The sequence below is a fragment of the Strix aluco genome, chromosome 4 (genome assembly GCF_031877795.1).
Source record: "Strix aluco isolate bStrAlu1 chromosome 4, bStrAlu1.hap1, whole genome shotgun sequence".
Taxonomy (NCBI): Eukaryota; Metazoa; Chordata; class Aves; order Strigiformes; family Strigidae; genus Strix; species Strix aluco.
Genome location: NC_133934.1, coordinates 704,104 through 845,994, shown reverse-complemented (window position 1 = coordinate 845,994; position 141,891 = coordinate 704,104). Strand labels below are relative to the sequence as shown.

General features: G+C 51.5%; 2 protein-coding genes across 11 annotated transcripts in view; both read right to left on the bottom strand.

The window, feature by feature from the left end:
• Window positions 1-20,952: 20,952 nt before the first annotated feature.
• Window positions 20,953-125,165, bottom strand: DYSF (dysferlin). 9 transcript variants are annotated; one of them, XM_074821730.1, is made up of 57 exons: window positions 125,070-125,165; window positions 119,870-119,925; window positions 119,045-119,136; window positions 117,697-117,802; window positions 116,593-116,707; window positions 116,252-116,445; window positions 115,966-116,094; window positions 115,210-115,272; window positions 114,993-115,043; window positions 114,865-114,895; window positions 114,037-114,152; window positions 113,704-113,830; window positions 113,293-113,396; window positions 112,321-112,389; window positions 112,196-112,239; window positions 111,977-112,059; window positions 110,223-110,264; window positions 109,401-109,516; window positions 108,975-109,088; window positions 108,021-108,198; window positions 107,268-107,392; window positions 106,305-106,411; window positions 102,259-102,451; window positions 101,584-101,739; window positions 100,448-100,579; window positions 99,845-100,011; window positions 99,429-99,543; window positions 99,191-99,296; window positions 98,403-98,545; window positions 97,137-97,310; window positions 90,827-90,920; window positions 90,425-90,502; window positions 85,389-85,570; window positions 84,348-84,488; window positions 83,061-83,090; window positions 82,434-82,460; window positions 81,551-81,592; window positions 78,633-78,734; window positions 77,940-78,101; window positions 77,584-77,749; window positions 77,173-77,246; window positions 68,889-68,951; window positions 60,101-60,199; window positions 59,266-59,394; window positions 57,886-58,041; window positions 56,095-56,186; window positions 53,641-53,811; window positions 52,937-53,079; window positions 50,262-50,401; window positions 47,537-47,625; window positions 47,173-47,268; window positions 43,381-43,522; window positions 33,178-33,277; window positions 31,372-31,550; window positions 30,555-30,664; window positions 30,067-30,214; window positions 20,953-24,035 (listed from the first exon to the last, which is right to left on the bottom strand). In XM_074821730.1, the coding sequence occupies exons 1-57, from the start codon at window positions 125,155-125,157 to the stop codon at window positions 23,997-23,999; spliced, it is 6,330 nt and encodes a 2,109-aa protein (XP_074677831.1). In that variant the 5' UTR covers window positions 125,158-125,165; the 3' UTR covers window positions 20,953-23,996. The 9 variants fall into 9 exon arrangements, with proteins under 9 accessions (XP_074677831.1, XP_074677833.1, XP_074677832.1 ...); XM_074821732.1 differs by lacking the exon at window positions 110,223-110,264; XM_074821731.1 differs by lacking the exons at window positions 110,223-110,264; window positions 125,070-125,165 and adding an exon at window positions 121,999-122,092.
• A 7,729-nt stretch (window positions 125,166-132,894) lies between these two features.
• ZNF638 (zinc finger protein 638) overlaps window positions 132,895-141,891 on the bottom strand; it is a 58,612-nt gene continuing 49,615 nt past the window's right edge. Inside the window, exons 23-26 of one of the 2 annotated variants that reach the window (XM_074821726.1) lie at window positions 138,672-139,671; window positions 134,919-135,008; window positions 133,939-134,057; window positions 132,895-133,207 (exon numbers count right to left, since the gene is read on the bottom strand). In XM_074821726.1, the coding sequence (XP_074677827.1) occupies window positions 133,148-133,207; window positions 133,939-134,057; window positions 134,919-135,008; window positions 138,672-139,671 (1,269 nt within the window). In that variant the 3' untranslated portion in view covers window positions 132,895-133,147. Of the gene's footprint in view, window positions 133,208-133,938; window positions 134,058-134,918; window positions 135,012-138,671; window positions 139,672-141,891 lie in introns of both variants that reach the window. The other variant, XM_074821725.1, reaches the window with a different exon arrangement.

The window sequence follows — 141,891 nt, the reverse complement described above, 5'->3', positions numbered from 1 at the left end:
AAACTTAAGTCCTCTACACCAGCAACTGCCTACTGTACCCAGAGTTGCAGATGCCTTGTGGCCTTGCTTTAAATTAAATCCAGGCATTGCTTTTCATTCTGGTCTTAAACCCCTGCTGCAAATTGACAAACAATGCCCTTTGCCAACAGCTGCTAACAATGCTGCTAATGAACATTCATCAGGAAGGAATAAACAGAGGAAGATGAAAAAGGCTAGGGGGGAAGAGGGTGTTTTCCCTGGGGTTACAGTTATCTTTGCAGGCATTATTAGAGTTCATCATTTTAACCCCAAATCAACAGCTTTCCTTTGCAAGAGCAAGCTGGACTAGAGATGCAGCTATGCTGAGAAATCCTGTGGGCACCCAGTAGCCTCAAACTGTTACAGGCAACCACCAGGATAATACCATGTGGATGTTCTTGCAGAGACTTCAGGTGGCTGCCAAGGGGTTTTGCTGGGTCCCAGCCAAACTGAGCAGCAATTTAACTCTGAATTAGAAATGCCAGCGTGGCTTTAGTGTGGTGTGGCTGATCCCTTGCAAAGCCATGCCTTCAGCTGGTTTGGGGTGTCCTATGTGAAAGAAGAAGGATGAGAGAGGCTGAGGACCAAGATGAATGGTGGGGCAGCACAAGGTAGGAGTGAAACTTCCCATTGCAGGAGATCTAGGTGGTCTGTGGGTTAGTACAGCACCAGGCATGGTGGAAATGTAATTGATGCGCTGATGGGAATAGAACGTCTCCTGATGCTTTTAGAAGAGGAGAAAACTGAGGCATTCCATGAACAAGGGTCAAACTTTCAAAAAATCTCTAGAACCTGAGTCTCTTTTTTGGGCACCATAAATGTAAGTGTGGATGCGTTGGTCAAACTGAATGTCTCTTAACCCACTGTTTCCTCTTTCATTTTGACCAAAAGCAGATGTCCCAGGCAGATGGTAAAACCAGGATAGGCATAAACAATGTCCCTGAGCAGACTCGAGACCAGGCTGACATGAATTCCCTCCAGAAGCACTCTCAGGAGCCAACTCTGGGCCTGCCCTGTTCGTAGGCATGTCGCAGGGCTGATGCAGAGCAAAGAGATGGTCATGGGTGCTTTCCAGAAGAAATCTCTGTATTATCCATTGGGATTTGATCAAAACATTCCTGACACTGAATTTAAAGGCAACCTACAAAGCTTGAAAGTTCGCTGACACATCTGAAGACTGCTGTGGGATTTAGGCCATTAGGTCCATATTAGATCTGGTGAAAACAGCCTAGACAAACCCTGTGGATGTCCTAGAGGAACAGCAGTGGAAGGGCACTGGTCTCAAACGGACTGGTCCTTGGTATTTCAAGAACCACATCACAAAAACCCGTTCCAGATGTATCAGCCTCTGGCTTCCTAGCACCCAGTCTGTGCTGCTTCATATGTCCTTCAAAGGGTCTTAATTCATCTGGTGTGTGCAGGTGTTGCACGACTCAAAGATCACAGGGTGTGGGATGACATGACTGGCTAACTCTTATCAGTCTTGTGATGTCTAAAAATACTTTCAGATGGCTCATGGCAGATGATCTCTCTCAGAAGATACTATCAGTTGGGAGGTCATTTGTTCAGCAGCTCTGAGAGGGATTGTCCCAAAGCCTGAAGAGCTGAAACGAGCACCTAGATGAAACCCAACTATTTCCAGCTGGCATAGGGTCTTCTGCTGCAACACCAGATAGAGCTATTGTTTGTTGTTATGGTCTGTTCAACACCAGAGTGGGACTGTACTTTACTAGGACTCCCAGTAAGTTTACCAGTACATCCAGGAGCCTTGCCTGGGACGTCTCCTTCCACGGTTCCTGGCCTTTCCATTCTGGAGAAATCTATCTGCTACTCTTTTCTCAGGAGAGGAGGCTTTCTCTCTATGTGCCATTTTTCCCATTCCTCTGGCAATATCTACCAAGCCACAGACTTGAAATGCTGGCTGGATTTTTGTTCTCATTTCCAGGGCAAAAAGATTTACAAGGAGAACCGAAGAACTGGTAATATCTCATCCTGGATGATAATGATTTGAAGGGACATTTCTCTTGTGCTATCTCCAGCAGCTATGTAACTATCAGCCCTTGGGATAATGTAGGTCAGAGAGTTTTTGCACATTTTATTTTGCATTCCAATATTTATATAAAATCCACTTATTGAGGACTATTTTGCATTCCCATTCCATGGATGAATTTGTTGGCAGGAACATTTCAAGAACAGCAACTAGGAAGTCTTGTCTGCAATGAAATCTCTGAATTTTCAATGTATTCCACCTCATTACGTTACAACCCCCTCACTAGAAAACGGCCTTGTATCCCCCTTATGTCAGGGTGACTAACTTCCTTACTGTGTAACCCATAAACCAAAATACTGAATGACTAAGACCCATTAGGATTTATGACACAGAACTTAGAAAAATAGGGAATATCTGAGCCTGGAAAGCCTGTCATATGTCACACTCTTTGTCTGGAAACTGTCTGTACTTGACCTGCACACAAGCCTGTCCTGACCGGCCAGATCCATCTTCAAGACTATAAATTGGGGTATGGGCAGTGGCATCATCACACAAGCAACAACAGAGGCTCCAAAAGATGGTCAGGATCATGTGGAGCTATTGCACAGGTTCACCAGGTAGACAGTGCACCCAGGTCGGGGCAACCCCTAGTACCAGCACAGACTGGGGGGATGATGGGATTAAGATCAGCCCTGAGGAGAAGGACTTGGGGGTATTAGTGGATGGAAAACTGACTGTGAGCCAGAAATGTGCGCTGGCAGCCCAGAAAGCCAACCGTGTGCTGGACTGCACCCAGAGCAGTGTGGGCAGCAGGGCGAGGGGGGGGATTCTCCCCCTCTGCTCTGCTCTCGTCAGACCCCGCTGCAGTGCTGGGTCCAGCTCTGGGGGCACCGACACCAGAAGGACACGGACCTGCTCGAGCGGGGCCAGAGGAGGCCACGAAGATGCTCGGGGGGCTGAAGCACCCCCCCTGTGAGGACAGGCTGAGAGAGTTGGGGGGTTCAGCTGGAGAAGAGAAGGCTCCAGGGAGACCTTAGAGCGGCCTCCCAGGGCTTAAAGGGGCTACAGGAAAGGTGGAGAGGGATAGGGGTGTAGGGATAGGACACCTTTATCAGGGGTGTGGGTATAGGACAAGGGGTAATGGTTTTAAACTGACAGAGGGGAGATTTAGGTGAGATCTAAGGAAGAAATTCTTCCCTGTGAGGGAGGTGAGGCCCTGGCACAGGTTGCCCAGAGAAGCTGTGGCTGCCCCCTCCCTGGAAGGGTTCAAGGCCAGGTTGGATGGGGCTTTGGGCAACCTGGGCTAGTGGAAGGTGTCCCTGCCTATGGCAGGGGCGTGGGACTGGATGATCTTTAAGGTCCCTTCCAACCCAAACCAGTCTGGGATTCTATAAGATCTGCCCCACTGTTCCCTGTGCCAATGCTCAAACCGCCAGCAGACTAGACTGGGAGCTGGCTCGTCACGGTTACTCTCAGCCAGATAAGCAGAACCAGCCTGGATCTGGGGGTGAATATATTATCATTTGCTGCAAAAGAGACCGTGGGCAGAAATGGCCTGGAGAGCATGCCTCACGAGAAATGCTGTTGTAAGACGAAGATGTTGATGGCTAAACTACTCTGCTGCAAGCTACAGCCTTCACTTTGATATCTGCCACCCTTATAACTGCTGTTCCTCCACTCAGGTACTTTGTTCATCGATTCTGTGATTTGGGGCACAGTAGCTCCATCTCCACACTTTTACAGGGTCTTGCTCTAGTGAGGCTTGGTGTTGGCTGGCCCTGAGGCCAATACATTTAATTCATACAATTCTCAGTGAAATAAACCTCGATAAAGAGGAGTCAGCTTAGTATGGCATGGGAGCAGAAATAGGCAGCGTTTCTTAGATGGCAGAAATCTCTAGCAATGACTATTTGATGGGCTGTCTTTTATGGTGTGTTTATTTGATTTTTTTAACCACAAAAATATTTGTAATCTCCTAAACACAGGCTTATTTTCACTGCTGCATGGTAGTTGCCCACCAGATGAGTTCATTCATGTTATTCTGCAGTAGCTCCTAGATGCTCTAACCCAAGTCAAAGCTCTCCCAGGTGCTAGGTGCAAGAGTCCAGGCCTCAAAGAGCTTGTAAGTCTACCCAGAGGAGACAGATGGAGAGGCACCAAGGCAATAGGGAGCAAGGTGGCTTGAACAGTGGACATCCAGTTAGCCCTGAAGATGGGGAAAGTCTTCTGAAAGCCTGGCCCATCCCACTCTGCAACAATCAGATAGTTGACATTAACGCCATGACGCTGAGAACCGAGCTGTCAAGACATTCCCAACACCCAAAAATATCACCTCTCCAGAGGCTGGGATGAAGTAAGCCATCCATCTTGTCAGCACGTCTAGTCCCAAGCTTCTTCTGGCGCTGGGGAGCACAGTAAGGGTGGAAAGTTTCACAGCTCTGGCCACAGCGTGCGAGGGGGGTGGCACATCTGGATGCACTTGGGGCTGGTGCGGTGGCAGCTGTTCTAGGCGCAGCTGTCAAACCGAGTAGGTCACCCCTTATCTGGAACCAATTTCTGAGAGATTTTTATGCATAAATTTGAGACCAAAGTCTGCTTGGCACCTTCTCTTCTGGTTTCCCCTTACAGCTGGGCTTCTATTCCTTATACAGGCTTGTCCTCAGGAGGCTTAAAAATAGATGCAGAGGCTGCGGTGCTGTAAAAAGAGCCGTGCTGCTCTTCCAAGGGCCTTGCTGAAGGGAGGGAAGGGAATTCTGCTCTCCTTGGAGCAGGGAAGGGTGTGAATGGGAGAAGTCGCTGCGGGAAACCAGGGGGAACAGACACTGAGCTGTGTTTACCCATATAAATCCCCTGCCAGCTCGAGCAGCGCTGGCATTTCCTTGGTATAACTGCTGGCAGAGAGACACCCAACAGCAGATCTGTGGCCAGGCAGATTATGGCCCAGATAGATACAAAAGAGTGTCTTAGTTTGTACATTGGGACTTGGGTAGGGTGCGGGGGTTTATGTCAAAATGTTTGATTTATAAGTTCTCTCTTTGTAGCTACTCAGATTTCTTTCGCAGAGATCCCTTAACACCAACACATAGGTCATTTCACACAGTTTTAGACATTTACGGGGCAGATGGCCCCATATGAATTAGTTCCCTGAGCTCCTTCTCCAGTCAGTGAAGAGCAGATGCACCCCAGTGTGGTTTTGAAGAGCCCAGTCACCATCACACGAAGCTCATCAGATCCACAGCATCAGCAAGCCCTGAGCATCCTTTTAGTCGCAGGAGCAGTTCTCTAGGTCATACTTGTACCTGTGTATCATTTTAGGGGCAGGATGAGCTCTCTGGGTGATACTTGCACCTCTGGAGAGGTTCTTCTTCCACCCTAGGAGAAGAAAAGGTCATTGCACAACAGGACGGCTGGGTAGAGAGGGGAAGGTCCTCCAGAGGGGCTGGCCTGGGTTTAACGTGTTCCTGACAGCTTGCTGCTGCAAAGCAGAGCCTAGCAGTAAGAGAGAACAATACACTGGGGCTGCAGCAATAAAAGGTTACGAGCTCTGCCTTCCCACCTGGCTGGAAGAGCTCATTTGATGCTAATCCATATATTTCTCATAAACCATTATTTGAAAACCTGCTGCCTGCTTATGGCACATGGTTTTGTTTAGGATGCTGCGGTGTGGGGAACGCGGAGATGTGCCCCAGCTCCCCTCTTCTCCCTCATCACTTGGTGGGATGCATGGACCAGGGAAATGCTGGGTTTGGTCCACTGGAGGACAAAACATCACATGCCAACCCAAGGGATTGGTTTGGGAATGTGCTGGGGGAGATGCAGAAGAGGCTTGGAGCTGGACAGAGATGGTGGAGGGGGTGTGGATTTGTGCTGCATTTGTGTCCCGGATATTTTGGCAACTTCCTCAACGCCTGGAGGGACCTGCCTGTTTGTTCTCTCACATCTTTTGTACACCCACCCATATGCAGACGTGGTGCTCACAGTGCTCCCGCCTTCCACTTCAATTAAAACTCACTCAGATTCAGTGCTTACTGTCAAGCTATGGATGAAAGTATTTTATATATATATAAAAAATATATTTGGATTAAAATATTTTTAATATATGTATATGTATATATATAGGTAACACCTGTTTCACTACCTGGTGACTGGACTAAGAACATTTAACTCTGTAGGGAACAAGTTTGAGGACTTTCACACACTTTAAAACTTCATTGCCTGCAGACCGTGCCACTTTTCACGTTTCTTGCCCTCATGGTTGCAAAGGTACCTCAAAAACATGAGCCGATGATCGTAAGCAGAGGGTGCAACAGCCCAGAAACAGCATTTTAAGAGGTGTGAACGGACCTGCTCTGCTCCTCAGCACGGGAACCCAGTGAAGGCTGTTCACAGGTTGCTCGTACCCACTTTGTTACTGGTAGCTCGAGCAGAAAAGTCCAGCTCTGCGCTTCCCACCAGATCACAGGTTCTCTCCCACACCTTTGCAGGGGCCAAGATACACACCTTTTCACATCTCCACAATATTCACACGCCATTTCCAATTAAAACCAAGAGTCTGCAGCACATTCCAAAATTATGTGTGAAATATGCTGACTTTAATATCACACCAGCTAATATAGGGGCTGCTGGGCTGATTGCTACCATTCATAATTTACCTGCGGCGGGTGCAGAATTGAATTTCCCCTTGAGCATCCCCGAGGACCTCTGTGAGGACATTAGCTCCCATGTTTGAGAGAGAAAGCGGAGCCTCGCTAGCAATGAATATTGTACGTGTGTGAGCATGTGTGCATGTGTTACCCCATCTGGAGGGAGCAGAAAGGCAGTAGTGTCAAAGACTCCTGGCAAACTCGGCTGTGGATGCTGAAACGAGTCATGAAGCCGTTGTAATTCATTAACACAGCAATAAAGTGGTCCAGTGGAGGATGGTGGGGGCTTCCTTCTCCCAAGAGCATCATTATTTTCATTTTTTCTTGAGGTAAATATATCTGAGTAGTGCCAAGGTTAAGTCCAGGCTGCTCCTGTGCTTGTTTTCATCTCATAAGAGTAGCTTTATATGTCCTGAGGTTGCAGAGACCTGGGTGGCTCAGGGGGGAGGTTTTTCCCATCAACATCCCAGACGTCGCCTCCGCAGGCGAAGTGCAAATCGGCATCGCAACAAACGCCAACGGCAGCAGGACTCTGCTCCCAGCCCAACCCCACCGGACCCCAGGAGCCTGCAGTAGCTCTCCTGCTCTCCTCAGCTTGACAAGGTTAACAAGGCAGCGTTGACCTCGTCGTCTTCACCACGTAATTAATTTGCCGTTTCACTTTACCTGCAGCCAGGCTGCTCAATTTGGGGAAAATCTGGCTCTTCCTCAGCTTTGTTTGCAAAGCATGGTGAGGGGGTTGCTGGGGGGTCACTTCATTATGGGGCTCCCATCAAAGCTGCTGGAGGAGCTCAAGGAAACATTCCCCAACATTCTGTATAGCTCCGCTGAATTTTGGAACATCCTTGCCATCACACAGGCCAAGGCAAATGCCCCAGGGCCGTCGATATGATGATGATGATTATTATTCTGAGTTAGCGAATGGAATGGAAATGATTAACAGGTTTTAAAAATTCTCAGGATCCCTTTTTTACTATTATTATATAAAGGGGAGGGATGGGGAACAGAACTGAAACCCACCACATTTCATATGACACGGCTTGACCTCAGGGGTTTTTTGATTCGCTCCAAAACAGCTGGAGAACAAGATGTGGCAAGGCAGCCTGGCGCGGACGGCAGGGCAAGGCCTCACCTCCAAGCTTAATACGTGGATCAAAAATGTGTGTTCCCAGCTAGTATATTTAACTAGAATTTTGACAACATGAGTTCAGGTCCCAGCTCTGACAGTTGCTGGATAAATTGTTTCATGTCCCTGGACTGTGTTTTCCCACAGGGGCAACAAGGCAAGTCGAACAAATAATGAATTTTCCAGTTCACCAGCAATTCTAAAAAACCTACTCTTTAAAATTAATTCTACCAGAAATGAAATGTTTTCTTTCAATCTCAAGACAGGGGTTTTTTTAGTGTTCTTAAAATAACTTGGAGGAAATTTCAAAACAGGGACTTGTTTCACATCAGGACGTCAAAATGTTTTGTTCTCAAAAAGGTCTAAACAAAGTAATTCCACATTTTCAAATGGGCGGCTTCTTCTTTTCTTGTTTTATTTTTAAGCTTTTTTCCCCAAAAGAGCAGTCTGATGACACTGAACTCTATTCAGAGAAAGTCTGTATTTTACCAAATTTTAATTTGCTACCAAAAAAAAAAAAAAAATCCAAGTAAATCCCAGTGTTTTGCCTGGCTCTTGCTGAGACTTTCCCTCCAGGGGGATTGGGGGCATTCATCATTCGTGAGCCTGAGCTGCTCCAAGGCTGGCACCAAAGGAGCCATAAATGACTTCAGAGAGAAGGAAGCTCTTCTACAAGCTGCCATCTACTCTTCGACCTCTCCACTGAGGAGATCCATGTGCTCCCAGCGTGTTTCCAGTGGGAAAAGAGTGAGAGTCCGTCTCCCACTTCTAGCACTTGGGCTCAGCACTACAGCCCAGCCCAGCAGGGAGGTGGTACCTCTGTAGTGTACCACGCGCAGGAGCATGGGCATGGCTGGGAGATGCCAGTGACGTACTTTTCCAGCATGGCCAAGCCAGCAAGGATGTTTTATCAAGTGAGGTGATGGATTCTGTACGTGCCATGAGTGGTAGCACGTGTCAAGTCAAATTTGTGTGGGGAAGTATTTAAGAGCTGGGGTACAAACAGAGCGAGCTGTCTCCCTGTCAGACCCTGTCAGCTGCTGGTGATGAGCAGCTCAGAGGCTGCTGAGATGGATTTCGGCAGAACACAAGGTAACAGAGGTTCCCAGTATCGCACCACGACAGCCAAGAGGTCGTGATGACTCAGGGTATTAAATGTTTTAGTGCCAACTTAACAGGCACAACACCAACCCAGGTGGTAAAACACCGTGGACACAGGGGAGTCAGCAGTGGGGACAACTGGCTGCCCACTCCAGACCACCCCCCTGCCAAAGAGGAGACCCTGATAAACATGCAAAACAAAGCAAGTGGCCTGTGAAGGCTAGGTTGGATCTTGGAGTTACCCTGCCTGGCATAATGACATTTGCTCTGTCCCCTGGATGAAGCGATGCAGAGAAGCAACAAGGCAAAAGGAAGAAGCAACCAGTGGCAGAAACATCTCCAGCACATCACCAAAGCTGTGGTTCTTTGTGCAGTCACAGGGCTCCAGGAGCTGGGACTTGAAACGTCGCTGCCAAGAGGGTGGGTGGTTTGCACTTTGCTCTGCAGGGCCTGGCCCTCTGCCCATCACCGTCTCCTTGAGTCTGGTCACCCATCCTGTTTCCCTCAAACTGCCCCGGATCTGCTCTCCTTGGGCTACAGGTGTTGTGAGAGGGTCTGTCTGGAAATCAGTAGCTTTAAAAAGAGGGAAAGGGGAAAGGGAAGGGGAAAGGGAAAGGGAAAGAAAGGAAAGGGAAAGAAGGGAAAGGTAGAAAAGAAATAAAAAGAAAATTATTTTTGTTGGAAATGAAAACACACAGAAATGGATCTGTTCTTATTAGGCCATGGAGCAGCTAATGAGAACCAGACGTCCCACCTCTTGAATCATGTCAGCCTGGGGATGGGAGTGCTGTGCCAGGCTGTGTTCCTGCCCCAGATGAGCATCCCAGGTGGGCTCTCCTCTCCCTCTTTCTGCTGCTGTCTCCTGTTGTTTCTGCATCCCAGATCACAGGTCTCCCCCCGCTCCCAAGCAAAGCTCAGACACTGGGAGAGACACAGGCCACCTCCCACTCCCTCTTGACCCAGTGGGAAACACCACAGGTCTTGCCAGGGCTGCCGCCGCAGTCTGCCACAGCAGGGTCTGTCTTGGGTGGTATCTGCCTCTTTTTATCTTCCTCCAGCTAATATTTTACTCCTCTTAACAGTAGCTGTTTGCTACCAAGGAACAAAACCCTTTCCTCCACCAGCCCCACGGCAGTTTCCCTCCCCACTGGTCCTCTTCTAGGAGCCATTGACATGTGTGTGCAGGGCTTTCACATTGATCAAAGTAATAAGTATACATTTTCTTTTCTTCATTAGGGAGTTTTATTGTTACCGTAAATCATGCCAGGGTTCAGGGCCCCCCCAGCCCTCTTTTCAGAGGTCCGAGTGCTGGTGGTGTTGGCAGGCCATCAGCAGGATCACGGACCTCATAAAGGCGCACAGCGCAGATCTTCATTCATGCATTAACTTGGCATAACATTTATGTAAACCCAGACCCGACTTCCATTACCCCAAATCCCCAGCCAGAGCAACTGGACTCCTATCGTAGCAATTAGTCTTTTGTCCAAGTTGGCAACTCTTTTCCTGTCAAGGTTTGGATGATTTACCGTGCTGGAATGGTCTGGTGAGAGGTGGAGGGAAGCTCTCAACTGTTTAACTCTGTCGGCAATAAACCTCCCTTTTCCTTTCCTTGTCCATCCTCAACCCCTCCTTTGCCTTGTTCTCACTCCTGCTGCAGATATAGACCAGGTTTTTCCCTTGTCAAGAGTTCACTGGGTAGTTTTGGTCAGAAGGTGGGAAGCAGGCCAGATTTGCAAGTAGTCCACAGCGAGCCCAGGCCCTCCTGCTCCCCCAGTCCATGGGACAGGGACAGGACACCCTGTTCTGGAGCTGAAGAACAGATGGTGGGTTGAAAGCAGCCACTGAAACAACCTCTCGTGTCCCACCGCTGCCACTCCTCACCCTGGCTCTGACTTTCAGATACTTTCCTGTTCACTCAAGCATCCCTGTGGTGACCTACCCCTCACTATGATCTCAGTCCTACAGCCACAATATCCATTTTTTTCCAACTTTCTGAGCCTCTTCACCCTGTGTTTGCACAGGATGGGCACAGGTGGCCAGCATGGGGGCTGCCAGAGGGACACAACCTGGTCAAATGGCAGCAAAAATCTGGTTCATCCAGATTTTGGGAAGCTTCCAAACCCACCTAAACCTCACTGCTTTTAATGACCATTTTGCAGAGGGAGACCTCAGACGTCAGCCCCTACACCACCCTCTGCCTTACACCCAAAGGCACTTCCTAGGCCAACTCTCCCTTGCCGTAGAGTTGTCATGACTCAGAATTAAACCTCACCACAAGCCAAAACAGGCAATGGCAGGGTCTGGAAAAATTTCAAGACTGTTTCACCCTCACGCTCCAATGTCTGGGACTCTCTTCCAGCCCAAATTCCCTACAGATGAAGGGTGCTGAGATGGCCACCATCTACCTTCTGCCTCTTTACAACCCATCCTCAGGGTGTTCCCAGGCTTTTCGCACTCCCTCTCCAGGCATCTCCTTCCCCCAGGTCCCTCTGCCTGTGATTTCCAGAGGCTGAGCTCTTCCTCCACACTTACACATCCACACAGGATATTCACTGTATATCTTACCTGCGTGGGCTTCCCCTTGCCATCAAAGTGTTGTAGCATCTTTCTGTTGTTGCTGGGTTCTCAGACATTATCCTAGAAAACACAGTCAGTCACAGCTTTGGAAAATGGGAGGGGAACCGAGAAAGTCAAAATATTTTAACAAAAATTGAAACCTTTAAAGACTTCTTTTTGTTTTAGAATTTGCCTGAGAGCAATCTTTAAAGGTTTTTTAAAAGTTTTGCTTTTAACTTTAGCATTTTCAGTCTATCCCTTTTAAAGTTTATAATTGTTTAAATAAGTTAAGCTTAATCAAGTCTAAAGTTTAGCTATGTTTTTATTAAGTGGGGAGTTTTAATTCTTTTTCTTTTTTCAGTCAATCTGAAATGCAGGGCAGAGGTATTTGAAAGGATTTTTTCATTCCTTTTTTCACTTCACTGAGAAAATGCTGGGTTTTCAATTTGGCCAATCTGAAGTGAGGTTTAAAGTTCATATTCTTTGTTTCATCAAGAAAAAAAAAATCTCAGCTGTAGTTGGAAAGGCCTATCAACTGCCATACAACAAGCAGCAACTACTTGGGCAAGATAGACATTTGGTCTGACTGCTTTATCCTCATTTTTCAGATGGAAAAATATATGAAAGAAGATTATTAGTTGCAGTAATAATAATAATAATAATAAATGTCAGTAGAATGTTTGATGGGGAGAGTCCTCGATGCTTTGGCTAAAATAAAAATAGCTGCAGACAGTTCTTACTTGGTTGCATGTTTTCATTTTGAGTTTCGTTGTTTCTACCACAGAAGAAAAAGACAGAAAATAAGGGTGACGTAAAACCACCAAATGTGACCTTTTCTTATTCTGTTTGAGACCAGAACAGTTTGGTTTTGCTATCAGGAGCCTCCCAAATTCTTATGAGAACTTCTGAGTGAAATGAGCATTTTAAAATGCTTTTTTTTCACACATTTTCAGGGAAAGCATGTGCTTTTTCACCTGTTCCAGTGTTTGCTTTTATTCTCTGTCTGCCTGAGCGTGCTCCCCATTCTGTGACAGCATGTTCTTCCCAGCAGAGCTGACTTCTGGGATTAAAAACGCTGCTTAATTTAAAGATGATCCATCTGCCAGTCTTGGAAAAATGGAAGGAAGGGACCTGCTGCAACCTGGAGTCCCAGCACTCAGCCCATCCCTGGCACCACATCATATATTCCCCTTTACGAATTGATTGGCTTCAAACTATTTGGGTTTGTTTCATCCCTTTTGGCCCTGTTTTGAGGCCTCATAGGTGGCAGGCTTGGATGAAGGATCCATATGCCTACTGTCAGCCATGCTCCAGGCAATCTTTTCCAGATAAGCTAAAAAACACATTTCACCCTGCACAAATTTTTGACATTTCACCCACGAAGTCTGGATACTCCATTACCTCGAGGTGATGAAGAAGCTGATATATCTGTTAAGGGGCTTTCCACAATTGGGATGTAGGAGAAGGGAAGATGTGTTTGATAGTCTGATGTTTTTCCATCCTGCAACCCGCTAGCAGTTTTTTCTTTGCTTTTATTTCTTCTGCAGCGTTCGTTGCACAGCTCACCATATATAAAAATAAACAGTCGGTTTCAAAAGGCTGTTACTGAAAACTAGCATTTAATGGTCTTCAGTGCTTCAGCTGGTCTCCTGCACTTTAATAGCAAGCAGACCTCACTGAATTGGGCAGCCTGGCATGTCTCATGCACCCGCCAGCATCCCAGAAATGGATTTCCTGCTACAGACCCTCTCTAGCCTCTCTTTCTCCTTGTCAGGGTGAGACTGGAGAGGACTTGGACCAAAGGGCTTGGACCAAAGGACTGTAATGTCCACACAGCCCAATGTGATGCCAGCGGCTTTGTTTGGGTCCACAGAGCAGGAGCTCAGAAGAGCCCAGAGCTGAGCAAAGGGGCATTTTCCCAATGCCATGATGAAGGCGAGGAGAGAATGGACAATTGCCCTCACCCGTGGAGCTCTGAACTGTCTGAATTCAGGCTTTAGTTCTTCACAAACTTCACTCGTGACAGATGAAATGAACAGTTCGATACCAGCCCTCCATGGCCTTTCATTCTGGGTGAAATAAAGACAATAGGGCTAGTCCCAGTGCAATCAGTCACAGCCACTTGAACAACCTGTGTGGTGCCTTTCAGACTGGAAGTGTCTGATAGGTTCTGCTTTGCTAGACAGAGGTGAGCACATAGTTAAATTTGCTTTTATCCAATCTTGTTGCACACTTGGAACCAGATTTATGGTGAGAGCGTCCATGTTTAGCAGAATATCTTTCCTTTGGAGACAGTAATGAGCATCCCGGGGACATTGAAAAGAAAACTGACAGCTGGAGCTGTTGAGCGGCTAAAAAGCAGATCCTGTTACACCGGGTGAACCCAGCAGGAGCTGAGGGCTTTACAGCTCACAGCTGAGCCTCAAGCAGCACCCTTTGTGGTGGAAAGCCTGAGGCATAGGGAGATGAAGCATCGTGAAGGAGGGTCCAACTTTGAGGGAAGGTCAAGACCCAATACGACCACAACTCATGCTCTAGCTGCAGAAAAAGCCTGAATGTATCCACAACCATTTTCCCTCTATTTTATCTCTTATGCCAAGATTTTCTTTTAGCTCTTCTTGGTTGGGATTTGTGGTTGTCAGAGTCCTCTGAGCCTTCTTCTTGCTGGGCTAAACAAACCTACATCTTCTAATCTCTTCCTACAGGGAGTCTCCATTCTCCCAGATGCCTCATCTCTCTTCCCTGCCTTTGCTCCAGGTCCTTGGCTGACTCCCACCCCTCTAGTTTGGCAGGAAGGCTGAAGTTGCCCAGAATGGACCACATTTGGGACAGGCCCCCAGTTTGTGCTAATTTTGCCTGTCGCCTCGTTGAGACGGGTGGTGGGGGTAGGAAGGAGGGGATTTTCCTTTTAAGGATTGTTCTTTATGAACCATTTGAGGATTAGTAAAGGTCTCCAACATTACTGTGTGGTTTCCCATGTTCAAGCCACGAGGAAGATGATACCAGCTGTCTCCATTGCCCATAAGATTTGTGTTTTCTGGTATTTCTTAAAAGAGCCAGTGCTGAAGGAAATGTCAGAATGGCAGTTCTCATACAAAAATATGTGTATTTTTAGGCTTTTTACTTGCAAAGAATATCTTGGAATTTCAAATCCCTGATTACTCAGACAGCTAGGAAAAAAAAAAAAAAAACAAAAAAAAAAGGCTGCCTTTATATTATTCTTTCTATTTTCTTTTCTTCAGATTGCATAATTTCTAAAAAAGTAATGATTTTGAGGGGCCTGACTCCAGATTGCTCACAGTCCCCGGGGTAACAAAGAAAGGATGGGCGGCAGCACACTACGGTGAGGGGAGCTCCACCAGAGCCAGGCTGGGTGGCACCTGGCCGATCTTCGAGCCCTGAAGAGATAGACACTGACCTTCCTCTCCCTCTAGAGTGACTGGGCAGCTCCAAGTCCCCGGACAGATCCAGCCCACCGCTGCGGTGACTCATCCCGACAGGTGCCAATTGTTCTCTGTTGACTATAGAAGAAGACAATCAATTCAGGCTTTGTTTTCCAGCCTACAGCCATCTACATTGCAAGCAGATGACTCTTCCCACTGTGTTTTCATTGGCAAACAGCAATCATAAATCTCTTGTCCATTTTTTTTTCCTCTTTTCCATATCCACCAAATCCTATTTGTCTTTATTTTCTTCAGACAGAAGTACAACCTTGAGTCTGCTCCAAAGGGCAAAAAAATGGAATAAAGAGGCTGCTGCCTCCTCCACCAGCTGCTGAGCTGGCCCAGGCACTCGATCCAGTTTAAGTGCCCTGGCTTCATGCTTTTCATAAACATGGGATTATGCTGTTTCCAGAGAAAACCACCAAAAGCTCCCATCGTCAGGAGGTAGAACAGATGGATTTCTTTCACACATGTTGAGGAGAAGGATGAAGAGGGAGGCCAGCTTTGAGAGAGCTGGGGCTTTCCTAATTTGGGAGGCTGTAATTCTCCACTCCTCCTGGGATGGCAGTCTTTGATGAGGTCTGGACACAAATTGATGGCAAACCACAAGTGAAAAAGGAGGAGAGGTTAGAGGAGAGAGATGGAAAAGACTGAAGAGAGAGGGGGAAGCAAAGGGAAGGTAAAGCTTGGCCACATGCGGCTCAGAGGAACACTTCTGTTGTCATCAACCCACTGGACCTGTGATTTGAAGGTGTCTCTACTGCCGCAGCCTGGTACACATCCCAGATCATCCCTCAGACCAGACTCACCCTCCCTCCACACTCTCAGTCTTCAGGCCACTGCTAAAATATTGCCTGAGCCTGTAAACCACAGCACTCTGGCCATGGGGAGCTGAAACATGGAGAACTTCAGTCTCTTCCCAATGGACTGGGTGGAAATGGTTGAGATGAGGACAAGCCTCGTTTGTCCTACCCCAGGCACAGCATGGACTCTTTGTACTGCAGATGTAGGCCAAAGCATGGCAGAAAGTACATGGTCCTTGAAACTTGCTGGGCAGACACTGCTGAAGACAAGGAGAGGAGATGCCATGACCACCACAGTGAGACAGATGTGGCTGAGACCTCTCTGTGCCTTGCAACCTTGTGGGCATGATGGAACAAGAGCACAACGCACCTCTCCTTGCTGTGGTATTGATTCAGTTCAAAGAGTGGGGCCGTCACTCATTGATGCCCATGTTTTCTTTGCACAATTCTTCCACTACATGACACGTAGGCAGCACCCCCCAGGCCTGAGGAACCATTTGCTCTCATCTCCTGCCTCTGCTCCAGAAGGAGGATGGAGAAGTGACAAAGGTTGCATTAAACCCTGCAGCACTGATCCTCTTGTATAACTCCTTTTGCAATCATTTAACATTATATTTGCAACCTAAAGGGGAAAGACCTTGCTCTGCACAGAAATGCTCAGCCCCACTCAGGGTTCTGTTCTGAGATTCCGCTTTGTCTTGTGGCTACAACTTCACATGAAGGTGCAAACATGCCAACCTGGATCACAGGCATGTTTGTTTTCTTTCCTTGTTGTTGTGACTCAGTCATAGTGTCCTAGAGCCATAGTTGGGAGAAAAGACATTTTTAGTCCTTGTTCTCCAGACTTGTTGATGGGACTCACTTGGCTACAAATAAACATCTCAGCTGGATACCATCAGCTCCTAAAGACTGAACACAAAATGACTCCTCCAGAACTGTGAAGCAGGACAAGACCCTTTGATGTCTTGATCCTGAACCAGCTGAGCACTGCAAATGCTGCAAGGAGGGAATATGATCCCCACTCCTGATGCTGACCCCCTTTCCCCGGAGGCCAAGGGAACAGCCAGTCTGTCTGTGCCCAGTACCTCAGGTGAAAGATAAAGTATGGGCAGTGCAACAGTCATTCAATCCTGGCTCAGCAAAGCAGCAGCAACAGCCACCCTTTACTGGGATTATTTTATCACCTCACAGGCCGGATGATCTTGCATATGGTCTGAAACTAATGCCGGACACCTAGCACACAGGTGCCCACAGAAAGAGGGACAAGCCCCTGCGGAGTCACAGTAGAATGGACTGGTTGCTAAAAACATCCTGCATAGGGAGCAGCTCGCTGCCAGCCCCGCAGACCTGGGAATCAAGGGGACAGTGAAGGGACAGAGCACAGAGGAGAGCACAGAGCCTTGGTGGGTTTTCCTAGCGCTGGTCACAGTCACTGACCTCAGCAATACCTTGAATTCACCCTTAAACCTTGAGCAAGGGATTCAGCACTGAGAGGGATTACAACACACTCTGTTTGAGTTGCAAAACTGCTGCACTTTTCTCTGCAGTGTCTGTCAATTTGAGCTCCTCTGCAGCCGAGCTTTGGATCCAGGCAGCAGCAGAGCTGTGAGACACTGTCTGCCTGGGATGGCAGGTTGCTGCAGCCAGGATGGAGGAACAGAAACATTAAGTGCCAAATCTTGAGGGCACAGACACAGCTGGTTGCTGGAGACCCTCCAGAGACGGTGCCAGGATAGAGCTGGCAGCATGGTTGTAACTTTGTAAGGTGCCTCTGGGAGCAGAGAGAAGATATAGAACCCATAAAACCTAATACCTATGTGGAGGAAAATAGCCATGGTTGTGCCACTGACTTACTCCAGTCCCCATTCAGAGGATTGCCTGAGAAGAATTGATTATTTTAATTTTACGGAGACAGTGACCATTTTTCTGCCGTGTGTACAGCTCCTGGCACCACAGTCCTGAATGAGCCCCTGGTAACACCAGCATCGTCAGCATTACTGTTTGTATTGTTATCATAGCATAAATAACTGTAAAAATTAATTTTAAGCTCCCAGTAGTTATCACCTCAAGTAGCTCTGGCCTGGAGCTTTCCAGCAGAAAACCTGGTTAAGGTGTATTTCTGCCTCCTCGCCCTATCAGGGACTTGTACAGGACCCAAAGGCTTTGGTAGAAATGGTCTCTCACACCATAAGCTTTAGGGCAGAGTTAAGCCATCCACAGCATAAGAGACGCCTGCTCTTGCTCCCGTGCCAATCCCACAGCTTTGCAGTGCTGGGCAAAACATGGACTTCACCAGCAGTGCTGGGGAGCCGCAGGCTGTTGGCCCAGGAGCTGCAGGAGGAGAAGCTGGGACACCCACCACGCAGTGCCAGGGGACCCTGTTCGACACGCCTGGTAGTGGGTACAACTGTGCAATGTTCCTTCTGATGGATGAGGAGCCCTGACACTGCTCCGAGGCAGGGACAGAGCGGCCAAGTGCCAGGGAGCCGAGCAGTCTGGAGTCAGCCGAAAGGCCAAAGCAGAGACCAAGTTGCACTCAAAGGTAAAAGAAAGTTTCACAGCACTGAGCCTGCTCTGCTGCAAAGCGTGTTTAAAGCATTGGTTATTTGAGGAGGCTGGGATGGGAATGGGAAAAGCAGACAGGGCAAAAAAAGCTCATTTTCCTTCTGGAAGCTGATGCACGGTGGAGACGAAGACACAGTAGTTTCACGCCCCATTGCTTGGGTGTCTCCATCCTCACTCAGTGCAGAGCCCAGAAGGCGCAGTGCGCAGATCGCCACAAATTATCCCACAAGTGCATGGCGTTTGGCTTGTCTGGGATGAAGACAGACTGCAGCAACATGGACAAGGCTGGCGGCTGTCCCAGCAGTGATGGCATGGTGCTGTCCACGGAGAAGGTTCATAGCAAGCTCAGGCTATCAGCCCAGGGGCTCCAGAGCCAACGGAGCAGCCTTTATACTCATCATACCCCTCTCTATGCTTGCCTATTCCAGGACCAGCAAACACCATTCTGCGTCTGGGAGTGTTTTAAGGGGTTAGACCTCAGGTGAAGACTGAAATGAGTTGTGTCACTGAGGCCAGGGCTATTTCCGCCTTCCCATCTGAAGATTAATGGACTTTGGGGCCAGGAGGCCACAACGGTCTTCTCTACAGAACATCCCATTGGGTCAACTCTCCTGGCCTCCGTGCACCAGGCGTGTTCCCGTCCTGTCAGCAGGTAATGAGCAAAACCGACCGCAGGCCCCGTCCTCGGGGGTTAAACCAACAAACACAACTGCAAGCGGCTTCACAAAACGTTTTTTTATGGCAGCGCCTTGATCTGGTTCCCACCCCTCGTCCCCCTCGCCCTGCACCACCTCCTTCTTCTCAAACCACTTCATTGCAAGCCACCCTTCTGGGTAGAAACTTCTCTCTTCTGAGCAAATAAGACCAGGCAATGAATACAGAATTGTTATTATTGAAGAGAAAAATCAGTTCAGCTTTTTTGCTAGGTTTTTTTTTCAAATGTGCGAGCAAGGCTGCTGGAGGTTAAGGGAGTTCAGCCCCTGAGCGGGGTGGCAGCTTTCCAGCTCCTCGTCTCGCTGCCCTCCAGCTCACAGAGCTGAGCCCAGGCAGTGTGAAACACAACGGGGTGTTGTCAGGGCAGCCCCGAAGGAGCTCACACACTTCATAACTCCAGCCTTAGATTATATACAGCATCAAGTTGGCAGCTGAGGAAATAATAGAAAAAGAAGCATCACGGAAGTGTTCAAGCAGCGGAACATTTTGCAATTAACTTTTGCGTGCACCCATGCATGGGCAGGCACAGGCATATGGGCAAGACTTGTCCCCTCATCTCCTGCCACCTGCTCCTCCTCAGCAAGGACCGTGTCTCTTGTGCCTTCAGCATGGTGACACAGTTTGTCGCCCTCTGGGACTTCCCACTGATGTGTGGGGTGTGAGAGGCTGCAGTGGGGCTGGGCAGGCTGGGTTTGGACAATGCCAGCCCAGAGTGCCTGCTTGAACGTCTGCATCATCCTCAGATGAGGTCTAGGACATTCAGGTCTCCTCATCCCCTGCCTCCCTAGATGCCAGGCACCATCCTAAAACATGATGCAGTGGAGAGGATCTCCTGTGCCAAAGCAGGCAGCACCCATCTGCACCCTTCCAGACCAATGGAAAGGTGTTCGGGGGGGATTCAGGCACAAATAAACCCCATCTCAGCAGCAAATCTCTCTGCATACCTGGAGCATCAACTTGACACAGCCTGTTGGTGCTGAACAGCTCTGAAAAAGTGTCAGGAGAATTAATCCTTGGGTCACTCTGGATGATGGCTGTGTTTGCCGGACGAGTCTGTCTCTCTGGGGAAGAAACAGACCCAGACCCAAAGGGACTTGATGCTCTCTGAAGCCCAGAAATGGGAAGAGGAACAGAGACAAGCAGGGGAAGGGTCTTCACTTGGGCTGAGAGCTGCCAGGGCCGAGTCCTGAGAAGGATCTGGATATTCACCTTCCAGCAGCTCAGGCCCGTCCTCATGAGCACCTGCACAGAGACACGCATGCCCGGAGCAGCCGGACGGGGTGAACTCCTGCTGCCTTCCCCGCTGCAGCAGGAGGGTGAAATCTGTGGGATCCTTCTGCCCTCTCCCATTCCGCAGCCATCCACCCCCTCCCCAGCCACCTGCCTTTCAGTGGGCGTATTTTGGATGTTCAGGTTTATAAAATAAGTGGCCATCAACCTCTTTGTGAGTGACTCACCAGGAAAATGCTGAAGGTGGTCTCCTCAAAGCTACGGACAGCAGGAGCTTCCCACGGCTCCTTCACCCACCCCACTCACACTCGTGTGCCTCCTCCCGCCTCACGGGGTGCTCCAGATCACAGACCAGCCTTGGGAGTTGCCACACGTGGTCTCCCAGCTCACGGGACAAGGCGTGTGATCCCCACATAAAGCCTGCACGGTGTCAGGGATTGGGAGACCGCTCAGAGCACCGGGGAGCACACACGTCTCACAGTTGGGTCATGTCGCTATTCTGCAACACGGTGTCTTGGGTGCAAAGTGTGAGAGGCAAAGGTACGAGCAGCTGTGTTACCTAGGAAGACAGCAACCCCCATCCCACCTCTGTCTTCCTTTCTCCACACTCTGTTCTCTCCTCCTGCTTCTGCTCCCTTGCTACAGCAGCAGAGAGAAACCGCCGTTTCCCCATCCTGTTCCTTCCAGCTGAATTTTTGCGTTCCCACACCAAAGAGGGACGGTGCCATAATTCCATCAACACAATAAAATACACCAGGAAGCAGAAGGTTTCAGAGCATTTCATTTGTAACCACAGTGCATTTTGCATTATTGTATATAAGGCATAGACAGGTGATAAATACGTCTTACAGCCATTTCAAACCCCTGAATAACAGGGAGCCACAGGGAATACTTCATATAGGTCCTACCTCCTGGCTGGCTTTGGTGGAGAGACATAACCGAGCTACGAGGGCCCACAGTCAGGTGCAGAGATGGACGTGGCTGCTCAAGCAGCAATGCAAATGGGATTGAGTCGGTGTTTTCGGACACTCAGACCTGCTTTTACCCACCACAGAGTCTTCTTGGCATGAAAATTGGCCCTGCAGCCTGGACACGGAGTGCGGAGGATTGCATGCAGGGATGTAACCCTTTACTTCTCCTTACGCAGTTGGATGCCCTGGATCCTGCTTTCCCTTCACTGATGACCCACTCTGGTTTGTCACGGAAGAGCTGCTGGTAAGTGCTGGGGAATAAAATATGGTTTCTCACTGGGAGAGGCTCTGGAGAGGTGACACACAGATGTGTTTTGGTAGGGTTGCTTGTCTCTGCTGAGACAGTGGTCATTGTGATAGGATGGATGCTGAGCACCCAGATATAAGCAGTGTTTTGCATTCAAGCATGGGTCACTCATCTCTTTGGGGATCTTGGCACCAAGATTTTGTTTCTGAAATAGGTAGGGGTCCCAGGACAATAATGCCAAGGTGAGAAATTTTACAGTCTCTGCAAACCAAAGCAAGGAATTGAAATAATGGGCCTGATTTCCCACCATGGGTAGGAGAGCAAGGCATGCCAGCACTCAGCAAGACAAGCAGACCCACCCCGGCAGAGCTGGGTCATGGCGGAAGAGGTGCAAGGACCAACCACACCACCATTCTCATAAAATATAAACCCCAAAACTCATTAAGATGCAAACACAAGCAACTTTCATCCTCAGCTCATCAGATCCTGAGGGAGAAAGCATTGCGGAAAATTTGACCAAGACCTGGTAGTTTGATAGTGGCTAATAAAAGGGGGTGTGGATGCGAAATGAGGTTGGGAGGCTTCTAGGGAAAAACTGAACAAATGCAAAAATGAAGCATTTAACTGTGCCGGTAAAATGAAACACCCACCCTGGGGCATGCAAGCCCAGAGCCGACTTCACCACTCAAGCTTTCGGGAGAGGGATGGTGGATCGGCCAAACCTCGGGAGCAAGGACAGGTTTTTATAGCTGCACGTTCTCCACGTCAAAGGCACCGTCTTCACACATGGCAGCGAGCTGCCCTGTGCAATCCGGGTGCTGTTACAGTACTGAATAACAAGGGATTTAATGCTCAACGCATTACATTCTGATCCAGCAAAGCAATTAGGCGTGTGCTTTTATTCCCTGCCTTCTGCTAAGCACAGGCTTAAGTGCCTTGCTGGAGCAGGGCAGGAGCTTACACGAGCACAGTTTGTCCTGAGGAACTCCTCTCCCCCAGGATCACTTTTCACTGCTACTTGCTCTCACATGTCACGCTGAGTAGCAACAGCTCCGGGGGACAAATGAAACCAAGGACAACACGTCTCATCCTGCTGAAGGGCAGTGGGGGAAGATCCGTTTGTCATCAAAGGGACCGTAGCAGAAGCCACGCGGTGCGAAGCAGCAGGACAGCTCTCTCGCAAAGGGACATTTGTTTTCATGCCTGATGCTCCTGTTCTGGGAGGTGGTTCCTTGCAGGATGAGTGGAGGCAGGATGAAAATTTGAGGCTAGTTCTGTTTTGATTAGCATCCTTGCATGGCGTGAGCCAGCACTACAAAACACTAGAAATCCCCTTGGTCCACACCGCTCCATCTGACTGCAGCAGCAGAGAGACAGACGGACAGGAGGAGAGAATAGAAAACAGCAGAAATGTCCCAAGACTGTCATCCCAGCCCTGTCACAGCTGCCGTTTGCTCTGTGGGAGGCTGAGCAAGACCTGCAGGGTATGTCTCATAGTAATTTGTTTGCAAAGCAGAAAACAAACAAGCCTGCTTCCAAAGGTGCAGGTTATCTGCCTCATTAGCGCCCAGCAGCAGCGAGTTGTGCGGCTGACACTGCAGTCTGGTTTGTGCTGTTTTGCTTAAGGATGTTTTGGAGCACAGGAGAAAAAAAAAAGACTAAGACATTCACCGAACTGTGGCTGCAGGGGTTGCACAGAGCAGGCGAGGAGAAAAGCAAAGTCCACATGCACTGCTGTGCTCCTGGGATCGCTCTCTGGGTAGGGCTCAGCCCGACTCTGCTTTCTGCCGCTACAGCACTGGTTTTGAAGGGAGGCATGTGGGACTGTAGAGGTGAAAAAGCAGCTCAGAGAGAAAACAAAGTCCAAAAAGCATGAGCCAGACATGAGCGCAAAATTCAACGGGAGTTTTGATTGAGCAATTACCACCAACTCCTGCCCAGGTTTTGCACCTCAGCCTTTTCCCCGGGTCCTGTATCTTGTGGGTTTCACTCTCTTTGGAAACATGTCAGCCCAGGGTTTCAGGCTGTGCAGCACATCTCACCTTCAGTAGACTTTATACATGTAGAAACCAGGTAATACACAATGCACAGCAAAGGAAAACTGAGGCTTGTTCTGAGTGCAAAGAAAATTGTGCTCAGAACCTGAGAGATTTTGGCTTGCACGTGTTGCCTACGCCAGCAGCCTGCAACTCCTCTGCTAAGGTCTGCAATATCTTTGTACACTCACAGATATATATGAAAAGGTCCTTTTCTCCCCCACCCTCTTCAGCTGTGCACTGGGATTTGAGCTTTACAAATCAGAGCAGCTTAACCAAAAAAAAAAAAAAAAAAAGGACAGGCAAAGAAGTAAAATAAGAAATATTTCAGAGTAGGTATTGTTTACGTGCTGCTTCCAAGGCGAGTGCTGTAGGTGGGATTCTGCATACTGCATCAGGGTAAGTTGTATCTTCATCTTGGCAGCAGCCTAAGCCTGAGTGAAGCTGTTCCTTCTCCATCTCCATCGGCTGATGTGATCCAGTGCAGAGCCACAACTTCTTTCCAAAATCCCCAGGCAGGCATCAGACCTTTCAGGTGTTTTCCAGCACAGCTTCAGTTGAAAGGTTTCACTAGTTTCATAGCAGCATAGTTCTAGAAGGATGGAAAAACAAGGGGAGAAAAAAAAAAGCTGATTTGAAGCAGGTACAGCAGGGCGGCATGTGGAGGTTAAAAGGCTTTTGGGGGCATGGCACAGAACTGCAGACAGGGCTGGAATCAGGGCAGGGCAAGCTCCCAGCCCCAGCCTGCAGAGATGAGCAAGCAAAAAGTGCGTTCCCACTAGCAAGGACGGTAGAAAGCCCAAGACACGTGAGAAAACTGGTCTTACCTTCTTCTAGTAGAAGCTACGGGTCACAAGCACCAAGCAGCAAGCACCAGGAGTCACTCCTGGACTTTGATTGCTCCTTCCACCAGTTTTTAAAATAAATTTTCACCTCTTCGTACCCTTGTAAGAAATTTGGCACCATCTCAGTGCCCACATGCTTTTCTTGCAGGGGAGGAGACATGTCCAGCTCTTTGCCAAGTTGCTGCGGCCTCCTGGTGCCCCTTCCCCTCCGCTCTCGCTTTATGCTGCTCCCCCACAGACCCTGAGGCTGGATTCTCTACCCAAGCCCTGACCTCGTATCCTTATGGCTCCTTCTCCCCATGATCCCCCCCAGAACTCATCCTCTCTGTCTGTTGGGTTGGACCCTTTAGAAAGGGTCCCTGGCCCCGGTCTCTGAGCATCCACCAAGCCATGCCATGAAGTTTTCTGGTGATCGCTGCTTTCCATGGGCCAAAACCTGCCCCCAAGGTCCCACCAGCAATCAGCTGGTCTGAACAGCAAGAGGACGGTTCTCAAGCCTTGCCCCACCCTGATTTAGTCTCTTAGTACAAACCTAGCCTGCAGGTCCATGGACTATCTCCAAAGAATCTGCCAAAGGAAATCAAGAAAGGCAAACCTATTGCTGATTTTTGTTTCTCTGACTTGACTTAACACCTCAGCCATCTGTTTCAGCATCATCGTTTGGTGTGGGTTTTGTTCCTAAGAGCAGACACCCCAGGCAAGACCTCCCCGTGCCTGTTTTCTGGGTGTCTACTGTCCCTGTTATTGCACAGTGAAATGTGGGGCTGCTGTAGAAAATGAGGTGTCACAGTATTTTAGCCTATTTTACGTGCAGTTCGCTCCTTGAAAGAACATGACAGCACTGTGAAAAAGAATAAGCTGTGTAAACGCTGCTTATCAAGACCACAATGAAATTACAGACAAAGATGCATGCTTAGGTCGTTTGGAAAGAGCTATATTTAAAGTAGCTCTGATTCAAACCCCTGCAACCACATACTAGCCAGTTTGGAAGTCCCTCCCAAGCATATTGAATTTAATTGGTACAGGATGTTCTATCACTCTGTCACTTTAAAAAAACAACTTTGGAAACAAAGCATAGTGCTAGTTACCAGCGAGATCTTTGGAGGAACAGGGAAAAAAGAAAGAAAAAAAAAAAAAACAAAACAAAAACACAACAAAAGTAAAGTCTGACCAAAGGCATCTTGATAAATTACAACGTGTAGCAAATTATAAGGCAGTTTGCCAACTGAGGATTTCTAATAATGCCATAAATCAAGTAAGCAAAGTTAGGGCAGTTTACCAGAAGTCATTAGAAAAGCCTCCAGTGACATATAACCTTCGAATTCATTATCCATCCATTTGTCTTTCAGAGTCTATCCTCCAAAACAGTCCTATTTTTTATGATTTGACTGGTTGCATTCTGGAGGGTAGCAAGTTTTCTGTCCAGCTATGAATTTGTATTAACAAAGTGTTGAAAGCCAAGCAGGATTATCAATCAGCGCAGAAAGCGAGCTGTAATTAGAATTAATGGCAACGGCAGCAACACTGGGCTTGCAGAACACAAACAGAGCTTTAAAAGGTAGTAAACATTTTCATGGTGCTGCAAAGCAGAGCTGACTCCAGCTGGAAGTAGCGTTACATTTTGCTATGGTGGTAGCCACTAAAATCTTTACAATAATCACTGCTTCAGGGAGATAACTTCACCACCGTATTCCCTACGGGTTACGGGGGCAGAAACCCGGGCTGGACTTTTATAACCTTTTCTTCTGACCTTGTGTCTAACCCAAGACTTTCACTCAACTGTTCTCGTGGCAGAAGGCAGAGCTTTTCTCAGCTGTGGCAATGTCGGATGAAAAGTCCATCAAAATCACTGGACCTTTCCAAAAAGGCCCACAGCATGCCCTAAATGAGCGCAGCTGGACAGGAGCACAGGGTGGAACTAGAGCATATCTTGTAGAAAGACATTCAATCCCGATACGTGGACGCCTAGAGCAGCGATGAATTTACCACAACCTTTGGCAAATTGTTCCAATGGTTAATTGCCCTTCGTCTCAAAAATTAGCATCCTATTTCCACTGGAATAGTTCCTCTAACTTCAACATCCAGCTACTGGATCTCATTAGCCTTTCGTCTGTTGTTAAAGGAGTCTTCTGATGTCAAGTTAAATCTAAGGACCATCTAAGGAAATCATATAGGAAATATCCAGGGAATGCTGTTCCCAGAGTCCTAGCTTGTACAGACCATAATGACAACCACTCTGCAAAGAAAGCTAAGGCAAACCAGCGAGTAATCTAACACTAAGACTGGGTGGAAGAGCCCAAGTAAAAAAATGAGGAACCTCAGAATATCAGATTTTCAACATTTTTTCCCATTTTTGTAAAACTAAACAACTTTTTTTATGGAAATTTGCAATACTATGCAGTTTTCCACCCAAAACCAAAAGGCTTTTCAGTTGGAAATGGCCTCTCACCCACTAAAATGAGTTGCTCTGTAAATAGTTGCACTAATGACGACGGATTTCTTATGGACTTGTGCCTAAATTTTCCATACTACTGTACTCCCAGCTCCCCACGGATCCTGATGAACCTCCTCTTCATCCCAAACCACTTCCAGACCCTTCCTCCCTTCTGCAGGTCCCCCCTGCTCCTTCCAGGGACCCCTGAGCCCACCAGGGCAGCCCCGGCATGTTCCCTGGTTGGAAAACAACGGCTGGTTGCACAAAGCTCTCCTGGGAAAAAGACTTTGAAGAGTACCCGAGAGGAGGAATGGGAAGATTTTTATCCCAGCCCGTGATCCATCACACATACTCTGTGTCCTGAGGACGGAGGAAGCACAAAGGCGCCACATCTTCAAAGGTTTCTGATTCGGTGAAGCAGCTCTAAAGGCTGTTTTGCAGAGTATTCTGCAATATAGCCTTTAGAAAATACTTCCCTGGGGTGTAAAGCATCTCCTGATGGGTATTCTGAACAAGAGCAAGACACCAGCTTCTTCGTTCACTGAAAAGCCTGAGCTTTTGGGAACTGATGTTTTTGGGCACTGCTGTTGGGAACCACAGACAGCCCTTCGCCGTTTCGGGTGGAAGCACACAGCTTTCGCACGGGACATTTGCTCTTACCCTCCAGCTACTCTGACCACAAAGCTGGGACTGTGGTTGGAAGCTTTCAGCACTGTATGGGTAATAGGAATAAATTTTTTTAAAATCCCATTTTTACACCAAGAGCCAATGAAAATGCCCTGGTTTTGCTTTCAGGGGAGGTTCCTGCCTGTCTGGGGTGGAGGGTGACCTGCACAGGTTAGCTTAGCTCACGGGACCGTTACATTTCCCAGGGCGTTTTGTGGGCAGATGTTTCTTGGGTAAAAGATATATCGTCCTTCGGTGACCTCAGGCAGAGTCCAAACAGGACAAAATTTGAACCCAGAGTTCAGACTTCTCTGGCAGCATCTGGTGTGTGGTACACAACGCTCCCAGGTGGAGAGGCTGTGTGCAGGCAGGGCATTCACACTGCAGGCAGGAACATTAAATCTGGAGGCAGGAACATTAAATCTGCAGGCAGGGCATTCAATCTGCAGGCAGGGAATTCAGACTGCAGGCAGGGCATTCAGTCTGGAGGCAGGAACATTCAATCTGCAGGCAGGAACATTAAATCTGCAGGCAGGTGCATTCAATCTGCAGGCAGGGCATTCAGGCTGCAGGCAGGGAATTCAGGCTGCAGGCAGGTCCCAGGGCTCCTGTGGAACCAAGGTCTAGCCGCTGAAAAGCAGTGACTGGGAGGGACCCTGGAGGTCCCAGTGGAGGGTCCCAACAAGCAGAAAGCTGTGGAAAAGCTCTTCATGCCAGGCAAAAAGGGCAGCAGGAGCAGGAAAACAGTAACTTCCCCTCTGCAGCACCCCTCAGCATCCCTGTGTCCCTGCTCCTTACCCCCTCCCTGCTCAGACTGATGGTCCACATGCCCCAACAGGATTCCCTTGAGGTTTCCCTGCCATCACCCACCCCTTTGCCCAGGATGAGGGGGTCAGGACGCACACCAAACCCTCTGCCCGCAGCATGGGACCTCGAAACTGCACGTGTAGTGGCAAGATTACATATACAGTGCTAAACACAGCAAGGTCCTGATTTTAAATGGGACCTGATGGTGCTCCTGGCACACAAATCAGAACAGAAGTGAGGAGGGATTGTTTTTCCATGCATTTAATCAGGGAGGTAATGGTGAGCCCCGCCAAAGGTCAGGATGCCAGGGGCATCCTTCATAGCAAACCATCACCAGCGCAATTGCCAAATTTAGTGCCTGATGAAACGGGAAAGGAACTAAATCTCCAAGTAGATACAGAACTAGCGACCTCAAAAATCTAGGGGAAGCTGGCCAAAAACAGAAAAATTCCATGAAACATGGCCTTACTTTTTTGAAATATGACTAAAAATTGACCCGACCAAAATGAAATTAAATACAACAACATTTAGCTAGGAAACAGGGAAAAATCCCAAGTAATAATGAGTGTAAATCAATATTTATAGTTTGCGAATTTTTTCTCCTCTCAACATTGTTTTTATATGATACCACTGGAACGAATGCAAAGCCACTTGCATCTTCAGGGAAACACTGAGTTCTTCTTGGTCAAAAAGGCTGGGTTTCTGGCACTTGACATAAAGGGGGGTCTCCAGGAATGGCTCCGAGTACAGGGCAGGGAGGAGGCAATGCAGCACAAAGCTGCATTCGCACAATTATTTCCTCCTTCATACTGCTTAGCACCTCCAGAACTGTTTCTCCAGCAGGCAAAGTATCCCAGCCCTTCTCATGGATACGAAGAGAGAGAGATGGGGAGAGCCATGAACTAATCCCATCCCCATTTTTCTCGACGGGAACAACCGAGCATACATGACTTCATCTGAAAGTGATTACGACGGCGAGGAGAAATTCCACACCTCGCTTTTCGGTTGCACATTGCAAGCACACAAAGCCATCTGCAAAAGGCAGCCACGTTCTCTCACATGAAGTTATAAATTACCCCAATGAGTTCTTTTATAAAAAAAAAAATAATAATAATTCATATACAAGGAGCAGAATTTGTTAAGTGCTGGAAAGAGAGAGGCGGGTCATTTTTCTTATCAGTTTGAGAGGAGGGGAAATGGCATCCAAGAGCCGGCATGAATTATTCCACTGCTGTAGAAACAGAGGAGGATACAAAAACCCATCCTAAGCCAAACTGGAAGGCCAGGGCTCCATTATTTATTTATTTTGTTTGGCCAGTGGAACTGACAGTAAGGCAAGAAAAAGCCACTTTCTTGATTAATGAGGTGAAAATCCTCCTCCTCGTTTCAGACATTGCATTGGTATAACATGCTCCAAGCCTTGATAACAAGAGACGGGGCTGCCCAAACATCTATAAACTCACTGCACCTTTAAACAATTACAGACCAATGCATTTTTTGCCGCTGCTCAGCCCTGTAAAATGGCTGCATCTCTAATTAGGCTGCGTGTTTGTCGGGGATTTTCCCACCAAGCCCACAACAACTCCAGCATCAGCTGCTCGAACCTCTTTGGAAATGACCAATTAGCCTCAGCGTCATTAGACACGAGTTGAAACACAGGCACAAAGAGTTGAGCACCTTGCAGCGAGTCTGTAGCAGAGACCAGAAACACAGACTCTCTTTTTGCCCCACCATGGGCCACGGGTTGTTCCTCAGGGACCAGCACAGGAGTTTGCAGCCACATGCACTGGGACCATCTCTGTCACCACAGAGACCTGGGGAACACCTAAGACCTTGGTCAGCCCCCCTGTCCTCTCCCACACCCATCGTACCGGGAAGGCGTAGATGAAGATCCCCAGGAAGAGCAGCAAAACGAAGAGCACAATGGCCAGGACAACCACCCACTTGTACCGCCGCCACAGGATGTACTTCAGGGTCTTGTATGGGGAGGTGAACCATAGGAAGGAGGTTTCTGGGCGCCTGGAGCCAAACAAAGTTGAGGTCACTTCTGAGTTTCACCGTAGTTTCGCCCTCCTGGATCCCCAACACCATGAGCACGCCCTGCTGTAACGAGCTGGCTGCTCACCCTGCAAACCCACAGCCCTCTGGGTAGACTACGTCAAATGCCCTCCTTGGTGGTCCAAACCACCCTGGATTGTCTCAGCTCATACACTCTGAGCACCATCAGTTCAGAAACGGAGCCTGCACAGGACCAAGCCCATTGCAGAGAGCAGACCTCAAACTGGGACCCCAGACTTTCAGTTTGCTCCTTGAGAACTCTGTGCCCCCGTGGTTACTTTGCCATTCAAGATGCTCTTACTTGGGGTCCTCCAGCCTGGGGTTCATGTTTGGCTCATCCCGACCCATGCCAGCTGGCCGCTCTTCATGCTCTTGTTCTGGCACAATTTCCAAAGTCATTTCCAGTTTGCCCTGTGTGAGTTAAACAAAAACAAACTTATAAACAGGGGGGGAAAAAAAAAAGAGAGAGAGAGAGAGGTGAGAAATGACTGTATGATGCAAAATACTGATTGGGGAAAGAAAAGCTACTTTGAGTGTAACCCAACCACTACCAACAAGGACCATGAGGAACCCAGTAAGAGCAGATTTCATACAAATCCCTCACCTGCTCACTACAATGCTCTCAGCAGATACTCCAGGACATCTCAAATGTCACTGACACCCAAGTTTAGGCAACCAACTCAGGGATCTTTTGTTGAATGACTTAATTCCCTTCCTGGCCTCCCTTACCTATGTTGAACAGTCGCCAAGGACTTGAACAGGAGCCCAGACACTTACATTTAAATACATCAGTCTGACAGCTGGAACCTTTCCCTGGTACTTGTCGCAACACAACATCATTAAGAATAGATGTGATACAGAGTCAAATTAGGTGGCATGTTCCAAAAACCACAGCAAAAATCCCACAGAACAAATGATTTCTTCTGAGGCCTTTGCATGGTGCTGGACAAATCCTGGAAAACATCCAGCTGACAAAAGCTGGTCCAGTTTGTAAAATTTGCAGCCCAAGACTGCAACGCTTGCCCTGACCTTGACTTCCTGCATGAACTTGGCCCAGCCACATCCCTCCTCAACGCTTTGAGAGTCCCCCAAGAGAACACGTGAAGAGGCCACCTTACCGCCAGGATCTTCTTTTGATCCTGCTCAGCAACACAGGGCCACCATCCCTTGACAGTTTTCTGCTCAAAGAGTGACACAAAGCGCCCTGAAGACAAGGTCTCAGCTACCAGCTCTAAGGAGCACTTCTCAGCGGTCTTAGCAGGTTTGGGCATCCTGTTGAGATCCATCTGAATGGAGCCTGCAAGGAGGAACGTTACTGGGAAGACATCTCGGTGTAACAGGTCCTTAAAATGTGGACTCTTTCCCTGAAGAAATATTCCCTGTGGCACCCTCCTGACCTCAGGGAGCTTGGGCAAACGCCCACAGAGCAAGGGGGAGAGCGGGCTCAAGTGTGGCCCTATTTATTGTTTTAGCCAGTGGGTCTTCCTAGGAATTGAGCACTTGGCATCACCGTCATGCTTAGGAAGACGTGAGCCATGATGTCCTTCTAGAAGGTGCTTCAAAATATCTGCTGACTCACACAGCTATAACGTTGGATGATTTGCACTGAAGTCAACTAAGGAGGCTGAGATTTTTAATGAAGACTAACAGATTTAGGTGAAACACAAATTGCAGACACCCAGAGTGCAGTCAGTATAAGAGCATTGGGCAGAAGGCTTGAAGATCTCCAAACAGGCTATTTTATTGCCCCACCCAGATGAGGAATTGCAGCAGGCTAAATATGAAGGACGCACCACAAAATTGATAGCTTCCTTCTCAGACAGAGTGATCTGGTAATTAGCACATTTATCTAGCCTTTAGGAAATCTGAGCTCAGTTGTCCAGGTGTTAGTTGAAAGTGCCAGCTTTTAATTTACATTGCTACACCAAACTACCTTACGGTTCGGAATGGCCAAGAACACACACAGGGTCTAGTCCTGTGGCTCGGCTGAGTGACAGCAGCTTTTTACACTGCTGTGGGCATCTCACACTCAATATCTTCTTGTATTTGTAACTTTTCTGTGCCGCAGATTCTTGTAAACAGTGACAATAGCAGCACAGATCAGGTTTGTTGTAAAACACTTCTGAAGTCCATTGATGAAAAGTGCTTTACAAAAGCCAAAGGCCGCTTTCATTTGCTGGACTTTACAAAGAATTAATGCTGGCAGTCAAGAGCTCCTGATGTGCAGAGCCAGAACTTGAAAACACACCTTGGAGAGGTTCTTTCAGCACTCAGCCTATGTAATTAATCAAAGACAGGATTTCAAAGGATCTTGATCACATATTTCTTCAGTGAAGCTTTTGATGTTTGAATTTTTTTTTTAGTGGAAAAAAAAAAGGTAGAACAAGATCCAAACAAAAAACTCGTAATGCTGGAGCCTCCAGCTTCTGCACAGATAATCTGCTGCATGGCTCTGCTATCCTCCCTATTAGAGGTTTTTCTTTTATTTTTCCCTTGACCTAAACCTAGATTTCTGAGGATGATTAACACAGCTATCACTGAAAAAGGCAAGTGTTGGGCTGATGTCTAAACATCCCAGGTAAGGTAAGGCAGCTCAAATACGTCGTTAGCCTTGATGAGCACATTTCAGCACAGACTCCGATGAGTCATGGAGAACTGGGGCCTCCTGGAAGGTGGTGGCTCTGTTGGATTTGATGATGCTCTCAACATTATGTCAGCCCAGGAACAGGCTGCTGCAGGCTGAGACTGGAAATCTGCCTAATACAAACCACTTATCATCAGTCCTGAACTTATGCTGACACCGAATCCTGTTCAGTGGCTTAAACTGGTCTCGTTACACTTTCTTCATATCCTGAAAGGATTCAATAAATTTTCTTTCCTGTCTGCATCAGCAGGGATGGAGCCAAAAACCTCTCCCAACTTACCCAAATAGTCATCAAAAGAGAACTTGTCATTGTCCCAGATCTGGAAGATAAGCTGCGGTGGAATCTTGTTTTCTGTCTTGTCCAAGCTCCAGAAGTGCTCCTAAAATCACACCAGAAAAGAAACCAAGGAAAAATAAAAGGCTCATTAGTAGAAGCGGGCAGAGCCTGGCTCCTCTCATGTCTCAGTAGTGGAAGACTTGTAACACCATGCTCCTGTTGTGTCCTGCTCCAGTTCTGCAGGCCCAGAGCCACAGGAGGACAGCACCTGCTCTGGCCAGTTCTTGAACAAGGATGCTCAGTGGAAAACCCCAAGATGCTTCTGGAATGTGAGTTGGTATCAATTTGTGCCTTAATTTACTGACAATATTTTAGCAAACAGGCACCACAAGCTTGCAAATAGGATCTTTTGGAGTGACAGCATCATATTCACATGATTTAGATGAGAGTGACTCTCCAAAGTGAAGAGAACAACAAGTGTTGGGTGCCGGTGCCGTCAAACTTCACCTTCCTCTTAATTAGTGGAAAAATGGAGGAATAGCACTTATGGTAGGCAATTCACTACATCCCTTCCCCTTCTGCCCATCTCTAACCCCAGCTCGGCCAGCAGCCAGAGCCCTGCATGTGTCGGGATCCATCACTGCTCTGATCTGCTGCCAGGTCTATCGGAAGCCGTTTGTGTGCTGTTGGTCAACTCAAGGCCAGCAAACACCTCTACCACCTGTAGGCAGCCTGTGGCTCCTGAGTTTACTTACTAAACATGAATATGTACAGAAAGAGGCTGGTACTTTCATAGCAGCTCACTGTGCGGTGGGTTCCTCAGTTCTCAGATGACTTTGTTCATCTTTTCTGCACATCTCCCAGGTTTTCATTCCCAGGACAGGTGAATGTTAGAGTTGGACATGGTACCCCAGTCAATCTGCTGCCAATACTACATTGGGCTGCTGCCAAGCTGCATACATGTTTGCCATATTTATTACTATGTCTAAGTTTAAGAAAGGAGAGATTCAGAGCACCAGTGAGTCGTGATGTCCAGAGCCTGGCTCCCGGTACAACCAATCAAGTGGTGGCACTGTGGCAGCTGATTTCAATCCTTACAATGCGAGATCTCTCACTGCCTATATGCCTGTCTCATCTCTATTAAATGGGCAATTTTTTGTCTATTCCCTGCCACTGGAGCTGCTGTGACAACCTGTGGAAAGGTTTTGCAGCAGTCTCAGAAGCCTATTTGCAAAGCACCAGGAATGAAAATCACACCGTGAGCATCCCCTGTGATTGTCATCATTTACCAAGCCCTTGTGCAAACCTTGATCATCCATCGGTCCTGCAACCCGGCCACAGCAGTAAGGAATAGCCACTGCCTGGGAGACAGCATCCGTGTGGGATGAGCATGGGATCAGCAACAGAAGGAGGCAGCAATTTCTGCTTTCTGGGGAGGAGATGGTTTCCAAAACACTCACCCTTGAGAAGTTTGCAACTGCAGTGGTCTGGTTACTACAGTGAATAGGTCAACAGCAAGGCAGATGGTCTGTCTTCTGGATAGTCAGACCAACACTCCCCAAAAAGCCAGTCAGGGGGAACATTTAAATGAGACTTCTCCAACCAGGAGGGTTGGAATCCCATTACTGTGACAATGAGCTTGCGGTCACATCATTACAATATATGGTGGATATGTGCCCATGCCACAAAATTTGCTGTTTATGTGGTTGCAACCAGTAATATTTCCCTACAGGGATCTAATACCACTTTTGGGATGCCACAAGATGCCTGAGAGTTAGGACTGAGAAGTGTTAGAACAGAAGGAGTGAGACAGAGAAGCACAAAAAGCCGAGGTCTTGTTATTTCTGGCTCCAGCCAGGGCTTGCAAAGAGGAGGCAGAGTCACGGCCGGTGTCTACTGACAGCACAGGCTCAGAGGTGTGTCCTGTGGGCAATGCCTCCTGCCACACTCTTGCAACATGGCAGTATCATAAACGGAACAGATTTAATTAAAACCAGGAAACTTCAGCATTATTCATGACACATATGTAGCACCATAAATTCACTGCGGTGGCTACAAGACTCTGATTCATTATATCGTGCAATATTAAAAAAAGGGGGGAAAAAAAGAATGTGTCACACTCCATAAGAACATAAATATTCAAGCAGGGAGACTGTGGGCACTTAAATCCCATCGAAACTGGTTTCACTTTAAGAGATCACCCTGGACGGTTATATTTCAATTTAGCTCCATTCCCCGCCTTGCTTTGGAAAAACACGCCAGCATTTTTGCAATGGAGCATTTTATTTATGCATTTTAAATATTTTATAATCTAGAAAAATAAAATAAAGTCAATGGAAACTTCCATCTCTCCCCCTCTGCTCATTGCAATGTATTAAAATGTATGTTTATTCAAGGCGGAGGGGGGGGTGTTTTCCCAGCTAATAAGTCATTTTAAATTAAAACTGCTAAAAAGGGAAAGAGCTTATGGTGATTCTTCCCTTTCCCATATATTGGCCAGGTCCTGCACTGCAGAAGGGTTGTTAGTCATCCAGAGGAGAAAGCCCCCAGGAACCACATACCCATGGCTAAAGAAGGCAGCCAGATGACCTCACCATGGGTTGGAAAGGTGCATCTGGGACCTGTGAGATGGAGGAAGAGCCACAGCAAGACACCACGGGCTCCTTCTTATTGCCCCTTGCCAGGGCAATCCAGGCACCCCCATCTATGCTCAGCTTGGGAGAGGATGAAACTTGTCCTACAGGTGCCTCTTCCTCTCTGGTCCCTGGCTCAGAGGCTGATTTCACCACATCTGCATTCATCAGACGTGTCCACGCTCCCAGAGCATCGCTACGCTGCTTTGTGGGTTGAAGTACCTCTCCAAGCACATGTCGGACCTTCTCTTTACACCACCCCATCCAGCTGAAGTTGAACACAGGCAAAATTTGTCACTTGAGCCGCCCCTCTGAAAGGGAGGTGAGGTGGTGGCAGCTCTGCTCTCTGGCAAAGGTCCTGCCTGCTGGAAGACCCAACCCCATGAGTGCCCTGATGGAGAAAGAGGACGAACCAGGAAAAGGAGCAGGCTGTTTTGAGACCCAAATTACTGCCGCAGTCTCTGAGCTGCTGCAGCAATCTCCCCCCTGCCCTTGGTGGGCTCCTTTCCTCTTCTCCCAGGACAGGAGGAGAGCACCCTGAACCCAGGTCAGAGCCAGCAGGTGCTGCGGTGCCTTATGGCCATCTCCCACGCAATAAAACACAACTGGAGAAGAGTCCCCTGGGACTGACCGTGCAATTGCTGGCAAACACGCAGGACTTTGGGTTTCCACCTTCCCACTGTGATGCCCAAGGACTTGCCTGCACTCAAAGCCAACAAAACCCATACCCTGGTCCAGTGGGTGTTCACTGCATCCCCCCACCTCCCCAGCACCACTTCTGCCCCTGAGAGCAACACCCTGGCTTGCCGGGGACTCCCTGCCTGATGAAAGATGACTCAGGCAGGATTTGACCCTTTCCTGGTGGCAATGCAGAGCTTGTACAACGCTAGCACGATCTGTACAGCTTTGGCCTTTCTTGTGGAAAAACAGTGTAAATGTGGTTTGGCTGGTGGCGAAGCTTTCCTCCTTGGAGCCCCGTGAAGCTGGGGACACGGCAGAGCAGAGCTGGAAGGGCAAGCTGGGGAAGGAGGAATTTGATGCTGAGCTAAGTTTATGGGTCCATTTCAAGGCAGTGTGAAATTTGCCTCCATGATTAAATCTAGCTACGAAAGTTCACTATAAAAACAACCCACGGCAAGAAATTTATTTCCTAGCCTTTTGCAAGACATGGAAAGGAAGGGGGCTTGAATTATTGTTTGGGGGTTTGTTTTGCAGTGTAGGGGAGAGAGGGGAGGCTGGTGAATATTTTACGGTCGTGAATAATGCAGCAGGGGACGCAGGAAAAAAAAATAAGCTCATATCACTAGAAAAGTGTTGACAGGGCCGCATTTCTTCTGGGTTGCTTATGTGCTACAGAATACAAAGTAAGGAGCAACCCCGCTTTTTCGAGGAGGCAGTGAAGCCCCAGCGTGTTGGTGCCCAAGCAAGCCTGGCCTGTTGCAGCGTGAGCATGTGGGGGAGTACCCGGTCCCTCATCCTGCAGCAACTGGGTAGCCCCAGACATGCAGGAGACCCCCTTGGATGTCAGCCCAGAAGAGCCTCCTCTCCTGCAGTCTGTCCTGCAGGACCATCCTTCAAGGTGTTGAGAAACTGCTTCTCTGAACCTCATCCCGTTGGGATATTTCACGTCTTCGTAGCAAGCAGGTGGCTGAGAGCACTTGTTATTGCACCTTTACTGGACTAACTTGCCTCTTTGATCTCCCTGCTCTTGCCAGCTCTGACCGTGGCATTGCAGTTCCCATGGCACTTGGTTTTTTGCATCTTCCCCAGATCAGGATGGCAGCTGAGCAAAATCCCGAGTGTAGAGCATCTGCTGTACATTGGGCACAGCCTTGCCAATACCTGGAGAAGGACTCCAGGCATCACCATGCCATAAGTGTGACATAGTCATAATATTTGCTTTGGGGCACATACTCTTATTTCAGTCCCTGGAATCACTCCCTGCAATGCTTTTTTCTCAGCCTCCCATGCTTCCCTTCTGGCAGAGTTTATCAGGCTTTTGCAGGGACATGGGGCCATCCCACTGCCATTTAGGGTGCTCCAGTTCAGGCCAGTTTGTGAACAGCATTGAACCTTCAGTTCTCGACACAACCGTGCTTTGCTCATCCCTCTCCATGCATCCAGAAAGCAAAATTCACAACAGTAACTCCTGTCTGAATATCAGAGAGGCTGCCAGCGCATCCCAGGCCATGACGGCTGCCCCTGCCCTACTACAGAGGACTGTTGTGTCATTGGATCTACTTGTTGCAGTCCCATTAAAATACGTAATATATGACTGCCTTGTCGAACCTTCCTCTGGGAAAAAAAAAAAAAAATGTACTTGGAGACCATTCAAAATGTTGCATTTTGGCTAAATGTGGAAGGAAAAGGAACATTTTGTGTTTTGCTTTACTTTCTGATGTCACCAAGAAAAACAGGGAAGGACACGATAAAGGACAGGAAACAGGAGAGGAAAAAATCCAAAACTAAAAGGCAATAGCCTTTTTTTTGGCTTTCTGACACCGAAAAGGAATTACATTTTCATTCTGATAAATTATTAACTCTTTTTAACAAAAATCAGTGCTCGAAACTCAAAATTTCAAACCAAAACCAGCCAGAGCACAGAGATTTCTTGGAACACTGAGGAGATTCAGCAGTGAACATAACAGAACACGGGGATGAAACAGGGACCCAGTTGCAGAAACCTCACATGCCTCGCTATTTTTTTTATAAAAATTAAACAACAGAGAGGCCGCACACTTACCTCCAGGGTAAACTCTCACCCTGTCTGACAACTACACCGAGCCCAGGCTGCCCACAAGCTCTCAGCTGATTGAGAGCATCGCACTACGAGCCGTCACTGCACGGTGTGAGCCTCCCCCGTGCAAAATCAATTACAACAGGGACGTCCCCGCGTGCCCCACCGCTGGCAGCAGCTCCTCGTTCCCAGCTGGTGCGGATCTGCTGGGCGCAGAGGAATGCACGGGCTGATCTGCCCCAGGTGAGGGTCTGGCCCGTTGCAGGTCAGAGCTGTCAGTACCAGGAAGATGTCAGAACACTAGAATGAATTTGCAAAGTAACCAAAATCGATGAAACCAGATGGAGCTGGGAAAGCCTCAGCGCCAGGGAGGGAGGAATTTATTCTCGGCTCCATTCAGCAATAGAACAAAACAAGCTGTGAGTTACAGCCCTTCTTCCCTGCTTTTCCCTCAAATGTCTTTGTACGTTTCTCTCTAGGCAGGTTTAAGACCCCAAACCTCCCTCTTTCTCATATCACTCCTGAAGACCTAACTCTAGTACGATTTCTGGGATGTCACCAGCTGATCAGTTATAGAAAAACCCCTTCAGAATGTCAGGTTTGTTGTTCTATTCAATGCCAGAGCCAGCAAAATTGGAGACTTCAGCTGCACCTTGCAGAAACAGGGTCTCAATTATTCAAAGAGATCTGTGCAAGCATCACTGATACCTCACAGCCAGAGGGTTATTCCTGGGGTTATCCTATAGGACCACCTACTTCTAGCCAGATGTCCAAAGACCTCCAACTCACAGTCAGTGTGGGTTTGTGCCCAGGTAGGTTTCAAATAATCTGCTTAAAACTTGGATGGGACCCTGTAGTTGAGAGCACAAAGTGGAAGAAACGAAATGAATGTCAGAGCTCCTTGACAAAGAGCCTCACCACAGCTGCCCCAACCTTCCCGCTGAATAAACCAGACAGTTGCTTCAAGTTCCTTCTATAGTAGTGGGACGGGTCCTTTTCCAAAGGCTCTCTTTGTCTTTGCAAAATGAAATATTTTGTGTTCTGGCATCCATACTTCACTTTCTTACTGACACCTAACACCGAAGTCTAGTAGCAGAACAAGTACGAAGACAACAGCTATGTTCCTGGGTCTGATTTCTGCCAATGACATGGCATGACATGGGTTTGAAATCGCCAACAATGCTCCCATACTCATTATGTTCATCTCCTGGAATTTCTTTTATGCAACGCTTTTCAGATGGTATATGAGCAACCCAGCCAGGCCTTGGAAGCTCCAGTCTAGTGGTTTATTTCCAGGTCCACTCAAGCACCAATAGTTTTTAACTTGTATATTGAGATGCTCTTGAAATTCTACCCTGAATGTTCATTTCTGCAGATGAAATTTGCTCAGACATTCAGTGTCAAGCTTTTTCTGCCCTAGAGGACACATCTAGAATTCAGATTTGGCAGCTATATTCAGCTACCGCTGTAGCTGGCACTTGAAGCTGAACATTTCAAAATCAATTTCATGCATTTTCCACCTCCACAGTGCCTGCGAGACATGGGAGCTGAGTGCCTCTCTGACTGGGTGCCCAGTGAAACGTGATCCACAGCCCAGCCTATCTCAGCATGGCTCTCGACAGACTCTGGTTCTACCATGACCATCTGATAACATTGTCTGCAAGAGTCAAGACCTGCCAGGCTTAGACCTGGGGATCTAAAGTTTAAACCCTGCAGACATCTGCTCTTCTCTCTGCTGGTTGGCAGCAGAGCACTGTACTCATCTGGGACCTGGACCTGCCTGCTCCTCCCCTACCGAAGTCAATATGCAATTTCATGCAAACGTGTCAGGCTCGATGAATCTGCCTTTCTGCCCCAGCTCCCCCTGCAAAATAACGGCGCTCCAACATGCAATGCGTATTGACCCCTGCACCAAAACGGCTCCATGATTTGCAAACTAAAAACCAGCCTTCTTGCAGGGCTTGGCAAGCTGCAAGTGTGCTGTGGCCGTGCAAACGACGTGGCTTGACTTGTCCATGGCTGCTAGAGAAAGGTGGCACAGAAAGAAGCGAGAAGAGAAGAAGGAAATTCTGAATAAATGCTGAGGGAGGATGTTAAAGAAACATGCATTTCCATATTTTCAGAAGAGCCGTCCCACAGACAGACTTCCTCTTTCATGGGGATTTGTTTGAAATTCAGAATGGGGTAAATTCCTTTCTCAGAGGGAGAAGAAAAATCTTTGTAACACTACTGCAGCAAGAGAAGATATGGATGGAAAAACATTCTGAAATGGTTAAAATGTTTAGAAAAGCAGGAATAAGAGCCTACACTTTCAATCTGTAAGTTGAATAGATGTTCACAGGATTTACAGGCTCCTGCTTTCCCTTGAGTGCCCCGTGGGAAGATTGAAGCCTCAAAACCCCAAGCAATCTCAGCACTTTGAAGCTTTGGAGATAAAGTTCCCAAAACTTTCAGTGCTGTGGCAAGGATTAAACAATCCTGGCTAGCGCTGGGCATCCCAGAGCTTCGGGATCGGGTTCCACCATGTGGCACCTGGTTTTTCCCCATGTTTGCAGCCTCCCAGCTCCCCCCAGATCTGCACACCACAACTAAACATCATGGAGACCCTCCTGCCCAGGGGAATTCTTGCTCTTTCGGGAGATTATTTGCAATCCGGGTTGGGGTGACCCGTTCCTGCAGCCCATCTGCAAAGCCAAAAGGAGCTCCAGCCTGCAAGGAGGCGAGTGGAGCGAACAAAGGAAAGCAAATTGAAAGCTGCTTTCCTCCCCGCAGTGCTCTCTCCGAGGGCCAACACCAGCAAGGCTGGGCGCAGGTGGCTTTTAGCAGCTCAGAATTTGCCATCTGACCGTTTTGATTTAAATTCCACTTTCCATCGCCTGCGTTTAAAGTTCGGTGCATGGGCTTTTACAGCAGCAGTAATGAACCTGGAGTTCAAACAGCACATGGTGAGATCAAAAATTGCCAGAGCGGAATGTGTCCCACAAATACAAAGCATGGCTTTTCATTCATTATTTTTTCCTTTACAGAGAGGTTTTACAAGCTGTTTATTTTCTGATACAGTGTTGGCAGACATGTGGTCGGAGGAGAATCAATATCAGCACAGTGGGATGTATTTTCTTAAACGGTTTATAGGGGGGTCTTTGCTTTTTCAAAGGGGGATAATTGAATGTAGTACACACTGTACTTTTGATTTGTTTAACATGAAGCGTGAAATGGGTACAGCTATGATTCTGTCAATCAGTTTAACTATCCAGCGATTCATTTTGAAGCTAGGCCTCCTCGCGGGGATCGTCTGGCTCGAGGGATGAGGAATTCGCTCAACATCTTCCCCGCCGAAGCGCCAGTTCCAACCCAGGCCGTGCTGGGACCTTGCTGGCCCCACAAAACAAGCTGGGATGGGGGGTCCCAGTTGAGATTTGTGGATGCAGATGGTCCCACTGCAACGAGGTGTCTTTGAATTCAAACGGACACCGAGGTTGAGTGTACAGCAGCAAGGCAGGGAGCAGGGATGAAGACTCGGGGTTGGGTGGCTGAAGGGGTTTGGGCTTTCAAGGAGGTGTCACAGGACAGGAGCGAGTCTCAAAAGCAGGGTTGTCCCTGCTGCCCACTCAGACCCGACAGTACTCCTCTTAATCTCCAGGTGATGAGCAGGATATTTAAGTGAAAAGATGTCCCTCCCCTAAAGCATTCCATGAGAGCCAGTCCCATTTTCACCAGTTTTCCCATGTATGCACCCCAGGTCCACCCCTGTTTCCTTCCCTCTGTACAACTCCCACTCCACATCTGATCATCACATCACCAACTTATCTCGGGAACACCAGAAGCAACAGCCAACCAGAGATGTAGGAATGAGGAGGCCAAAATCACATCCACTTTTCACTCCCCAACCAAGTGCACAGCTCTCTTACTACAGAATCCCAGAATCATGGAGGTTGGAAAAGCCCTTGAAGCTCCTCCAGCCCAACCATGAACCTCACCCTCACCGTTCCCAACTCCACCAGATCCCTCAGCGCTGGGTCAACCCGACTCTTCAACCCCTCCAGGGATGGGGACTCCCCCCCTGCCCTGGGCAGCCCATTCCAACGCCCAACAACCCCAGCTGGAAAGAAATACTTCCTAAGAGCCAGTCTGACCCTGCCCTGGCGCAGCTTGAGGCCATTCCCTCTTGTCCTGGCGCTGGTTCCTTGGCTCAAGAGACTCATCCCCCTTCTCTGCACCCTCCTTTCAGGCAGTTGTAGGAGGTTACACCAAAGGCATCTTTCCCCTGAATCCCCAACCAAAGCTTTTCTTCCCATCTCTGCATCAATGGTACATCCCAACCCATGTTCCCCTACATGTCTCTCCTGCTTACACCTTCAGGCACTTGGAGGCAGCTCCTTCCTTTCACCCCTCTTTAGCCCTTCTGTGCACTTTCTGTACAGCCCATTGTGCTATGCTGGAAACCAGAGGTGTGTACCTAACCATCCCCATGGAAATGCCATCTCCATCTTTGGAGTAACCCTGTTGTGGAGTAGGCATAGAGTCCTTTGACACCATTGCACCAATACTCAGCTGCCTCCAGTCCAGAGGAGTCTTTCCAGGGAGGGTCAGTCTCTCCAGACTCTTTATACAAAGCCACCTCTAATCCTGACCCCACAGATGTTGTATTCAGGATGTGGATTTTTTTAAACAGATTTCCTCACCTGCCCACAACGTTGTGTTTCAAATAACACAAAGGTAAGGCTGAGCCTTCCACAGCTCCATTCGTGCTGCAGTTGTGCAGATCTTAGATCATGCAGCACATTTTACCGCAAAGTTACGATGAGGAGGTAGAAACGTCTGTCCAGGGACACTCACCTTTTTTGCGATGTAACACATTTGCTCAGCAGGGAGATAGTTAAAGGGGAAGATGAATCTCCAGTTGAAGTTGCCCTCTCCTCCCATAGACCTGTAGTGCACATCTGTCTTTTGCTTGTTCTCCTCGTGGCCAACCAGCCAGCTGCAAAATGCAAATGCTTCGCATGAAAAACTAGAAACACACCAAGGGTTTTGAAGTTCACTCAATGTCACAGAGGCCATGAGCAGGTAATAAAATGTCTCTCACCCTTGTAGATGCCTTGGGCTGCTACCTGTAGGGGTAACTTGGAGCCTGTAGGAGACTTGAGAGGGAATGCAATACTCCCTGCAGCGCTGGGAGATGAAGGAGTGCTGGCAGTAGCAGCCTGAGCAGCTCTGCAATCTCTTCTCCTCCCTCCCCTGAGTTTTATGGATGTTTTAAAGACTCAACACCACCTTAAGTTCTGGCTCGAAGTTGTCACTTACTCATCCATAAGCACACAGCAGCTCCTAACTTGCCTTGGTGAGAGCTCCTTTCCCCTTTGCAGCCACCCCAAAAAAAACTGACCTTGTAGTTAGCCCCTAAAGCCAGTCCTCTTCAGGAGGCCGCCATGCTAAAGGACCAAAAGGCCATTTTTTTCCCCTCTATTCTCTGTCAATTTCTCAAAGATTATTATTTTAAAGTCCTACATGGCAAAGAAGTTCTTTCCCAGGAAAATCCCAGAATGGCCAGACCCTGATGGAGCCAGGGTGGTCCCCAGCTGCTCCCCTTAGAGACAGCTCCTTGCAGCACAGTTCCCCTCTTGGTCTAAAATTGCTTGCTGCGGTCACTCCACAACCAGTCCAGGGGCAAACTGAAAACTTTCCATAACAACTACTTTTTTCCAGCTGTGAGTTTTGCAACTGTCAGATTTTCATTCTGCCCTCTTTCCCTGTCCAAGATTTTTCAGTCTTCAGCAATCAACGAAACAAAACAAAACAATAAAACACATCCATTTGTGTATTTAGAGCCCTTCTGGACGAAAGCCAGAAGATTCAGAGAGAATCTCTAATGAAAACAATTATCTCGTTTGACTGTTTTCCTCTTAAATTGAAAATAAGGGGGTTTTGCCCATCTATACAAACGATTCCCTCTTCTCCAGTGCTTGAGAGGAGCACACGACCCACCCCAAATGTGCTGTGGGAGACAGGGAAGGGAGGTCTACTCAAGTTCATCCTACGGTACACATCACATGCACATGTGCTACACGGACAGCGAGGGCTTGGTGGCAGTGGGAATTGTGTGATGAGGTTACACTAATACTTAAATTGTGGTTGGATTACTTGATTTGATCTGATAGGATGCAAATGGCAAGCCTGTGTGTTTATCCACATTGTTCAAAACTTGGCAGGGACCCTTGGAAGATGCAGTGTGAGCGCCCTCTCCTTGCAGGCAAACAAAAGGACAAATAAATAGTTTGATTTGGATGCCTCGTTGGCACAGGGGGTTTTTTCTTGCAGAATTTGCTGCACCCTCCCCACTGCAGGAAGGAGATGCCAGAAATCAAAAGCATTCATGTCACAGTGCCTCAGAATTAAAAACATAACGTAGGAATGGCCATGGTGACCAACCAAAGGCCCATCCTGCCTGGTATCCTGCCCCTGACCAGGGACAGCAGACGTCCAGGCAAGAGTATGGAATCGGGGCAAACACATCCTGATACCTTCCCAACACACCTCCCCAGACTCCAATAATTTTCAGGTAAGATATTTCCTGAGCTATAGATAATGGGTTTGTACTTAACAGGACTGAGTGGATTTTTAGCCCATTAATTCATTCAGTATTTTTCCAATTCATGCATCTTAAGGTAACTGCAATATCCAAAGGCCAAGCTGGGTTCCTAAATCCAAGAGGCGACTTTGTTCTCAAACCTTGCACGCCTCCCTCTTTGCTCAGCATGAGCAAAGGAGGACCCAGGCCACCCTTTTATTTAGGAACCCAAAAGGGGTGAAGATGGGTTTTAAAGATGTCACATAATAGCACATAAACCTTAGTAGTGGTGGTTGGTTGGATGGGGACTCTGGAAACTTCTAGTCCAATTGGCTCAAAGCAGTACTGCTTTTACTTTGAAATATCTTGAAAAACTTGCAAGATAATGAATGAAAACCTCCCACCTCCCATGTGACCTTGTTCAGTGTTGGTCCATCCTCTTGGTGAAGTAAAATTTTTTATTGGAAATTTCATTATGAAAAAAATACAAAAATAATCCTTCATCTATGACAGTGATAGAGAGGCCTGTTAGCTCAGAAAAAAATCTTCAGTTCCTAAAGAATATGATTTCCCTACACTGTCACTCTTTTGCCTGCCTACAGCACAAGTCTTCAGGAAGGGAAGGGCTGTCTGCACTCAGCCTTGCACAACCTAAACGGGGTTGAGACCTCTTCATGCTATTGTAAGACTATCAATAAATAACTGATTAAATTAAATAAAATAAATGGCAACTGCCTCAGGCATAATAGAAAAGCTCCTATTTCATTTACCTGCCTAATTGACTCAACAATAACCTACATATTATGTAGAAGATAATGTCCAAGAGACTGAGATTCCAGCCCTGGCCTTGGCTAATGGGTAAAATGGAGAATAAACTGGCAACAGCCTCCTCGGAGAACTGCTGTGAGATCTTCCGAAGGAAAGCCACAGGTAAAAGCTCCTTATCCACTGAGCTCACCCTAAAGCAGGCTCCAGCCCCCTCTCAGGAGGCAGCAGTGGAGGGAAGGATCAGTCCCCACCAAAGCGGCACCACGTCACAGTGGTGAAGGCCACTTTGCCCACCAGATCCCCTGTCTGTAGGGCAGATGCTTCAGCACAAGAAGGACCATTGTGTCCCCTCCCAGTAGGATTGGTTGGGCCTTATCCAGAGATGCTAGTGATGCAGCCATTTGGGGGGGAAGATGAGGAAGTTGAGCAAGATTTTTAACTCATTTACAGCACTGGGAGATTTGCTTGGTCATTGGGGATGCTGAAAGCCAGGCGAGGGATATCAGCAAGCGCTGGATGCTCTCGCTTTCCCGGTAACACCTTGCAAGCACTACTATTTCAGAGCCCCAGAGTGCCCAGAGCAGCTTAGCTGGAGCTGATAACAATGCACTTGATGTGAATACCAGGTAAGCAGCACGCATTCTGGATTTACAGGAGGAAAATTGGGATTGTAAAAAAGGGATTTACAGTCTGTTTCAAAATCCTACCTCTTCCTGTCCATAAATCCGAAGAACGCACAAAATAAGTAAGTCCCTTGGCTGGGATTGCACCATTTTACACAAGATAAAACATAAATGGAGTCAGGCAGAGAAGGGAATGTGCCAGAGGAGTTACTGCTGGTTGCCACATTTTTGTGTGCTTCAAGTCAAAAATGGGAATTCCAAAAAAAAAGCAGCTATTCAAACAAGCCAACCTATGTATTTGGAACAAGCCCACGGCTGTCCTGGGAGAGGCGCTGGGAAGGAGCTGGCAGTGGAAATGGAGACTACGTGCCCCTCTCTCCAATGGCCGGGCTGCTTCCCCACATCTTATCTCTCTAAATGTAAATATTGTCATGTAAACATCCAAGAGATGCAAAGAAAAACTTGACATCATGCAGCAGTTATGAGCCCAGCAGAGACGTGTCTGCCAAGGAGCTGGATCCGTAGCTGGAGAAGCATGAAGGGCCCCTTCATCCCCGTGGGGTTCATGTCTACCACAGCAATGTTGATGCAAGGGCCATGTTAACTCCTTCACTGCTGCTCTTGCGCCTTTGGGCTACGGTACCCGGAGGACGCAGAAGGGGGGTGGCTTACCCTTTGACGTAGATGTCACTCATCTTCTCCCCAGTGATGCTGAGGTCATCGAGGATGACGTCCTTGGTGTTCCAGATGATGCAGCGCAAGAAGAACCTGGACAGCCCCAGGAACACAAGTGACATGAGAGGGTGGAAATCTTGGTCCAGGCCCACCTAGTCAGGCTGATTGTGCTACACAGCTGTTTAGCTGAAGGAGTTAAGGTGTGAGTCATCTTTCTCAGAAGACGAGCCCACACAGACGTTTCTCAGCTGGGCAGGTGAATCCCTCCCCATCTGACATCTCCAAGCCCTCTCCTCTCCCCTCACAAACAGAAGATGCTGGAACCAGCACGACACTGAGTAAGAAATGAAAAACAAGTCACCTCTTGGCTTTGCGTGGCGTGATGTTGAAAGGAGGGCCAGGCTGACCCAGAGATTTTGGGAACAGGTCCACCCACATCTGTAGCTTTCCCTGAATGGAAAGAAAGACACATGAAGCCTGGTGAGCCTAACTGGGTTACCTTCACCTCCTCAGTAAGACCTAGTAGTGGAGAGAGAAAATATCAAGTGCTCCAATGTTCCTTAGTTGAAAACTAAGATTTCCTTAATGGAAAAGTGTCATTAAGTAATATACTAAAATTATTTTAGTGATAGCTGGGTATATGTTAATGGCTTGCAGTATATAAGTGGTTGGTCTGGATAAGCTGAAGGTGCACTCTGGCTTTACTCTCCACGCTGTCTTTACATAGGGACAGACTAAAGACTAGGTCCATGGGAGGTGTTGGAGAAGCAGGCAGCTCTCTTGTTTTCCTTGGTGTCACTAGCTGTCACCAGCTGGAGAGCTGGTTTATGGGTTTCTGACCATGGGAGTGGAGGATGGAGTGAGGAGAGGGGAATCTAATTCCACTTTCACAAAATCCTTCCAGGGAGTGAGCAGCAGAAATGCAGCTGAAATCTCAGGGGGGGTGTTTTTAGGTGGTCTCTTTTCCTGTAAAACACCAATGGGTGCCAATAAAATATTTTACTGTGCAGTCTCAAGGGTTGAAAGGAAAAAAAAAAAAAGCCATCCTTTGACAATCAGCCCATCACAGAGGGCTTTGTGGTTTGCTTGCTTTTTGGCAAGCAAATCTTCCATTTCAGCAGAAAACTTTAAAAGCCCAACCTGGCTTTTAGCTCACTACAAACAGCCCGACAGAGCCAGCCTGTTCTGTGGCTTTGGAGCAGGGCAGAGCCGTGCTTTTGGGAACTGCCCCGAATGCAACACGTACTGCGTCACACCGGTTAATCCCCTGGCCCCAGCATCACCCCCACGGATACTCTTGGCTAGAAGCACCAGTGCAGGGCAGACCCCGACTGCTCTGCCCATACGCAACCCCATGTCACAGAGGAAGAACCTTTCCGATCTCCACGGCTGGTCCAAGACCATGACACTTGTAAGAACAGCACAGACCCACTTGTCAACCGATAGCAGCCACCTCCTGCCTCTAATTATCATTTTGATTGGGTGAATTAACACAAAAAGGTGTTAGAGCAATTGTCAGTGCATTTACTTCTGCCGACAACTCTCCTCTCCCACCGCTGGAGAGGTGGGCTGGTTAAAAATGAACCACGGAAGGGAAAGGGCTGAAGTGGTGCAGATCAGAAGCTGTGCACATTTACACCAGCTGCAGAGCCGGTCTCCTGAAACCGCCTTTGCAATGCAACTGGAACATGTGTGAGAGATGATAATTAATCATTTTGTTCTTCAGGAAGCAGCATTTTTTGATCCAAATGCATAAAGCACACATATGTGTTAATCAAAGAAAAGGGGTTAGGCTAAGTACAGATACCTGGATTTTGATTGGTTTTGGGTGGAAGCCCGTTTAGTTTTCATTTGGCTTAAAAACATCCAGTCTGCAGCAGTACTAACACTTTGCACCTCCAAGGGTGGGTTCATGCTGCAGCAATCATCTGCTGCGTTGCCAGAGGAGCCTGCGGTGTCGTTACCATTACAGAAGAATTCTGCATTAAGACTTTCAGATCAGAAGTGGCTTTCCCACAAAATAATAAAAAATAAAAAATCATGAGCAAATGCTGATGAAAATGAACACAAGAGGCTGGAATTGATCTCCCCAGGCAAGTCAGCTGCTGAGTTTGACAGTCAGTGCTCTGCTCGGTCCCCCAAGCTGACTCCCCTCCCTGGGAAAAGCCCATCTCCCAGGGCAGGTATCCCCAGCACAGCTCTGCAGCGAGCCAGTGTAGTGCTAGGGCCTCAATAATAGGTCCTGAAACAAAGCTGACCTTTAGATGAACCTACAACTAAACATTATCCATTATTAGTATCTGTTAATTAGTAAAATCTGTAGTACCATTAGCGTTAGTTATTAGTATCTGATCATTAACAAAATATGCATGCTCACTAGTGAAAGATGTAGCCTGGACAGAATAGAATCAGTAGTGAGGATGAAACGCTGCGAGAATGTATCCAACTGCCCTTGTTCAGCCTTGTTCAAGGCTGAGAACCCAAGTGTTCGGCCTTGTTAGAAACTCCCTTGGTTCTCCCCCCGAGCCCTGGCCAGGCTTTGGGTGGAATCCAACAGGAGGATGAAACCAGATATTTCCGCTCAAATCAAAGGTGCCAGCTATTCTGGCTTGCTGATTTTTGGGTATATAAGGCTGGACCCACTCACAGAGACTTTGGAAGCCTCACCTACGGGTGGACATATTGCATAGGATTTCCCACTTGCAGGGAAAGGTTCTCCAAATCCTCACTGCGACCAGAGCTCCCAGCGACTGTGGATCTGGATGTTGGTAATGTATGCAAGTGGTGTTGGATCTTTCTTAATTACTATTCTCCCCATCATGTAGTAATGATTAGGTGCATTGCCTTGTTTAACTGTATGTAGTAATAAGTAAGTGTACTATTCTGTATTTTTCTTACTGCTTATTTTCTGTATTAGTTAGTTATATTCTTTAATTATTAACAGTAAAATAAGCCTACTCTTTTTACTCTGGTGTCTGAGTTTAATTGGCATCCTCGATCAGCAGAACAGCCAGCCACCTGGGTCAGCATGGGATCCAAAGGAGATGATGCTCGTGGTCTTGTCCCGGACATGTCACATCACCCACCTGCTCGATTTCTGGCTGGAGAGGGCTGTAAAGTGGTCTCGTCTCCACGTGCTCCGGCACCAGCCCTTGTTTCCGCAGGGCGTACAAGGCAAGGCGCTCCTCCACCGGCCCCAGGTGGGGGTTGAGGGGTTTGCCATCTTCTGCCACAGAGCAGAAAAAAAGAGCAGCGTTACACCGTGCCATGGCTGCGGCTGTGCAGGGCCGGATCCTGACCGCCCCGTGGGAGCAAGCACCAGCCCACCAGCCTCGCTGCAGCCAGGAGCTAGCAGGAGGAGCAGCAGCCTCCGTTTGCAAATCCATCATCGTCACAAAGCCTCTGGGGCACAGGGTGACCCGCTCCCAGTGGGACATGTGGGCAAGCCACCATGCAATGGGACAGGGACCTGCGGGGAGTCTTGTGCAAGTCCCCTCCTCCCCGAATCACAGCAAGAGAAACATTGCAAGGACCAAGTGGAAGCAACAGAAAGGAGAGTCCAGTCTTTAATCCTGTTCAAGGGTTCAGGCCCCCTAAAATCATAGCGGTTGGGGCTGCAGGGTCCCCAGCAGCCCTCCAGCCCATGCTGCTGCTCCGCTGCCGTTCCTACCCCCAGCAAAGGTTTATCTAATGCGTGATCGAAGCTCTTCAGAGAGAGGAGATGAAAGGGTCTGCTCTGCTGCCATTTTCAAGCACTTGTGTAATGGATATTGTTTAAATCCCATCATTTAAAACCATCCAGGATCTGCAGCTGGGCAGAGGGGAGTGCAGTGGGAATGAACTTTCTACAGGGTCCCACTTCTTCTCTGCTGGGTTCGGGGTGAAAGCCAGAAATGAGAGGGAGAGGAGAGCCATGCAGACACCACCAGCACAGCTCGATGGCTGGTCCCAGTGCCTGCTCTGGTCCTCACTGCTCCCACTGGGGGATTTGTGGTTTTTCATCAAAACAGACCAGCACACAGCGAACACCGAGCCATCCGTGAGCAGACATGAGACCATCTCCACCTCCTCACCCGCTCCACACCAGACCCTAATCCCTCCGCAAATAGATCAAACAAGACTAATCAATAACGGACATTTTTGCCTTCTCTGCCCCAGCATTCAGGATCCTTGTTACATCCATCCAGGTATGGAGGATGGCCAACCTGGCCTTGGCTGAGCCTGCTCCTGCCTCCCCATCCCTCATGCCACGCCGGGGCTGGTGGAGGACATCACCCCCGGGACAGTTGCCTTTCAGCCACGGCGTTTCAAGGCTGTGCACCTTCGAGGACCTTTGAAATGAAATGCGCTCCATAAATATTATTACAGCTCTGCAACTTTCAGGTGATATATCCCAGCTCCTTTCTTGGCAATATCTTGAAGTGGTTAACTTCAGACATATGGGCTATTTCCCAAGCAGTGGAAACCTGGCGTGTGTGCGTGCGTGTGTGTGTGTGTGTGTGTGTGTATGCACAGGAAAAAGAAAAAGCCCCTCTCAGAAAACAACAAATGTGGGGGTTATGGAATAATGGTCCGGGTGCAGTGCTTGTAAAACCCATGCTCTCGTGTTTAATAGCTTCACTTTATACCGCCAGGTTCAGATCTGACATTGCTCTGCGAACACAGCTGGTTTCCAGATCTCCTTGAGGTCAAGCATCAGACTTTGTTCTGTTTTTTGAACTGATTGCCATTAAAGCAGAGGAAGGTGAAAGGCAGGGGCTGGGAGAGGGGGGAAGACCCCGCTCAGTTTAACACCTTTCCAGCCCTTGCTGAAAACCTTTCACATAACAAGAGGCTGCGAAGGAGCCATTGCTTCCCCACTCCTCCTCCTCCTCTTAAGGGGAGAACCATGAATTTGTGCCTTGATTCCCAAAAACAGGGAGAAGGATCAGTCCTGGGTTGTGCCTTGTCTCGGGCCTCTGCAGGCCAAGTCCTCCTTGGTGACTCTGCAATACTGCAGTGGCCTTAATAAAGTCAAACTGCAGCTCCTGGGCCATGTACAGTGGGATATCACCTCCTCCCTGGGCCAAAACACCCTTTCCATGCTTTAAACCAGAGTTTTCTCTAAAAAGCACTCTTCTGCCCCCAAAGATGCCAGTTAGACAGGCACAAGTTGATGCCCAGGATATTGCAGGTGTCAGCATTGGGATCTTTTTGCACAAACAAGAAAATGCCTCCCCCAGCATTCAGTGATATTTTCTCCTTGCTGGCAGAGGCTGATTTTGCACTTCCAGCTGGAGCACCCCTCGCCCGCCGAGGCGTGAGCCGTGGTGCGAAACGCTGGGCGCTGTGTGTATGATATTGTCTCCCTCTAGTGACTCCAGCCCCGAACCGCAGAGATGTAACCAGCACAACTGCTCCTCCAGCCCAAGGAGCAGCTGGAAGGTCAGGACAGAGCCTCTCTGGCTGCGATGGACTGTGCTGCTCCCAGCCTGCACGTGTTTGGTTTGCTGCAAGCAGCAAAGGGCACTCACTCAAGGCCAAGCTTAATGTGGATAGGTTGCAGGGCTGGGCACAACCTGCAGCCTTTGGGTCAGAGCCAGGCTTAGGAAAGGTGCAGAGCCAATGTGGACAGTAAAGTAAGGAGGATGGGGACATACCCATCACCCAGTCCTGGCCTCCATGATAACCCCCACCCGGATATGTTCATGACCTCCAACTCCACCTCTTGCTCTGGATAAAGGAAAGCCATTTGGAACCCCGAAGCAGCCCGTTACCTTACCCAGTTCAGAGAGGATGTACTCTTGCTCCCTGAAGATGACCCGGTCAGACTTGTAGGTGGGAGCCTTGTAGCTGTGCTGCAGGGAGAAGAGGTGAAGCAGCTGGGAAGGACGGAGTTGGTCTCGCCATTGGTTGGGTCCAGAGCTGAAACCAAACGAGGGGGAAAACAGCAGCTCAACACATGAGGAAACATCTTCCAGCCTCAACATAGGGCAGCAGCAGCGTTGTACTGAAGAGGGCTGGTCTAAGGAAGGTGCAGCTCGCTCTGAGTCTGTGTTCGCTGGTGAATGGGGCTGCACATCCCACAGGCCACTCAGCCCCCGCCTGCAGGGCTGGGGTGCCCTGATAGCCCCCCCAGACCCACCACATCACCTTTCAGCTGGCCCTGTGCATGGGGGGTGTCCTCACCACGGTGGGCCCAAGAGGCATCAGGGATGTAACAGGATCTCCCCAAGGACATTTATGTTATTTGAAGCATTTCATGGAGGAGCACCAGGGCTCAGGGAAGTTGCTCAAATGTGGGGCTTCCCTGGTGTCTTAAGACATATCTCTGCGGTGAAGTACAGCACCGCTCAGGTCCCTCCGGGACAGCCCTGGGACAGCAGACCCCTGGGCTGAGACATCGCCCTGGTCCCCATGGCCAGCTCTGCACCTCACAGCCCTGGCAGCTAGAGACCCACTGCCCGAGCCCGCAGAGGTACGCACACGCAGTAGGTTTGGGGGAGGCCGCAGCGCGCCCCGTATTTTGACAGGAACCGGTTCTCCAGGTCTATGACGGTCTCCCCAATCTTCTCATCCTTCGACAGGAGGTCGTAGTCGTAGAGCGTGATCTTCAGGTCCTTCTCCAGGGGCAGAGTGCAGCTCAGCTCGAACATCCTGCACAAGGGAGGCCAAGAAATACCCATGAGATGGAGGTTCACTCTGCTGAGAGCCCCACAGGGAATGGACCCGCAGACCATCTCAACCCACCAGTGCCAGGAAGGACCGTACACCCACTGCACATCTTTGTCACACTGGTCCGGTACTATCTGTGCTGTGTTGTACTGGCTTAGCTTGTGGATATGCAACTAAGTAAGCCTGCCTTGGGTTTACTTTTGCCTGGTTGAATTATTCTCAAACAAACTTTTCCCCTGCTTAGTTTCTCCATCTGCTGACTGGACGTGATGGTGGTCACTGCAATATCCAGGGAAAAAGAGCAGCAGGTGAGAGTCAGGAATCATCATTGCCATGGAATTTGAAAGGGGGAGAAATGACAGCTTTGGAAAACCATCTGCTCTTTGAGCCCAAAGAGCAAAAGTCTAAAACAGGAATCAAGCCTGCCTGAGCCAAGCCTGTGGTCAGAGACTGACCCTCAAAGACTCCTTGTCCTGTCCTCCTGGCCCTAAACACCTTTCTTCTGTGCTGTCTCCTCTGCCATCATTACACCACAGTCCACATACTGACATAAAATAAAGCAAGAGCAAACCTTCCTCTCCCTCCTCAAATCAAGGTCAGCAAGAGACAAAGCACCAAGACCCTGCCAAAACACAACACCCCGATCCAGACCGAGCCGGTGCTCGTGGATGCTGCCACGTGGAAGGTGGTACGATTGGGTGAGCAGGACGGTCTGGGTCTGGCCGAGCCCTACAAGGAGCCCCTCCACCTGCTGCTGAAAGGCAGGCAATGCTGGGGAGAAACACGATGCCCATTCCCACCGCCAGCACCCACCCCGCAGCAGCTTTTAAGGAGGGGAAGTGAGTGATTATGCCACCAATTAAGAGTGCAGGAGGAACTGGGGTCAGCAGAAAGTAATTAGCTAAAGCTGGACAGCAGCCAGCCGCCCAGGGAAAAGCTCGTGAAATGGGAGGTTTAATAGCCGCCAGCAGCCAGGACCTCGGTTTTACATCTTGCTTTAAAGACCGGGTGGGAGGTGCAGCAGGCTGTCTAGACGGCCTCTGGCTGGGAGCCAGGCTTGGCAAAGGAGGACTTGCTCAGCCTAGCAGAGCTCACCGGGGTCTGGCTGTGGGCTCTGCAACAGGGCAGTAGGTCCTGGCCCACCAGGGACCAGGGCTCCCTTATGCTAGATGGGAGGCAACCACTTTGCGTTCTCCATAGGAAAGGCAGAGCTGGCCTCTCCATTTGGCAGAAGAGGAGTAAAGGCCTCCTCTGATGCACACTGTCCTCTGAGGCCTCATCAGTGTCACCCTCGCCACCCCTCTCCTTCCTCCATCCTTGCAGATGGTGTATCTTCCTCTCCATCTTGCTTTGTTGGGAAGGTATCATGGCATTGACAGCCTGAGCTGGTGAGAGCCACCTAAGAAAACCAGCTGGACATCATGTGGAGCAGGGCTTGTCCCCTGTTTGGGCTGAAGCATAACCCCCTATGTCTAATGCCAGCTCTCCTGGGAGACCAAAGTCCTATTGACACGTGGAGCCTGAGCACCAGGTTTTCCTCCATCCCCCTCCACTTTGCCTGGTCCCTGTGGTGCTTTCCAGCTTTGATGAATACACTTTTCTGAAAACAACATTATCTTTTGCCCTTTATCACAAGTTTGTGGCCCTACTGCGAAGCAAACAACACAACCAGTCCATATCACGTTTATAGATAATTCTTTTTCAAAGCATCTGATTTTGGGGCTTCCCATGCCACAGCCTAATCAAACAGGTCTCCATTCATCATGTCTTTTCTTCATACATTTAACCAAAGTGCCTAAATGAGGAGCAGAGTTTCCCCAGACTCTCTACCATCAGTGGGATGAGGTAGATGCCTCCACAGGGGAATCTCAGGTCTAAACGACCCTCCCGATGTCTCCATTGATGATAGAGCAGGCCCAGTCCATACTCCACAGCTCATAAGTCCCAGAGAGAAGATGAGCACAAGCCATGGTGGGAAGGACGATGGTCAACGCAAGGCCAGACTCACTTCAGCAATGTTGAGCATGAGCCAAGAGCACACCAAGGGAATCATAGCATGGTTTGGGTTGGCAGGGACCTTTAAAGGTCATCTAGTCCAACCCTGCTGCCATGAGCAGGGACATCTTCAACTAGATCAGGTTGCTCTGAGCCCCATCCAACCTGGCCCTGAATGTAGGGTGGCATGGGAATGTAGGGTGGCCCAGCCCTATTCCCTCAATATGACATTAAAAACTCCCATGGACTCCAGATAGAACCAAAACTTACTTTCCAAAGACAGGCTCCAGCGTACACGGGAGGTAATTTTCTTGGTCATTAATGGATTTCTTTCCCACTGAAATCTTCACATAGGGATCACACTGAAGATGGGCATGAAAATAAACGCAAGAAAGAGTCATTGCACAGTAATATTGATGGTGAAGGAATAACTCTGCCTCTCCCTGTCCCACTAACTACAGATCTGTGACCATCAGCAAGCAGGATCTTCCCCCGCCCTTGACTAATGCCTGTTTTCAAGGATAGGACAGTCTGACCACTAACTACAAACCTGTGTCTATCAGCAAGAGCTACCTGCACTGCAATTCTGTTTTGAGGGTGACCAAGGGACCAGTTAGCAGTGCAGGACAAGAGTCCAAGCCCTTCTGAGGCCAAGGGGATGGAAAAGCAATAAAAGAGCATGAAAAAAGCTACTTATGGCTTCTTGAATGGACTGGGCTTGCTCTGAAGTCCTCAGGATGTTCCCGTTCTCAGCTGAGTCACCTATTTTGGGCTTCCATCAAGGACATAATTTTTTAAGTTTGAGGTCTACTCAAAAATAGATTTACAAATGCAGGGGACTAAAATGTCAAAGGAAAAACATTTTGTTTCAAAAAATGTGGCTCAAACCATTTATTTCCAAGATGTTGCAACAAATTTAAAAAAAAAAAAAAAGGAAGCATACTTTAACATAAAGCCTCATTGTGCATCTAAAACTTGTATCAGATATTTTTACATTTTTAGCAAGTTTTTAAGCTTCTCTCTCACAACTGAAACTATTCAGGGAAACCAGCATAAATTTGAAAAGTGGTTAAATTAACTCAAGTCAGCATTTTTGCTAGGGGGAAAAAAAAAAAAAGAAAAAAACCAGCTTCACCTAAAAGATGTCACCCAGACCCACCATCCTGGCTCACATTAAAATAAAAAAAAGGCAAAGATATTGGCTAGTTATGCTCCCTGGGAAAAACACGCAGGCCAAGATCCTCATCACTTTTCCTTGACCTGCAGATTTTTTTAAGAAGCAAAGGATGGAAAAGCAGTGCTCAGGGAAGGTGAGGATGGACTGGGCACCCAGGGCTCTCCTTTTGTCTCCCTTTGACTGTGATGAGCTTTAGGAGACATCACAGCACAGGGGGGAAGACTGCGGGTCAAACTTGGATTAGTTTTGGTTTTCAGTGTAGAAAAAGCATTTTTTCTACTCCTTTTGGATCTGCAGGAGTCTCTGATGACAGATTTCTAAGAAATTGAAAACTTTCATTCCAAGTTCATTTTCAAAAACTGGGCAGACTAAAAAAGCAGGGGTTTTTTGTTCATGTCTAAATATTTCCCACACTTTTTTTTAACTTTTTCCTTATTTTACAGTGGAACAAAGAGTTAAGAAGGATTTTTCCCTGAATTTTTTTGCAAAGTGAAACAAAATGAACATTTTCTTTTTGAACCAACACTGAATTTTTCTTCCAGACTGGCAAAGCTTTGCAAAAAGCAGTCATGTGAAAGACATAATTTTGTTTCATCTGGAACCAAAATAGAAAAGAAAAAAAAAAAAACCAAACCACTTATTTAGCTGTTTTAACTAGCCCTACTGAAAAATCCCTCAGGATGGAGGAAGAGTTGGCTCCTGGGAGTCACAGATGTTGTAATGGAGGCAGAAAGAAGGGGTAAATTTTCTCCTTTTTGCTGTCACCATTATTTCTAAATTTTAAGCCATATATGCAAATTTTGATCAATTAGGGCTGACCCGCTGAAAGAGCCCACCCCATGAGCCAGCACTGAGATCCATCAGAGCTTTCCCCAGCAGGATACCTTCCCATTGGCATCCTTGGGTTGGAGATTGAAGGCCCGGATGATGTAGACCCTGACGAGACACTCCTGGGGTCCTCTGGCCGGCAGCTGGTGGAACTGCCGAGGTGGCACTGGGACTCGCGGGTCATCCGGGAGAGGGTAAATTTTGAACGAACCCTGTAAAGGAGGGACAAGTTCAGCTGCACTTGCACACCCACACGTGCAAATGGGTCTCGTGTGAGCAGGCTTGCAACAACAATCTGCGTGGTTGCAGAGGGTCACAGAATCACAGAATGGTTTGGGTTGGAAGGGACTTTTCAGGGTCATCTAGTCCAACCTCCTCCAGTGAGCAGGGACATCTTCAACAAGATCAGGTTGCTCAGAGCCCCGTCCAACCTGGCTTTGAATGTTTCCAGGGATGGAGCATCTACAACTACAACAGTGCTGAGGACAGAGCCCAGACCCCGGTCTACTAGACCAGACCATGTCCCACCAGGCTCTCCATGGTCGAGGGAGCCAGGAGCGGGGTGGTGAGATGAGCTGCCTGTATCATTCAGCCCTTGCTTGAACATCAATGCAAACTGTGCTATATCTCTGCGCAGAGCCCCTCCAGCCTGTTCATCCATTACCTCTTCTACTTCACTCTCATTTGACCCTTCAATTTATTAAATAGGTGAGAAGCAGCCTTGCTGATAATGAGAACTAGCCCCCCTCAAAGGTTTAGGCTGGGATTTTAGCTGCAGGGACAATTTTAAGGGTTCCTGAACAAAGCAGCTGATTTCTGAGAGGGGGACTGGAGGAGGAGAGAGAAAATGCAAAAATTTACAAGTGTTTTATTCACCAGAGCTTATTTCCTCCCAGTGAAGTGGCAGGAATCAGTCTCTGGGTATTGTTTGAGGGAGGAGACTGCTGAATAAGAGCAGGTATAAAAAAAAAGAAAAAGCTAGAAAAATTTAATCCTTCTTCTCTTGCAAATAGGCTAAAGGTTAAAAAGAGCAAAGGATGCATCGTTCCTCTGCACTGGACAGACACCCCCAAAGAGAGAGCTCTGAGCACCATCAGTGCTCACACATGCTCCCACCACCGCCCTGGAGGAAAAAGATGTTCCATTGCTTACATCCAGGGTTGATTTCAGATGGGGTTTTGCTCCAGGATGATGGCACAGCCTAGTTTGGGCCTAGACTGAGTTTGAAGCACACAAAGCACTCACTGCTGGGAATACAGCAGCCAGATCTGCACAGGCAGGTTGTTCAGACTGGGGCCAGTGATCTGATTTTGTAGCCCATTTCTCACTGATGTCCTACCCAAAAATAGTCAATTGACATCATCCCACTCAGCAGCAAGACCTTCCTCCCAGCAGCGTGTGTTCCCGGGTACAGGTAGAAAGAGAAACCATCACACCTTGAACTCCCCCACCACTGAGGGGTCATCATTCGAGTCCTGCGACCGGCCACGATACAGCTTGAAGGTGTGGCAGAAGTCGGAGAGATGCTCAAAGTCCTCCACGTTCTCCAGCTCCGTCTCGTAGACCTGGGAGAGACAGAGGGGCGAGGGCAGGGACTGCTCCCGGCAGAAGGGGACCAGCAGCGTGTCCCCACCGATCTGGGACAAGGCTTGACCCAAGCTCCTCGGTCCTGAGGAAATACCACAGAGTCCTGGGAGCTGTAACCCTTGTTGTCCCCCAGGAGTATGCTGAAAAAATGACCTTTGGCAACCCTACAATAAATAACAGCACATCACAGAAGACCCAGACTGAGCCAAGGTCTTGCAGAGGGTTTTTCATCAGCCAAAGAGACCTTCCTTCTGGGAACGGTTTCCTTAAGACCAGACAAGGTCTTCCCCATTTTAGTCCTATTTGGGCCTCTACATTAATTTTAGCACTTCTTGTAACCGGGTACCTAAATCTTCCCTGTCCCTACACAATCTCTGGTTTTCCTTGTTGCTCCTAAACACTTTTCAGGGTGGCAGTTCCCCATCTCCCCTGCCACTTAGAAAAGTGACAATTTCTTGAAGGCTGCAAAGTGGAAAGTTACCAGAAAGGATTTTGCAAAGAAAATTGAGTTTTCAGAATAGTTATTTTTAAAACAAAAGTACCTGCTCTCTGGGAAAAACTATCTTTTTTTTTTTTTTTCCCCTGGAAGAAAAACAGCCTAAACACTTAAAAAAATCAAAGCTTGTGGAAAAACATCATGGAGAGTGCAGGTCCAATGAGCCAGAACCAACTGAGGTCACTTACCTTCAGGGTGTCAAAGCCCTTCTCTAAATAGCAGCCACATTTTTCCCTCTCTCCTGTGGAAGCATAGAATTTGCTCCACCAGTCAATGAATTCTTCCTCCTGCAGCAAGGGATACCAGCATTACACATCTCCACCAGCAGACCCCAGCGATCAACAACAGCAGCATCTCCCGTAATTGCTAGAGGAGAACTTCTGCCCTGTGCACCCACCCCACGGCACAGCCTGGGTTCGGCGGGTTTCCATCCCGCAGAGGTGATGAAGTTGTCATGAACCCAACCTGCAGCAAATCACTCCCTGGTTTCAAGGTGCTTTTGGGATGCTTCCAGCCCAAATCCAGCTGTTACAGCCACAGCAACACCGTGGATCTGGACCTGTCAGCAGAGAGGATGATTCTCCATGGGAGGATGAGGCAGAGCTCACAAGAAACTTGGAGCATTTTTAGGCCAGGGGCAGATTTTGGCCATTTGGGTCATGGTCTTCCCAGGATGTCCGTGCAGGACCACACAGGGGATGAGACAAATTAACTCTCGTGCTAACGTGGTCCTGACAGCCTGAAATTCAAGCAGAATGTGAGGGCCACTCTTAAACTCAGCCCCTGCTTTAGGCTTTGCCTGGAAGGTTTTGGGGTTTGTGGGTTGGGGATTGGCTTTCTGGTTTGTGTCCTGGCACCATCCAACCTCCCCATCCAAAGAAATCACATGGGCAAACAAATAAATGCATAAAATGCAGATACTTCCACTAAAAAAAAATGGTCCTCAGGTGCTACACCTCTCTTGGGAAGAGCATAACTCTTTTCTCGTGGATATTAAACACAGAAATGGGCAAAATTTGTACAACCTCAGCCTCACAGCCCACAGCCCACAGCCACAACACCATTAAGGAGCATTTGCCTCATCTGCTATGCAAACTGGATTTCAGCTCCAAGGATGCTGTTCCAAGAAGAAAGCCGGCTGCCGGCTTCAGCAAATGTATATATTTTATAAGAGCACCATTTTTGAAATTTATACAAGCAAAGATGAAGGGGCTTTGACTGTGATTCATGAAACATTCCTGAAAAATAATGATGTCTTATTTTAGAAGTCCACAAAATTCCATCACACTGACCTAATGGAGGAATCATAATAGAGGTTTATTGGATTTATATTTTAAGCCAACGGTGCAGGCTTTAAATTGCTGTCTTGAATAGACATTGTTTTTAATAGAAATATTACATAAATTAACTCTGAGGCCTCTGCTGCCTCCCTTTTTTTTTGAAAAAAAAAAAAAAAATTGCCTTTCATCGCTTCCCCTGTTTTATTGTTTAAAAAGCTACACTCTGACCATCATGGCTTTATTACGACATTCCACAGGTACTGAGTTACAAAGAAAGCACTTAAACTAATCTGACGACTTACCCATGGTATCTTCTGCAGCCCCAAGACAAAGAATTTGGTTAGATAATTTTTGCTGATTTCTACTGATGTTACAAAAAGAAAAGGGGGGGGAAGAAAAAAAAAAGGAGGCAAGGGGAGCAGCTGGAATGTTAATAGTGAGGGGTATTAATCCATTTGCTTGCAAATGGGAAAGCCAGGGAAAGCAACGGCTCCCCCCACACAAGCAACTGGATTTGGGGAATTCATTTAGCAACCAGGCGATAGTAAAATCACCTTCAGAGTTTTATCTTGGACACAGCACAGGAGGGTCCTCGGAGTCGGGGTCTGTGCCCTGAGCCTTGACGAAGATGGCTGAGGGACCTCAAGCATCCTGCATGCCGTGGGCATCCTGCAAGCCGGGGCTGCCGTGGGGCACACACCCACGGGTGAGCATCACTTGTGGATAAATCTCACATCAAGTGACTGAAGCCTAAAATTTTAGCTTAGGGACAAGCTCACTCAGATGCGGTGAGCTGCTGTCAGAGTTATTTGCTGTCTCCCCATCCCCGTTCACTCCCTCTTCCCTCACGACCACCGCTCCCAGAGTAGGGACCACCATAACATGGGCTGGCACCTGCATCCCAAATTCCCCAAGACTGGAGTCAGGATTGCAAACAACTCTCCCATTCCACACTGACCTAAGGTCAAGACCTTTTAAGCTCCAGAGTGCCCAGCTTTGGCATTTTCTGCTAAAATGGTCAACACTTATCACAGGAGCAATGGAAGAGGGTCCAGGACCATTTCACCAGGCAAGAGCCTGAATGGAACCACTTCATCAGTTTTCCAGAAGCTCTGGGAGCATCCAGGAAGGGCAGCAGGAGACCCCCTTCCAGGGGGGGCATGCCAGAAGAGAGGAATGTCTTATGGCCAAAAGCATGGCATTTCCAAAAATAAAGAAATTCAATTTTTTTTAAAAAAAAGCCTTTAAAACCAGAATTTCACCAGCAGGCTGCAACTTCCCACTTGAAACATTTCTGGGATTATGGCTTGGACACAGCAAAAGCACTTAGACACATGCTTAACTTCAATCGAGTGTGCAAATCCCTCTGAAGTCAATGAGGCTCTTCAGACGCAGCCTTAAGGGCATTCTGGATCAGGCCTTCGGTTCAGCAGAGCCAGCAGCCGCCGTTTACTTACCACCTTCAGATAATAGGGAAGGAGGTTTAAGCTGAGCCTGATCTCCATGTAGGACTTTCACCCAGGGCTATGCACATTGCTGTTGAGGGTATTGAAATTTTTCCCTCCCCTGGACCCCAGAATGCAGACCTGTGTCCTCCTGCCCGCTCTTGGGATGTTTTCAATCTCATTTTGTTTCACCCGGAGGCGAATGCACCAGATTTAACCTCGTTTTTGTCAGGGAGGCTGAGCCAGAGCGATTTTCTCCCCACTGCCTGTCCCATCAGATGCATTCCCAGATGGGGATAGCAGGAGTCTGGGCTTGTCCAGCACAATCTAATTTTCACAAAACATGTTGAAATGGCCATTTGGGTCTGGAGCAAAAGGAGGTGTGGAAACCTGAGAAGCTGCCACACAACGGACATAGTGGCTTCTGGTGAAACTTAGTCCTTATCATCATCAGCTTACAGGTGGGGGAAACTGAGGCAGGGAGAGGTTAAGGTCCAGACAGCAAAGCCAGGAGAGCAGAGCAGGCATGAGCCAACTGAAGCCTTAATACTTGCTCTCCTAGTGATTACACACTACTCCCTGTGGGAATATAGATAATTATAGCAATAATAAATACTGCCTCTAAAGAAGCTAAGCCACTGCTTCAGTCTCAAATGCACTCGCACCTCACATCTGGGAGGCAGATTTCCTGCTATGGGGAAGCTCTGCAGCTGGGGTGAGAAGATCCTTCTAGAAACAGCCTGGACATTTATAGATGCAGCTCCCCAGCTGTTTGTTACCACGCTTTTGTGGGAGATGACACCCTGCATCTCAGCCTTGGAGAGGGTGGTGTTAGCTCCAGTGCAAAGGCAGCCTGGTCAGCTCAGCTCATTACCCGACTAAACTAACCCAGCCCAGCCCTGTCCTCCTGCGGGCGCAGAAAACTCCAGCGGAGAGGCCATGGCAAACAGCTGGGGAACGCAAAAATGTCTTTAAACACTGCAGCTGCGCTCCTTGGGGTTTTCTGACCACATCCTAAATCCCTCGGCTGCTCTGTCTAGCATCGCTCCAGAGGTCGGCACGCCCAGGCAGGAAACCGAGCGGCTCGTTGCTGCAGGACAGATCCTCACGACGGTTCTGCAATGAAACGGCTGCAGCCAGGCCCACCAGCCACCCAGCACCCAAGCAAGGTGCCAGCTATCCCCACGCCAGGGAGGCATGTCAGCTTCTGCTGCCCAAGGGGCTCCATCACCTACAAATGCAGCCCAGGAGCAGTTGCAAAAGTGCCCGGGAGGCAGGAAAAATCAGATTTTCCTGCTGGGAGGCCAAGACAGTGGGGTGGAGGTGTCACCAACGGGGCTTGGGACCTGGCACCTGCCAGACCTTGGGAGCTGGAGGAAGCTTTTTCCATGTTATCAACCTCCCCATGCCCTTAAACTCCAACTGCTTCCCTAAGAGGGACTTGTCTTTGCGTTAGCCTTGGGTTAACCTGGTCCTTCCACCTGCTTCCCTCAAGCTGTGCCAGGGTCCTGCAGCAGCTCTGAACAGGGCTGGAGGGAGGAGAAAAACCCCACACTCCCACACAGGGAGGCTACAAGAGGACTTGGCTTATCCTTCCATGAACCCCCAAGGTGTGAACTGTCAGCTGTTCATAAAGAGAAATCATACATTTATGGCTGTGTCACCTCTCCTTTTTTTCACCATACTATTAATTTTGCTCAGAAGTGGACAAAACTCTTTGTTTTCAGTGGGTTTTTTCCACCCTGTTCAATCAGCCTACATTTAGCCACGTTCACTCGAAGGCAGCCACCTGCACACCTTCTTGCCACCACTTTTCCTCTGTCCCATGGCTTGTATTTGGGGATGCTTTCCCCTGAAACCTTGGCTGGTAGAAAGCCAGCTTGCCATGCAGATTGGTCTGCGGGGGCTTTCCCCCAGCGCCCATGGCAGTGCCATGGTCCATCCCCCAAGCGTCCACAAAACACCAGGAGAAAAAAAAAAAAAAAAAACAGCAAGAACGTGCCGGGGGGCAACACCGGGCTGCAGAGCGGGTTGGCGACCGTTTTCAGCAGGAGATATCCAACACCAAGAGCTCTTCCAACTAACAGTAACAGGATAAGCCATAAAATATGTGCTCTGATTTGGAACTAGCAAACACAGCAAATAACCAATTATTCCAAATAGTTTACAGATTTTGACTTTTTGTTTTTGGCTTGGGTTGGCTTTGCTAACTTGTCATTTGATGGGTTATTTGTATTTCTTACAACCAAAGCATCGCAAGCCAAAATAATGGTATGAATAACTGCATAGAAAGCACCTTATAGTGCTTCTCGGGGGAGAACAGAGGCTCCTCGCTGCAGTTTCACAGCTCAGAGGTGTCTGAGGGCTCCTGGTGAGTTCCTCTCCTCTGGAGATGCCCAGGAACCTCCTGTCTTCTGCTACTGCTCCAACAAGCTAAGGCTGGTGGAGAGGAGATCTTGCCAGACCATTTCACAGCTGGGAATGTAGGGCCTGCGTGGGCATTAACCACGCGGGGGGGGGGTCCTCTGCAAAGGGACAGCTCTCCTGGAAACCTGGGTCCCTCCACTCCCACCCACGCCAGGGCCTTCACACTAACCCCCCATTTTCACTCATCAGGGCTCGGAAGCTCATTTGTACTTCTCAGGAGGAGGGGCCTGTGTGCCCTGTCGATCCTGAGCAGGGTGGGGAGACAGGGACAGGAACACCCTGCCAAGGGGGATTAGGGCCCTCAAAGCCTCCTGGTGGCAGACAGGTGCTTTGCAAAAGGCAGTGTATCCTTCCCAAATATACCATCCTTATTCTTTGCTTGCATAAGCAGCTTTCTGGTAATTCCCAGTTGTATCTGTTGATGTTTTAAACATTCTGATTCTTCAGAAGCATTTCTGCATTTTCCTCTTGCCCTGAACAATAAATCAATAACAATTTATCACTAATACTACCCTGGCATGCAGTAATCCCCCTCAGGATTGGGATCGCGTTGTGCTGTGCTCTGTAGAAAAGGAGAAGGATGGAAAACTGCCCCAAACAGTTTCCATTTAAATATTGCTCTTAAGGCAGGTACCAAAACCAGGCCAAAGGCATAGAGAGTTTTACAGTCCCTTGTTTGTAAAGGGATCCCGGTGTGACCAGCTCTGGTGGTGGCATCTATACTGCATCTCCTTGAGCTTAGCAAGAGGTGCATTGCACCTTCTGCTGACCACGTCTATGGGCTCTCCTCTGTCTTGCAGTCCCCTGCGCTTTCACAAATTAAGACCCTTAGGGTCACCAGGATCTCATCCTGAACACTCTCAGGCCGGCTTTGGTGGGTATTGTGGCAGAGACACGGAGGGCGATGGCACCTCCATCCTCGGAGAGCTTCGAGGGGACACCGCCAAGCCCAGGTGGGGCTCTCAGGATGGTTTAACAGTTTGAAAGGGGGATTTGCAGGACAACAAAGAATGGATCCTGTGGATAATTACAGAGGGGATTGTGTGGATAATTACAGAGTGCTTCTCCCAAGCAGGGAGGGGGAAATGGCTCATGAAAGAGCTTATTTTGACATTTGAAGAAGTTGTGAGGCTCTCTTTCACCCTCTGAACATGATTGAATCACTTGAACTCCTGAGGGATGAGCCAGGATTTCAGCTGGTGGGAAGGGGACAGATCTGGAGCAGAGAGGTGGGTCTATGAGACATCGGAGTTGCAAAACTGTCTCATTTTGCTTGTGCCAAAGATTCTCAGCAGGGACAAGAGAGGGACAAAGGGCCAACTCCTGACTTTGTCTAGGAGGACTTTGGCAACAGCAGAACCAGAGGAGTGTAAAGAGAGGCCAGATTAGGAAGGGTTTATGAACTAGGTTATAAACAATTGCAGATTAAAGGCTCGGATTTGTGCAGGCTCCAGGCAGAGCCTGAAGCATCAGCTCTGGCCACCCTGACCTGACATCCCCACCACACTATCACATCTCCCCAGCCTTTACCTCCCGGGTGAGGGTAGGGGATTGATGCCACAGGGAGCAGAGATGATGCCCATTGCCCTCCTCAATGGCTCCCCAGGTACCCCTGGCAATGCCTGCCCCATTTTCCAGAGCTGTTTGTAGTTCTGAGGATTTTCGAGGTTTTCACAGCACACTGAGGCCACACTGCTGGGGAGGCAGAAAACCCACAAGTTCCAGATGAAGAGAAAAAAAAAAAAAACACGTCTTGTGGAGTCCACTGAGGAGATGGGTAGATCTATAAGCTCAAGTCTCCATGAGGGGCAAGCCCACAGTCTCCCACCACATCCCCCTTCCTCCAGGTCATTAATGCCACAGTCGGAGGCAGAACCCAGCGAAGTTCAGGAGCTCCCTCACACACTCCACACCGGGCTGGATATTTTTGGCTGTAAAAGCTTTTTTCCTAATATTTAACCAGCTGCAGCCCCTATGCCTCATTCCACAGCTCCTGCTTTCGTGCAAAGCTCCACAGCTATAAAGGAGAAGGAGACGGGAAGGAAGACGTGCACAGGCCATCTCGGTGACCTCCTTTCCAAAACAGGATGGTTTCCCCCAGGAGGCGTCAGCAGCTCTCTGCGACGTGAGGTTTATTACATTTAATCACATTCTTGTAGGGTCTTGGTGAAGGCCAGGAGAATGGGTTTATTACTGTCTAATATTCTGTTCCTTTTATTTTAAATTAATGGTTTGCAGCTTTTTTCTGTCTTTTTTTTTCCCCCTAAATTTTATTTGAACTAAAACAAAAACATATTCACGTAAATTAAAAATGCTGATGAACAGAGGGAAGAGGGAGGCTATTTATGGAGCTTTTGTTTCCATACTCCACATCCCAGCGCAGCCACCCATCTGTCTTCTCTGGGCGACAGAGGAAGCCGCATCAGTGAACAATATTATGTGGGTACAGAGGATAAATGGGGTACTGGAGAGATGTGTGTAGGCCCAACAAAGCACATATCTATGTTACGGAGAGAAAGGTTGGACATTAAACGTGCCTCCAACCCTATGCCAAGACCTACAAAGATGCCCATCAGGGGCTTCTGCATGCAAAATTTACAGCTGTCATGAAGCTGCAACCCATCTCTTACTCACATGCTCTGCTTGCTCGATTTTTACGTTGTTTTCAGCAATGAAAGCCAAATTTATCTTCCCTTCCATCCTGCATGGTCAGACCTCGAGGGGAGACTGTTCCTCCCAACGGCACAGTATAAATAACACCTTCAAGTTGACCTTCTTCCAAAACTCTGGGCCGACTCACCGGTGGTTTACATCCCAGGGCGGAAGCACGCGGGCACTGCTCCGGGTTTGACCAGTGGGAAGGAATCGCTGTTTATTGCAGCGAAGAAGTGGAAAGCAACGCAACTAATTCTGGCCTGAAACACGCAGGAGGGATGTGCATGGCTCTCAGCAGGAACTGTCCTGTAACTCATGGGCTGGTATCAAGAGGGATCTAAGAGGGGTGAAGAGCCCCAGGGTCACAACCCTGAATTTGGGGCATGAAGAAGAATTGCTCCTCTGGAGTGTCAGCCCTCAGAAAGCAAAGCAGATTCACTGCCCTTCTTACAAAAGTCAGGAACATCCCAAACATCTGATTTTTCTTATGAAAAGTGCACGAAGGGAGCAGGAGACACTTTGCAAGGAGGGATCTGTCACTGCTTGGGCATCTCCCTCATCCCCGCGCTTTGAGGGCACCAGGCTGTACGCCTGCAAAAAACAGGACTGTGCAAAGTCCTGCTGATGAGATGAAACCTTCCCTGGGGTGAAACCCTTCTCCTCGTGGAAGGTCAACACCCCCTCAGTTCAACCTAGACCAACACGATGCCTAGGACTTGTCACGGTCCCTGAGCTAGAACACAGAGGAACACAGAAGTCCCATCAAGTCCTTAATTATGCCACTGCAGTCACCCAGGACACACCATCTCCACTGAGTACCAGGCTCTGCTGGTGTGCACAGAGGAGCCAGAAGCTGTCGGGGAGACACCTGACCTCAAGCATGTACAGAATTCTGCTGACTCTGCAAGGACAAGAGGGAGGAAGCTTCCTCATCCCTCCTCCCAAAACAGACCGTCATTTCTTTGGCATGAACGAAAATGATCGCTGAAGTGCACACACATCTGTAGTGAGATGAAATTTCCATTTTTCTAGGACAGCAGGGGGATCTTTCACAACAAGAAATGCCTCCATTTCTGCAGATCTTTATATATATATATATATATATGCACATCTATCATTCATAAAACCCATTAATCAAGCAAGTAAGTTAGAAATTAAGCAATACATACATGAGGCTGGGCCCGAGAAGCTGGTATGTTAATTAATGCTGAGCTGGTCATACCCTCTGCAAGCTACAAATTAAAATGATTGGTTGTCAATGGGGTTAGAGAAACAATGTTTAACATACATCAGCAAAAGCACAATTTAGGAGAAATAAAATGAATGAACCCGAACAGTGCCACCTTCCCCCTCCCCTGGGTTATAAGGTTGGGGTCTCCCCAGTCAAGGCACCCTTGGCGCGAGAGCAGGGTTTGGGTTTTCACTGATGTTCATCAAATGGGACAGGGTTTGAATGGTCGCAGAGAATAAATGGGGTATTAAAGGGAAACTGCAGCAAAAATCCACGTTACTGAAAAGCTGTTAACATTTCTCAGCGCAGGACGGGATCTCCTGTGGGCACTGGGCGCTTGCAAACGCAGCGAGTCAAGTTCATCGCAGAAGCCAGGGAGGGATCTGACCCAGGGTGGTTTTTGACAGAAAGGGATTAGGAGAGCTCAGGACCAAGGTCTGGTACAAATGAAACGCTGAGCACAAGCTTGTCGATGGCAAACCAAGAGCTGCTGTCACCTACCCCTGCCCTGGGCAGCAAGCGGCAGCTCTGCTTCTGCCTTGCAAAGTGTGTTTCCTTCGAGATGGAGAAGGGGGAGAAATAAGATATTCTCACCAGAAAATAGCTGGTTTTGAGCATCAGGCCAAGCCTGACAGCGCTCCCCCTGCTCACCAGCTCGGGCTGGGCCCTGAACATGCTGCTTTTGACCCCATCGAACCAGACCTGCAACAGACCTCGGGTCAAGCTGAAAACACTGAATTTACAGCTGCTTCATGGGGGGAGGATTCCCCCGGGCTCAGTTCCCACTAGGACACCCATGCAACTCTGGGAGGGTAGTGGGAGACAGCTCCTCTGCGACTGTTTTATCAACAAGCAGAAGGAACAAATATCTGCTCATCCCTTGGGACTGCAGTTGGGCCTCATGGTTGTCCTTCCCAATCTGCTTCCCATGGGGATGAGGACCCAGGAAAGAGTGTGGAGAACAAGAGGAGGCTGCGGGGGCAGAGTGGGCAGGAATAAGGGCTGAGCCAGCAGCCACTTACATGTGCTCAGCCCCTGCAAATCCCTACTCCGGGTGCATCTCCCAGAGAAGCAAACTAAAAGGGCTTAGCCAAGGAGACCTTGCTACAGAAAAATTGCTTTTCTATGAGTTTTAGGAGCTTCTTTCCTCACACTCAGTAACCATGATGTTTCCAGTTCATGTGCACATAGACTTGTTTTAAACGGGCCTCAGGCTGAACTTCTCACCCCACTTGAACAAGATGGACAACACGCTCAGCAACCTCAGAGCAGAGGGGTTTCGTGTCTGTTTGTTTTCTCTATTTCAGATGAGGACAACAAAGTGATCCTTTGTTCCAGTCATCCATCAGAGGAGGGACCAAAGCCAGGCTTGGCAAGGAAGGAGAAAGGCTTTGGAGCCACACAATGAAACACACCCATGCACACATGCACGGGCAGGAACAATCCTGGCTCCTGCTTCCAAGGTCACCACGGGAAGAGCAAGTGGTACGGAGTCTGCGGCCCCGGGCACAAGCTCCTGGCCTGGGATCCCTCGCCTTTCCCAGGGAGAAGGGGTAGGATGGACTCTGCAGACTGGGACTCCTCCTTCACCCTCCAAATCTGGCCCCAGAGGGGAGCAGAGAGGGGTGGAGGGACCCCGATGGCTGCGGGGTGTCAGAAAAAGTCACCCCAACCCCATGTCTGTCACCAGGAGAGGCTGGGCATGGGAGGAACAGCATTCAGGGCCAAACTTTAGAGATTAGGGAGGGAGATGGTGGGAATTTTGGTTTGGCTATCCATGAACAACCTCCCTCCTCCCTCTGCTCCCCAAACAAAGGGCAAAAGTGAAAGACAAACAAAGAAACAGAGAAGAATTAATCTGGGGTCAGACTGAATAACTCAATTCATTGCAGGGTGTTTTGTTTGCGAAATGTTTGTTTCAGTAAAGAAATGTCAAAGTCTTCCACTTTAAAACTGCCGCAGCGAAGTGTTTTGGCTTTTGGAACGTCCTTCTCCCCCTTCTCGTCCTTTCACCACCCATTTAAACTGTTCCCCAAGTTTGCTCTGAGTTTGTAGATGCTTTCAATAGGTTTTCAACTGCCCCAGGGAACAAAGTATCGCAGAGGTGGGGTTCTCTGTCTCACTCCTTCCTTTGGGACCTCTGCAGCCCCCGTGCCAATCCACCACCGCTGCCCCCCGAGCAGCAAACGCTGTGTATACCTGCCTAAAAGTGTGTGTGTCCCCATCCAGAGCTTTTTGTCCCCAAAAGGCTGATCTGAGCAGGTTTGGTAACATCATGATGAAGTCCCTGTAAGGACTGGGAGAGACGCAGCCCCGCAGAGCTCCGTCGACCTCCGTGTTTCCCTGGGGGGAAAGACCTGAGCTGCTCCACACGTACCAGCCGCGGGAGCATCGCAGGAAACCCGGCTCATAACTTGTTGCCCGCAACTATTTTTGGGAAAGAAGGCCCTGCCTTCAGGTCTGAGGACATTGCTAGGGAAATATTTTTCTGACCTTTGGTGGATGTTTTAAAATAAATAAAAATTACTTAATTCAACATGTGGTGTCATTTATTTTGCTTAAAGGAAAGTCAAACATGAGAAAAAGCTCACCTCACTTCACTTTGCAACCTAAGGCTGAGGGACCCCTGAGGTGCCTCCCTTTACCTTCACCTCCATCACTCATTGCCACAACCCTCCTCTTCCTCACAGGCACCATCAGAGGCCAGAAGGTTTTCACCTCTGTCCTCTGTAGCCACTGCCCATAAATGCCTTCCTGAATGTTTTGCTAATTGTTGGACCAAGCCTGAGTCCCCTAAGGATGAGGTCTGCAGCCGGGGAGGTGTGTTTTCTTACAGACAGACCTACTTCTGCACATCCCAGCCAAAAGCTGCCCCAGAAGCAAGTATCAAGAAGGAAAAGAAACCGAGGATCCCCTGCAGGCAACGCTCAGAAAGCGCTTTTGAACAGGCAGCCCATGGGAGAAGCCTTGGGGATCTCGCAGAGGATCAGCTGTCACCAACTTCTCCAAACCAGCACCAACCAGGACCACAGCTTCCTCCCCGCCGGGACTCAGCCCAGGATGCTCCGTGCCCATGGTTCCGGCAGCACCAAGAGAGGGACCAATGCTGCAGGAAGATGTGTCTTCCCCCACCTGCAGCCCCAAACCCAGTAACTGCTCTCCTTGCTCTGCAGCATCTCCAGGGTGGTGACAGGTCCTCCACCGAGAAGCAGTGGCAGAGAAACGCTGAGGATCTGGCTGCCAACAACCCTCTGTTCCCTGACAGGGGCCCCATTTTCTAGTTGTCACCTTCCAAAAATGCTTCTTTTTCCTCCAGATCAGTAGGAAACCTCATTTCCTCCTGTCAGAAGAGAGCCTGGCCACCAGGGCCACTAAGGGCCATCTCTAAGTTGCAGACCTCTAACTCTAGCAGAGTCATGTCCCTGCTGCTGGGGGCACACGAGGTTCCTGTGATGGATCCCAACCTGCTGTGGACATGACAGCGGGCCTGATTTTCAAAGCAAGTAGTGGAGAGCCAGCTGTACCAAAGATGAAACATTGATCCGTGTACCCCTCATGGTGTATGGGTCTCCGTCGGGACAAGGAGCACCCCAAAGTCTCAAGGAAGAACTTCAGAGCCAGGGAAAGAGCATTTTTCCATGAATTTGGATAGAAAGCGCACAAATTTCTGAAGAAGGGTGAGTGGCAGGGTGTAATTCAGACAAAAGATAGACAGACCTGCATCTGGCATGTCCTCAGAAGTACCTGCAGCTTCTGCCGGAGCACTCGGATATTGCGCTGACTTTAAAAACTGGTAACGAGCACAAAGTGTGTTTGGACAAGAGCATCCAGAGCAAAGCTTTGGAAAGGATGGGAGCTGGAGGAGGGTCAGGGACTGCTACTTTCCTTCCTCCCATCACAACCTGCTCACAGGGAATCCACCAGCCCAGCCCTGAGTGAGTGCAGGCAGCTGAAATGGGTCCCTTTGGCCCTTGGTGTGGCTCTCCCTCACCCTGCTCCTGCCTGGAGCTGCCTGTGCCGGGGTGGGAGGAGATGGAGGAGCAGGGCCAGATCCTGTGGCGCCTGCGGTGACGGGGTGCGGCTCACGAAGCAACGCTTTCCCCACGATGCACCACCACATCTGAGGAGGGGATTAATTCTTGTTTGCAATTTAAACAGCCCCACCGTGCCAGGGCACTGTGTACACACAATAACAGAGCCTCCGGCCTCGCTCCAAATTAGCCTAATGAGGAGCAGGTTTCGGGACAGGCTCGGAGGAGAAGCGGGTTGCCCCTCTCCTCCCACCTCTCCTGTCACCTTCTGCCACTTCTGACCACTCTGCAGACGTGATCAACACCCAGCACGGTGCTGAGCTGCGTGTGCAAGAGGTCCCTGCACACCACGATCCTGCTCTGCCTCCTAAACTACCCCAAAACACCCTGCCCAGCTGCCTTCACCTCTGGGCCAGCATCTCCAAGAGGTTCCCCAGTGATGGATGGGGCCAAAACACCACCTCAGCACTGATGGAGGTTCCTTAAATGTAGGTGCACACACATCTACCCAGCACCTATGATCTCTGGCTTGCACACCCCATGCCAGCAACAAGCACTTTCACAGTTAACGCTGGTCAAAAGATGGGGGGAAAAAAAAGCTTTGAAGGACAATTTTTCATTTTCTTTTCCAAACTAACTGCAATAAAAAAGGTGGAAGCTAAAAGAAATTTGAAATTCTGCCATTTTTGGCATGCAAATATAAGAAGAAGAGCCCTGGGTTTCTCTTTCTTGCCTTGCCCTCACCTCCAGGTGCAACAAAACCTGGGGAAAACAGGGAAACGGTGAATGGGTCTCGGGGGGAAGCACAGAAAGTGAATGAAGTGCTGCAAAATTAACATGAAAAACAGTCTTGTTTTTTCACCACTACAAAGTGCCCAAAGAAAAGAAAAAATTGTAAAAAAGATGCCTTTTCATTAAAAAGCCATGGCAATCTGATCAGAGCACTTCAAGCAACAGCAGGCACAGGCAGAGGCCAGGTAGGAAGTCCCCCCAACCTGCACCGCAGGGTGGGGGCACCCCAGGGTGCTCCCTCCATCCTGTCTGTACAGCAAAAACAGAGGAAATGGTGCAAACTGGGAGCCCCACCAGCCCCATAGAGCATGAATGTCCAACACAGCCTTGGCCAGGCACCTTCAGCACCGGTTCATTGAGGACCCCAACTCCACGCCAGCCCTGAGCTGAGGTCCCATGGTGGCCGCAGCCCCCTCACTGCACCCAGCAGAGCATTTGCCTGCAGCTCTCGTAAAGGATATTTATGGGAGGAAACTTTCCTCCCCTCACCTCCCTCAAAAAAGCAGCTACCGGGTTAATAAACCACTGGCAAAAAAAAGCAGGGGAATTTCCATTAAGCAGAGTAAAAGGGTAATTAGCGACCGGGGCTGAAAGCACCCTGCACCACGCAGCCAGGGCCGGTTCTAAGCACAAGCCCCGGCCATCCTGGCTCCCAGCGAGAAAGCAAATTTGGGTCAAAACACTGTGTTCCCAGAGGGAACTGCATTTCCCTCTTGTTATCTCCACCAAAGTCACGGGAGAAGAAGCAGAAGCGACTGCAGGTCTGAACCCTGCTGAAGGCGCAGAAAAATCAGGGGTGGGAAAGGGCGCTGGCAGATGAAGGTCAGAGGAAAGGAAATGTTTTATAAAATCAGTTGCATTTAACAAATGGTTTTGCCATCAGAAAAAGGCAGCAGAGGGCCAGCGTGGGGGCAGTTGTTCTGATGCTTTTGAAGAGCAGTATTGCGCATTGGAAGTGCTGCAGGTTGTTGTTTTGCTACACAACACCGTTTTGACTGAAAACTGACCAAAAAACAAAAAAAGGGGGAGAGTCTAAACTGTAGATTTCTGAATATGTCCAAAAAAAACCAAAATTAGTCAAACCAATTTGAAAGTTGGGTAGATTTTTCTATTAAAAAATAAGAAATGATCCCTTCGCAGCTTGCTGGCATTGCAGATGCAAAACCAGTCCACCCATCACTGCCCCATCTGTGGCTGTGGGTCAGGAGGGGGCCAGAAAAACCCTCTGTTGGGGGTCTTAGCCCACCGTCTCTGCAGAGGGTCTTGCAGCAAAGGGACATCACTTGCCCAGCATCATGAGATAAATCAGAGGTAAAGGCACGACCTGCACCCCAGCCCTCCTATGCACATTATTCCCTGATCCCCTTACTTTTCTCCCAACTGTTTTCTGAACTAGGCTAGAAAAAGGGGTTTTTTTTATTTGCAGAAGTGAAGGTTCCTCTTCCAAGACTCATTTTGGTGAGTTTTGTACAGACACGCTCCAGTTACTTTACTGATACAAGATGAAGCACAATTGTAAATTATTAAGACAAATCCGCAAATGGCAAGCAAACAGAAAGCCGATTAGGTTGTCAGTAGTATTTTCTGTCTGGAGTCACTTTTTCCTTTCGACGACACTATTTCACTTGGGCCAATATTTTTAAACTCCACTGTCCAGTTCCTAATTGATACTGAAGCACCTCAGGACAAGCCGCCAGCGTCCCAGGGAGCTGAGCATCCCAACGTCCCTCCTCTTGGCTGGTGGGGAACCCGAAAAGCCAGCTCTTTTGACCTGCCTCACTGCAAGGACTGCGGGGTGACCTTGCCAGAGAGCACCAACCTGGATCTCATCAGTGTTTGGGATAGGTAGGCATGAGCAGGGCCAGCTGCAGGCAAGACCACAACAGGCTGGAGTCCCACACCCACAGCTTTTGCCAAGCGCTGGCCAAAATCTTGATTTTTCCTTAATCCAAAGCCTGAAAGCCTTGAACTGGGCAGAGGTTGCAGCATGCAACGCGCACTCCTGCTTAAGCAATGCCTGCTCAGCCGCAGGGAGGACTTGCACAGCACAAACCTAAAGCAGACAATCTAGCAAGGAGAGAGGTGCAGCTCCAGCTCTGAATCTCCAGCTCTGAATCTCTGGGGACAGCCCAATACTGGGAGCCCAGTCTGAGCCCACCCTGGGACACGACCGCAGATATCTGACAGCACAGATCCGTGGATCATAAAGTCCTCGTGAATAGAAACACTGAGGTGCCACCAAGGAGAAGAATAAAGAGCAGAAGCATTGATGCCCAAATTCTCCATCTTGCTTTTATGTGAAAGACCAGGCAAGAGGCTTACCTGAAGGGCAGAGCTCTTACAGAAAGCTCAGGCTTTTCTAGCCCGGGGTGCCATGCAGCACCCACAACCTTTAAAACAGGGAGCAAGGAAATGCCAGCGCATGTTAAATACACCAAAGGGAATGGGAGACCATGAAAAGCTTCACCAAATGCCTCTGACAACACTTCCAGCTGCTCCTGAGCAGTCAGGCTCACCTACAGACTTGTGCATCACACACGCACATGTCAGCACTGGCAGGTCTCTGCCTCAGAGAGGACACATCTGCTGGCGAAGAAACCCGAGGTGTTATAGAAATGTGAAGCACCAGCAGGGCCAGTGTCACCGGTGTGGCCTGACCCACCTACAAGGGACAGCTGAGACCCCTCAAACTCATGGCACCGATGAGCTTGCTTCCTGCAACAGGAGCAGCACATCCCTCCCTCCCTGCTAAAGCCCGTAGGGGATATTCTGCAGTCACGGTCCCCACCATGACCCTCTGCAGAGTAACTGGAGCTGCTGAAAGCAGCGAGTGAGTTTGGGAGCAGCAAAGCATCCTGCAAACAAAGAGAAACCCGGGGAAAGGAGACCTGGCCGTGTGGTTGTGGTAAGGACAACAGAGCCACAGGGAACCTTCGCCTCCAGTGTGGCCGTGGGCAAACCGTCCCATCTGCCAGCACCAGTTCACCCTCTCCAGTGCTGGGGTAAGTCCCCTCAAGGCTGTCAGCTCTTGTCATTCCCAGAGACCATCCCGCACAGCAGAGCCCTATGGAGATGCACAAACCTTCTTCAGTCTCACACCAAACCACACATTTGAGGAAGAGATGCTGAAGGGAAGAGCCTGGCATGGGGAGTCTGGTGTTTCCCCCCCCAGAAAAGCAAATCTGACACCTCATATTAAACATGGGGGAGAAGGGTGAGTTTGTGGTTGTTCCTTGTGGTGTGGTGGAGGAGAGGGGGTGAAAACAGAGGTGGAAGCTGCAAAAGGAAGGGTACAACCAGACATGACCCCACATCCGCATCGCTCTCTACCCCCGCCCTGTACCTGCACAAGTTCCCCCATATCACACAAAGTAAGAAACAAGTGATGTTTTTCCCTACCTGGACAGGAATAAGAGGCTCTTTGTCGTCGATGTCAATGAGGACATCATCCCTGGGCGTGAGGCTCACATCATCTGCAACCAGAGCAAGCACGAGCATGACCAGGACATCCAGCTGTCGGAAACCCCAAAGCCAAACCACCTTGGGATCAACCTCCAGGACCAATCTCAACCTCGCCCAGAGCCTTCACACCAGCCAAAGCTCATGCTCATGCAGGTTGAACAGCTTGGCCAAGGGACAACCCATCTCACCAACCAACCCCAGAGCTGGACTCCTCCTTGGCACCTCCTGGGCTTTTTGTATCAGACCTACAGCTGGGGTGAGCTAAAAGTGATGCATAGAGCCACCCACAGCTCCTCCCAGAGACAGGCAGGGGTGTGCAGTCAGCATGGTCCTCGTGGCAGCACGTACCCGAGTGCTCCTGGGGACCGTCCGTCTCCTCTTGGTAGGGGTCACAGTAGAAATCCTCCAGCGAGCGGATGGTGCACTGCCCCACCACGGGCCTTCGGCCGAATGGCCTGTTGTCGATGATTTTGATGATGATGGGGGGGCTGTACAGGCTCTCCTTGGGTAAACGCTGTGGGCAGAGGGGAGGGACCACGTAACTACACAGAGCAGGGAGGGCAGCTGCTCTGCACCCCCCCAAAGGCTGAGCAGAACAGAATTAGCTTCACCATCAGATGCATTTTTTTATGGGACCTCCAGATGTCCTTCCCACCCAGCTCTGCTATGATCCCATCACTGCAGGGTGGGGACCAGGTCCTCACCACTTCCATGAAGAGCACGCAGATGTCAAAGTTGGGGTTCTTCTTGACATTCTTGATGACGCAGGACTGCACGAGCTGGCCTCCACACTCTACCAGCAGGCTGGGCGAGGTGACACTGGCCAGCTGGTAGCTCTTGAGGTTCCTCAGCCCCCAGGCCAGGACCTGAAGGGTGAGGGGAACAGACAGCAAAGACTGAGCCAAAGGTCTGCCTCCAGGTCTCTCACTGAGATTCTAAGCAACGGAGGTAAACCTGAAGGTTGGCCCACCATGAAGGAGAGATGAATCAACCATGTGGGACAGCCGGTGCTGGGAGAAGCCATGTTGTACAGCAAACATTTCTCTGTATGCACCAATACACCAGGTCCACAACTGCTTATCTATTAATGGAGCATCTCTGGTTTGGGCAAATATCATCCTGGTGTGACGAAGATTGTCCTTCTAAAAAACAAGTGTGGTCCAGGGCTGTGCTCTGCCCTAGAACTCAACTGCTTGGTGAGACTTGTTTTCCCAGCAAGATAATATCTTTTGATAGACAACCCAAGAGCAGCACCAGCTCTCAGCACTGGTGGGACTCTGCATCCACAGAGTCTGGCTTGGATCTCATTTCTGAGTCTCATCCCCCCATTAGGGACACACATTCAGGGTGTTATTCTGCGAGGAGGCGAGCAGCCTCGTGCACTCCCCGTCACTCACCTCGATGGCTGTGCGCTGCAGGACCGGTTTGATTCCTTGGGGCACCATGTAAATGTTGGCCTCCCGCTGGGGCGGGGGGTACGGCAGGTCAGAGTCGGCAGACTGCGGGGAGCAGAGATGCCAAGGGCACATCAGGTCATGGCACAATGGAACACTAACCCTATTGCCTCCCCGTCCCCATGCTGCATCCCCCCAGAGTCTCCTTCTCTCTACAAAACTCATCTTCTCCCAGAAGTCCAGGACAGCCTGAGAGGAGATGAGGGCTGGGGGGGTGAATGTGCTTGCAAACTGCTTCTCTCCCTTTAATCTGACCCTGGAAAAGACAAACATCTACTGCTGAGAGCAACCCCTGAGCCTTTCCAAGGGACCTAAGAGGGATCTGCCCTCCATCAAGGTTCAGCCTCCTTTAGGGGTTGAGGGGATGAAATCGCATCTATCCCACACCAGGACCACGGTGAGACAGTTATGCAGAGCGATGAGAGGGGACAAAGCAGCAGCAGGGGGTGAATTAGTGAAATACAGCTCCTAGAGTTGGACAGAGTGAGATGCTGTGACCAACTCCCAAAAATTAGGAATTTAGTGGTAGCAGCACCGTGGGACGGAGAGTTGGCATTGCCCCCGGCTGCAGGAAGGGGCTGTTGTTCCTACTTATAGCTGCTTATAGCTCTATAAACCATAACCGGCATCTGCCAAGCTGCCAGCCACAGGACAGGGCTCAGATAAAGCCGTCCATGCACAGTGCACACAGATTTCCCTCAGGGCAAGACCAAATCTGGATGGCAGGTGAGGGATTCAAAATTTGCCTTCACAGAGGAGGAAATCAGGGAGCCAAGCCTCCCCGGCCCCTCGCAGAGGACAGGCTTTGAGCCCTCCCAGCATTCGGGTTCTTCTTGACCTGCACCTTCGAGTTCAGAGTCACCAAAAAGGCAGGAATGAAAGCAAAACCTCTAAAAATGCAACCCTCATCCAAGGGCAGTTGGAACCAATTTAGGAGACCGGCATTCTTTTCAGGCTGGAGTATTATTGCATTAAATTAAGTGTGTATACGCATTTCAATTATAGGATTGGTTCAGGTTTATATATGTATGTATATAAATGCTCTACAAAGGGATTTTTCATGGTGGCATGTTAGCTATACTAGATGCTAAGCTTTAATTTTCATTGGCAATTGCTGGTGGCTGGCGAATCAAGCTGCTTGTTAGCTGAAGACTTTCGGTAACTCCATTTGGGGGCAGATGTCTGGGTTCCCCCACGGGGCAGCCGGTAAATCTGGGGCAGGCAGTCCTCCCTCCCATGGACCACATGCTCACAGAAGTGGTTAGTGCTAGCAGGGAAAGGGAAGGTTCTCTGGGGGGGGAAGTGCCTAAGGAGAAGGGAGAGGGGCAGAGCATCCCCAGCATTGCTTGGGTGCTCAGCATTCCTGGTAACCCAGCTACTTTCCGAGAGCCTTAACGTCAGGCTGCTCAGACACTGCACCATCAGCATGAGCTGGTCCTTCCTTGGGGTAGAGGAATAGACCAAATGGCCCTTGAAGAGCTTTTCTTTGTGACCCATAACACTTAGAGAACACCAAGGTGTCTAAGCATGGACCGAACCAAGAAGAGCCTCAGTCTGTCCTTGTACAGTGGCATATGTTCATTTCAAGCTTTAAATGTGCTTAAATTGCATTTAAGTTGCATAATAGAGATTACATAACTTAGTTTATAGAGATTATGCAATTTAGAAGTCACCTAGCCCATCTCCAAACCCCAAGGCAGGCTCAAACTCCACGCAGTCCCTGTGAGATGGCTGCACAGTCCGTTCCCAAAACGAGAGGTTTTTTCCCTAACAGGGCACCTAAATCTTCACCAATGCAAATATCATGTGTTGCATTTATTTATTGTCATTGGACTAAAGATCATTTCAATCCTTCTGTCTTCTGACAAATCTGTATGGGAAAAGGGGAAAGCCTTGAGGAAAGAGCTCCTGCCTGCCCCCCATCCTCTCCAAGAGTTCCTGCCTGCCCCTCGTCCTCTCCAGGTTCAACAGCGGCTTTGAAAGCCAACAGTGCACACTTGGCTTCTAACACTGCCACGTCTTCAGTGAGCACTAGCCATTTCTAAGACCTTCTCAATCTCTGTTGTTTTGCAGTCATTCTCCTGGGTCTCACCTGATTGTATGAGCATTAAATGTTTCACCAGATGGGACAGAAATGAGCAGTGAGTCCTGGGGATAAGGCAGAAGCAAGGGAGGGTTCGGGGTGGTAGTGGAGAACAAGCAATTCCCAGACACAGCTCTCAACCCAGACATAGCAGGCGGGATGGAGGAGACATCCATGAAAAGACCTGTGGGGTCTGCTGGCAGCTGGGATGGTTTGAACAAGGGCAAGTCAGAGGGATTTGGGGTGGAAGGGAGCTCTGGAGATCGTCTAGTCCAACCCTGGCTTTGATACAGGGTTGGAAGAGAGATGAGTGAAAGTCAGCACAGATCAGCCCAGTCAAAGCAGTGGCTGGAAACACCTCCCAGTTTGAGTGAGCAGCTGGGTCACGTTGTTTCAAGAGGGGCTTAAACCCCAGTGCCTGGAAGGGGTCTAGCCCCAGAAGGCTACTCCCATTTGCACCAAACAGAAATGCAGCAGAAGGAAGTCTGGTGCCAGCCTGGGTCGTTCAGATGCATCATGAGCCTGAACGATGCACGTGTGAGCCAGGTTCACCATAAAGCCTGTTATCTCCTGCTAAGGGCACTGGAGGCCCTGGGCTGGCATCACTCCTTTGGATGCAGCCTCAGTGGGTTGGTCTGGAGGGGGGTCCTGCAGGGCAGGTGGGTCAGGCCAGGCCATGTCTGAAGGAGCTGGTCTCTCTGAGTCTCTGTTAGGACTTTGGTTGGTTGGCAAAGGCAGAGGAGAAGAGGAGAGTCAAGTGTTTGAGCATAAAAGGTACCCATTGGAGGAGCCCCTCGTAGAACAAGGCAGGGGTGCAGAGCTGTGGAGTGCCCCATCCAGAAATGGCAGTGCCAAGAAATGGAGGAGAAAGAGCAGAGAGATGGTTATGTTTATACAAGCTAATCCAGCTCAGCAGGAGCTGAGCACAAAGATGAGCCCCACACCATCAGGAAAGGCTGCTTGGGTGGAAGAAATCCCATCCAACCTTTCATGGAAATGTGGCCAGGGTCTTTGCATGTCCCAGGTCCCTCCTAGCTCATCTCCCTGGCTTTGGGGTTAACTGGCTCCTAGGGCCACCACAACACTCAGGTAGACGTGCCCCTTGTTCCACTCCCTGCCTTGTGTTGTCCAAGATACCAGCCAGCCCTGGCACCGCTTGGTTCAGCCTGTGATCTGCCCTGTAGGACACACAAGGTCTGGATAGCAACTCTGACATGTTGCCCAAGCAGCAGCTTGGGATCCTGATGAGATTATTTATTTCCTTCAGAGCAACTGGAACAGTCCAGCACGTGCCCTGGTTCATCAGGGGCAAATTCCCCATGAAAAGTTGCAAACTTTTCAACTGGGATTTCAGTTGAGGTCCAGCCAAGGATCAGCCCAGCATTTCGGTTTTGGCATGCTTTGTTTGGAAGGGTTGAACACTAGTAGACCTCATGCACACACATCCCACAAAGGTTAAATATTACCCGACATGCCCTGCAATTGGGAACACTTGCTGGGTTAAGCACGGAGCCCATCTCCCCTGTCCTGCTGGTGATCGCTCATGTGACTAAAATCCTGATGTCACTGGCTTGACTCATCTGAAAAGAAGTGGCTGCCCCACAGAGGCACAATTTTAACAATTTCCAAGATGAAGAGACAACTAAATCTTACAGACTCACCTCATCCAGACTGGAGGACAGCTCACTCTGGAGGAGAGAAGGAAAGTACAGAGTCAGAGCAATTCTCATCCATAAGCCCATCCTAAGGCATCCAAGGATGTTTTCCATGTTCCTGCACACCACCACCCCCAAGCTTGAGAAGAAATCAGTGCAGGTGACTTAAAACCATTTAAAATCCAGCATCAGTTAATGGCTTTGTTAAGCCAGGCTGCAGGGTAGGAACCATGCTGGAGCAGTTGGGAAGCACAGCCCTTTGCAATGGGAACGCTGAAATTATCGCAGGGCAGGAGGGTTATGGTGTGTTTGACACCTGAGGAATTATATCTGAAATGGAGTACATCTGCCCTGTTTTAGAGGTCAAAAGTGAGCTGCCCCACTCCCTCCAGCTCTCTTTACCATCCGCTGAAGGAAACTGGCATCTCTACATGGGGATTCCTTCACCCTAAAATAAGTCCCTAAGACAGGATGGACACATTGCCTGCAGAAGCAGGGCTGCAAACAGAATCCACTGCAAATCTCTGCAAGAGCAGCTGATGGAGCTGGGACCCCACAGCTCTGTAGGGGTACAGGAGGGAATGGTTTGAGGGACACAGGGCCTAGGAGCTGCGAACAGGGTCATGGCATTACCTCGAAGCCGGGGATGTGGTGGACAGCTGGCTGTGGAGAAAAAAAACACACACTTTCCATTTGCACTCCTGGTGCCAACTCAGCTTTATCTGGCAGAGACACATCAGCCCTCTCATAGCTGCACGCTGCCCCCCTCCATGCCCAGTGTTGGGCTCCAAAAAGCCTGGGCATGAGGGCAGGGCTCTCCCTCCAACAAGGAGGCATGAGCAGAACCTCAAATCCACGCGGCTGCTTTCTGCTAGAACCAAACAAGGTCCTTGGAGAGAACTCCCCTCTCCAAGGTCTTCCCCACCCGGTTCAGTAACATCTGAGCAAGGTGAGGAGGAAGAAGAGGCTGTGTGCAAGTGACTCGGTGCCCCATCCCAACAGCAGAGACGGCTCCTGACCCCCACCCAGCAGCACTCGCTGGTGCAGCAAGGTTTGCACCCCTTGCACCCACCCCGGCAGCTGCAGCAGCGTTGCACAGCATCCCTCCGGGAGCAGAGCTGGGACCTACAGCGGAGAGAGGGAGGAGGGAGCTGCAGGACCCTCGTTCCCAATTAGCACCTCGGGGCTGGGAGGGAGGAACAGGGCAGGGAGATTTAGCCTCCCAGTCCATCCACTTTCCCTGGAATAGACACACATCTGGGCTGCAGCCGGACACCGCGGCCAGTGGAAAAGCCAGAGATGAGAGAGGTGAGGGGGTGGTGCATGCAGGGGGAGAGGGAGGATGGGAAAGCACAGGAGAGCACGCTGGGGCATGATGAGGAGTCTCTCCTGCCCACGCTGGCTCAAAGCACAGCCTCCTTCCCCCGTGGCTCGTTACATGAACGGCCAGCACTGAGCGCAGCAGCCCGCTTTGGCTCTCCTAAACCCCCTCTGGAATTTAACTCGGAGCAAAGAGCAATGATCTGGGGCCAAATGCACCAGGTTCTTCCCGCGGTGCAAAGATGCTGAGGCTTGGAGCTCGGCACCACAGCTGGCCAGGCTGGCAGGGCATGAGTGGTGCCTCCTGAGCTGGTACCCAGCAGCCCAGGCTTCGGTCTGGCCCCGAGCCTCTTTCCCTTGGCCTTGCTAAAGCCTCCCATCACACGGCAGGGGTGCAGCCAGTGCTGAGCATCGCAGCCAGGTCTGCTCGGAGCAGTCGTCTTCGTGAAACTGAGGCCAGGCAGTCGCAGAGCTGCTGAGCCCAGGCGGGCATAACTCAGTGCTGAGCAAAGGTTGGATCCTGACGGGTGCTGAGAGGCTCCAAGGGAAGAAGTCAGCGTTGCAATTAGAGACAGGATCAGGTCCGGACAGGCAGCTCACCTTCTCCCTCTGAATCAGCTCGAAGGCAGCCAGCAGCTCCCCGACATTTCTGTTCGCCTTGATGACCGGGTGCCAGGAGAGCCGCGGCGAGCGTGCCAGGCTGGGCTTGCAAATGCAACGCCCCATGAACTCATCCGCACCCTGAAAGGCAATCACAGGCATGGAGAGCTTTCCTCACACCCCACTTCCCGGTGGAGTCCGTCACCCCGCACCCGCATCTCATCTGAAACCCGTCACTCAAAAATCAGGCTCAATGTCTGAACCATTATGGGACCAGTTCAGAAAAAAAGATGGTTTTGATGCCCATATAGACTCAAGCTTTCAAACTCCTCCCTGTAACTACTAGAACTAGAAATACACTCTTTCTTATGCATTTTGGCTTAAACAGGAGGTGAAATTGCTACGGTATCACACGATTTCCAGAGCAGGAGCTCCAAGTACAGCATTAAGTATCAGCAGCTCTTAAAAAGCCCATTTACTGGTCTGCCACGGGGTCTTCAGTTGCCTTTGCTGCTTCCTGATGGTGTCTTTTGGAGGAGGGAGGGCAGAAATTTCACAAGAAGTTCCTGAGACGTATTCTACATGCTTTTCACTTACACACTGCTCTTACTTGCTCTTGGGACAAGCTACAGCCCAGTTTTCCTAGGAAGGACTCGAGGTTCTCTCACCAGCCCCCCCAGATGCCATCACTACCTTTGGATACCTTTGGGCAGCTCAGCAAACAACAGTGGATGTTCCCCTACTTGCGTGACTGCTTTAAATCTTGTCCCAAGCTTTTTCCACAAGGAAATACAGTTAATTTGGCCACTCTGCAGAACATGATGTAAATGCATCTTTGGTAACTAGAGTGGGGCCACCAAGGACATCACTAGCAGAGCTGTTTGCTGAATTTTTGTCTTCTGAGTGTCCAGCTCAATGTCTGAGCCACCCCAAGATGTTACAGCATTGCATTCCAAAAAGCAGGAGCTATGCCATGTGCTTGTCCCATCCACCCCAGCACACTCACACCATGAAGGCCTAGCTCATGGTGTGTTGACTTACGTAGGTGTCATGGTCATATATTTCCACCACGATGTTGGGAGGGGAGTCAGATACGTTCTGGGGGTCCCCAAAGATCTCTATCTCATAGAAGATGAGCGTCTGGTCCCAGGTGGGGTTCAAGGTGTTCTTGATCACTACCGTCTTCTGGCTTTGGTGGAGGAAGGAGACAATGGCATAAGGATCTGTAAGGGATGTTAGACAAGAGGCAAAGGATGAATTAGAGCTATGGGTCTAGGAAGGAGAAAGTAATTCATAGTCATTCAAGGGCCAGCAGGCTGTGCAGGGAAGGCTGTGGACAGGCTAAAGGAGCTGTGGGTCTCTTAGAAACAGCAATGACATTCCAATCCTAACCCTGGCAACTCCAGCAGAGAAGAGAATGAGGTCAAGTTCTCCCACACTTACCCCAGTTGTCTTCCAGTGACTTGCCCTGGCTCCCTTGAACCCACCACATCCTCCAGTGAGGACTCAAAACTGCATGAAGAACCATCTTCTCAAGTTTTTTTGCAGTACCTAGCTCCCTCTGTCTCTGAGGCTCCCCATCTCTTGCATTAGGAGAGGAGGAACAGTCCACCCCGTCCACCTGCACTGACACTGAGGGTTCTGCAGGTTTCTATGACGCCAACCCTAAAACATCTCTTTTTCAAGCTGAAGAGTCTCAGCCTATGGAGTTATTCCTCATAAAGGTCCAATGCAGATCCCTGCTCGATCCACTCTTTTTGGGACAAGACAACCACAACGGCCCACACAACTTAGCTGTCTATCTATGCAGAGACCTTCCTCCTTATCCCACAGCAGCCTCCTTTCCTTAAAAACCTCTGATGAAGGATATTTTTGCCAAAAACCTTTTGGACATCCAATGAGACCATGTTAACTCGAGCAACCTCTGGCTTGTGATAGCTCCAGCTGGTGCAGACACCGTGACCTTCCCTGGCCACATCTCCCAGCACATCAGAAATTTCATCGCTGTCTGACTTGATCTGTCCTGGTCCAGGTTATCGTCATGACTCCTCACCCTGTCCACCAGCAGTGAGGTAGCACAAACGGTTCACCTCTTGCCCTAAGGTGTGGGGTTTTCTCCCAAAAGGATGAGCGTTTCCATGGTGATAACACGGTCATCTCCCAGCTCAGCAGAGACCACAGACTGTGTCCATGATGCACCCAGTCTTTCCTGGGGAGATGCAGGAGGTACCAGCACTGCACATGTGGGTGCGCAGTGATTTCAGGTCAACCCTTGCCGTGAAGACCAGACCATGAAGAAGGTGGCTGGGGTGTTACTGCCTCCTTCCTGGGGTCTTTAACATCTCCAGAAGGGACAGGAGCTGATGATGCAGCCAGCAAGCGGCCAGAGTCATCCTCTCATCCCCTTGCACGAGCTTTGGTAACCTTCATGTCTTGGGGAGGGTTTTGGGCTCCCAGCACTCTGGGTTACCCCAGCCACTCCCCAGCTGCCACACCAGGTGGCTCTGTGTCTCCCTCGGGGCTGCTGCACCACATCTGCCAGCCCCACGCAGACGTCTCAGGTACTCCAGGGTCTCGGCAGACCCTGTACTTAGGCACTGAGCTGGGACCAAGGTGTCTGACCCCTAATCTGGGACAAAGCCAGAGGTTTTCATGGCCAGATAGCAGCTAAGAGTGAGGAGTAGCCTCCCTTAACAACCAAAGCAATTAACACAGGAAGCCTGAGATCAATTAACAATAGAAACATGAAACCTGAGCCCTCTCTAACACCTTCCCTTCCAGACAGCTTCAAAGAGCGTGTGGCCCAAACCTGCTGTGGACATCCAGCCTGCGCCAGCAGTGGCACTGGGCACAGGGACGGGACAGGTGGTGGCAGAACCAGGACCAAGGGCTGGGTGAGACGTTTGAAACATGCCAGGGGATGACGCTGCAAGACCCTATGGAGACTGAACACCCTTCATAACCTGACAGCAACTACGGGGCCTTGTCAGGGACGAGACCCCCATGGCCGCCGCATCCCACCTGAGTGGCCCCAGGTGGACCCTGGAGCTCTGGTTGCCTGCAAAGCCCAACCTCCACGGTGGCAGGAGGCACCACAGGCCTTTATGGGAGGACACAGGTTACGTCCCCCACCCGGCACCCAGCATGACGTGTCACCACAAGACACAGATACACCAGACAGTGTGTGGGGATCCAGCAGCACCCGGGGGGTACCACCCAGCTCACCCCAAAGCCACTTCCAAGAGACCTGCCAGTGGCTTACAGATAGACCCTACAAATGCAACCCAGTGCTGCACCCCTGCCCCCAGTCCCAGGAGGTGCCCCCACCCTGCAGAACAACACAAACACCCCCACACCAGCACTGGCCTGAGACTGTGAGCTCATGCTGGGAGTAAAACATGTCCTGCCTACCCTGGAGATGGAGGAGCATCCCCCAGACACCTGAACGCAGGGTCGGCTGAGCAGGGCGGCGTCCCCCACCCTCCCTCACCTCTTCCAGGGATGGGGGGCTCAAGGGGGGGGGTGTATTTTCTTTCTTGGCGTCCAGACCTCAGCAGACGTGTTTAATGAGCCGGGGCTGTTTGCGAGGTGGCCGGCTGGAGAGAGCACTATTCACGCTGGGAAGAACCTTTTCCACTTACGCGCTTTTTTCCAGTAAGAGGAAAGCAGAATGCGTTACAATAAACAAAAAAACCATGGATTTGGATTTGCTTTTTTGCTCTTTTTTTTTTCCCCCCCTCTTCTTCTTTTTAAAGGAGGCCTCTATAAAGCCCCTTTGTTTAGACCCTCGTGTGCACAGAAGGTTTATTTTTATAACTGTGTAAAGCCCCCTTAATGAACTCCTTTATGCTTTGTTAAGGCAGCGGAGATCACAATTCCACATTGTGGCATGTTGTTACTCATGTTGTCCTTGGCTGGGTTTTTCCGAAGGAAGGGACTCCCCTCCCCGCTCCGCCGATCGGGGCCATGAGATCACCTCGGTCCCCACTACTTCGAACAACAAACCCTTTGTGGAGGTGGAGGGGAGACGGGACCTCAGTGGGCGCAGACACTGGGTGATTGTTTGGGTGCTCTGCACCTCTGTGGGGCATTTCTGCCCGCCCCCCATCAAGTCCTTCTACTTCAAAATACTGGGGGAAGCAGGAGCCCCTTGGGACTGTGGTCCTGCTGCCTGGCATGGTGATGCCCAGCGGTCCCTGCAGGCTGCTCCCCACTGCAGGGCTGTCCCTGGATTCCATCCGAGATCCGTCGCCCCTGTGCCAACACTGGTGGGCATTCCCACACCCAGCCCCTCTGCAAATACCCGTGGCAGATGGGCGGTGACAGTCTTGGAGGGATGTTGGGTGCCTCTTCCCTGTGGACATCACTGCAGAGGGGTGTGGGTGCTCCGGGGATACCTGCCCCGGGACCTGCTCACATCTCAGGTGTGACCCCCATCACAGAGCAACGAACTGACAGGGGACTTTTTGCATTTCCCCCACTCCAGCTCTGACTCGGAGGTAGACAGCAACATCCCCCCTGTCCTGCTTTCCCACCTCCAGATGACCCTCCAAAGCATTAGCGGGTGTGGGCAAAGGCATCTTTTGTCACAGTCATCAAAGAGCTGTGGGACCACCTGGCTGGGATGGCCCAGCCATGAGGAAGAGGATGTGGGACCCTCCAGGCTGGTCCCTGCTCGCGTCAAACATGAAGGACCACTCCTGGCACATCCTCCCACCTCCACAGCCACGCTGCAAACGGAGCAATCCTAAAACCAAACCACCTACACCCAAGCACCCTTCAGCATCAGAAGACAACAGAGCTGCCCAACAGATAAAGTGCCATATCTTATTCTGACTTGATTTCCTAACCCAGAAAACATGAGCTCAGCACGGGACATCCTGACCACAGCAGCTCAAGCCCGGCAGTTTCAGAAGTGCCTGAAGCTGTGCTGGGGGCATGTTGAGCAGCAGGACACAGAAAGCTTCTTGCTCAAAGCCCAGGACACCCTTTTCTCCACCTGGGACTACACTTTTTTCCATGAAGGGGCATTTTTTGCACTCCAGTCTGAAGGATGCCCGGTTCAGGCATCGGCTCCATCAAGGAAACCCCCCAGCCATTGCCTCCCAGCCCCCTTGCAAAGTTTCCAGGATGGAGAGCGGAGGAGCAGCAGCTCAATTTAATGTTCGGTCATGAAAACAAATACGAACCGTTTTACAGATTTGCCGCTGTTAGGTTATTTTCCTTTCCAACCGTATTTTCAATCAATTCTTTCATTCCTAATAAATGGGGTCTCTACTTCTTCAGCCCTACCATAGGACAAATCCCCTCCACAAACCCCAGACCCAGGAGACCTGCTGCCCCCCTGCCCTGCAAAGGTGGGCAAGAGGCTGGCCAGGACTTAACCAGCTGGGAGCAAGCTGGATGCGGAGGGCACATAAATCCAACCAGAAACTTCATGAGGAAGCCAGAGAAGAAGGTGCCTGTCTGCTCCAACATCCTAATTACACCTTTGCACACCTTTTAATTTTTCTGAGCAGGTCTCATGGAGGTTTCTGCCCTGTGTTCCACCATCTTAACATCAGCCCAGAGCCCTCCATCCTCCCTGCAACCCCCACAGCTCGCACACTGCACAGAGGGGGGGCTCAAGGTGATGTGCCACAGTAAACATCCCTGCCCTCCACTCTGTTTTTATTTGTCATGCCTCTGAGCAGTCTGTTACCCAGACTTGCCACCAGCTTTCAGCTTCACCTCAGTCGGGGAGAAGGAGCTATTAGCAAAGCAAACAGCTCTGACTCACGGCTGACCTGGGTAACTTGTGGTTTCTGGTTGGTTTCTCACATAACAGTTCTTGAAACTCTGCTTCTTTTTGCTGATGGGAAATCAAGCTACCAGGCTGGTTGCCTTGGGAAAGCCTCATGCTGCTGTCTTTTGTTGTTTGGCTGCCAAACACCCTTCATTTCAAGTCAATAAATACCCCAAAATTTGCTTTACAGACCCCACTACTCCCCAGCATTCGTTACAGCAGTTACAAGCACAAGTTACAAGCAGTTACGAATTACAAGCACAAACAAGCGAACGTGAGCATTTGGGCTTACCTGAGAAGCTGTCCTTATCCATGGCGATCAGATCCCGTGCCTGGTACATGTAGCAGCGGAGGTGGTATCTGTTCCCATCTGGATAGCGGAATGAGAAACATTTAAGAGATGAGTCCTGGGATGAGTGGAGGGCATGAGGGGTTTTAACCAGCCCCAGGCTCGTTCTGAGGGCAGCTTGGCTTCCCAAGAGAGCACCAAGCCCTGAGCATGTCAACATTCCCAGGGGGATGAGCCGTGCCCCATCCTTGCCCAGACCCCCCTTTCCATCCATCTGCACTCAAGGGGGGGGGCGAGAGGAAGAGGATGGGCAATGCTTGGCTATGGGGTCCCCACAGCAGAGACCCCAATCCAGCTCTCACTGCAGGGGAATTTCACCTTCCCCCCCAACCCTCGGGGCCTTACAGTCAAATATGCACGAAATGGTGGGTCTGTTGACACCAAAACTGAGGGTGGAGACGGATTTGCCATCATCGCTCTTGTCATCTGTCACTCCCCCCTGTAAGACAAAACAAGGGAAGGTCAGTCATGCTGGCACCCCCTCCACAGCCAGGGCTCCCCATGGGGTGGGGTCCTCTGGGGTATCATCCCCATGGGTGTCCAAGAGCACTTGGGGCTCCCAGTGCCTCCTGGCAGCCCACGGAGGGACCCTCAGGCTCTTCTGCCCCAGGAGGGTTGAGAGGATGCCAGAGGGAACAGGACACGACAACAAAAGCAGCCCAAGGGCCACCGACATATCCCCTCCCGCCTCCCAGCACCTCACCAGCATGGAAAAACCTCTCCACAAAGTTCACCATTCTTGGGGCAGTAGTTAATAGTTAAAGTAATTTCACAAAGTCCCTTTGCAAGCAAAATTAATGGAGTATAAAGTTTGTGAACAGTGATATGGATGGTGTCAAATGCAGCCAAATGCCCCATTCATTGCCCAGGGGGAGCCTCCGCCAACCTCGGCCATCGGCCATCACTTTTCCCTCTTCTTGTGTTGACCTGTGAGAGTGGCCTTTTATCACCTCCTCACTGCCCCATTCGGCTCAAAATATTTAGTTGCAGGAAAAGGAGCATAAAGGTAACTTCCCGGTGGGTGTAAATCTGATCTTTAAATATTTTTCAATTATCAAATACTAGGGAGAGACAGGAGGGGTGTTTAAAGAAAAAAAGGAAAAGAAAGAAGGAAAAAAGGAAAAAAAAAAGCAGGTCCAGGATGGAGTTTCCAGAGCCCGGAGCTGCCTGGTCCCAAAAATGTGTCCGGAGCTGAGGTGGTCTGCAGAGCCCTCGATGCCTTTCCAGGCAGGAATCGCAATTACCGCGACATTGTCTGTGGAGGAAGCCCTGGGGTTTGCGCTGTGTTTACGGCACTGAGGTCGCGCCGAGGGTTTGCAAGGCAACCGCCAGCGCTGCCTTCCCTTCCTCACCCCCCCTCCCCGCAGGAGCTGAATAGCTCCTCAGTTATTTTTATGACCTTTCTGCCCGGCGAACCGCCAGTCCCCCCACCCCGATCTGCACCCGCTGCCAGCCTGGGGAAGGGCAAGTGGAGGAAGCCAGGAGCTGAGGCAGGCAGGGATTGCTCTCTGAAGCCCACAGCAAGGGCTTGAGGACCCCCCCAGTCTGTCCATCACGGGGAAGGGGGCCTCCTCACACCCCAAAACACCATGGAAAGCACATCTTGGAGAGGGAAAGCTGGAAAACACCCTTGCTCAGGACTATGATTTACCCTTTGGGGTACCCCAATGACCTCCCTCCACCCTCTCCCCACGGGGTTCCTGGGTGTGGGGTCCTGCAACAGGACCCTGTTCACAGGGCACGGTGCAAGGTAGCAGCCACATGCCTTGGGTGTAGGAGCACCAGGGGACAGAGGTATCCTCCTCCTCCTCCTCCTGGTGGCATCCCACCCCTCTGCCCCGAGCAGGGCTCCTCTGCAGCTGGCTTTTCCCACCAGGACCCCCACGCTTGGTGCAGCCGGTTGGCATTTGGGGCACTAAGCTGTAGCACCGGTGCTCTCCACCCTGGCCCAATTCCGGTGGCACCACGTGCCCACCCTGGCTGTCAGCCCCCTGATTTAAGTCACGTCCCTGCTCTTCTCCTGCCTGGGGAACGGTGGTTCAATCACGCTTGGTGCAGAGCCAAAGTTGGGGCATAAGTACCAGCAGAAACAGGCAAGATTTTCCAGCCTGGCATGGAAACCCAAAGTTCTCTGTCAGCCAAAGGTTTCCCTCAGCTGATTTTTGGAGGAGGATGGGAGGGAATGGGGTTTTCAGGGTGGGAGGGCTGCTTGCAGGTCCAGGGCAGGGCCCCTGGGCTTTCCGTCAGAAATCAGAGACGGCCTCAAGCCGCAGAGCTCAGCTCTGGGCTTCCCAGAAATGGAACTGAGGGCAGAGACGTGCCTGGGGGCCACACCGTGTCCTGCAGTCCTTGTCTTTTAATGACCATCAGTGACGAGCGAGATGCCAAATGGCAGATCCCAAAAAAGCTGGGACACGTTGTCACAGAGAGGGAAACCCAGGAACAAGCTGATATGATGGAGGTGATGGCCAAGCCAGCAAGCCCAAGGCAGAGGAAGGCTGCCTGGCTTATATGGGGGCGGTGCACGAGCAAAATACAGGCAGAAAGAGAGGAAATGCCAGGATAGTGCTGCGAGCAGTGGTGTTACACTGGCTCTGTGTTTTGGGTATGGGTGGGAGAGCTAAAAGCCTTCTGCAACACCAACTTCTGGGCCTCAAGCTCCCCATTAGTCAGCTGGGACCCGTCACAAGAAGCAATAAGCACCAGGCACGTTGGGGGTGTCCCCGGGGGTGGAGGGGGATGTCAAGTCCCAGGCAATGGAGAGGGGGGCAGAGTGGTCATGGCAGGGGTAAAGGGGGTGGCCCGGGGGATGGGGTGCTTTGCCCAGAACACTCATGGACTCACCATGGGCCTACTTTGCTAAGCAGAGTCTTCCCTGAGCCACCCGGAGACCGTCCCAAGGAATGGGTGGCTGCAGGAAGGCTCCAAGGGCTGCCAAAAAAAATGGCCCACCACAAAGGGAAGAGCCACCATCCTTCTGCAGCGGAGAGCCCACGGCTGGGAGCGGCAGGAGGGAGCAGGTGAACCAGTAGGACGCAACATCTGAGGCAGCTCAACCCGCCCCAACGGGCACCCCAAATCCATCAGGCGAATTGCACCCAAGGCAGCCAAAACCCGGTGCCACATGGCAGCACCACGAGCCCTTGTAGCAGCGTGTGGCCCAGCTTCGGGCAGCACCATCCTGCGAGCAGCCACGCTGCCTGACCCTGACACTGCTCCGCGTGGGATGGGGTGTTGGAGGGCATCCCCCCTCTCCCTATAGTTTGGGGTCAGTGGAAGGATGGAGAATGTGTGAGCAGCAAAATAAAAGTCTCTGAGCAAAAGCAGGAGTGAGCACGTGCTTGGGGAGAGCGACCATGCAAAAAAACTCAGGCACACGTGTGCGTGCAAGTATGTGTGGGTCTGGGGGATGGTCATCACGCAGTGGGGCTGGGCAAGGGGCAGGACCTGGGATCACCCAGTCACCCAGCAGCCCCCCCAGCTCTGCCCGCTGCTGGGAGTTGGGCCAGCTGGGAGCAGACACTCGCACCCCGTGGGGTCCATCTGAAGAGACGCTGAGCTCACCCTGCTCAGCTCCGTGGGGGCAGCACCGCCGGAGTGGGGTTTTTTGGGAAAACCTCTGCCGAGGAGTCCCCAGCTCCTACAAAACTCCCGTCAGCAGCTGGGCAACCCGCTGAGGCTCCACTTTCCAGCTGCTCACGGCTCTGGGTCACCCTGAGCCCGAGGTGTGGGGGTTCAGCAGGTCTGAACAGCAAGGACCACTCGGTTTAGTAAAGCTGAGCTCTGCGGGCTGAGCATCCCCGGGAAGAGGGAGGCCCCGAGCACCGTCCGCACATTCCTGCATCCAAGACACATTCCTGCTGCTCATGTTTGGTATTATCTTCCTGTTGGAAACCAACCCTTTCGAATAGCTCAGGGAATTAGCGCTTGGGGTGTTGGCTTGTTCTGTCTGACTTTGCACTTTAATCCTCCCTCCACTTCGGTTTCCCTGCCCCACCGTACGGCTCCTTTGCTGGACGGCAACCCATGCCACAACCACAAAATTGCACAAATGCCTTTCACGGAGAAGGCAGCAGATAACAGGAGCGGGATGGAGCAGACAGGAGGGGCTTCGGGAGGCTCCAGCAGCCAGTGGCAGCCCTGGCTCCAGGCTAAAATCCAAGCTCCCTCTCCTGACAGTATCTTGATTCTGCTTCAGTGTGATCGGAGCCAGCGGCAGAAGCTCCAAGTCCATCTGGGGGCCCTGCTCAGCTCTGACACCTCAGCCTGTGAAAGTCACCTCCCTCAGCCCACGTTAAAAAAGCTTTAGAAATAGATACAGCGGAAAAATCAGTGCCCACCCTTCCCAGCCCTCAGCACCCACTTGTATTTTCCCATTCTGAGCACCACTTCACTCCACCACCCTTGATCCCTCCTCCCGCTTGCAGTTCCAGTGGATGGAGGGGTCGGCCCTGTGAAGGTCCGCAGGGTCTGGGGTTGCTGGGTAGGAGACACTATGTAAATTTAGGTATTATTTTGGGATGGAGCATCCTGGAAAAATACGTAAGTCATTCAAGCGAGAGAGGAGAGCTGGAAAGGCATGAAGCTGCAAAACCAGAAAGTATGGCAAGATCATTTATAAAGCAATCCGCAGAAAACCAAGCAACCACAGAAAATGTGGCCAGTAACCCCAAAATATGAGGGCACCAGGGCAAGCCAGAATGACCTACTGCGGAGGGGAATTCAGAGAGCAGAGCCCAAAGGGCGGGCGGTCTGGTCCTGCGCCCACGGGCTGCTGGGAGCCAGAGCCAGGGCCGGGGAGGGATTCACCTGCCGCTCTCCCAGGCTTCTCCCTCCTGAACTGGGGACAGCATCCCCCAAAATCTCTGCACCTGAAGTAAATACTAGTTCTTGTCAGCCGGCATCACCCTGCCCGGGCGATGGTTCAGCTCCCAGGAGCAGCACGGTCCTACAGCAACGGGACCCTGTGGTCACCCAGGACAGTGCTGAGGGTTCTGCTTGTCTCTCGCTGACATTCAAGCAGGGGAAATTTATGGCTCAGGCATTTGCCTGACACAAGGGAACTGGATATTTGCACTGGAGCAGCCGTGACCTTTACGGAAGTCTTTGCTGGGGGTGGGGGAGAGAGAAAAACGTGGCAAGGCACAGCATGGCATGGCACAGCAAGGCAAGGCAAGGTAAGGCACGGCATGGCATGGCATGGCATGGCACAGTAAGGCAAGGCAAGGCATGGCAAAGCAAAGCAAGGCACGGCATGGCATGTCATAGCATGGCAAGGCACAGCAAGGAAAGGCAACGCAAGACATGGCAAGGCATGGCATAGCATGGCACGGCAAGGAAAAGCAAGGCATGGCAGGACAAGGCAAGGCACAGCAAGGCAAGGCAGAATGACTGCTTGTTTTGCTAGGATTGTTTTCAGTTAGAAAATAAGTAAAATAAGAAACTGGCTTTGTTACATGATAATATAATGAAAGTTATACATGTAACTTTGGCATAAAGATAAATGAGAGATGTGGGAGGCTCTTAAGAACTGGGCACTCCAACTCTAACTGACACAGCTAAGAAATGCTCAGAAAATAAATATGCAAAGTAGATAACACCTGGAAGGGGCAGCCCCTGGCAGCCTGGGGCAGGTGGGGGTTCAGCAGCACACCAGTGACACCAGGGGAGAATTAAATTAACTGGGGACTCCCTGCCACCACGTCAGCATCACCAGGAGCGAAGCAAGCAGCAGCTCCCGGGCACGTTGCCACTTTCATGAGGCTTTTTTCTTCTCTTCCCCTTTGCTTCAGCCTCTGCTCCACATGCAGGAGGGGCAGATTTTCCTCCCCCAGGCCTCCCCCACATCCCCTGGCACCCCCAGCAGATGGGTCCATCAGCAGCCAAACTCACAAACCCATTTCATTTGTGGGCTAACAACGGCGAAGAGAGGGCATGGCCAAGTCCCTTGGAAAACCACATGGCTGAGCAGAGTCCCAAGGCAGCCCCATCAGACACCCCCCCACCAACCTCCCCTCATCCCCAGAGCCACGGAAGGGCACGGGGGGGTTCCTGCACAGCCCCACGGGTGGACACACACCCCATGTTGTAGGGTTTTCCAGCTAAATCCTCCTTGATTGCCTCTGCGGAGATGCAGAGGAGTGAAGCATCTGGCTGAAAATCACATCAATGGGCCCCAAGGTGAAGTGGGGAGAGAAGCCAAGGTCCCACCAGCAGCCCTGGGGGTGCCAGGACCCCCCCGGATGGGGCCACTGTGAGCTCAGGGCCGATACATGCGAACGCCGTGGAGCCGCCTGTGTCCCAAAGGGGCTTCTGGGTTTGAACGCTGGATGGAGGGAAGGACAGAGCAGGGCAGGAGGAAAAAAAAGCCAAATGAGGGGGGAAAAAAAAAAAGTCCTATAATAGGGGCTTTGTGCTGCTGTAGTTGGTTCTTATTTAGTTATTGGAAAAGCCAAAGGATTATGAAATCCAGTGTATTAAGAAAGCCAGAATATTAGCTAAACAAACAGTGGCGGGTGCAGGCGGCTGATAACGAGCGGCAGATAATGAGCTTTGCTCCAGGTCCATTCCCTGGGATGGGACGAAGGGTGGGAGCAGACCCAACCAGGCTCCCCCTCCCAGGCAGCAATTTTTGGGGAGAAAGGTGTGTACCTACCAGGGCCCCCTCCAAGGCGAAGACAGCGGCAGCCCCGGTGCGCTCCAGGGGCTCCATCCTGCGCCTCCAGCGACGGCGACGGAAGGTGTCGGTCCGGCGATACTTCAGGTGGAAGCGCCAGCCGAAGAGCGAGGCGTACTCCCAGCCCTCCCCGTCCAGCTCCTCCTGCTTGTGCTGCCAGGCAGGGACACGCCAGGGCTCAGGGTGGGGCTCAGTCCCACCACCCCACAGCCCCTCTGCAGGTGACAGTGGTGGGACCCTGGCACAGCCAAATGGCAAAGCCACTTGTGTGGGGGGCTCTCCAGGGCCAAGGCTGTGCCACCCAAACCCGGGTCCAGCCTCTTCAAGCTGTTGCCTGCTACAGTTGTCCCACCCCGTGTCCTCCCTGTATCTCTCCACCTTAGAATCACGGAGGAGCATCACAGGATCATTCAGGTTGGAAAAGACCCTTAAGATCATCGAGCCCAAGCGTCAATCCAACACTGCCAAGCCCCACCCTGGGGATTCAGCCCTTCATCCAGTCCCTGGGGTAAACCCCACTTGGAGAAGGGTCGCTGGACTGGGGGCTGCCCCTGCTGAGCAAGGAGGGGGCTGCATCCTGCCCAGGCCTGTGGAGCACCAATGCCTCCATCTTCCCAGCCTGCCCTCCACTTTGCCACCACCTCTGATCCCTCCCAGGGCCACCATGGCTCTGCCACCACCAGAACTTCTCCCCGGGCATCAGTCACAAGCTCATGAAGACTTTTTCTCCCCAGAGCTCTGTCACCTCCCTGTGACACTTGCAGCCCTTTGGCAGATGGGGTGGCAGGGCCTCCCCGTGCTTTCCAGCCGCAATTATGTAGAAGTGCTGGAAAGGGAGGCAAGTGTCTTGGGGAACTGGCTGGGGGGAGGGACGAGCGGCAGCGCTGAGGTGGCATTTGCAGTCCAATTGCACCACCTAGAGGGAAGCGGGACTGGGACAGGGGACAGACTGGGAACCGCTGCCAGTCCCAGTCCCCCGAGCTGCTTCGTGGCACTGGTGGAGGTCTCTGTCCCACCCCACAGTCCAACCAAGCACGCCCAGAGTGGTCTCCACCTCTGGGAGATGTTGACCCCCATGGTGGAAACCAAAGAGGCTGCTGCCTGCTTCAACACGGAGACCTGGGCCGCCAGGCTCCAAAGCACAGCAGGTCTCTGCAGAAGGCCAAGCACCTCCACCTTTGCACGGAGAGACAGGGACACAGCCCCAGCCCACTCCCACCCACTTCTCCCCAGCCCCCATCCTACCTTCCTCATGGCCTCCATCTGCGCCAGGTCCCTCCGGCGAAGCCGCACCCAGCGCCGCCGCCGATTGGTGTGGTACATCTTCTCAGCTGGCACCCAGGCCTTGGGCTTGCGGTCGGGCGGGATGGTGATGCCGTACTCCCAGCCTTGGAGAGAAGGAGACACCTGGGTGAAGGCAGGAGAAGAGCCCCCCCCACCTCGCCTCCCACCAGGGACCTCTCCTCACACCTATCCAGACTGGAGCAGCTTTAAGCGCAAAGGTTTGTCCAGATACAATGCGCTTTCCCAGTTTGCTGTTCCATGCAGATGATGACCTACTCATGCTGCTACCCAATGGAGGTGGCCCTCAGGGGATGCCCAGGTGGTGGATTCCTGGTGTCCCACCAGCCCTTGGCTCAAAGTCACAGCCTGGGGTCTGCTCCTCTCTGTCCTTCCTTCCTTAGGCAACCCCAACCCTTGTGACCCTCTCGGATGTTCTCTGGCCTGATGGCCCATTTCTCTTTCACCAGAAGCCAGGTAAGATCCTCCAGAAGAGCAGCCTGGACTAACCCCAGCAGCAAGGAAAGTGCTGCCTTTGTGGCTGCCCACCCCACAGCCCCAGTCTCAGCCAGAACAAGGGGAAGAGGGTACCCCCAGGGCCTGACCCCCTTCTCCTGAAGCCAGTGGGGCAGCTCACACAGCCACGAAGGGGATGTTATCATCCCCGGTGCTGGATGGGACCGTGGAAGGAAACACCACGATGGGCAAAGGGAATGAAAACAGGACAGATGCCCAAAACTGCTTTCTGATACCTTTCTCATCCACAGCTCTGTTGAGATCTGTGTCCCACTCCACATCTTCCCACTTCCAGCCTGGAGGACACTCAATTTCATCTTTATGTAGGACCTTCTCCCCGTTCTGTGGGACGCAGGGGTGTTTTCAATAAAACGATGCCCAGCAGATGCCTAAACCTCTCCTGAGCAGCCGGGGGCTTCCTGCCACTGCAACCTGGGGTGGTGCTTAGCCCCCGGCTGCCCGCTCTGCCCTTACCACATCAGTGTAGGCATCGGTCATGTGGATCCACTGGCCTCCAGGCAGACGGACCTGGTTCTCAAACACCTCCTCCACAAAGCTCAGGTGCCCAGCATCCGCGTCGTGCAGCAACCTGCACCATAGGGAGATGTATGGCGTCAGGGGCTCCCCTGGGTGCTGGGGCCATCATGTCTGTGAGCACCTGTGCAGCACCAACCACCCCAGGGACATCACCCAACGCAGAGATGATGTGTTTTACATTAATGTTGTTGCCTACCAAGGATGGGGAAAGCAGACGAGGAACCCCTGTGGCACCCCAGCCCTCCATCCAGCTTTCTGGGTGACCTTGCCACCAACTTAGCATCTGCTCAGGTTTTTGGGGTGCCTGGGACAGCCCACCCAGGCTCTGCTCTTGGCAGAAAACCATCACTCACGTTTTCTCCGGGCAGATGAACCAGTCCCCGGCCCAGGTCCAGCCCGTGGAGGGGCGGAAGCTGTCCTTGGGCAGCTTGATCTTGCCGGTGACATCTGAGTATTTGGGGTAGGTCAGGCCAGTTGTGCCCCAGTTCCCCACCAGCGCCAGCTTGGTCTGGTTCTCATACTGGGGGAGCAAAAGCAGAGAGGTTTTTGCATTGGAGGCACAAAATCCCATGAATAAACCTTTTGAAATCCTGTCAATAATCCCTTCTTTCCTGGAGAGCCCCAGCCTGAGCACAGACCTCCTGGGAAGAGCCTAACCCCCCCACCAGCCCCCGGCCCCATGGGCACCCCATGATTTCCTCCCCCTGCAGGTGGAAGGAGATGTGAAGCTGCGACGTGGCTTTACGGCTCATTACCAACCTTCTCCCCGGCCTTTTGGGCTGGATGTTGGTGGAAACAGCTCTTTCTTCTCACAGTTTGTAGGGGCTGATGCGGCCCTCACCCGGCAGTGCTCTCACCCATGGTCCAGCCCACCCTCTCCCCTCCATGGTGGAGTTGCTACCCACCCCGGAAAGGGAAAAAAAAACCCTTTCTGGTGGTCCCTGAGAGATGCTCACGGTTTCGGCGAAGACGGAGAGCTTCCCCTCGGCATACTGGTTAAACTCCTTCTCATCGACTGACAGCCCGAACCAGAGCTGGACCCGGATCTGAGCTGGGATCCTCGGCCCCATCGCCTCCTCCTGGGGGTACTGCCAAGTGCAGAGCCCCATTAATAACCCCGAGGAAGATATTAAGGGGGGATGCTCGGGACACGAAGCTGGGGGAGGTGGGAACGACGTTGCCATAGCCCCAGCCGGGGGGTAAGTGGGACATGGAGCGTCCCTGGGAATTGGGACAACATCAACAGTGTGTAGAGCACTTTGGGGATGACCTTGAGGAGCTTCAAAGCCCCGGTGGTCAGGGCTTCTGCGCCTTGGTGAGAAACCCTTCAGGGCAGGACACCGAACCCAGCCAACATAATTCAGCAAAAATAGAAAGAATAAACAGGGAGATGTCTCATTGCCCTTTTTTCTCTCCCTCAGTTACTTTTTTTCCCCTTCAAGTGATGCTAGTTTTCCATCCAGAGCTAAAGTACAGAAAAAAACAATATATTTTAGTTCGTCTTTTGCTGCCAGCTGGGCTTGGGGTTTTGGGGTTTATTCAGTTTATTTTATTTCGCTTTATTTTTTCAAAGCTTGTTCAGCACTGATTGTCTGCTCCCAAGCTGGCACGCAGCAAAAGGCCAAAGAAATATCATTTGAGATGTGAGAAGCTTGGTAAGTGCCTGGCAGAGAGGCCGCAGCTTGAATTTCCTGGGGTGGCAGAGCGTCAGGAATTTTGAAAAACATAAAATAACGTTAAAGAATTAAAAAATAAAACATATTTTTTAAAAAAGCACTGTCTGGGCCAAAGTGCACCCATCTTCACTGCCCAGGAACTTGCAGAAAATATGAAGATATTCATGGGGATCTGCTGCAGACCCACGTAAGAGGAGCTGAACTCCACCAGACGCACAACCAGGCTCTCACTGGGCAGGAACAAGCTTCAACAGGGTCGAAATTGGGGCTGGGGGTCCTCGGAGCCCTGGGCCCTCTTGGGTTAATGTTGTGTTGGGATTTCAGGTTCCCCTGCTTGATTTCTCTCTCTTTATTTTTAGAGAAAAATGTTTTAAAAATTAGCACCACGCATGCACGTACATCTGAAGCCAAGGTACCTTCAGGAAGATGGTCTGCAGCTTCCCGCAGTTCTTGCCACAGCAGCTGGAGATGTTCCTGGAGAAAAGGACCTCATGGGCCGGCACACGGGCGTATGCTACGCGCTTGTCTCCCTGCAGCATCCAGATCACTATATCAGGCAGGCTGTTTTGGGGCTGGAAAACACAAAAGCCATAGTGTCCAACCAGGGGGCTCCAAACAAGCACAGCAGCTGCAGAGGGATGCGGGAGGCTGGAGAGCAGCCGTATCCCGAGTCCAACTGCCAACCCAAGCCCATGGAGTGAGACCAGTTGACCCAAACCCCATCTCAGCAGCTCCAGATCCCAGTTGGGTCTCGCCAGGGCAGAGCAGCCCCTCATTTCTCCCATCCCTGCCCTCCTCAGCCAGGCCAGGCCAGTTTTGGTTGGGGGTTCACTGGCCGTGTGGTAAAGCTCTGCCATGAACCTCAACAGCTCAGTGCCAAATATGGCCCCTTCCTAACTCGGTTCCCATCACTGCGGTGGGGACATGGGTGCAACACTTGCACGGGGGGACAGGACTCTGCCTGTGAGAGCAGTGTTGTCTCGTTGCTTCCCCCCACGTCACCGGGTGATCGCTCACAGCCGTTGCACCGTGATGGAGGGCTTGGGAAGAAAAAGACCCCTCAAGGTCAAAAGCAGCTCCTGCAGCATTACCTCCTCTGCCATGGCCTTCAGCCTCGAGAGCCAGTCCTCTGCCTGCTCCAGGGCTGCCGACAGGCTCGAGTCCTCATGCTTGAGCTTCAGGGCTGCCTTCACTATCTGCTCCAGGTTGGTGCTGCGAAAGCGGTACATGTTCTGGTCCAGGTGGGTGCTGGCCGGCTTCCCCAGGACGTCAGGCAGGCTCAGGCTGTGGGGACGGGCAGAGATGCAGTGTTAGCAGCTCACTCACTGTCTCATGGGGTTTTGCTGTCTTTTTAAATTTTTTTTTTCCTCCTTTTCAGCAAGTTTCCAAAGAATTAACAAGCCACCAAAGATACATTTGGGGAACACGGCAATGCCAAGAGCAAAGGAGCTTCAAACTTCACTTGCAGCCCCAACATATCACCCACAGCAGCCAGGATGAGGCCCTGGCTGAGACATACACACCACGCACACACACACACACACACACATTTTAATACAAATTGATTCAAGCTGCTGGATAAATGCTTCAGGAGTCCGGGAGGATCATCGCTGCGCTGAGCTGTTTAGAGGTTTTCCTGTAAAATGCAGTGATTTACAGTCCTGCTGTTATAAATGCTCTTCTTGCTCCCGGTTCCCAACCAGCAGCCCCCCACCAGTCACAGCATTCCCCCTTCGGGCTGGGACTGGGCTCCATAAACCCCATTTTCATTGCATGACAAATAAGCAGGACAACAACTCTCGTGCTCATTGAGATGTGCCACGGACAGACACACACAGTTTCAGGTAGGAAAGGTCTGGATGGTTGGGTTGGGTTGTGCTTAATATTGCTTAAGATTAATATGATTAGAGGACTGAAAGGATCAACGTGATGACAACCTCAAAGAGATCTGGGAGGATCTGGGGGAACCTGAGGTCAAAGTCACACTATCGCATCTGACAAACTAGCAAAAACCACAAAGAAGAAGAGACGAGCAGAGAGGTGGACAACCTGGACCCGAGAGCCCACAGCACCATCCATCCCCAAGGGCTCTGCCACCCTGGGCCAAGAGAATGGTTGAGATGACCAAAGAGTGCTTATGAGGCAGGTGGCAAAAGGTGGGAGCGTTGAGTTCATCCGCGGTGATGGGTCCTGTGCTGGCTGTTACCGCTCCAGGTATGGATTATTAAGAAAAAGCAAAAGCAAAAAAAAAGCAGAAGAAAAAAACTGAGAACATCAGCATGCCAGCACATAAACGTGTGGTGCATCCTCGTGTGAACATTGTGCTTCCAGCTGGGGAAAGATGCGACAGAATTGGACAAAGTATGAGGAAGAGCACAAGGACAATCAAAAACATGGAGTCTCTTCTGCAGAGGGACTCTCTGGCCCCCCCCTGCATATTTCACCACGCTCCCAGCCCCGACAGGGAATGGTGGAGGGGTTGACTCATGGGCAGCTCTTCCCAGCTCCAGCACAGAGCAATCCTCGTGCCACGGGGGACAGGCCCAGGAGCAGAAGGACAAACCCCACCCTTCAGGTCAGCTCTGTGGCTCACCGGCACGAAGGAGCTGCGGGAGCCGCCTGGACATTAGGAAAATGGACATGAGGAAAAAATGTTTCCCAGCAAGAGTGGTCAGAGAGTGGAATAGGCTGCCCAGGGAGGGGGTGGAGTCCCCACCCCTGGGTGTGTTTAAGGGCCGTTTGGATGAGCTGTGGGGGGATGTGGGGTAGGGGAGAACTTTGTAGAGTCGGGCTGAGGGTTGGACTCGATGATCCCGAGGGGCTTTTCCAACCTGAAGGATTCTGGGATTCTGTGATCCGGCTGCAATTCAACATTTTGGGGACTTGGTTCTGCTACGACTCATCTTTCCCTAATTTTGCCCATTTGTATGCTACTTCCAATTCTTTTCTTTTCCAGAGAGCTGTCGTCTTCCATCTCTTCATGCAAAGGTCTGGAAAAGATGTGGGCAAGGCGATGCCGGCAGCACGTCACTGTTTTCCTACTGGGAACAGGAGGTGGGTTTCCAGACCCGGAGGAGGATGGGAAAGCACTGGAGAGCAGCAGGGTGTTGTCCCATCCCTCTAAAATCCGGATGGAAAGGAGCTCTGCCCTGGCTGGGTGGAGAGACCAGGCTTGGGGAGCCACAAGCAGGTCCAGTTGCACAGCTCAGCTCATCCCCCCAGGGCAGAGCACACGGAGGGGTGAAAAACCCCCCAAAAAGCCATCGGAGTTGTTGCAGCTGCCCCCACCCTGGGTACCACCCTTGCCAGTCAGCCCCAGTCCCTGCACCAACCCCTCGCAAAGACGGAGGAGCCGCATCCCGCGGGAGCCGAGCACAGAGCAGGGCCAGGAGCCAGCGGGAACCACGGGCTTGGCACATCCTGCGGCCACATTTTTCCCCTCCTCTCCTGGTTAATTGAATTTGTTTTGGAGGGCACAGCATCCCTGGAAAACCCAAAGCCATGGTTCATCCCTCAGGTCCCATCCTACGTGCCCAGGAGCAGGGGGGTATCAACAGCCTGATGGATGGCTCTGACCTTTCCAGCAGAGCCAGCGTGCACGGAGGGGGAGGGCAGTGAAACACATCTCCTTTGTGAGGCTCAAAAGCAAATAAATAGGGAGGTTGTAAGTATGTGTGTGTTTTCTCAAGCATGTCCTCCAGGAGGGCTGCAGAGCAGGGTCAGCTTGTTCAAGGTCTCCTTGCCCAAAGGGAAGAGGTGTCTGGTGCCACACAGGTGTCACAGGAGACTCCAGAGAGGCTGCAGGCCCATGCCCACTGCACCCCATCACCTCCACAACCTCTCCTTGGGCCTTTCAAAGAGCAGCGGGGACCGAAAGGGACCTAGGGCTTGGCAGCAAGCTCAGCACCATCTCCCCAAGCTTAGGTGACTGGCACAAGCCCAGGTGGACAGTGCGCATGGTCCTGCAGGCTGGTGGCTATGGTGGAAGAGGTGGGGGACAACCTGTCCCAGCAGGTTTGGTGGCCTCAGGGACAATCAAGAAGGCCAAATTCTCCCTTCTTGCTGAGGTAAAGCACCAAGAGCCACCACATGAGCTCAGTGGCCACGGAGGTCCACCCGCCACAGCCACCAGTTGCCACCATTGTGGTGTCCCAGCCCAGTGCAGGGCTCTCTCCACAGCTCAGCTGTTCTCCACCTACCTCCCGAGGCAAGAAAGCTCCAAGAGACAAGGCAGGTCTCTTAATTCCCCTTGGCAAGGGCTTGCCAGGGCTAAAAATACATCAGAGATCCTGCTACTGCCCTTCCCCAAATGATGGCATGGGGCTGCTGCAGGACGTGTGGCCAGGCATGGGCATGGGCATGGGATGGGGGTTGGAGATCATCTTCACAGACATACTTGAAGGGGAACCACGGCCCAAAGACCCTGGTGAGGTCAGTTCCCTGAAACACCTTCCTGAGGGCTGAGCTGTGGGATAAAACACTGTGGTCATACCACAGCGATGCTCCCTGGAATGGCTCTTCGCCCCCACAAAGCGCAATCCAGCCCGAAAAAAGAGGCTTCATGGAGGGAAAGCTCGTGGCACCATGCCAGCCCCCCTTGAACCAATGTTCAAGTGTTTAGAAAGGCAAAGCAGCAGCAGGTACTGGTGGTGCTGCCCACGGGGATGGTGGGTTGGCTGTGCTATCCAGCCCCGCGACATCCCCATCCCCCAGTCCAGCCATCAAACACACAACACCCATTGCACAGCCAAACCACCCCTTTGGGGGCTCCGCATGGGTGCCTCCTATGCAGACTCAACGGGGAAGCCCCATCGGTGGCTCCTCAATCCACAAGTCCCACCGTCCCTCCGGCTGGGCTGGCTCCAGCTCCTGCCCTGACACAATGATGCTCATTCAGGTGAGCCACGCTGCTGCCCTCGCATAAAGGCTGGAAATTTATGACTTGCCTTAAATGTCACCTTTTCAACTCCGTGCCTTGGCTCAGCAACGTTTGAAGCAAACATTAGCAAAGGACCGGCATTTTTCAGAGAAAATAAAAATAATTAAAAAAAAAAAGAAGTGGTCCCTTCCAAGATAAATAAGTGCTCTCGCAATAAACAGCATGAAAAGGCTCACAGTCAAAACCAGCAGAAAATACCTGCAGTCGGCGATGATGTCATCCATCAGCTGGGCACCCAGGGCATCCAGCTCACTCGGCAAGTGGTTGGCCTTGAGAGCAAGGTGGATCTTCTCCAGGTTTTCTTCCTGTATGATAAATGGGGAAGAGGAGCTGCACAGCAGGGCCCCCGGGGCTCCCCACTCCACCCCACATACAGGAGCCTCCTAGCGAGCTCCTGGGGCTGCTCCCCATGATCAGAAATACCGGCCTGGGTCCCACCAGCGTTCTGCACCTCTGGTTTTGCTCCTCTTGGAGCTCCAGGGGAAACAACAATGAAATACAGCAAGAAATTCCATAAATAGCTCAGGAGCTGAAGGAAGGTCCTCGCCTCCTGCGCCTGCACCAGTAGGCAGGTGGGGGGCACGGCAAAGCACTGTGTTCACACACCCCTGTCACCCCAGCAAGGATGAGGGTGGTCCCTTTCCCTCCACCACCCCACAGGCTGAGCGGGGCACCCAGGACGCTGACAGATTTCCCCTCCACAGCACAAGAGTCACCAAACCCCAAACCTGACCCAGCCTGGAGATGGCCCCTGTCACAGAATCCCAGAATCCCAGAATCATTGAGGTTGGAAAAGCCCTTGAAGCTCCTCCAGCCCAACCATGAACCTCACCCTGACCGTTCCCAACTCCACCAGATCCCTCAGCGCTGGCTCAACCCGACTCTTCAACCCCTCCAGGGATGGGGACTCCCCCCCTGCCCTGGGCAGCCCATTCCAACGCCCAACAACCCCTTCTGCAAAGAAATCCTTCCTAAGAGCCAGTCTGACCCTGCCCTGGCGCAGCTTGAGGCCATTCCCTCTTGGCCTGCCGCTGGTTCCTTGGCTCAAGAGACTCATCCCCCCTCTCTGCACCCTCCTTTCAGGTAGTTGTCCCCTCCCTGTCCCCCCAGGCAGGATGCAGAAAGGAGGTGGATGATGCTCCTTGCCACCACGGCACTCACCAGCCTGTCAGCCGCAGAGTGGAGCAGATTCTGAGCATCCGTCCGGTAGCTGATATCCTCCCAGTAGGATGACAACACCACCACGGGCTTCACATTGCCCCAGGGCAGGTAGTAATACTGGCAACCTGGAGGGCACAGCACGCTGGTGAGCTCGTGATATTGGGGTGACGGGGGACCCCACTCCTCAGGGCCAGAGCAGAGATGAAGGGGGACAGTGCAGCATTTTGCCTTGGGCAGAAGCTCATCTCTGGGTCTCTTTTGGAGCAAGAGGATGGGAATTATGCTCCCCAAACCCACGTGCAACAGAGCAATGCACACCAAGGTCCTAAGGGATGTGCGTCAACCTCCATAGCCGCAGCAGTCCTGCAGAGCACTGAGGCCAGAAACCAGCAGAACCACCCGAGTGGGGTGAGGACATCTCACACCAGAGCGAGAGCCCCACAGGAGCCAGGGAAAGGCCACCCCAAAGCACCGTCTCTCCCTTGAAGAGAAATGGGCACCATTAGCACCGACGTGCTGCCCAAAAACCACTTCAAGCCAGCACAGAGCTGAGAGAATTAGTCCTGGCTTCCCCCAGCCACATATTACTCCTTCACAGCATGATTGAGGTACCAAGGACTTCTGGAGGTCATCTGCTCCAAGCAGGATCACCTGGAGCAGGTTGTCCAGGACCACATCCAGTTGGGTTTTGAATATCTCCACACCCTCCCCGGGCAGCCCGGCCCAGTGCTCAGTCACCCCCGTGATGCTCACCATCAAACACGGCCCGGCTGTACTGTGTGGTGGAGGCCAAGGGCAGGCACGTGTTGTCAAATTTGTTGCCGTAGTTGCCGATGCTGACCTCAAACTGGATGGCGTCATCCACATCTTGGAGCATGGTGGCTGAGTAGAAGGCAGCGAAGAGGGAATACTTCCGACGGCGCAGGTACTTCTGCAACAGGCACGGGACTGTGTCCGTAGAGGAGACACCAGCACCACTCTCCTACACACAGACCCTCTGGTACCGCGGCACACGCCAGCTCAGCGAGGCCTCCAAGATGGAAAAGTTTATTGCAGGGAAGAAAAGCATAAATTGTAGCGAGGGAATTTGGGGTGAGATATTTAGAAGAAACCTGATGAAGGAGAAGGCTAGAACTTTCCATAAAAAACGCAGTTTAAACCTGAAGAAATGAGCAAAAGGAGAATATCTGTGACAGTGCCTGAGTTGAAGCAAATCTCCTGCCTCTCCACAGAATCCCAGAATCATGGAGGTTGGAAAAGCCCTTGAAGCTCCTCCAGCCCAACCATGAACCTCACCCTGACCATTCCCAACTCCACCAGATCCCTCAGCGCTGGGTCAACCCGACTCTTCAACCCCTCCAGGGATGGGGACTCCCCCCCTGCCCTGGGCAGCCCATTCCAATGCCCAACAACCCCTTCTGCAAAGAAATCCTTCCTAAGAGCCAGTCTGACCCTGCCCTGGCACATCTTGTTCACTGTGGCCTGCTCGCTACCGTACAGCAGCTCAGACAGAGCAAATTGGACACCTTGGGGTGGAAACGCTGCAGGAGACACCCTCCAGGAGCTCACCGACCACCCCGCCACTCATGGGACATCACCCACCCAGGACCAACACTCCTGTCCCTTTCCCAGTGCCCCACATGCCATGCCACCAGAGGGCTGACCCCACAGCCTGCAGGGTCAGGTGCCCCACAGAGACCGCGTTACCTCCACCCGCAGGATGTCATCCGCGGAAATGTCCTCCACCTTCTGCTCCACGTGCTCCACCAGTTTGGTCTCCAGCTCCACCAGCATCCTGCCGCGATACGCGACACCCTCGCCCTTGGGGGAGACCAGGGACAGGCGTCAGGACCTTGGTGCCCCCTCCCCGCAGGCGAGCTCTGCCTTGCTTTCAGTGGGCTTCGTCGCGGAGGAGCGAGATCGGGCAAAGTATTTCTGCAAGCACTTCGAAGGTAGAGAGCGTTTGGGCAGCAGAGCAGTATCAGGAGGTGTTTAGCCAGCGGGAATAGCCAGGGGGAGAAAACACAGCGCAGGCTCCTAATAACAAAGCCAGTTTGGGTTAATAGCAGCTTTTTTTTGCCAAGGAGGGGTGGTAGTTTAGTTTAGGTTGTGCTGGAAAGAAGCTGACATCACCTTTCCCAAATTGAGCGTCTCGTAAGGGTCAGGGAAGCCGGTGAACTCCCGGGGGCTGCCGTAGAGGTTGATATAGCAGGGACCGAAGGTCGGCAGGAACCCGAGCCCATCGTCCGCTGGGGACCGCAGGGGAAAAGAGCCGTTAGAGAGTCCCGAAGGCACCTTGGGGACATGTCCCATGGGGCTTCACTGCAGGACCATGGAGTCCACACGCATGCGGCTGGAGGCCACCAAAATGCTGCAGTTTTTCACCCTCTTTGAGTCCTACGACAGCTTACCTTTTTGCCGGAGAAAGACAAGGGGGGTGTGGGGCTGAGCGGGGGGCACAGAGCTTCCCAGTCCCAGGAAGGGTCCCCAGAGAAGGAGAGCATCGCTTTGCTGGTGTGAACCAGTGTACCGGATTTACACCAGCCAAGGAGCTGGCCCCATGCTCCCCTTCAAGCAGGAAGAGAGTGCTCGGAAGAGGATGACTCATTTTTATGAAACCTTGAGCAGAAGGAGTGGTGAAGGGGCAGAAATCATTCGCAGGGTCCTGCTCTGAGCTCCCGAGCCAGCTGCTCGCTGTGCACAGCGGGCTCAGCACCCACCAGACCACAAAGCCACCGCTGCCCAACACAGACACCCCAAACCCGCTGTGGGGAAGGGCAGCGGAGCCCTTTCCCCGTTCCCTCAGGGCAGGGAGAGGCCGTGCTGGAGACGTCCCCTCTTCCCACCAAGGTGCCCAGGCATGACGCAGCCCAGGCTCTGGCCCTGACTGGAGCTGAACCAGCACAAAACAGTTACCAAGCGGCGACTGCAAACTGAGAGGCTAAGGGGACGTACGGTCTGCGGCTTTCAGAGGCTTCGCGAGAGCAGGAAACTCATCTGAGGCACAAAGAAATGGAGAGAGGTTAGGAAAGGCTGGCAGGGGAGAGTGGAGGAAGGATGGAGGGTTATGGGAAACAAGGGTGGATGCTCTCATGGGCTTTTGGTGCCAACAGACACTGGAGAGACAGAGAGAGAAAGGGGGAGGTAGTTATGTAGCCCGATCACCCTTCCAGAGGCTGTGGGATTGGTGTGAAACAGAAGGATTTGAGAATCCCTGGAGGATGCTCCGTGGGCTGCAAAAGCTGGATGGAGCTGCAGTTGCCCGGCACCTCCTCGAGATCCAGCAGGTCTGAGCGGTGGGGTGGGGTGTGCCCAGGGCAGACCCCTGGCAGCCTCCTCCTCCTCCCTCCCCAGCCTCTCTCTCTCTCCCCAGACCAGCCCAGGAGCTGCACTTTAACTGGGGAAGATGGGGGCTGGACACAAGCACCTTGGTGAAGAACAGTGCTGCACCCCAACTCCATGCCTGCATGCACAGCCGGGCAGCACTGGGCGGGGGACACGGGCAGCAGGACGTGTGGCTACAGCTTTGCACCAGGCTGATGTCCAGAGGGCTGCTGCTAGCCCTGTCCTGCGTCCGTAAGGCACGGAGATGCTCGTGATGGGGCAGGGGGTTGAAGGGTACCCGAGAGTCTGTAAGATGCACAAAGCAAAGGGAGCAGAGCGAGGGGAGCCCCGATGGGGCTGCAGATGCCACCGAAGCTCATTAGCAGCAGGAAATGCTCATGCAGGTTAGGGCAGGCACTGCTCCTGGCCCTGCTCTGGCTCTCAGTAGCCCCCTAGTCGTGTCCCAGGTCCCTGCTTGGCACAGGTGACACAGGCAGTGTCACCCAGCTCATCCCTGCCAGCACCGCCGCAGTGGTCCTTTCTTTTACAGAATCAGAATCCCAGAATCCTTCAGGTTGGAAAAGCCCCTCAGGATCATCGAGTCCAACCCTCAGCCCGACTCTACAAAGTTCTCCCCTACCCCACATCCCCCCACAGCTCATCCCAACGGCCCTTAAACACACCCAGGGGTGGGGACTCCACCCCTCCCTGGGCAGCCTATTCCACTCTCTGACCACTCTTGCTGGGAAACATTTTTTCCTCATGTCCAGTCTGACCCTCCCCTGTTGCAGTTTAAAGCCGTTCCCTCTTGTTCTGTCACTAATCACCTGTGAGAAGAGACCAGCACCAACCTCTCTACAACGTCCTTTCAGGGAGCTGTAGAGTGATGAGGTCTCCCCTCAGCCTTCTCTTTGGAAAACCCCTGGGAGTTGAAACAGCACCCTCAGCACAAGCTGGAGCTGAACCCCCACCCCGTGACAGCCACCTAAGGAGGGGCACACACGGGTGGGTCGTGGCATCTGCCGGCACCGGTGACGCTGCTGCCTGTCACCAACTGCACAGGGGACTGCAGCCACCTCCGCTCAGCAAGGAAAAGAGGAAGCAAAATCTCCCAACCCTGCACCAACCCCATCCCAATGCCCCTGGGAAGCCCTGAAGATCTTCAAAACCACAAACCAGGAGGGGTGAGGTCCAACCAGAAAACAGACGACAGGACGGAGCAACCCCCAGCACCCCATCCCACGTCTCCCCCAGCGCCGGCGACCGGGCAGGGACCATGGCGGCCGTGACACCCTCTCCAAGCCAACACCAACCTCCAGCCATGAGCATGCGGTGCTCTTCCACAGCCATGCACCCCAAATCCCATCCTGCTGCCCCCCCCTTACCCTCCAGCTCCCCGCCAGGGGCGGAAATCTTGGACATGCAGAGGTAGGCGGTGCCGATGATATCGTTGTGCGTCAGACGGTCCCTGCAACACAACCCGCGATGCTGTCACACCGTGAACCTGGGAGGGGTTTGCCTGGGGGTCTCACCCTCCCCGTCCCGCTCCTCCAGCTCAGTTTACCCCACAGGCAGCCCCCACAGCGAGCCCCCTCCCTGCTCACCAGTCAGTCACCCGGATCCTCATCTTCTCGCACATGGAAGGGAACTGGGAAAAGAGGCAGGGAGAGGACGGGTGAGTGGTGGTGGGGTTGGGCGGGTGGGGGGCTGCGGGGGGACCCGCGCTCACCATCGCCGGCAGCGTCAGGCGCTGGTTCCACTGCGGGTTGGCGTTCTTCTCCAGGATCCTAGAGTAGAGCTGGAGGTGGGAGAAGGGGCAGGGTGAAGAGTCAGCGCCGCACTTTGCCTTCAGCAAGTCCACGGAGCTGGGAGCTCTCAGATCCCCAAAATACAGACCCTGTTCGATGGGTGACCCTGTGGGGCTCCACATCGTGTGGGTAAACCCCTCTGTGCATGAGGCAGAGGATGCTGTGGGCTGCTCGGGGATCTTACCCTCCCGGGACCACCAGAACCCCCCCTCTTCTCCCTATCGTTGCTCAGAATAATGCCCTGACCCTCTGCCCCCACCGTGCACTGTCCCCAGGGGAAGATTTATGGGCAGAGGAAACTTTCAGCCCTTTCATGTCGCTGCGGATCAAAAGACAAGCGGCAGCTCGTGGGTGTATCGCTTGGCAAAGGAGACCCGGCAGCAACAGGAGTGGGATAGGGCTCCGCAAAGCCACCAGAGCCACCTCCACACCCTGGCTGGTCATGGGGGGACATTCGGTGGCGTGGGGACAGCCAGCTGCTGGCTGCAGGCAGCGCCAAGAAGAGCAGCACAACCCTCCGCTGCTGCACTATCTCCCTTCCCTGGGAGCTCAGCCTCTCCATCCCCATTTTTAATGCAACAGCACCACGAAGAGCCCAGTGAAGAAATTGCTGCGGTGCGGGCCGGCACGCCGTGTCCAGTGGCATCGCTCGGCTCCAAGCGTGCCATGCACACGGGGACAGGCCTGGGGACATCGGCCGGGCTGCCCTCAGCCCCCAGCTTCAGGACACTGGGGAAGAGGACAAGGTGTGACAAGGGCTGATGGGACTGTTGCAAACACTCCAGCAAAGCAAAGGACCAAATTTTCCCCATTCCAGGACCAAATTTTCCCTGTGCGCAGCTGCCGTCCCAGCCCAGGGTCCAGGGGGGTGCTGCCCTGCCTCAGCCACTCACCGTCTTGCCTGCGAAGCTGACTTCCACGAAGGGATCGACCAGGTTCTTCTTGTTGCTCTCGAAGCCGAAGATCTGCCTGACGTTGTCCATGACGGCGTCATCCACTGCGAGGAGAAGGAGATGCTGAAAGCTCACGGAATCACACGTTGTCCGATGGCTCCAGCTCTCCAGACAGGCTGTGCATCTCCATTGAGCCAGGTGGGGAGGAGCAGGAGGGTAAAACCAGTTTGCACTAGTAAAACACTTATCTCCCAGTACATTACGACTGACCAGAATCTACAAGGTCTTCGGACCAAGGCAATGGATAAAGTTTCCTTATCTGTGCCCTTAGTCTTCTCCGGCACGTTGCAACCTGCTGCAACACCAAGGGCCGGATCCAGTGCACTCCAGCCCAGCAAAGGCAACACTTACTCTGGGGTAAGTCTTCAGCTTTGAAGATTTTCAGGCAGAAGTGAGCCCCTCTCAAGGTGACCCCCGTAGGGCGCAGGAGGTTGCCCTCGATGTCTTCCTTGTCTTCAGAGACCTCCTTCTTCTCCAGCTGCAGGACAACAGGACAAGAGGAGAACACAACCAAGCTTCTCAAAAGTCCTGAAATGAGCAGCAAGACCCCAAAATCCAGCACCTTGCCCCCAAAATGGAGGAAAATCGAAGCTGCAGCTGGGAACAGGCATGGGGTTTGATGGCCCAGGGTGGTGAGGCAGCATGGTTGGAAGGTCCCCCCATCGCAGCCGGGGTGATACTCACAGGAGCTTCATCTCCAGGCCCCAGCACAAACAGGCTGACTTTCAGATAGCCCTTGGCCCCCGCGGAGAAGTCCTCCGGGTCAGAGAGCAGCAGCCATTTTCTGAGGAAAGCATGTTCTAGGGGAGAAAAGAGACTTGAGACCCATTTGCTGGTCCTCAAACACACAGAGAGATGGCCTCAAGGATGCTGTTGGGTGGGGTTTTTATAATAAATACTATGTTCCTTTTACATAGAGTAGAGTAGAATAGAATAGAATAGGTTTATGGTTGGACTCGACAATCTTAAAGGTCTTTTCCAATCTAAATGATTCTATGATTCAGTTGGAAGGGACCTACAATGATCATCTAGTCCAAGAGCCTGACCACTTCAGGGCTGACCAAAAGGCAAATCATCGTATGAAGGGATTTGCCTTGTAAGTCTTAACTCTTTGCAGCTAAAATTAGGAGGCTTTTCCCTGCAGTGATCAGGGTAGGAATTTTTTTCTAAACATTATTTTACCTTCTTCGAGATTAAATAATAGATAAAAAAATAATGAGCCAGACTCAAGAGGAAAAAAAGCAAGCTGGGCTGTGCTGGTGGGGTTTTCTGCCGGCGAGCCGGTGGCGCGATGACTTGAAAGCCTCAAGGACACATGTCTTGGGAAAGGGAAGAGAAATGGGAGGTGATGATGGATATAGGGACACGTCTGGGGTCATATATGGGAGAGCTGCAATGTGTGTGTGCATTTTCCCTATGTTTGGTCCTAAAAAAAGGGTTCCCCAGAGTGACCCCCGCCCCCAGCCACAGGAGGTGACCTTGGCCCAGACCCCAACCACCCGTTGGGCTCACTTGGCTCGGAGTAAATGGTCTCCACATCCATCTGTGTAATAAAATAAAAAAGAAATGCCAGCGTTCACCCCATGGGCCAGCGTGGCAGAAAACAGGGGGGAAGAGGAGAGAGGGTGGGGTGGCCTTACCCGAAACTCCCCGATCACTGAGTCTGTCCGGAAAGACCGAGAGTCCACAACCTGCGGGATGAAAATAAGGAAAAGTGGTAAATCCAGCAACAAATCCTGGCAGCTTGGAGGACCCCGCTGCATGCCAGTGTGGGAAATAGGGGGGACGTTTCCCAGGGCACTGTGGGGAGGGGAAGGGGGGATGTTTGGGGCAGGGTGGACATTTGCTGAAGCTCACCGTGATGAAGATGGGTGCGTCGAACAGCTCAGCCGGTGACTCGAAGACGTTGAAGAAGAAGGTCTGTAGGAAAGAGGGGTGAGGGTGCAAGGCTGCTGTCTGCCCCAGCCTCCCCCCAGGGCATGTTCGCACCTCCCAGCCTCTCCCGTGCCCCCGACCCCATAGGCTGAAGCCTCCTGTTAGGAGGGACCCCACCCCATTAATAGCAACAGCCCCCCAAAAGGGCTGTGCTGAGTGAAGCTGGTGCACCCCGATGAGCAACATCCTCCAGTTGGCTTTTGCTGGGCTACTTTGCAAAAGACATCCCAAGGGACTCTCCTGGGGGTCTCTAAATAAGCACAGGGTGGGTTGAAGGCGACTTTGGGGACATCCCAAGAGTCAGGCTTGAAGGACACTTCGGGGTCAGGGCTGGGGACATCACCTGTGGCTGTCTGAGCGTACCCATCCTGCACACCCAGCCACGTCGCCCACCCCTGCCCAGGACATGCCACTGGGATGCTACTGGTGGCTCTGGGATGTGTGTGTCACCTCCGGAAGGTGACCGAGGTGGGCCCTGCACGAAGGCAGAGGATGCTGGACCTGCCAAAGGGCTCCCTGCCGCTGCCTCAGCTTCCCCCCTATTGCAGTCCCCATCGCCACACATCCCAGCCTCTGAGCTGCACCAGGGTTCCCATCACTCAGGACCCCAACCCATAATGCTCCCGAGACTTCCTTGACACCCCTGGGCACACCTGGAGCAGAGACACCCCCTCTCACCTCGTCAAAGAAGGGGCTGTTGCCTTTGCGTATCCTGGTCCTCTTGGTCTGCCCAGCGGCCGTCACCTTCACCACGGGCCTGATGTTGACCCCGGGGAGCTGCCGGCCCTCGATGACCCTCACCCTGATCTAGAAAGGGAGGGGGGACAGGGCAGGGGGTCAGTGGGGTCAGTCCTACCCTGGGACAGACACTTCTCAGGTGATGAACCCCCTGTAGCGACGGGTTGGGGGGCTTTGGGGAGGTGGGTTCAAGGGGAGCAGCTCATCCCCACCAGCCTCGTCTCACCTGGAAATCCTGCGGCTTGTTGGAAAGAGGCTTTTTGGGTGAGCTCCTCCTCCGCTTCAACCCCTGGACGTGGTGCACGGGGGGCTTGCGGGGCAGCGAGGGGGGCTCAGACCCCGGCGGCCCAGAGGAGGAGGAGGGCTCCGTCTCATCCCCCGTTGCTGCCTGATCCTCCGTCTCCTCCTCTCCAGCCGTCTCTGCGCGGGGCGAGGAAGGAGATGGAGGATGCGGCAACGTGGGACTGGGCGCTGTGGGACCGTAGGGTGAGGGATCTGAGTGGGACAAACGTGATGCTACCAGGGGACACGTCCCCCCTGGTGCTGCACGTGAAGATTTCTGGTTACCGGTGACTGTGTCAGGCTCAGAAGCAGCTGGCACTGGCTCAGGGGGGGCTGGAGGGGGGAAGAGGGGGGCAGCTCCTGGCGGGGGAATGTAGGACACTTGTAGGATGAGGAAAGCCTGGAAAAAAAAGAAATAATAAATATATGGGTGTCCAGAAACACTCTCCCGGGGTCTGAGCCTCGGTGCCAGATGCCACTGGCGATGTTCTGCCCAGGTGTGGGGGATGTGGCCGAAAAAAAGGACAGAGCAGGGAGATGGCAGGGAGGGGGATCCCAGGGCCCATGGGGGCAGCAGGGACGTGCGGGGACCCAGCGGGGTGATCACCTGGTCCCCGTCCCACTAGATGGCAGCCCCAGGCCAGGCTGAGCCAGGGCCGGACGCTGCATCATCCAGGAAGGGAGCGGGAGGGAGGGAGATGCCGAGGCAGAGCCAGGGAAAGGCTCAAGAAGAGGGGAGCTGTGGGAAGGGAGGTGTGAGATTTAATGGGTTACAAGGTGTGGTGAGCCCCCTGGCCCCCAGCACAGACACCCCTGTCCCAGAGGTGAAGGGGCTCCAGCCACTGCCAATGTCTGCCCTGAGAAGAGGTTTGACCCATCTGCTGCTGGGGTGTCCCCAGCAAAGGACCTGGGTGTCCCCAGCAAAGCTCTCCCCAACCTCCAAGACAGGGAGAAGAGGGGGACACGGGGTGGAGGAGGTGAGTCCCCCAGCACAGACCTCGCCGCTTCCTGCTGGCCCCCTCCCCGAGCTGCTGATTTTGGTCCCTGAAAGGTAAAGCTCAAAGGCAAAGAGTCCAGGATGGGACAATTGGTGTCCAACTGGGAGCTACAACTGGTAAGGATGTTGCTCAAACTGGTCTTGAACTGGGAGCTGCAACTGGTATGGACATTGCTTAAACTGGTCTCAAACTGGGAGCTGCAGCTGAGAGGGACAGTGCTCAAACTGGTCTCGAACTGGGAGCTGCAACTGGCAGGGACTGTGCTCAAACTGGTCTCTAACTGGGAGCTGCAACTGGCAGGGATGTTGCTCACACTGGTCTCTAACTGGGAGCTGCAGCTGGCAGGGACATTACCTAAACTGGTCTCACTGGTCCCCGCACAGGGACTCACCCCGGTGCTCTGCTTCTTGGTGTCCAGCAAGGGGAGGTTGTAGGAGGCCGCCAGGCTGGGGGAGGAGAGGACATCGCGCAGGGGCACTCGGGCTTCTCCCAAAAACCTGCGGGTGAAGAGCAACAGGGGGGTCAGGAGGGGAAGGGGCCAAGGAGCCGTGACTGGTGCAAACCCACCCACAGTGAGACTGAACGTGCCCCCAGCAACTTTGGAGATGACACCGAGCTGAGAGGTGCAAGTGATTCGCTCGAGGGACGCGATGTCGTCCAGGGGGACCCTGGACAAGCCCGAGAAGTGGGACCATGTGAACTTTATGAGGTTCAACAAGGCCAAGTGCAAGGTCCGGGACAACCTGTCCAGGTTGGTAGTTTCTCCAAGGAAGGAAAAGCAAAACTCCACCATGACCTTCGCGATGGAGAAGGGACCCTTCACGAGAACATCGCGGTCCCTGCTGCTCCCCACACAGGCAGACGAAATCTCCCTGCGCCAGGAGCCAGGACCCTTCTCCCGTCCTCCTCTATTTATAAAATCGCACGACGCCACCGAGCTGGATCGGACCCAATTTCCACCTCCCTTGGCCTCCGGCCCAAGAGCAAATCCAGCATCGGCTCCAGCCCTGGAAACAGGATCCTTCACACCAGGGCCATCCTCCCCGTCCCAGCCGGAGCAGGGCAGCGGGTTCCCACCCTCCGCTGCCCAAAAATAAATTACTTCCTATATTTTTTTTCCCCGTGCAAGCAGCGATCGGGGCCAAAGGAGCCCCGTGAGCAGACATGGGTTTCTGGGGGGTGGCCAGGTGGGGTGTCCCGGGGCTGGGTTTGGCATCGCCACCTGCTCTCACTCTTCTTCCTCACGCAACCACTGCAGGGAGGAAGACCCCAACCCCTGGAGTGAGGGGCACCAGGAGCTGCTGTGAGGAAGGAAACCACCCTGGGCTGTTTGTTTTGCAAACGCCGCCCTTCCCAGCTCCGCCGGCCGGGAAAGGAGCTTGGCTGCCGTCTCGCACCTCCCGGGCCAAGCGCCCATCACTGAGGCCTCGCGGCGGCGGCAGCCAAGCTGCTGCGGCAGCCCCGGGGGTGGCAGCGGGCACAAGGGTCCCTTGTGCTCTTCCCGCCCTCAAACATCAGTTTCTCTCCCTGGTTGTTGAGCCAAGCAGCCCAAAAATGTGGCTCTTGCCTCCCACCAGCAAAGCGCCGGGAGCAATGTTGGGGAGAACCCGACCCCCCCCTCGCCACCCTCCCCAGCCCCCTCGTGCAAAGCCTGGGCCGTGCACACGTGCGTGCACGGGCTGTGCTGGCGATAGGAGCCGGGCAGGGGGGTCGCAATCGGCACCTGACACGTCTCCCACCTATTTCTCCCCACGGTCTCATGGTCTTTGACGACGACGGTGAGCTCCGCGCCCGGGTCCAGGGGGGCTCCCTTCAGGTCCCACTCGAAGCCCTGGAGGGGAGGAGAGGGGAGCCCGGCTCAGCGCCCAGCAGGGACCACGATGCTCACGAAGGCATCGCCTGGCTCCAAAATGCCAGAACCGCTTCACCATCGTGGCGCTGACAGCTCCAACCCTTGGCACCTTGTGTGCCCTGAGCGAAATTTCCCGGCAGACCCACAGAAAAAAAACATGCCCCAGGCAAAGGCCTCCCCCTCCTCATGGATTAAAAGTGAAGGAGAAAACAATGGGAGCTGGCACGCAGCGTTTCTGCACCGAAACAGTGTTAGTTTGCTCACCAAAACCCTTTTTTTTTTAATTTTGACCCACGAAAGCACAGCTCAGGTTAGAAGGAAGAAGCTGCTGACAAAAATATCCTCCCCTGGGCCAGGCTGATGAGTAAAACACCCTTGTTTTCCCCTCGAGCTGCAATATTTTTAAACAGCTTCTTATAATGTGCGTGCTTAGCCCTGATAAGATCTTGATGGAAGAGGAAGAGGCTCGAGTGGCGCTGGCTCCCTCCCTCTCTCCGCTGCCGCTGCCCAGAATTTCAGAATTTTGGATACGAGGCTGCTCATGATGGGGACCAGCCCCAAACCCCCCATGGGGTGACCACCCCAGGGCCCCCGCAAGCCCCTTGTGCTTGGGGCACCCTTCTGGGCTTGCACCTGGGTCCCAGCACACCACCCGTGCCAGGGCTGTGCCCCGCGGGGACAGGGACAGGGACGGGGACGGGGACACCCTCACCTCGTTCCATACGGGGTTCACGTTGTTCTTGATGACTTTAGTCCTCTTCTTCACACCTGCAGGGAGCAACACACATGGGTCAGACCAGTTGCTTCGGGTGGAAGACCCCAAAATTCCGGTGTCCCCCCCTGCCATGCACAGGAGGGCTTGGGAGACTCCAGCGACACCCGTAGCTCCCGGGAGCAGGATCAGGCCCTGCTCTGTGCTCAGACGGGCTTCAGGATCCCTCCTTGAGCCCCGACCCTGCTACAGGTGTTGCTGGAAAACCCCGGGGAAGTCATCTGGGTGTGTCGTGCCTCAGTTTCCCCACGAGCAGGGCAGGGAGGAGGCTCCCAACGGCCTCTGGGGGGGATTTTGGGCTGGAAGGTGCCACGGGGGACCCAGACATCCTCCTCCTTCCACCCCAACCCAGACAGGACCCACAGCCCCAGTGCGAGCAGTCGGATGCCTGCACACTGAGTGGGGCAGGGTGGGGGTGACCCACGGACACCCCCAAAAGATGCGGGTGGGGATGGTGGCACCTGCTCCCCAAGGGTGGAACCACAGCCGTGGCAGGGAGCCGAGTCGGGCAGCAGCAGTTCAAAGCAGCCCCCAGGGCAACGTCCCGAGGAGCCGCTGTGAAGGTTGGGGACGGGTGGGGGTCTCCAGCCCTGCCTGAGGGGGGGGTCTGGCTGCACCCCAAAACCACGACCCTCATGTCACACCGAAAATTGGCCAAACGCCCCGCTGGGCCCCAAGGGGCCGCGTCACGGGAGGGACCGGGGGAAGAGGAAAAGGAAGAGCCAAACAATAGCGGTGACTCAAACCCCAGGGGACACCAGCCGGGCGCCCTGCGGGGCCCTATAGATATATATAGGTACCCCGGGCTGGCAGGGAGCCCGAGCCGTCGCTCAAAATATGCTCCTTTTTTTGGTTGTTTTAGTGTCGCTCAATGAATCTTTTCCTATTTCAGGTTTTAAAGAGTCTCTGTTAAATCTCCCGGGAGCCCGGCTGGGGCCAGGGCAGGGGGGGGGACCCAGAGCTGCCATCGCCCTGACACGGCACCCCAGGACATGGTCACCGAGCCGGGGAGACGTCAGACACCCTCGATTTAAGGTGCGTCGCCTGCTTATGCCTCGTTTTCCTGGGATGTAGAGGTCTGGAATTCCCCCCGCTCCCTGCACTCTGGGGAGTGTGATTTGGGAGACACTTCCCACCTTGGCCACGGGTGGACGGGGGCCACCCTGGGCGAGCGCCCAGCACCCACCACGGGATGAAGCCGGGGGTCCCCTGAGCCGACGGGGACGGAGGTGGCTGGGGAGGGGCCGGCAGCAGCACAGTCCCCCCTAACCCACCCCGTGCAGCACAGGAAAGGCTGGGTCAGAAGCCACTCATCCCTTTCCTTTCCTTATTTTTTTTTTTTTTTTTTCTAAAAATGGACATTTTCCACCACCGGGAAACGTCTGCTAAAAAAAAAAAAAAAAAAAAAAAAGTGACATCCTCCAGCGAGCGCTTTCGAGGTGCAAAGGCAACACACCCTTCCCAGGACCTCCATCCTCCGGTACCCAGGGCAAGGGGAAACCCCCCCAGATGAGGGATTATTTTTATCAATTTTGCATTAATAATTAAAATATCTTCATGAGAGCAAAGCACAAAAGCAACTGAGAGCACCCAAGGGTCTTGTTCCTTGTCGGGGCTCACCCCTGCCACCCCACCACTTCTAGATGTCGTAGCACTGGGTGGCAGCGCTAAATGACTGTCCCCAAGTGTCGTGTCCCGTCCCACCCCCCCCCGGGAAAAATCTCCCAGGGAAAAATTTCTCCCTGTTCCCCACAACCCTTCATGCCCCAAAATGATGGAGGAAGGGCGATAAAACCCACAGCCCACCCCAGGGAGCCTTGGACAGGGTGGGGATGGAGGGGGCTGCGGTGCGGTTGATAGCGGGGTGCAGGGGGGGAATTTTGTGACAATTTAGGACAAGGATGGAGCTTAGCAAAGCCTGGCTTCTGCGGGGCGCCCGGCCAGGACGTACGTCCTGGCCGGGCGCCCCGCAGAAACCGGGCTTTGCTGGAGGGGGCTGTAAAAGCAAGACAAGAGTCTGGGAAAGGATTAATCCTGCCCACCCCAGCCCAGATTTGGGGTCCCCTCACCTCGGAAAGTCAAGCTGGCCACCGGGTCGCTTTGCTTGTCCCCCTTCTCCAAGTTGGGGAGGTGGCTGGCTCGTTGGAGCAAGCAGCGCAGCATGGCTGGGCGAGGGAATAGGGCACGAGGAGGCCAAACTGGGCTTAGCCCGGGGCAGGATCCGGTCCCCCCATCGCCACCCCCCGCCCCGGCCCGGCCCGGCCCTCCCCGGCGGGCGGAGGAGCTGCCCGGGAGGTGACACGAAGCGCCTCGGCGCGGCAGGTCCGGAGGTTGCAGGAACCGGGATGCTGAGAGCCCCGGGGCTACCGAAAAGGCGCGGAACGGGGATGCTGCGAGCCCTGGGGCTACCGAAAAGCTGGGGAGCGGGGATGCTGCGAGCCCCGGGGGCGGGGAATTAAATCGCCGGGAGTGAGGGATGCTGCGGGCTCCAGGGAGGGGAAATAAATTAATGACACCCAGGGATGTTGCAGCGTCCCCAAGGATGCCCAAGCACTGGAACCTGGGGGTGCTGCGAACCCCAGAGAAGGTAAATTAAATCACCAGGAGCTGCGAAACCCAAGGATGCCCGAGCACCAGGAACCAGGAATGTTGGAAGGCCCAGGGATGGTAAATTAAATCACCAGAGCAGCAGGATCTGGGGATGTTACAACGCCCGGAGATGAGAAATTAAATCGCCAGAACTGGGGGTGCTGCGAACCCCAGGAATGGTAAATAAAATCACTGACACCCAGGGGTGCTGCGAACCCCGAGGATGCCCAAGCACCAGGATTCAGGAATGCTGCAAGGCCCAGAAATAGTAAATAAATCATTGGGACTCAACTCAGGGGTGCTGCGAACCCCAGGAATGGCAAATTAAATTACCAGGACTTGGGGGTGCTGCGAACCCCGAAGATGCCCAAGCACAGGGATCTGGGGATGTTACAAGGCCGAGGGATGGTAAATAAATCACCAGGATCCAGGGATGCTGCAAACCCCAGACAGTAAATAAATCACCAGGACTCAGGGGTGCTGTGAACCCCAGGAATGGTAAATTAAATCACTGGGATCCGGGGGTGCTGCAAACCCCGGGGATGGTAAATAACTCACCGACACCCAGGGATGCTGTGAATCCCGAGGATGCCTGAGCACCAGGATCTGGGGTTGTTGCAAGGCCCAGGGGTGGTAAATTAAATCACCGGGACCCAGGAGTGCCCTGGGGATGGTAAATCACCACGACTGGGGGTGCTGTGAAACCCAGGATGGTCAATAACTCACCAACACCCAGGGGTGCTGCAATCCCCAAGGATGCCCAAGCACCGGGATCCGGGGATGCTGCAAGGCCCAGGGATGGTAAATTAAATCATCAGGACTCAACTCAGGGGTGCTGCGAACCTCAGGTAGAGTAAATTAAAATCACTGGGACTTGGGGGTGCTGCGAACCCCAAAGATGCCCAAGCACAGGGATCTGCGGATGTTACAAGGCCTGGGGATGGTAAATAAATCACCAGGATCCAGGGATACTGCAGGCTCTGAGGATGCCCGAGCACCAGGATCCAGAGATGCTGCAAACCCCAGAGATGGTAAATTAAATCATCAGGACTGGGGATGCCACGAACCCCAGGAGTGGCAAATTAAATCACCAGGATCTGGGGGTGCTGCGAACCCTGAGGATGCCCAAGCACCTGGAACTGGGGTGGTCGCAAGGCCCAGGATGATAAATTAAGTCACGGGGATCCGGGAGTGCTGCAAGGCCCAGGATGGTAATTAAATCACCAGGACCGGGGGTGCTGCAGGCCCTGGGGGGGCCCCCGCCTGTGACCCCGGGGCTGCCGCAAGCCCTAGGGATGGCAAATCACCCGGACTGGGGGATGCTGCAAGCCCCGAGGGTGAGGAAGCGCGAGCGTCTGGGGGTGCTGCAAGTCGGGGGTGCCCGAGCAGTGGAACCCGGGGGTGAGGCACCCCCGGGAGCCTGGTGACACCCCAGGGGTGACACCCCAGGGGGCTGCAGAGCATCAGCACCCCAGACCCGGGGATGTCACAGCACTGGGGACACACCAGCATGGGGGGGGGGGGGGTGCCTCTGAGCCCCCCAAAGCACCAGAATGCCGGCTGGGCCCCCCCAAACCCCTGGGTGAGCTGGGGGGGGGGGCACGTCCCTGCTACCAGCCCCTTCCCTGTCCCCCTGGCGCAGAGGTGGCGGCTGACCCCGTGTCACAGCCCCCCCATGGGCTGCCGAGGTCACCGTGGGAAGGAGAAGCTCAGGGCCCAGGGGTGAGGGGACGCGTGGGGACGCATGGGGACACGGGGACAGTGGGACGGGGACTTCCGTGCCTCCCCCCCCACGAGCTGCAGAGCCTGGCAGGGCTGCAGGGTAATCCCACTTATCACGTGTCGCCCCCTCCCCCGACCAGCCCCAAAAAGCTGCTTTTTCATCCCAAGGCCGCCCCGAGCTGTGACACGTCCCACGCTGCCTCGTGTCCTCTGTCACCCCGTGGCGGGGGGGGGATTTGGGCCCCAGGTTGGCACTGGAGGGGTCCTGGGAGGCTGGTTGCCCCGTGGCCACCATCACCCCTGGGGATATGGGGGGGGGGGCACCCCACCCACGGGGGTCACGGGGAAGGGGGGCGGCATCCCGGCCCCCCCCACTCTGTCCCCTGCTGCGGGGGCCCCCCGCGATCCCCGCCCCCCCCTCCCCGGAGCGGAGCAGAGGCCAGAAATAGCCCGGCCGGGCGCTGGTGCTGTCACCGCTCAGCTATGCCCCCCCCCCGCATCAGAATGGAGCCTGGAGCTGGGAGGGCGGGGGGGGCTCCCCACACATCCACTCCCCGCGGAATGTGGGGGGACAACGGGACCCACGGGGTGAGGGGGGGGCTCCGTGGACAATGCGCATCGCCCGGCGGGGGGGGGCACATCACATCGAGGGGGGCGCTCAGGGGATGGATGGGATGCAGGAACCCCCCGCCATCGCTTTCAGCAGCGTCCCCGCCACCCGGCCAGAGCCTGGTGCAACCCCCACCCCAGTACAACACCACCCCCCCGCCCCGGTTTAACACCCTCCCCCGGTTTACCCCCCCCCGGTTTAACCCCCCCGCCCCCGTACCTCCGAAGCCGGCGGAGCAATAGGCATCGCTGATGTCCGTGTCGGGCGTGCGGACATTTTCCGCGTGGAGGATGAAAACACGGAGCATCGCCCCGGTCCCGCCGCCTCCCGCCGCCCCGCTGGGCCCCCCCCAACCCCCCCCCCCAACCTCCCGGTACCCGTCGCCCCCCCCGCCCGGTACCCGCCTCTCTTAAAGGGGAAGGACCGCGGCCGCCGCTGGATGCGGCCTCGCAGGGGGGTGGGAGACACAACCCTCCCCCCCAAGTTGGAGGCGGCTGGGGGACCCCCAGAAGGATGGATGGGGGGGCTGAGGGCTGGCACCCCCCCCGCAGCAAGGGCAGGTGAGTGCCCCCCCCCCCCAGAACCCCGCAGGAGGGAGGGGGGGGTGTGAACCCCCCAAACTCGGTAGGTAAGGGGGTTCTGCTCGCTTCCCACGGCGGGGGGGCTGCAGGGGTGAGAACCCCCCAAAAACCCCAAATGGGGTTTGGCCCATGACGGGGGGGGGGTTCAGAGCTGGGAAGGGGCTGGGGAGCCCTGGCGTGCAGCCCCTCACCAGGGCCAGGCCGGGGGGGGGGGGGGCAACATCACCTTGGGGGTGGGAACTGGGGGGCTGGGGGGGGGTTGAGAAACACACGGTGTGACCCCCCCGGGCACATCACAAAGCAGGGTGTCCCCCTCCCACCAAGAGCTGGGTGTGAACAACCCCCCATCCTGGGGGTCCCACCAGCCCAGCAGCACCAGAGGGGGACTCTGTGTGTGTGTGTGTGTGTGTGTGTGTGTGTGTGCGCGCCCCCCCCCCCCCTCCAGTGTTCCTTCCCCTGCCTCAGTTTCCCCAGCTGGGGCGGACACACACACACACACACACACACACACACACGTCTCCCCTCCGTTGGAGACAGGTGGGGACAGTCAGGGCTATTTTGGGGACGTTATTTTTACCCCTGGGTTTCCCAGCAAGTGGCTCAGTGAGGTCCCTCCCTCCCTGCACCCCCACCCCCCCGCGCCCACACTCACCCCCCTTTTACCCTTTCTGGCTTTATCTAAACCCATTTCCCTCTCCTCCTGCTGGATACTGACCCCCCCCCCTTCACCCCAAAACCCTGGACCAGCGCCGGGTCAGCCACCAAAGGGGAAACTGCGGAAGCAGCAGCGTCATCACATCTAATTAGCGGTGAAATTAAAACTGAGGGCACACACAGGGGACAGCGGGGCCCAGCCCCGGGGTCCCCCAGCACCCCCATCCCCCCCTGTCCCCCCGATATTGAGCACGAGTCCCCTTGGCAGAGCCCGTTTGTCCCTCGTCCATCCCTCCCGTTGCACCAAGAGGCCTCCAGACCCCACGATCGCGACATCTTTTTTTTAAAAAAAACCCTTAAAGAGGAGCTGGGGCATCGCTGCCGCCTCACCGGGCTCTCCCCCCCGGAGGCACCAGATCAAACCGGGGAGAGGCAAAACTCCTGCAAGGGCAGCGGAAAAGCTGTTGCAAAAGCTTGGTGGATTTTACTGAAATCACCCCATTTGCTGGCAGAGGCGGACGGGAGCGGGGGCAGCGTCCCTGCGGCCGGGCCCAGGGCCATTTTAATTATCAACAGCTCCAAAATAAACTCAATTTGCAGCAGCGTTAGGCACAGGATGAAGTGCAAGCACTGTATATTTTGGGGAGCAATGTTCAGAAAACCAGTAACAGCTCATTCTGTAATGATGTTTGGGGGTTTTTTTACCTCATTTTTCCTAGATTTCTTTTTATTTTTCCACATCATGCTGGGAGAGGATTTTTTTTTCCCTCCAAAATCCCCCTTTAGCCCTCACAGCTCCTGCCTCTCTCCCTGCGAGCGCTGCGGCAGCTCCTGGTTTTACCCGAGGTTGTTGCGGTGTCTCAAAGGGAAAGGCCAGGCCTAAAGCGGCTCCGGGGAAGCGGATGTGGAGCAGGAACGGGATTTAGGGACCGATCCCCATCCCTGGACCTCGGGAGCAGCCGGGGCGGGGGGATGCCAGACGCTCACCTCTTCTGCAGCCCGGCACCACGCTTGGGCGGCGGCAGCGGGAATAAGGCACGGTGCTGTTTTCTCATCCTCGGTGCAGATAAAGCGACAAAGAGAAACCATGGGGAGAAATCGCCTTCCCGACTTCACCGAGGGGCTCTGGAAACTCAGAAACACACACACAGAAAGCTGCATTGTCAGGAGACAAGGGAAAAACCGCCGCGACGAGGCCGAGCTCTGCCGCGCGCTCCTGGCGCTAAATTCAGTTGGCACCCCCTTATTCTAGACAGAATTTTTAAATTCTCTGCAAGAATTCTCTAAATTCTCTTCAAGAATTCTCTAAATTCTTTAAATTCGCTCCTAACCCAACAGTGAGTGGATAACTGAGAGTAATTAAGCAGTTAAATGACACGGCCCCAATCTCAGCCCTAGTACTGAGCAGGGTTCTGCTCCTGGGAGCAGTGAGGGAAGAGGAGGGGGACGGACGGACGCACACGCACATACTCTTACCCTGAATCATACTCACCAAGTATTTGCTGCTCTAAATCCCTCGGGCGTGTTTTTTTGAGACATTTCTCTGCTCCCGGGGGGTTGGCCAGGCCAGGCCCGAGCAGCAACAGGCGGGCAGCGAGCTCCCCCACAGCAGCGCTCCTCGCTGAGGGATCCGAGCAAAGAAAATTCAAAGCCCAAACAACAATTAATTGATCAAGTTTTGTCACCAGCCTGACAGCAGGACTGCTCTGTCAGCTACACAAACAGCCCAAGGCAAGGCCTTTGTTTCCGAGCCTTTGGAGCAGGCTCTGTCCTCCCGGAATGTACCCAGCATTGTGTTTAAAGTAAAAACACAAATTTAAAGACATTTCCCAGCTCGGAATCGTCTGACAACTTCAACACGTGAAACACAAGTAGTGCTCTCACAGCTGCAGGCTCTCGGCACAGCAAGGTCCTGTGAGTCTGAGGGACTTCACAGGATCATCCCCCACCAAGGAAGATGTTTCCCCACAGCAACATGAAGGTCCTTCCTTTGCTAAACCCCAAATTCAGTTTATTTTGGTGCTTTAGTAACCAGCTGGCTGAAGACACCAGGATTTTTGTAGGAGCTAGGGCACAGGTTTGACTTGGAATATCACAGAATCATCCAGGTTGGAAAGGACCTTGAAGATCATCTAGTCCAACCGTTAACCCAGCACTGACAGATCCCAACTCCACCAGATCCCTCAGCGCTGGGTCAACCCGACTCTTCAACCCCTCCAGGGATGGGGACTCCCCCCCTGCCCTGGGCAGCCCATTCCAACGCCCAACAACCCCTTCTGCAAAGAAATACTTCCTCATATCCTCACCAGGCAGAACCACAAAGTCTCTCATTCTCCTTGGACACAGAGGACGCTTTACTCCTCCTCTCCTACCTACTCGTACATAATGCAGTCAAATTCAACTACCCGAAGTTTGAAGGAGTGGCAGACAATGGTGGATTTTGAAAACCAGTCTTTTAAATCAATCTCAAGCAGCTCAGTGAAAAAAAATCACAGCTCAAAGTCATGATCCGACTGTGATCTGCTGGTAAGACCATGTTACGGATGCTCTCAACATAAAAAATTAATTATTAACACAGTTAACTAGCTCTCCTTAAATTACAGGTTCCAATGTCTGTGAGAGGAGAACAGAACAACTTTCTAGGGTTTAACAGCAACCCAAAACGCTTTATCACTCACCTGACAAGTGAGGGCTCTCAACCTGGAGGACCTGCTCAGGGCAGCGTCCCGACCCAAGGCACCTCGAGGAGTTTCCTTGGGCAGCGTCCTGACCCAAGGGGAGAGTCCTCGACCGCAGCTGCTGCTCCAGGGGACGAGCTCCAAACGGCTCCCCCAGGGGACTCCACTGACACCCAGGCCCAATCTGACCTGTAGTCAATGGCGGCTCCATTTGGCCAAAGGCCCCAATTACCACGGAGCCCTGAGAACAAAGGCAGCCAGGAGCTGCTGCACTTCAGCACCCAAGAAGCTGCCTTCATTGGGGGGATGCACCTGCCACAATCCACCCCGTGACTACAGCCATGATTCGGCTGGTTTCCTTGAAGTGGTGGTGCAGTCACCTCTTGCGTCCAAGGTTAAAAGGGAGTGTGGTCCTGGTGAGTCTCCATACTCCTTGTGGGTTGTCATCCCTAGATGATTATACAATCAAACCTTAAAAAAACCCAACCCTCCAACCATACAATGTGTTACAATCAAAATTGAAGGAAGCTGATTAACCATTCTAACAAGGAAGATTCAAACATATCCAATTAATGCTTAATATAGCAACAATTGCCTCAAGTCTCTTGCCACTTTCTTTATTTGTTGACCTAAAGTGACATTAACACAATAGCACCAAGTCCAATCACATTCTTCTGAACGCTGCCAATTGCACAAGATTCAGTCGCCACCACGTTGTCATCCAAGTCTTGACTGTCCATATGGATCCCCATGGCCAAGCAGGATGCCGAAGTCATCTGTTCCTCCAAGATCCTAACAAAAACCAGAACTAGGCCTCGGATCAGAACCTGGGCATCAAGTTAAAAATTATTAATTATCTATTGGGCACTAATATGGTGAGTTTTTCCACCTTTCCCTAAGGCTTCCCAAGCATGTCAACTATGTCCATTAGCCTGAGGATAGGATGGGGTGTGCAAACCCCCTAGACTTTGCCAAGGTCACAGGCACAATGCCAACTGCGGGCAACCTCACCATGACAGGTTGGCCGGCATATCTCAGGGGGAACTGGCCCTTATGATTGTCAAATACAGGAGCATCATCTCCTGATAATCCCGTAGGACAAAATGCTCCTATTTTTGGGTTCCCATAATGTCCCCAGCGGTTATTAACAACAAAACCCACTTGTGCCAACCTTATATCCCAGTCAGGGCGTGAAACATTGGCATGTCTCTTGATCAAGCCATTAATTCGCTCAACCATGCCGTTAGCTTGAGGGTAATATGGTGTATGAAACACCCGCTTGATGCCGTGTGTGCCCACTCCCGGACACCCGGCAGTGAAGTGGCTCCTGTTACCTCATTAAATTGATTTGGGTGTTTCCTTCTCTCCCTGCCGTGGGTGGCAATAATGATCTAAATGCACACAGGCCTCCTGCAGGGAGGAACTGCCGGACTCCCACAGGAGGGGGGGGCGGTTTCCAGAGCTCTTAACCCCTTCTCCGGGCGTGGTTTTAGCGAGCTTTGGAGCCAGTGCACAGCAAGCAAGTGTGGGCGAGTGCCGCTGTCCCCGGCCAGGACATGCAAATGTCACCTGCCCCGTCCCGGGGGGCAAAGCCATCTCTGCTCTGACAAAGGCCCCACAACGAGCCGGGCCCAGCCATGGCGGCTCCTGCAGGCCGCGCCCCGCCCAGCCGGGCCCTGCGGCTGACAAAGGCCGGGGTGGGCATTCAGCCGCCCGTCATGGGCTGCTAATTGCCACCTTTTGTTTGGTTTGGGACTGGCCGCACCGCAGAATTCTAGGGGGAATGTGTGCGATTTCGAATCTTTTTTCAGTAGCATGAATCACCTCAGAAATACCGTTTGGCAGCAGTTGGCAGCGGATATTGGGAGACACAGGGAACTGCCGTCCCCCTAACTCCAAAACTCCACCCTGCCGTGTGGCAAACACCACTGTTCACCTGCCAAAACATCAAACCCGAATATTTTTCCTTTGTTCTCGAGCTCTGCCCTCCAGCCACGGCACCAGCTCGGAGATGTTACCAGCAGATTGCCCATGTCACACTGCCCGGGGTACCCGCAGTGCCAAGGCCTCCCCCAGAGATCATTCCTTCCTCAATCTAAACCCACCCGATTTATCCCGGGGCGGTTTAAACTCTCTACCAGGAGGCTGCTCGGGGGCAGTTTCCGACTGACTGGCCGAACCCTCCGGCTTCCACCTTCGCCCCCCCCGGCTCAGCCCAGCCCATCTCTGGCCCATCGGTGACCAGCTCCTGTCCCACTCCTGCCCACGTTAACACCCGCACGCAGGGCCGGGGGGTTTCGCTGGTCGCATTCAGCTGCTCTTTGCACCCTTTCTCTGAGGGACTGGACATGGATCTTTAAGGCACCCGGGAGCCCTCTGATGAGAGCTCTAAGGGGGCTGGGATCCACCGCCCCCCTCACCCCCCCAATGCCAGCCGCCTTTTGTCCTCCTGCCAGCTCCGTAACCCGCTGGTCCGTCACTTAAAAACACTCCGGGACCCCAGAAACCTCCCGCCTCGGCATCACTCAACAGAATTCGATCCCCCCCCCCGTTAAAGAAACTCTCCACAAACACTCGGTTTCAGTTTCACCCAGTTTACACAAATATTTAACCTGAAGCTCACCAAGCTCAGGTCCCGTCCAGGGGGTTGTACGGACGGAGGTTCGGGGGTTCCCCCCTTGTGGACCTGTATGCCTTTCTGTTTTAATGAGAGGTCGCACATTTCTTTCCTCCAATTCCTTTATTTCCTCCGAGCCACTTTCATCAGACTCTCCCCAAATATCTCCATCCCCCTCCTCAAGATCTACACTGGTAATTAACTTTCCAATCTGAACAACACTAGGGGGCTTTTTTGCCCGTGCCAGCATAATTTCAATTTTTTTTCTAATAACTGTCTTCTCTCTCTTTCTTGCAATAATTCTGCCTTTAAATGATCAATTTCCAACCGCTCCTCTAAGGCATCTCTCTCCGCTACCACAAAGTGATCCTGTGCCTGAACCAAGCAGGCACCTAACATGGCACACATTTGTCCTTCTCGTCCGCTGTTCCACCAACTCCCCCGGCTTTGTTCCAACTTTCTCGCAACTTCCACCGGATCAAACCACGTCTCCTTCGCCCATTGTACATCTGGGGGAGAAGGGGCACAACTATATTTCTGTAATAACTCCTCTGTCGACGTCCTGCCAATTGTTACGGATGCTCTCAACATAAAAAATTAATTATTAACACAGTTAACTAGTTCTCCATAAATTACAGGTTCCAGTGTCTGTGAGAGGAGAACACAACAACTTTCTAGGGTTTAACAGCAACCCAAAACGCTTTATCACTCACCTGACAAGTGAGGGCTCTCAACCTTGAGGACCTGCTCAGGGCAGCGTCCCGACCCAAGGCACCTCGAGGAGTTTCCTTGGGCAGCGTCCTGACCCAAGGGGAGAGTCCTCGACCGCAGCTGCTGCTCCAGGGGACGAGCTCCAAACAGCTCCCCCAGGGGACTCCACTGACACCCAGGCCCAATCTGACCTGTAGTCAATGGCGGCTCCATTTGGCCAAAGGCCCCAATTACCACGGAGCCCTGAGAACAAAGGCAGCCAGGAGCTGTTGCACTTCAGCACCCAAGAAGCTGCTGTCATGGGGCGCATGCACCTGCCACAGACCGTGTCAGCCAGAGGCCCGGACTTCGCAGAGGGCAACATTCAAGAGCAGATTCCAAGCCACAGTGCCAAGTGCTCCACAGGCTCTGACCTACAGACTGGAACAAACTAGGGAAAAACAACCCAAAATAAACCAGCAAACTTGGCCCCCAAGGAGAAACAGCAAGGGACAGTGACCTCCCTGGCTGGCCAGAGTGGGCTTTGCTCCCCTCGTTGGCTTTATCTCCCCAAGATTCTCATGAGATTCTCGTGAGGCTGCAGAGCCCGCAGGAACAAGGCGGCCGAAGGAGCGTAACCATCCACAGGATCACCAAAATCTTTACCCCGAGGGTCGTGGCTTTGGGGCAGCATCCGCAGGAGGGGAAATTTCACCTGCTGAGCAGCAGCAGAGAGAGATCTCGGGGGTGAATGAACTCCCTCCCAGTCTCTGCCGTGATCCCGAGGTAAGAGAACACAATAAATCACACCACACACAATCCCCCAGTGTTAACTATACAGTAAGAACATTTATTTTATGTCGACACTTGTAAAAGAAGTCTCTTCCAAGTCTGATGATTTGATATACAAATCAAAGCCACCATATGGTTTGTTTTCAGTCTGTCTATACTGAGCTCAAATTTATACAACATGAATGCTTGTTTCTGAAACAAAATTACAAATTAAATCATAACAAAATACACAAAATTGACTGGACCCTAAGTTTAATTCACTGGAAGAATCCTTCTTTCCTCCAATCACCTTGAACTCTGCTCTTCCCCATCGTTATCCTCCTCCTTCTGCTGGGCCATGAATTTCTGTAGAAATAAGGGCAGCCAGTGAAAAGATGTCACTGTTATTCCTTAATCCGTGACAAGATCCCACTCTAAACACAGCGCAGGTTTCATAAACATCATCCAAACATCAACCTACTCCGGATACTGATAATGAGGGATCCGCACCAAAAAACTCTCCGAAGTTTTGCTCACAAACTGACACACACACAATCACCAAGCGGTGAAGCTCCCGAGTGGAATTTTTACATGGCATATGGCAAAATACTCAGTATTGGGAGTTCACACAATGACAGGGGCCTGTGACCGGTCAGGAGGTATAAACCACTAATTCAGTATTCACCACAGGCTGGGGATTTGTTGCAGCCACCTTACAAAAGTCTACGTCGATAAATATCTTCCCAGTTTTTCCATCCCTCACCTCAGCACCTCACAGGGGAAGAAGCTGCCACTTTTTGTCAGGGAATCTGACAAAACTGTGCTTTCCAACACAACACTGCGTAGTTTTTTTTAAAATCACTTCTCAAAAACTGAGGGAAGACAACAGCTATCCCCTCGGCCTCCTCGGTAAGGAAGGCTTTACGCAGGTGACGAGCTTGAGTCATTTAACAATATCCACGTCCCAGTTTAAAACTAAAAAAACCCCCTTGAAGTATTAACACGAGCTCGCTATGCCACTAGGAAATTATCAGCACTCATTAAAGCAAACATTTTTTCTCTTCCCCCCAGTGTGTGTGGAGAAGTTTCAGCGTTACCTCCATGTTTTGCTGATGAAGCAGCGTCTTGCAGTGATTTTTGACAGAGGTTTCATCTGCGTAGAACAGCGAGCAGATCTGACAGAAAAAGCCAGCCTTTGGAACTAGGTAATCCAAATCTGGAGAGACAGCACACAACATGAACAAAACACAGCTTTAAAACATCCCAGGAACAAAGCACAGCTTCAAAAAGGAGTAATTTTTTAAAAAGATCAGATTCCTTTAGCCAAATCTGTACAATTTGTTATTACTGGAAGGAATTTAGTTATATTTTTTCAGTATTTAAAAAATTAGGCTTCTAATCTGAGTTGGCCAGCTGCCCTGTTTCAATAAACAGAGGAGGACATGTACTTTTCTGCGGTACAGGGCAACTGACCTTCTGGAGCTGAAGCCCCCTGGGACTACCTCAGCATCTTTTGGCCTTAAAAAGTATTTTACATACGACTCATTTGCCAGCCTCTGTTCTGCAGCGTGTTATGCAGCATTTTCTGTCACAGAGAACATTACACAAGCCATCAGGCAAGGAAAGAATCCATATTTTCCTAGCAACTTCTTTCACAGTTCAAGTGTTAGCAGTAGTTTTATAGAAAAGTATTTTAGACGAGGATCTTGGAAAAAAAATATATATATACACACACATATATTTTTAAAACTATGTAAACAGCTCCTTCATTTCTACACATTGAAAGCTGGTAATAAAACTCATATCAAGATTACAACAGTCAGTAAATATAACACTGCATTGTGCTAATTATACATAAATTAGCCTATATTTGTAAATTTTAGGAAAAAAGAACTTTCCATTGTGCTGCTGTTAAGACAACAGCATAAACTTTAGTTAAACGTGCACTTGTAGAGCCAAGATAAAAACACAGATTATGGGCCATGACTTTGAAGTTCAATGTGGTACTGAGGCAAAGGAGGCATTTTCAAACAGGCAAGAAAAGCGGAGAATTTGGGGTGGGTTTTTTTGGTTTTACCTCTCGGAGCGCTCTGTGGCTTTGAAACATCTGAAGAAGCCATTTTCTTCCGCTTAGGCTCCGATTCTTTATCTGCTGATCCCAGCTGATCTACTGGAGGCCAGAAATGCACGTTAAACAAAGGTAAAGGCTAAATAAATAACGATATTCTTAAATACAGAATAAATTAAATAAAGGTGTAAGTTAAATAAAGGTATTCTGCATCTAGCTGTAATGGCTCCTTACTGCTCGGAACAACCACCACCCATTCAGGCCTTGCGGTTTATGCTACTTGGCTTGGTCTTTCCACAGAACAATTTTCAGGGACTCCTGACATCAATCCTACGGGCAAAACTTCCAAATCCCGCCCGGTGCCGCGGTGAAGGACTCCCAAAGCGCTCCTGACCCCACAGCGCTCTTGGACGTGCCACCGCCGCTCCCGGCTGCCTTCCTCTACAGCTCTTAGCAGCAGCTTCAACCCAACTTCGTGATGATGATCACAGAAATCTCAACTTTTTATGATACAAGCTACCAAGCTTTCATGAATTAACCTGAATCGAGGTCCAACAGCAGTGCTGCAGAACCAGCCAAAACCAACGTTATTGGATTAACAAAGATCAAAATCAACATTTTAAGATTTGTCTGGAGACAAGGAGTTTGACAGAGCCTCCTCTGTTCCAAGATAAACAAGGTCTTTGGGTTTTAAACTATCAAAGCAGTCCAGCAGGCAGGGGACAGACATCAAAAATATCTGGTTTCCTTCTAATTCTATGTTCAAATAAACTAGACACCAACTTGTCCTAAACAAGGTTAATGCAGTAAATCCTTTGCCTTAACAACAAAACCCAGGAAGCTGTCAAAGGAACACAAGAGACAGCACTGCCCTCCTGCACCGCGCGGTTCTATCTCACCACATCATGCCCAGAAAGTCACCCGTGTGCTGGGCTGCACCCAGAGCAGTGTGGGCAGCAGGGCGAGGGGGGGATTCTCCCCCTCTGCTCCACTCTTGTGAGACCCCCCTGCAGTGCTGGGTCCAGCTCTGGGGGCACCAACAGCAGAAGGACACGGACCTGCTCGAGCGGGGCCAGAGGAGGCCAACGAAGATGCTCAGGGGGCTGGAGCACCCCCCTGTGAGGACAGGCTGAGAGAGTTGGGGGGTTCAGCTGGAGAAGAGAAGGCTCCGGGGAGACCTTAGAGCGGCCTCCCAGGGCTTAAAGGGGCTACAGGAAAGGGGGGAGGGACTCCTGATCAGGGGGGTAAGGATAGGACGAGGGGTAACGGTTTTAAACTGACAGAGGGCAGATTTAGATGAGATCTAAGGAAGAAATTGTTCCCTGTGAGGGTGGTGAGGCCCTGGCACAGGTTGCCCAGAGAAGCTGTGGCTGCCCCCTCCCTGGAAGGGTTCAAGGCCAGGTTGGACGGGGCTTTGGGCAACCTGGGCTAGTGGAAGGTGCCCCCGTGGCAGGGGGGTGGGACTGGATGACCTCTAAGGTCCCTTCCCACCCAAACCAGTCTGGGATTCTCCGCAACACACCAAGTTCCCATTTGCCACGTGGCTCTGTACCAGCTGCGGTCGGACTGTCACCCTCCCAACTGCTGGCCCGGGGCAATCAATAAACCACTTCCTATTTTGCTGTTGGATTCAGATTTTATGACTTGAGTAACAGGATTTTACCCACTTTAACCTCTCCTTCCCAGTTTTCCTGTTCCACTCCTCAAATTTAGGAGGAACTATTTCTTTCCCAAAGTCCAGCTTTTTTGCTTGAGATTTTTACAATATAGAGAGAAACTTAATGTGTATCAAATATATTTATTATCATTTGTCACTCCCAGTTAGATCAGAAATCAACTCAAGGGCTTGGATATTTTAAGGTGTCTATTTACTTCTAACAGAGCATAGTTATCTCACTTTGTATTTTCAGTAAATGTCTCTGTTACTCACGGGGAAGCTCACGTTCTATAACACGATGTTCTAGAGCTGTGGTTCTCACCCTGTGCTCTGCAGACCTGTGGGGGGCTGCGATGTTGTCACAGGGGTCCGTGGAGGCTTAAAGCAGGGCTGGGGAATGTCCAGCCTGGAAACATTTGGTCTGGCCCGTGGCAAGCACTGCGCCTCCTTTCCCACAGCCTCCTCAATGCTCCTCCAATACTCAAGTATGAGAGGTGAGAAGAACTGTAAAAACTTTTCATCAAATTTTAACGGAAAAATTGGCATCATATTCGGAATTAGCGCGTTAAAATATAAAATGGACCATTTGAGCAAGAAAAGTGTTGATGCTATTATTTTAAATTCATATGGAATCATTGCAATAAAGATATTATGAGTGTGTGCATTAGCAGATTAACTAATCTCCCCTTCTCTTCAGATCTGAAGACCCTTCATGAGAAAACTGAAATAAATATTGGATGCAGTCTAGTGCTTTAAATCTTTAATTAAGCCTTGGTGGTCCGTGGCCACAAAAGGTATTTAAAGAGGGTCTGTGGTGAAGGAAAGGTTGAGAACCCCTGTTCTGTAACAGCAAGATTAAAACAATATCTAACATTTAAATATTTTAGGGGGTGTATACAGTCAACTAATCCCTTTCCTAATGTTTACGGAAACTGAAGTTCCAAATACTCTGTTTTAAGCAAGATTTCTGCAGCTGCTCCAGACCTGCACCCTCGCCTCCGCCTCGCAACGCGCGTGAGACGGAGCAAAGCTTTTCCGCAGCCCCAGAGCAGAGCGCCGTGTCAGCGCCGCGCTGCACCGGCACAGACAGACCGACAACTCGATCCCAGGGGGCTGCACCACCTCCAGCCTTCACCCATGCTCTGGCCAAAACCCTCCTTGTGTGTCGGTTATATATAGCCCTGCCCGCCTGCCTCGGCGCTATGACTTTTTAACCCTTTGCTAATCCCACACTACAGATGTTGTTCTACATTTTTTCCTCTAGATCCAGCTTGGAAGCTGTTACATCTTTGTATCTGTGTGCCTGCTCTGTTTCACGGAATCCCAGAATCCTTCAGGTTGGAAAAGCCCCTCGGGATCATCGAGTCCAACCCTCAGCCCGACTCTACAAAGTTCTCCCCTACCCCACATCCCCCCACAGCTCATCCCAACGGCCCTTAAACACACCCAGGGGTGGGGACTCCACCCCTCCCTGGGCAGCCTATTCCACTCTCTGACCACTCTTGCTGGGAAACATTTTTTCCTCATGTCCAGTCTGACCCTCCCCTGTTGCAGTTTAAAGCCGTTCCCTCTTGTTCTGTCACTAATCACCTGTGAGAAGAGACCAGCACCAACCTCTCTACAACGTCCTTTCAGGGAGCTGTAGAGTGATGAGGTCTCCCCTCACCTTCTCCTCCTCACACTACACAGTTTAAACTCAAACATTTAACTCACTTGGTTTAATGAAGTTTGGCCCTGTAATTACAGACTATAAATAATCTGTACGGTGTTAGGTAGTTTACCAGGCCTTGCATTAAAGGCGAGAAAAGAAACTATCTTCCCCAATTTTAGCCATCATAAACACCAAATGAACACTTTAAATCAACACGCTGCTTAATTTTACCTCAAAAGAAAGCTGCATTGTAAAACACGTTCATAAAATAGGGTACCTTCAGGCCGCTGCTCACTCTCAGTCTCCGTTTCTTTCTCAGCACCTCTTTCATTAACTTTGGCAAAGATTTGGGGTTTTTCAGTTTCCTCTACTTGCTGCAATGGTCTCTGCGTGGCACTGATTACAAGCATCTTCTTTTCTATTTCCCCTCTAGAAACTATGAGAGGTTTCTTACCTTTTGACTTTGAGACTGCAATAATTTCTTCTTCTGGACTCATATCTCCTAGAATTTCCATTTCTTCTGGTCCTGCAACAGCAACAATATCCTCCTCTTCTGGTCCTGCAATAGCAGCAATTTCTTCTTCTTCTGGTCCTGCAACAGCAACAATATCTTCATCGTCTTCATCCTTGTTCAGATTTTTCCCCGGGAAAGTATTTTCTTCTTCCTCATCCTCCTCTCCAACTTCATCTACTGTAACAAAGTTTAGTTCCTCTTTCAGACGATTGAAATCAGCCAGAAAATCATCTTCATCTTCGTTAACTTCATCCAAGGTCACTAGAGGGTTATCTTCATTGTCCTCTTGGATTTCATCGACCGTCACGAGAGCGCTGGGATCATCGGGCACCTGGGAGGAGGCACCATCCCCAGCATCCTCAGCAGCCACTTTATCCCCCTCCTTGTGTTTCAGCACATCCTCAGCGTTCAGGTCCGTGGGCTCGTTCAGAGGCAGCTCCTCAACTTCACCGATTTCATCTACCGTCACCAAGGGTTCGGCTTTCAAATCCTGCTCCTCAAAAACAGACCCGGGGAGGCCTTTCTGAGAACGGAGGTCCTCCTGTTCCGCTATCTCATCCAAAGTAACGAGCGCCTGCGGATCCTTTACTGCTTCTGACAGAAGTTCCTCCTCTTCCATCACTTCATCCACCACAACCAGGCCCTGCGGGTCACTGAGGGCTTCTAAATTAGCAACTCCCATGAGCTGTGCAGTCACATCCTCCTCCTCCCCGATTTCATCCAAAGTGACAAAAGAGAGCTCGCTTTCAGCGACGCGTGCTACGGAGCTCTTCCCTTTCCTTCTCTTGGAACTAGGCTCAGAAGAGGAGTTGGTTTTAGGACCATCTTTTCTCTTTCCCCTAGGGGGGTTTTGCCGTATTTTAACGGGAGACTCGATTTCCTCTACGACCTCATCCACAGTAACGAATTCATCCAGGTTAAATGGAAAGAGCTCTTCTTCCTAGGAAGTGTAAAAATGTGAATGTAACAAATTGAACGTTCACCCAGGGACACAAACACCTCCATCCAGGGGGCCTAAGGAAAAATATCTACATGCTAAAGCTGGCTCAAGGTGGGGAAAAAAAACCACAACTTGAGTAGAGGGTAGAAAAAAAATTTTCAGGCCTTTAGTCTCATTTAGTGGAGGAGCTTTCACTATCAGCATTTGTGTTAAGTGAACAGATTTAATTCAGAAACCCAAAGCATTTTTTCAAGAACACAGCGGATGAATAGACAAAATTTATGTCCATCACAAGAACTGGGCTGACACCATGAATACTCATGTGTGGTTTTGCACTTGCTTGCAGGAAAATCAGGGAAAATCTGAATACCTCCAGAGCATCCTTCAAAAAGATTACTGTCTTCTGCCCTATCTCACCCCCTTCCCGAAGCACATGCTGCTGGCTGCTGCTGCAAAACAGGAGGCTGCATTAGTCGTGCTGCCCCAGCAAACCAGTCCGTGTCCTGATGAGCACTCACTGCTTTCTCTCTCCTCTCTGGTTTCCACCTCCTAACGACCCTCTGGGTTTCGGAGCGGTTCTCTGCTGGCCCTACCCCAGGAAAGGGCTGCCAGCACCGGAACCTCCCTTTGTTCCTCTATAACCACCACGCACGAGAAGATCGTTTTCTCCTCTCTGTTAAGGTCTGACCCAGCCCCACAGACGCTCCAGCAGACTTGCTGCTCCTGCTGGGCCAGCGTCTGTTGTTAGGGGCCAGGGGGCAAGCTCCAGCTTTCCGGCAAACGCCTCGCTGTATTTTTATGTTTAAGATGACAGAGCCTGACCTTTTCTAATTCTCCTCGGTCAGTGACAAGCTCTTCCTGAAGTCTGGCACCTCAAACCCCTCCTGCCCTGCAGTGTGACCATGCCAGCTTCCATCAGGGCTCACACAATTGATTCCAGGACCACTGGAAACAATTAGCAGCAATTTAATGGCATACGAAGCCGAGAGCATCTGGGAGAGGATATACGGATAGATGTTGAGTTTAATAAAAGACTGAATTAACTCAAATTACTTGTAGGTTATTTGAATAGACAGCAGTGATGTTTCTGGAACAGAGCACTGCACTTTGTTCACTGTAAAGCAGCTACGCTTTTATAATCAGGGTGGTAGGATAAGGTAAAACGGGTACTTGAAGTCAATTAATAAATTCATTTCAGCCAGTAAAATGCATCCAAATATCCATTCCACCCCAAATTATGCAGCCAATGTCTTCAACGAACAATTCTGAAGTTATTTTTTTTCCAAAATATCCCATCCAACCATCAAATACCAGTCGGTATCTAACACAAGAAGAGTGAAAAAACCTCCTGTCAAAGCAGAACTTTAAGGCGAAGGCAAGATGAACCGTCCTCTGTTAGAGTACGGCTGCAGCCAAAAATTACTAAAAACAGTCCTTCAGCAGAAAAAGTAATGTGAAATTCGGAGGCTATATGCCTTTTCTTCCCTTTCTTTCTTAAAAAGCTGACACATACTAGGAGTGATGTGTGTCCCCACCCGCATTCTGATGCGGAAACCTGAGGAATATTTAATGCAAGGTGGGCACAGTGAAGAAAAAGGAAGAAAGCATCTGGTTACGTTTCACCTGAAATCAAACAATACTGTATTCTTTCTTCCATGAAAAGGAGAACACAGAGCTTGGCTCTTATCAGCTGTGTAGCAGCGAAGAACAAAGCAGTAAGAACCAACATTACAAAATCGTTTTTCAGAGGGTGCACAGTTTCCTCTCGGGGATTAACACACACATCTGGAACATGAGATATGAAAGCGTTCTCTATTACCATCGCTGCCATCAACTGCACAAACAGACTGTGCTGGTGACGGGAGGAGTTTACGTGGATTAAGATCAATAAAAGGATTCAGGTTTTTAGCGCAGAAATCCCTTTTCTGTAGGGACCCACTACTCTACCTGGTAGATCTCTGATTTGATCCCGTACTTCTACAAACTTATCTACTTCTACAAACTTATCAATACGGGGTTTTATTACCTTCTTTCTGCTTTTCTTTCCAAAAGCCCAAGCTACCTAAGAGAGAGAGGGTATCTCTTCACCTTCCTGTAAAAATGCCGACGGAGCAGCTGAGCGTAGAGGCTCCCAAGCTCTTCTTCCAACCAACACTGCACCAAAAACTCACGGCAATCCGTGCTCCGCAGGACAATCCCTGGAAACACCTTTCCACGGGA

What these genes read in the sequence shown, in the direction of transcription:
- DYSF (XM_074821727.1), bottom strand. Translation starts at nt 122,092, where the DNA reads ATGCTGCGCTGCTTGCTCCAACGAGCCAGCCACCTCCCCAACTTGGAG. An exon ending in ACGCCACGCAAAGCCAAGAG is followed by an intron (nt 47,269 to 47,536) that starts GTGACTTGTTTT and finishes GGGGCTGTCCAG; the next exon opens with GTTCTTCTTGCGCTGCATCA. An exon ending in TCTTCATCTACGCCTTCCCG is followed by an intron (nt 24,036 to 30,066) that starts GTACGATGGGTG and finishes CCATCCTTCTAG; the next exon opens with AACTATGCTGCTATGAAACT.